General features: G+C 39.2%; 7 protein-coding genes and 3 long non-coding RNA genes across 15 annotated transcripts in view; 4 read left to right on the top strand and 6 right to left on the bottom strand.

The window, feature by feature from the left end:
• Positions 1–15,973, top strand: part of fam120b (family with sequence similarity 120B) — a 23,655-nt gene extending 7,682 nt beyond the window's left edge. The window contains exons 11-15 of the mRNA XM_012881009.3: positions 2,287–2,379; positions 9,707–9,913; positions 10,402–10,549; positions 14,819–15,086; positions 15,173–15,973. Coding sequence (XP_012736463.2) covers positions 2,287–2,379; positions 9,707–9,913; positions 10,402–10,549; positions 14,819–15,075 — 705 coding nt within the window. The 3' untranslated portion in view covers positions 15,076–15,086; positions 15,173–15,973. The remainder of the gene's footprint in view (positions 1–2,286; positions 2,380–9,706; positions 9,914–10,401; positions 10,550–14,818; positions 15,087–15,172) is intronic.
• Positions 15,974–25,584: 9,611 nt separating this feature from the next.
• On the top strand, positions 25,585–27,067 carry LOC118562999. Its single transcript, XR_004930953.1, has 2 exons — positions 25,585–25,635; positions 26,188–27,067. It is a non-coding gene; the product is annotated as an uncharacterized LOC118562999 (long non-coding RNA).
• A 909-nt stretch (positions 27,068–27,976) lies between these two features.
• LOC118562815 lies at positions 27,977–29,870 on the bottom strand. The gene is made up of 3 exons (XR_004930819.1): positions 29,829–29,870; positions 28,250–28,580; positions 27,977–28,155 (listed from the first exon to the last, which is right to left on the bottom strand). It is a non-coding gene; the product is annotated as an uncharacterized LOC118562815 (long non-coding RNA).
• A 25,510-nt stretch (positions 29,871–55,380) lies between these two features.
• On the bottom strand, positions 55,381–92,905 carry rufy2 (RUN and FYVE domain containing 2). 4 transcript variants are annotated; one of them, XM_036136552.1, is made up of 20 exons: positions 92,460–92,905; positions 89,616–89,905; positions 74,348–74,521; positions 74,113–74,230; positions 71,823–71,924; positions 71,594–71,717; positions 69,239–69,303; positions 69,073–69,138; positions 68,905–68,974; positions 68,714–68,815; positions 66,213–66,329; positions 66,030–66,122; positions 65,853–65,927; positions 65,671–65,768; positions 60,122–60,241; positions 59,722–59,851; positions 58,490–58,584; positions 58,265–58,313; positions 57,265–57,345; positions 55,381–57,112 (listed from the first exon to the last, which is right to left on the bottom strand). In XM_036136552.1, the coding sequence occupies exons 2-20, from the start codon at positions 89,689–89,691 to the stop codon at positions 56,969–56,971; spliced, it is 1,899 nt and encodes a 632-aa protein (XP_035992445.1). In that variant the 5' UTR covers positions 89,692–89,905; positions 92,460–92,905; the 3' UTR covers positions 55,381–56,968. The 4 variants fall into 4 exon arrangements, with proteins under 4 accessions (XP_035992445.1, XP_035992446.1, XP_035992444.1 ...); XM_036136553.1 differs by lacking the exon at positions 92,460–92,905 and adding an exon at positions 90,297–90,394; XM_036136551.1 differs by lacking the exons at positions 89,616–89,905; positions 92,460–92,905 and adding an exon at positions 77,743–78,505.
• Positions 79,337–84,755, top strand: LOC110367196. Its single transcript, XM_036136555.1, has 4 exons — positions 79,337–79,939; positions 80,304–80,444; positions 83,033–83,335; positions 83,593–84,755. The coding sequence occupies exons 1-4, from the start codon at positions 79,352–79,354 to the stop codon at positions 84,652–84,654; spliced, it is 2,094 nt and encodes a 697-aa protein (XP_035992448.1). The 5' UTR covers positions 79,337–79,351; the 3' UTR covers positions 84,655–84,755.
• LOC118562998 lies at positions 84,844–86,392 on the bottom strand. Its single transcript, XR_004930952.1, has 2 exons — positions 86,231–86,392; positions 84,844–85,577 (listed from the first exon to the last, which is right to left on the bottom strand). It is a non-coding gene; the product is annotated as an uncharacterized LOC118562998 (long non-coding RNA).
• Positions 92,906–95,218: 2,313 nt separating the features above from the next.
• LOC105938985 (transcription factor Adf-1) lies at positions 95,219–98,194 on the bottom strand. 2 transcript variants are annotated; one of them, XM_012880965.3, is made up of 2 exons: positions 97,800–98,194; positions 95,219–96,024 (listed from the first exon to the last, which is right to left on the bottom strand). In XM_012880965.3, the coding sequence occupies exons 1-2, from the start codon at positions 98,145–98,147 to the stop codon at positions 95,698–95,700; spliced, it is 675 nt and encodes a 224-aa protein (XP_012736419.2). In that variant the 5' UTR covers positions 98,148–98,194; the 3' UTR covers positions 95,219–95,697. The 2 variants fall into 2 exon arrangements, with proteins under 2 accessions (XP_012736419.2, XP_021163464.2); XM_021307789.2 differs by having other exon boundaries at positions 97,890–98,194.
• A 1,429-nt stretch (positions 98,195–99,623) lies between these two features.
• On the bottom strand, positions 99,624–110,200 carry hnrnph3 (heterogeneous nuclear ribonucleoprotein H3 (2H9)). Of its 2 annotated transcripts, none has more exons than XM_012881000.3 (11): positions 110,073–110,200; positions 108,313–108,405; positions 107,645–107,800; positions 107,223–107,363; positions 105,106–105,244; positions 103,522–103,715; positions 102,501–102,596; positions 102,092–102,207; positions 101,511–101,646; positions 100,723–100,779; positions 99,624–100,603 (listed from the first exon to the last, which is right to left on the bottom strand). In XM_012881000.3, exons 2-11 carry the CDS (start codon positions 108,398–108,400, stop codon positions 100,524–100,526), a joined length of 1,203 nt encoding a protein of 400 aa, XP_012736454.2. In that variant the 5' UTR covers positions 108,401–108,405; positions 110,073–110,200; the 3' UTR covers positions 99,624–100,523. The 2 variants fall into 2 exon arrangements, with proteins under 2 accessions (XP_012736454.2, XP_012736455.2); XM_012881001.3 differs by having other exon boundaries at positions 108,313–108,401; positions 110,073–110,163.
• Positions 110,201–112,817: 2,617 nt separating this feature from the next.
• On the top strand, positions 112,818–117,807 carry LOC105938978 (phenazine biosynthesis-like domain-containing protein 1). The gene is made up of 10 exons (XM_012880957.2): positions 112,818–112,993; positions 113,325–113,424; positions 113,536–113,634; positions 113,821–113,930; positions 114,993–115,022; positions 115,139–115,227; positions 115,352–115,443; positions 115,658–115,741; positions 115,913–115,975; positions 117,475–117,807. Exons 1-10 carry the CDS (start codon positions 112,910–112,912, stop codon positions 117,585–117,587), a joined length of 864 nt encoding a protein of 287 aa, XP_012736411.2. The 5' UTR covers positions 112,818–112,909; the 3' UTR covers positions 117,588–117,807.
• Positions 117,808–119,432: 1,625 nt separating this feature from the next.
• On the bottom strand, positions 119,433–137,910 carry dna2 (DNA replication helicase/nuclease 2). Its single transcript, XM_012881008.3, has 25 exons — positions 137,635–137,910; positions 137,183–137,248; positions 134,949–135,708; positions 133,769–133,880; positions 133,208–133,357; positions 131,229–131,412; positions 130,908–131,056; positions 130,525–130,647; positions 129,519–129,765; positions 129,324–129,438; positions 128,660–128,816; positions 128,353–128,544; positions 126,766–127,008; positions 126,570–126,683; positions 126,354–126,463; positions 125,284–125,393; positions 125,043–125,171; positions 124,875–124,967; positions 124,583–124,776; positions 124,365–124,454; positions 123,585–123,798; positions 122,718–122,807; positions 122,395–122,580; positions 122,152–122,298; positions 119,433–120,587 (listed from the first exon to the last, which is right to left on the bottom strand). The coding sequence occupies exons 1-25, from the start codon at positions 137,662–137,664 to the stop codon at positions 120,534–120,536; spliced, it is 4,059 nt and encodes a 1,352-aa protein (XP_012736462.2). The 5' UTR covers positions 137,665–137,910; the 3' UTR covers positions 119,433–120,533.
• Between the last annotated feature and the right edge of the window lie 5,149 nt (positions 137,911–143,059).

Here is a 143,059-nt window from a genome sequence, read left to right as displayed (position 1 = left end):
ATCACCCACAGAGTCCAAAGTTCAGCTACAGACACCGGTCTTTGTAACGTCTGCTCGTACGTCAGCAGCAAAGTCTCAAGAGCATCAAAAGGCTTTGAATATTTAATATCAATGTGGCTGCAAGATCTAAACAAATTTGAGGTGTGCGAAAGGTGCGCACACTTTGCGTGTTTTCCAGCCTGCAACAGCGTCATCCGGTTATCTGAACAAAAACCGAGATCACGGCGTCAAACTGCCTGGATTAACGTGCGTGCATCACCTTACAAAACCAAAACAAAAATTAGAAATCGGTTTGCATGTAGTCTTAAAAGACACAAATGTTCCTCTATTTTTTTCTTTAGTTGATTCAGTTTATTCAAGGTAATTTAAAACCCCAGACTCAAAACATGTTTTGATCAAAATGCGAAAGTTTGATGCAGCTTGAAGCAGATTTCTAGGGATGTACTGAGATTCTGAATTATCTCTCTTCCTCTATTCAATGCAGTTTTTTTTTGGCTTTGGTTTTATAATCAAGCATTACCCTAATCCTTAGAAAGTCTGGAAATCCACAGATCTTTATAGAAGCACTGTGTTATTCTCAGATACCTGAGATTCCCCTGTCGGGAGATTACCATAAATGATGGGTGATGTCTCAGACGTGTTGCTTTAAACTGGCCCAGGTTGTGGGGCTCCATGCTACGTGGGGCGGTGTAAACTAACACTGCACATAACTCTGAATACTCCCTGTACAGTGAAACATGGTGGTGGCAGTATCATGCCATGGGGAGGCTTGTCTTCATCAGGGTCAGGGAAGTTAACCAAAGGAAAATCCTGGAAGAAAACATCTCATGAATGGTACCAAGGTTTACACAGCTTTGTTCAATTTATAGTAATAAAAATATGATCCATTCAGTGCAGTCATATGGACAGAGTTTAATGTCAGTTAGATACATTCTAGTTCAATCTTTGTTGTAAGACACCACAGTTGACTTTTGTTTATTATTAGAGTTGATAAAAAGCTTTTTTATTTAAGGGCGTCAGCCAGTTGCATCAGACTTTCCAGCCGTCTCTCATACCGAGCGTGCTTAAAAACGATATGCTCAATATTAGGTTGTTACATGTTTCACACTTAAAGCAACAATGCTAAACATATATATACAGTACAGACCAAAGTTTGGACACACCTTCTCATTCAAAGAGTTTTCTTTTTTTCCATGTCTATGAAAATTGTAGATTCACACTGAAGGCAGCAAAACTATGAATTAACACATGTGGAAATACTTAACAAAAAAGTGTGAAACAATTGAAAATATGTCTTATATTCTGGGTTCTTCAAAGTAGCCACCTTTCGCTTTGATTACTGCCTCGCACACTCTTGGCATTCTCTTGGCATATATATATATATATATATATATATATATATATATATATATATATATATATATATGTGTTTCTTTTTTTTTTCTTTCAAGTGACACCAGGCAAAATAAATAAAATAGAAACAAATAAAAATACAGACAAATTAAAGACAGTTACAAAATATTACATGTAAACTATCTTATTTAAATAGCATCCACAAAGACCTTTTTTTTTAAATGAAAGCTGTAAAATGTTACATCAGACAGAATTAAAAACACTGACAATTTAAAGAAGTAATCTCTAAGACCATCAATCTATTTTATAACATAGCACAAATAAGCCCTCTATTTGTGCTAAAAAAATACAAAGCAAGCCATTAAAACAGCAATCCCTGTCACTCATTGAGGTTAAATTGTATTTTATGTAGTTTCAGTTGTTTGGTATTAGTAACTTTAACATTTCCCTTAATCACTTGAAGTTGGTGTTTTAAATGGACGGCTGACCGGCAGTTTTCCAGACACGCAGTGATTTCAGTCCCACAGACAGACGGTGACTGGCAGCCACTGATTTAAATGGATGAAGGAGCAACAGACAGACATGAGAGCAGCTTGTCAAACAGACCATTAGACGAGTAGATAATCAGAGATGAGCCGACGACCTGACACACAATAGTGGCCGTTGTCTGATCTGTGCTGCATTCACATTCCCCTCTCACTGCTCTGTTTAAATAACTTTGGGGTTTGTTTGTTTTGCACACACAACCAGGCAGCTTTGTTTCTGCTGTCAGCATTGTTTCTTTCTCTGTTGAATTGTTGCGCAGCTAGCAGACCAAACAAACGCACCCACACTTGGTTGGGACTGAATTTGTAAACCATATATTTTCCTCTCTCTCTCTCTGTGTGGTGTGTTTCTTATTTGACTTTTTTTTTTTCTTTTGGCATGTGTCAGGTACAAACGTTGTCTGAAGAGGATGTAGATGCTTACCTGAGCCAGGCCGTGTGTCTGAGACTGAAATCGCCTCTGGAGCTTCAGCGGATTGAGGTCAGTCATTATCATCAACATCATGTTAAGGAAAACAATCTTGATTTTTTTCCCTCCCGTTTGTTGTCACAAACTCTTTGCCAAAAACGCCGATGTATGCTTGAATTTACAGTAAACAGAGTCGTCTTGTGGTAAACAAAAGTTGGAAAGAGCTTCCATTATTAGAAAGTTTTGGGTAAAGCAAGAGAACATGGTGAATAAACTGCAGACTTTCCAAGAAATCATGGAACAACTAAGAAAAAAAAAAACACAGGAAAGTAATTAGAATAGAAATAAGTGTCCTTTATTGTCCCACTGTAGGAAAATTCAGGTGTACCAGCAGTAAACAGCAAATGTATAACATAAAAAAAACTACTGCACAGTTTATAAAAATAGAATATTCAATAAATTAAAGCAATGTGCAACTTCTCAGATTTTAAGAAATATGCAAAAAAGTTATACATTTTTACTTTTTTAGCGTTATTAATCACAACTTACAGGCAAACAGTAGGGGACTTTTTTTGGAACCCTAAAGTGTTTGTATTGTTCACAGTAAAGCTCAATAACCACTTTGATTTATCTTGACCCTTTATACCCCAATAAATATAGCCTCTCTCTCTTTAGAAATAGGAATTAAAAAACAGTTAACCACATTTAATTCATAGTGCACCTAAATAGTTTTTTTCTGTTCTTAATTTGCAGAATTTGATGTATTAGAAAATGGCAACATTCTCTAATATAAAAAAAATAAATAACAATATGGGTAATGTCCTAAGCTTCAACAGTTCAATAAAAAAATCACAAAGAAATTTAATGGAAACGTTTTGAAGCTCCTAAAGGTCTACCTGTCGATGATCTTATAGTAGCAGGTGTATTTCAGGTGAAGGTAAAGAAACCGTCGTTTTAGTATAAACCTAAATTTCACCTATTTTATAAATATTACAAAATCTGCAACATAGTTGTAATTTTTTTATACCTACAGTTGAAACCAGAAGTTTACATAAACTACATTGCCTGGCCAAACAAAAGTCATCATCACAAACACTAACATTTCATTGGACTGCCTATAGCTTTCGCAGTGGCATTGTTTGATAAGCTTCTGCAATGTCACAAGATTTATTTGACCTGACCAACTGCAGCAACCCCAGATCACAGCAATGCCCCACAGACTGGTACAGTAGACGCTAAGCATGATGGGTGCACCACTTCACCTACCTCACTTCTTACCCTGATGTCTTTTTTTATATGATGGCTTGATAATTCGACACGTAAAATGTTTTCTTTGTGGTTCCTTTTAATCCTGTATAGACAAACCCTATAGGAAGGATAATTATCCTGTTTTGTAATCTAAGAGCCCTTTCACACTAGAGCAGCACTTTAGTCCGTTCGGTTTGGACGTGTGTGAAAGCTCATCTGAACTCTGGTGCTGAAGTTATTAGTGACCTCTGGTCCGCCTCAAAACGTAGGTCTGAGTTTGCTTGGAAGTAGATAGACCCTGGTGTGGTTTGCCTGCAACCAAAGAGAGAAAGAAAACCAAAGAGATTAAATTAAGTCACTGTTTAAGTATGATTTACAGACATGTATGAGATCTGAAAACTACAGTAGCACGTCTGACTCCCTCCCTGTTCGTCTTTTATATTCGGCCTATATATAGAGAGCAACAGGCTGTGATGTCTGTGCCTTATTATGGCGGGTCATTTTAATATTTCTCACCCAAAGAGTGTTTTTTTTTTTTTTTTTTTTTTTTCTTTAAAATGAACATTTAAGATATTAAAAGCATTCTTCCTAGGACAAAAAAATTCAAATTGGATTTGCATTTGCATCTCTCCACAAATACATTTTCCTTTCCAGGATGAACACTGTGAAAATTTTAAACTGAATTCTTACAAGAGGAAACTCTCCTTTCAAAAATCTACAAGTCAAAGGAAAATTAGAGATAAGGTCATTTTTTTTATTAAATATTAAAAGATTTGCCAGCATCGATTGTAAGTGCACAATGTGGTCCAGGTTGTTTGGTCCACTTTTACAAGTGAAGTGTGGAAGTGAACCGGGCTAAATAAGGTGTGAAAATGGAAAGAAGTCCCTGGACTCTCCTGGTGGAAATTAGTGCAGCATCTTTCCTTCAAGGACAGTAAAAATTGGTTGTAGCTTTTTCATAATCTAATTGAGTAAAAGTAGATATTAATAAAAAAAAAACTAACTAACTCAGAACCCAGTTTAAACTCCCTGAACTATAACTTTGATTGTGCAAAGAGTTCAGGGAGCTAAGTCCATTTTAACGGGTGAGAGACGACAGTTTCCTGCAGATCAAGTTAGCTTTACGCTTTCACTCTCTGGGAAAACAGCCGCTGCGTTTCCTCCCTTCCCCCTCCCTTTTTTTTTTTTTTTTGTTGCCCAATTTATTTTTACAGCTTAATTACCATACTCATGTCAAGTAATTTGTATTTTTTCCCTCTCGTCTGTTCTCCACTCAATAATTAGGGCTGGGTGTTGATTTGAACGCGACGGTCAGGAAGAGATGCAGGGGTTGAAGAGGGGCTTTAACTTTCACTGATGTTTAAATTAAACAAACCACAATGCAATCTGACAGCGCTGCACAAAAGACAGTTTTATAACAAACTGGTGATTTGTTAAAGGAGCGTGCTTTTAGCTGTCACACAGTGTATGTGTGTGTGTGTGTGTTTGTTGGAAAGAGGTAGATTTTCAGCGTAGGTAGGTTTCGGTTGCAGCATTCCTCCCCATGGGACTCTGATTTTGGTGTGTGTGACAGGGAGGGTACGCTGGCGACAGTCGGCTGCCTGTCCTGGCTGACGCTCACCACATGGAGCTATTTACGCCACACACACACTCAACCCCACTGGACACACACAGACACACTCAGGCACATTTCACTCTTTGTCTCTGGCCTTTGTGCGTTCTCATGTTCTCTTACTCTAAGCATCTGACCACTTTCTCCCTTTTTTTTCTGTTTCACTTCATGTTTCTCCCCGTCTTCTTTTTCTCTCTCTCTCTCCTCCCCGTGTTAGTGTCAGTGTGTTTGTGTGCCCCTGTGGGCCCTTTGTGTCTCAGTTCAGTGATCCATTGTTTTCCAAAGATGAAGCTGTGTTTGACTGGAAGCAGGTGGCAGGCAGGGCTGTGTGTGTGTGTGTGTGTGTGTGTGTGTGTGTGTGTGTGCGTGTGTGTACATGTAATCACTGTTATCAGGGCTGTTTGCCAGAGGACAGGTGAGAGCAGACACACACGCAGGGAGAACATCTGCCTGCTGTTACTGACCACTGTCCTTACCGTCTGCTTGTTTTCAGCACTTAGTCTTTATTGTCTCCTCCTGTTACATCTTTTGTTTCTACAGTGTTTTTTTTTTTTTTTTTCATTTAAGACAAGTTGTGTGGAGTACTTATGAGCCGTCGGTGTGTAAAATATAGTAGACATCTGTCTAAATGTCACTGGTTTGGAGAATAAGAACTTTTCAAAGCATCACCCATTTACAGTGCCTTGCAGAGGTATTCATTGCATATTTTCATTTAGGGTTAGAGTTGCGTAATCATAATATGCTTAACAACACGGCTGTTCACTTAAACCGACAGGTGGGTTATGGAGCACTTTTTTCGAAAGTAACCTAAAGTTCATCCGGGGGGGGAGGGAGAAAAACTGGCCTAAGGGAAGCCATAAAAAGTTTGCAGTTTTGCACAAGCCACATAGGAGACGCAGCACAAACATGGAAGAAGATGCTCTGGTCATACGAGACTTGATTGAATGTTTTTTCTCTTCACATACATACAAAATGCGGGGTATTGTGGGACACAAACACTTCACCAAACATGCAACACCGATGATAAAACACGGTGGTGACAGTATCACGATGTGAGGATGTTTTCTTCAACAGGGATAGAGAAGCTGGGGAGAGTTGATGGGACAATTCTGTAGGAAAACCTATTTCAGTCTATTCACAGATTCCTCCTCCGTAACCGTGGCCTTCCAAGCTCCTTTTCTTCTTTTAATGCCTGGATTGTCAATTTAGCTGGACAACAATGTTGCAGGCAGGTTTGCAGAGCTCTGTGAGATGTTCAAAGCTTAGAATAATGTTTTATAACCTAACACTGCTTTAAACATCTCCACAACTTCATCCCTGAGCTGTTTGGTTCTTTGGTTTCCATGATGCTCTTATTATTACATACATACATTATTATACTTTGCATATCTAATATATTCATGCTCTCCCACACAGATGTGTTGTATTTCTTGCTTAGGTGACTTCTGAATGCGATTGGTTTGCACTGGACTTTATTTAAGGGTTCTGAAAAACGTACGTGAGTTTGATCAAACAGTGTTATGTTTAGATAAGAGACGGTAGATAAAGGTTACTCGTCTTTAAACATGTGTTAGTTTTTTTTTACTGTAAGATATGTACAACATTGTCTGTGTGCAAAATAAAGTATAGCATCACATGTTCACCTGGTGAGAGAATAGAAATATAGTTTAGTCGAAATTTCATGGAAAATGCAGTTGGTATAAATACCTAACACAATCTTTGCTCAATTTAAAAGAAAGAATTTGACTTTGACTCACATTAAATAATAGAAAAGTACCCTTCAGTGGCCCGTGTTCTCTTTGGCCCATTCCCCAAGCTACTATAGTGTTAGTAGTTGTAAAGATTTAGTATTGAATCAATCAGCTTTGCCAAGGACCCTGAAACTCTTTTTATTCCTTTTTCTCTTTAACTAATAAGCCATACTATTCAAAATACCATCATGATGGTATTTCTGCACAAGATTGAAATATATTTCAGCTTCTCCCAAGGACTTGGACTGTCTTGTTTTATCTGACCACTTATCTTTGCCTGGTAGTCCCAGCTCTTCAGGAAGTAGGTAGACAGATAAATGGACAGATTTGCCCCTGCTATCTGACGGTTAACAGAGTAAAGTAACAGTGAAGTGGATGGTTTGAGTTAGAAGTAATTGGCTGTGTTATGTGTCAGAGTAACGCCAAAAAGGTTTGCTATTGACGCTGCCTACTGCAGATTAGTGTTGCAAACATTAGCGAGTTGTTTCTGCAGGTTTTAATGTATTAAAATCACAGCTAAATCTAAATTGTTGAACTTAGCAAAGGGAACAAATTTCTGGTGCGTACACTATTCTGAGTTTAACCCCCAAAGTAAAAGTATTTCCAATTTAAAACACAAGCAAATCTATTTAATAATATTGCTTTACATGCAGCATTTGCTATTGAGACGTGTATTTTGTGCTTCTATTTGTTAATAGAGAGGATATTGGGGGAGCACGACTCGACACAGTCTATCTACAGCAGGTCATGTGACTAGAGGCGGGGTATACCCTAGGCAGGTCAACTGTCAATTTATGGTAGTAGAAGTAAATTTAAGTTTAATCATCAGACATAAAACAAAAAAAGTCTAATCAGATTTTGATTAGTTAAATAATCTCTAGGAATTTAGGAAAATCTACAACGTTAAGCCTCCAAACATGCATTATCCTCACAGCTGCTCTGCTGCAAACTCTTGAGTTTCAAGTTTTAATTGGTTAAATTTGTGTGCAACAGTTTCTTGCTCTTTAAAAATCTCTAAATGATGGATTATCTTAGTCAAAGTTTTTTTAAAAGTGGTTGTGTATGAAGTTTGGTGCAGAGCGAATTATGATGTGAGGCTGCTGTTTGGAAATTGGGTTCGGTCCTTTACACAAGATGTGCAAAACAAATTCGGTCAGCCCCATTTAAATGAGTAAATTGCGTGTGCTGCCAGCAGTTTGGGAGTGCTGGTAAAAGAAAGATAAAGTTTTAAGCTATAGAGTTAGAGGTAATAATGGTCATAAATATTTAAAAAATAACATTGATGATAATTTGGAATATTAGTTATCGTGCATTTTAAAGTATCTCAAAAATTAAAATAACGAAGGTTAAATTTCGTTATTTCAATCAGGGGGGTCGTCAGCTTCTCCCCGACCCCCCTCTGACAGAGTTTAGTCTGGAAATGATGTTCATCTCTAAACAGCTGAATTTACCCCAGACACCTCCTCACAAGGTAGGCCCGTAATAATTTAATAAACATAAGTGTTTTTTGATCAGAGCCCGTAAAGGGACATTGTGGGAGGAGAAAATGTCCTTTGTGCCATAAGTTGAAGATCTGGCCCTTAAAGCTTAAGAATACCAAAATACGTTACATTGTGAGAACATTGCTGGGCACCAGCAAACAAAAAGCAAGGTCCATAAATAGATGGATAAGGGAGTTTGGTGTGGATGACCTGAACCCCATGCTATTTCAAATACAGTATGATTAGGATGTCGCTCAAGTTTGTATGTGTGACAGCAGACAAGCAAATTCTTTTGGGAAAATAATGTACTTACAGGGGTGTGCCGTTTGGCTAAGGTTCTGGAAGAGTTTAGACATTGTTTAGATAGTAGAAATTTACTGTGCTTTGAGAAACTGTTAACATGTTTTATACTACATGTAAGATACTGACTACTTATAGGTTCTCCTCACGCAAAGAAACAAGCATTAACTATCCCTTTAAAAGTTAGAGCTGGGGGCTGATTCAGGCTCTGTGAACCTTAACTCCGCCACCGGCACTCCGCTGATAAACAAACTGACAAATGCTCAAAACTAACTCAGCCACGAAGTGATAATGCCGTATGAAGAGAAACACACTAAATACCTGACCACACAACCAGAAAACCGCCTTCTTTCTACACAGTTTGGGTTATATAATCAGGTTCAAAGGCTTCTTAGGGGGTCTCTTATTCATTAATTTTCCTCTGAACACAAAAAAAAGGCGTGAAGGATAAATTGCCAGAGAAGATTGCCCATTGTTTACTTCTTGTAGTCTCGGCAGCATGTTGTTCATTATTCAACGTGTTCAGGGAACATTGATTGTTTCTGCAGTTATTCCATTGCATTCAGCAATATTTGGCTCCGATAGTAAGGGCTGTTCTCGCTTTAGTGGCTGCAGTTTTGTGATTTTGCGAAACAAGGTTTCTTAATGTTCTGCGGTGTCTGTTACATCATTCCTCCCTGAAATCCCGAAGTTGCTTTTTTTTATGTGTAAAACCTCTTGTCCTAAAGTTTTAGCTATTGATAAAGGGCCCAGCATCCAACCTTTTAACAGTTTGCGCTCTTTGGAAGCCAAACAAGCCCCATTTATTGATGCGAAATAAAGAAATTACTTCAAAACAGAATGTCTTCAATGCAGAGCATGCAAGCACGACTTTGATCACTAATGTTCTGTTTCCTATTTCTGTGCTTCGTAGCTCTTGCGTCTGTTAGTAAAGCAAATAGTAAAGAGAAAAGTTGCGGTGTACAGCCATCCCCAGATTAAAACCAGAGACCTTTCCCTGTTCTCAGCTGCCTTTGCTTTCTAGTCGAGCGGTGCAGCTGGGATCTCTCTACGTCCGAGGACTGAGCCACCTGCTGGGGGCCAACAATGCCAGCGGCTGCCCGCTGCCCAGTGCTGCTCTGATGCCTTGGCACAGCTTCGACGGACGGCTGTTCCACTCCAAGTACCTGCTGGCACACAGCAGCGTGGAGAAATCTGAGCTGCTCGACAGTGATGTGAGCGCACACTCAAGAAAACGAGCTTGATTCAGTCAAGACTTAGTACGGAGAGGAAAAAAGGGATTTCCTCTGTGTTTAAACATCGGTTTCTCCTTGCCGTTTAGCAGTGCACTGCAAAAACAGAACTAAAAATAAGTATAATTTTCTTGAAATGAGTATATTTGTCCCTGATTTGAGCAGGTAAATAAGATTATCTGCCAATAGAAAGAGTAATTTTACCCCTAAAATAAGATAATTAGATATAATGCACTTGAAATAAGTTGATGGAGATGAGTTCTTCCTATTTTAAGTGCAAAAATCATATTCCATTGGCAGATTGTCTTATTTACCTACTCAAATAAAGTACAAATACTCATTTAAAGAAGATGTCATCTTATTTTTAGTTCTGTTTTTGCAGTGTGTATGAGCTGTGAGGTTTTAGATATCTAGTTATGTTCAATTACGTGTAGCTTTAAAGCCTTTAATAAATCTGCATTTCTTTCCAGATGTCCTGCCTTTCTCAGTTTGCTCAGCTGAAAGAGAAACTTGTAGAAACCTGCAGGAAGAGAGGCCGACTCCTACAGTCCAGACCCAGAGGAACGCAGAGAAACCTTCAACCCCCACCTGGAGCGAGATACAGAGGCACACACTCAGGTGAGACTTCAGACTGGGCAATTATTACCTGTTATTACCTGTTGATGTACACGACCTGCTGCACTAACAGTATTAATGGAGTACATGTTGTTTTGGCCCTGTTGGCCCAGGGGTTAAGGCATTTGCCGCTGAAGACAGAGATTGCAGGTTTTCTTCCAAGTCATTGCAAGCAATACATTCTTGAATTTCCCCAGTGTGGGACAATAAATTAATTTCTTATCTTAAAACAGATACTTGGTCTGTAATGAGGTTTTTGTTTGTTGCTAAACCAAGAGACAACCTAATTCTAGATGTTGTGTTTTATGTAGAAGAGTTATTGTTGGCAATGCTTTTATGTTCAATCAGTAAACTAGTGTGTTATCAAAAACCTAATCGGTTCAAAAAGTGAAACTCAAATATCATACATTTATTACACGCAGAATGATAAATTACAACCATTTATCTCTGTTTCTCAGCTAAAGAAAATCCCAAATCCTGTTTCTTAAAAGAAAATTAGATTACATAAGACCAATAACAAATTATTTTTAAAACAGAAATGTCTGCCTACTAAAGAATATGTTAATGTTCTTTACAATATTCACTCAGTACTTGGATGAGGGTCCTTTTGCATGACTTACTGCGTCAGTGCAGCATGGCATGGAGGCGATCAGCCTTGCATGTTATTTATTATTGCTAAATAACATGAAAATTTTACTTTAATCTGGAAAAAGGACTTTAGACCACAAAGCACAACAGTCCAGTCCTTGACCTCCTTAGTCCAGGTAAAATGCTTCTGATGTTGTCTCTGGTACAGGAGTTTGCACACCTTTTCATTTCCATTTAACTTTTATATGCTTGTATACCCAACTCTATGAAGCTCCTAGTTGAAGGCTGTCAAGCCAAGAATCTTCTCCATAAATTATTTAGAACATAAAAAGGCCATAATATAAAATTTCTCTATTTAAAATACATTTTATTGGTCTTATGCAAAATAAAACAATTCATGAGAAACAAAACTTTGGGTTATTAGGTCTAGGCTATAATGATCAAAGTGATATATATGTATTTATCGTATTACTTTAATTTACTACTATAAATTTAAAATAAACTTTTTGATTATATATTAAATCATTGAGATGCTCTTGTATGTTGTGTAAAAATATAGTTTTTCTTTTTGTTTTTCTATAAAAAAAAAATGCATTATAAAAATTTATTGTCCATGCCTGCTTTTGTCTTGTAGAAGAACATTTTAAGAACAGAAAAGTAAAACGAATGAAAATGTCTGCTTAAATCTACAAATCTGACCTGATTAATTGAAAATAGAAATATTGGAAGTTCTATATGTAACTTCTGCAAATTTAAATCTATTTAGTTGACTTCTCTTTAGAGTAAAGAAACACTTTTCACTTTTCTTTTTCTTTTCTGCTCTTCATCCTTGCTGTGGATGTTTGTTCTCTGCTGCTTTTTGTGTTGTGTAATTATGCCTGCCATTTAAGCCTGAACATTTTGGAAAAGTCGTTTGATCTCTAAACCCTCCTCGAGGGTCAGAAAGGAAGAAAAAAATGTTTTGAACCGAATTAAGAAATGTTCTGCTGTTTTTAGGATCCTGTGGGTAGGATGCATGCCAGAAAACCTCAATGTCCTCGTGCCATGGGGACCGTCGTCAAACCCCTCTTCTCTTCCTGGTTTTCCTGTCTGTTTCTCGTTTAGTAACTTTCTATTGCAAAAGGATAAACAAGCTAAACTATTGCACAGAACAAGTGCTGTGAATACTGTTAGCATCATGCAGCAACTCAGAAATAGTCTACGGATGAATTCCTAAGCTTCCCATTGAGTTTCTAAGTTTATTATTTAAATTTGTTCTGATATTTATTGAAATAAAAAAACATAAACTCATTATTAGGGTACTAAACAAACAATAAACCTAAAGAATCAACAACAACAAAACAAGCATGCCCAGTTAATAGTTCTTAGCATGACCTGTAATTAACTGTATAAAAATGTGTTGGAAGTTGAATGGAAGTTAGACTGGAGCTCCTTTCTCTACAGATATTAAGGTAATTAAAAGTTAGATTATTTAATGTTTGAGTTCCATGATCCTAAGGTAATTTTAATGCAGAGCGAGAAAGGCTGAAATATGCAGATTAAAATGAAACGTTTTTTTTTCATGAGGGAAACCCCCAGGGAATCAGCCCGCAGGACATGGGAGGCAAGTGCCGGATGGATCGAGGCGCGTTTCCATCTTCAGTTCACGGCTGTATCTCGGCAGATTTGTGGCCCCTATTTCTGTCTCCTCTGTTTTACTTGGAGACACATTTCCATGCAGCGCCTTCATTATCTGTTATTTTATCTCATTAGAAAGTCTAATGTAGCTGCAGGAGGTTTGATATAAAAACAATACAATGGTTTGGAGTCTCAGAAAAACGGCATTGTTATGAGAATCTATTGTAATATTTTTCAGAAACGTACTGCATGTTATCTAGACTAGCAGTCCGTTATGCTCATGGGCAGGAAAACCGTCTCTTTAGAGAGGAAAAAGTCTAAATTCAAGGGGTTGGTTCATACTTTAATTTTATGTGCATTACTTTTTTTTTAATTTATATAGCTTTTCTACTGAAGAGCAGAAACAAATCTGACGTCTCATCTATAGTTGTAGTTCCCCAGGCCCCCTAACAGAACCACATTACCCAGAGGGCCGTGCTGTAACAAGGTCCATGTGTACTGTGGTTGTAATGCATACTGCTATTTGTGTGCAGACACACACACACACACACACTAATGTGCACCGTTTGGTGGAGGCTTGCTTTGTCAGTGCGGCAGTAATAGCAGGTTTCTGTTTATAGGCTGGGAGAGCTCTATTTTAAGACACACAACAAGACAAACTGATTACAGACTCCTCACTTCTGTCTCACCCCTCTTCATGCTCCCCTGCCCCTCGACGGCTCCCCTCGCTTTCACACTTTTGCTCTTTGTCCCTTTAGTTTTCTGTTTGTCTTCTCTTTTGCGTGCGCACAAACTCCAACACCTTGTATATTTATTAATCGGTAATTCCTCCCGGGGCACCTGGTCACCTTCGGGTCGTGTGGCTGGCCGCCGTCTTTAACAGCGTGCAGATTTTTTAGCGCCGCGGTCCAGCTGCAGCGTAAAAGCAAAGCGTTTCCAACCCTTTTTCTTTGTGTGCCGTGCTGGCGCTGGCTCTCAGATTTGCACCAGACTGTCCGCTTTGTGCCCAAGTCAACCCTTGTGGGTCTCACGAGGATGTTTCTGGTTTCATAGATGAACGACAGACACTCCTTATGTCTCAGAGTTTCATTTCTGTTGGACACAGACACCGATCATTACTACAGAACTGTGGGGAGATGAAGTGTGTGTGTGTGAGAGCAGTGGTGGCGCTATGTGGTATCATTGAGAAGCCCGGTTTGGTTTTTGTTTGGAATCAGGCCTGATGTTTAGTCTCCTCAGCAAATATCTCCTCAGCCTGTCTGCCCCCTCGCAATCACGCTCCAGCAGCGAGGCCAGAATAGTCCTTTCTGCCTTACTCTCAGCCCAAAAAGGAAAAGGAAAGCAGCCCTTTATCCAGACTAATTTAGCAGAATAGTGTGACACCAGAGCAGTGATCTTCCTCTAATCTGTCACCTAAAACCGATCACTTTCACCTCCATGGATCAAATTTCCTTTACAGGTTTTTCACCAGGAAAAAATAGGCAGCAAAAGAAACCTTGTGTGGTTGTGGTCTTACATGCCTTTCACTACCACTTGGCATCTGTAGCTGTGCTTTTTTTTTTTTTTTTTTTTACTCATTTAACACTCAGACTTTTATATTGTGGTCTGATTTAGTTTAGAAGACCGCATGTCTCTTTTGATAAAGTCTAAACTTGGACTTGGGTGTTTTTTTTATTTTTTCCGTCGTTTGTAATTGAAAAACATCTTGCAGCCCTTTTGCTTCATTCCTGAGTAACTTTAAAGACAAGCTAAATATGCTCAGAGTTTTTTTATCCTCCCAGTAAACCAGCTAAAGAGTAAATGTCATTACTTATCTACAACAGAAAGTATTGAGTGATTAAGAAGTGAAAGGACAAGGATGCGTTGTTCATAACTATATCTTTTCTTTACAATGTTGCGTGCATTTGCATCTGTGCTCTTATACCTCTAAATAAAATGCAGTCACCTAATCTGTTTACGTGCAGGTTAGTTTCTGTAAATGCAGAAAGCAAGCCCTCGGTTTTAAGCATTAAATGTCCGGTGTCCTCCTTTCTTTGTTTTCATTAGCTGATTTTCTCTCACCCTCAGGTTTCCCTCCAAGAGTTGATCAGGGTTGGAGAGGAGAGACTAAAAGAGGCCTTCGACATGGACAAAGATGGAGGGAAAGAGAGGAGGTCTGGAGGGAACAAAGCGACTATGAAAACCCAGGGACAGAGCACTGGAGAGGAGGACACGGAGGAGGAGGTCAGAGCTTCGTTTCATGTCCTACCAACTCCTATGAGGGACAACCAGGAACCCGGAACCAGTTCAGAGGTCGGCTGTATCACAACAGGAGGAGATACTAACTGGCTCCCAGGTAGGACCTGTGTAGCTCAAAAATGTAAACAGATTTTCCTTCTTCTTAACTGGTGTCTTCTCTTATCTCCTTTCCTCTCCTCTCAGATGGCGACACCCTCCTGCCTCCTGAATCTAACTCAAGCTTGAAGAGAGAGGATCTGAAGCTTAAAAGAGAAGGACTTGAGAAACGAAGAAGATAAAGACGTGATGAAAAGGATCAGTGGATGATCCGTTGGGGATGTTTGTCTAAAGGATGTAGCAGGAAGAGAAATGGAGTTTGAACAGGAGACGCAATGGTATAAAGGGCCACAGTTCGTTTAAAACAAATCCTGCAGCCAAAACTTTATATCAGCAAAACCTTTATTTCTGAGGATGCAAAATCTAACAAGATGAAGTTAAAAAAGAAGGCCTGCTTTAAAACGTGGATTAACCTGGATCTGGTTTCCATCTCTTATCTTTGACAGAAGAAAGGAAAAGTTGTGCGTATCCGATGACGTAATACTACCTAGAGCGCTGGATCAGGGAAAGAATAATGCTGATGTCAGATACCAAATCACACATTTAGTCAAAGCCCAGCTCAACTAAATGTGTACATTTACAACTTCTAAACAATGAAACAGACTTTACTTGAAGGTTTTAGCACTCAAACCTATAAGTAATTTCCTCTAAAATAGTTTGTAAAATCAGCTACTAAGGCTTCAGTCGGGGTAAAATTAGACCAGAAAAGCTGAGCTGTTGGTGCTCTAAGTATTTTTAATACAGTGGGAACTATTAATAATTTTTATTGGGTTTTTTGTTTTGTGGCTGACCAACAAATGTGTGTAACTATAAAGTGTAAGGAAATTAATGCATAATTTTTCAAGATTTGTTTTTTTACAAGTAAAATAAAAGTGTGGTGTGCATTTATGGTTTAGCATTGCCTCATGGTGAAGCACGGTGGTGGCAGCATCATGCTGTGGGGAGACTTTGCTACCCTGGGGACAGGTAAGTTGGTCAGTGTTGATGGAACGAGGAGTGGCACTAAATCCAGGACAATTGTGGAAGAGGCAAAAGATTTGAAATTGGGGCAGAAGTTCACCTAACAGGACAAATACTCTAAACTTACAGCCAGAACTACATTGGACTGGTTCAGATCAAAGCATTTTCATGTGTTAGAACCGGCTCAAATGTTCAGACCTTAATCCAATTGAAAATCTGTGACAAGACCTTAAAAGTACTATTTACAAATGTCCTCCTTTATCCAGTTTGACTGACGGTGGGTTATTAAGCAAAGAACAACGGGCAAAGCTTTCAGTCTCTAGATGTGCAAAGCTGATAGAAACAAACACTTGCAGCTGTGATTACAGCAATAGATGGCTCTCCAAAGCGTTTACTCAGGGGGTCTGAATATAAAGGCCACTCTTTTAATTGTAATGAATTTTAAATGTATAGTATTTCCTTCTACTTCTCAGTTAAGCGGCACTTTAAGTTGATGTATCACTTAAAATCTCCCCAAAAACAGACTGTCCAAACTAGAAAAAGGTTCAAGGCTGTGAGTATTAAGGCTGAATGATGGCATCCCTGCACAGTGGAAAAGGATGCGGGGAAAGTCTTCCAGCTGAAGTGCTTTTTCATTGCTCTGTGTGAGCATGTTTGTCTGTGTTTGTGCATGTGGCTGTAAGCAGATTAGAGAAGAAATGTGAGAGTGATTTACTTAACAAATGGACTGAGGTCAAACTGTTGAGTGATGGTGGCGACGAACGGCAATAGAGCACCGTGGTTTGGCTTTGCAAAGGCTGAGGCACGGAGTGTCTCACAAAACCGTAATAGTCTCGAGGAAGTACATCTTTAGCAAAAATAAATGTGCTGCAGTTTTTAAAACATAAGCCATCTCCAAAAATGGTGTCACGCCAAAGTTTCTGTGTTTAGGAAATGAGAAAAAGGGACCCTATAGAACGGCGATCTGTCAGAGAACGATTAGTGTGAGTGATTGTGTCTCAAAAAAGACAAATAGGATAAATAGGATCAGAAGACAATCATAACCAGGTTTATAGTTTAGCAGGAAACGAGGATTTTTAATTTTTTCACCTCATTAGTGATAAAACAGATTAAGATTTTCTTATTAAACTTATTAACTGATGGACACGTTTTAAAAGTCAGTTTTCATACATAGTTTATTTAAAGGCCAGAATTAGGCGGCTGCACACATAAAATGGTCAGGTATAATTTCTCGATGAAAAAAGTTTGTTTCCTTGAAATTGAAAAAGGAGATGCTTTCTGTGACTGTAGAGCAACCAGAAGCAAGACTTTAATCATAATACTCAGTAGGTCCTCTTTTTGTCATCAAAGAGCCAACTGTAAGGAGGTTTTGTTTTCTGGTGTATCTGGATAAGTTTCTGAAGCCACTCCTTTTGTTTTCTTGTGCCTTTTTTCTGCTTATTCTGTTATGATGTAACTTCCCACCCAGCTGGAGACCCTGAATACCCAACATCTTCCCTCACCTCATTTCTGATTTTATTCCCCTCCCTCTGATATTATGCATCGTGTTGTTGTTTTTTAAGATGTGTTTCCTTTGAGTAGTTTAGCAGTCATTCTGTTATTCTTGTATAACATTCGTTACATGTTTCATGATTTGGCGCTATATAAATAAAATTGAATTGAATTGAATTGAAGTTAGTATCTGTACCAACTCCAGACTTGAACAACTGTAGGAGCCATAAATGAAAAGATAATTTGATGTTGGTTTTGTCTGGGTTTAGAGCTTTTTTGTTTGTTTGTTTGTTTGTGGAGGTATAGGTAAACAGGATGTGGGTGGAGATTGCTAATTGGGCATATTACTCACCTGTTGGAGTGTCACGGGAAGAGTGGGTGAGCGGGCTGCTGTATTTTTTGTTGACCGCTATACAGATCGCTGTGATTAACGTTTGTCAAGATATATTTTGGATACGTTATTCGTTTACTTTATTTTTGTTAATAAAGTTCACATCAACATTTTTGGATCTCAGCAGATTCCTCCTTTTTTGTCAACGAGCGCGTCAGACAAGGAACGGCCCGACCTCAGCCTCTCAGAAACTTTTTTTAGTTTCCTGAAGTTGCTGCAATAACAAACTTCCAGGAAGGAGGGATGTTGTCATGAATGAAAAATACATAAACTTTTAGCTTTAAGTAAACTTTAGAAGCTTTTTAATTTTTCAGTTTGCCTTTAGATGCTACCCATTTATATTTCTGCATTTCATTTTTGTTGAAGCCAGAGAGGAAATGAAAGGATGTAGCAAACATTTTCTCATATCAGATGAATTGATGAAGCGTTTCTTTGTGCGACTTGTCTTGTTCTGTAGTTCACATTGACGTGTCAGTGTGTGTCCACCAGCATGAAGGTCCGTCATTAGATCTGTTTGCATTTACATTCCCAGCTTCAGGCGTAGAGACTTAGAAAAATGTTCATATGTCTTTATTTCATCACATTTTGACACATTGGGAACCATGAAACTTAATGTGTTTTATGCGATCGACCAACACAAAGTAGTGCCCTGTCCTTTGTGGAGAAGTAAGCTACTGTTCAAAGAAAGTCCCAGCTAACATGATGAAGAATGTTTTCTGGTCGGATAAGGCCCAATGTGAACTTTTGTCCCTACAGGCAGGACACTATATGTGATGGAAAGGCAACACAGCACATCACCCTGAACACACCATCCCCACGGGGGAACAGGCTGGTGTCAACACCATGCTGTGGAGGGTGCTTTTCTTTTGCAGGGATGGGTAAGAAGGACGAAGTCTATGGAAAGATGAATTAACATAAATGCAGTGTAATCCTGAAAGAAACCCTGGTACAGGCTGCAAAAGCCTTTGGATAGAGACAGAGGTCTGCCTCCCACCTGGATGACTTGTTAACATACAGCCAGAGCTGCCATTGCATGGTTTACAGCAGAGGTCTTCAACTCTGGTCCTCAGGACCCACTGTCCTGCTGTTTTAGGTTTTTCCCTGCCTGCACACACCTGACTTACATAAATGGGGGATTAACAGGCCTCTGCAGCCTTTGATGGCAGCTGAGGAGGTAATGCATCCCTGAACTCAGGTGTGCTGGAGCAGAGACACATCTAAAACATGCAGGTCAGTTCTGAGGACCAGGGGTGAAGACCGCTGGTTTTGAGCAAAGCATATTCATGTGCTAGAACGGTCTAGTCAAAGCCCGGCCTCAAATTAACAAACGAGTTGACAGACGGCATCCATTCAATCTGTCTGATCTTGAAGGATTTTGGAAAGAAGGACATTTTCAGACTCTAGATGTGCTGGGATGGTAGAGGCCTACCCAAAAAGGTCTCTAGATATATATAATTGCAGTTAAATGTACTTCTGTATACAAATGCACCTCAGTTTTTTTCTTTATAGAAATCTTTAAAAAAAAACATGTGTACCTTTCCTTCAACCTCTTATTTGGGCACTATGCCTTGTATAACAAATGTCAATAAGATCTATGGCGTTTGTGGTTGTAATGTGACAAAATGTTGAAAAGTATGTATAAATATTATTGAGAGGCATTTTAAACCCCACGTAATCTGTATGACATTTAAAGACTACAAAGACAAAGGAGGCCAAGCTTCACAGGTGATTTGTGAGAGGGGCTTACATTTTTTAAAATATCAAGCAGGGTTTTGATGAAACCGTAAAAATTCTGCGTTTTTTTACTGTGTTTACTTGAGTTATAATGGGACACGGCGCAGGGAATCTGAACCTCCACAGCAAGTGACTGATTTACTCATAAAACCTTTTTTAATGGGATGTAACCGCGCAATTCACTCCCCGTCTTTGTTCTCGGGCCAGTGGCAGCGGAAGAATCAACAGAGCGTGTGGGTGTTGTGGGGTTTGTACGTGCGGTGAGTCCAGTGGGTGTGGGCGTATGTGTGAGAGGAGGAGGAGGCACCTGGGTGGGGCACGCGGCACGCATTCTAGATAATAACAACAGCAGGAAGGAAGATTTCTGTGGTGAGTAGGAGGAGAAGGATGGAAGATGAGGGAAAACGGTTGAGTTCAAAGAGGGAGAGAGGTGAGGAGCGAAGGTTGATGTGTGATGGAGAACCCAGAGGAGAAAAAAAAAGGAGGAACGCAGCGAGGAGGTGAAGCTCGAAGACGAGAGGAAAAGGGAGTCTGGCCTCAACCAGAGGAAACCCAGTCGAAAGTCTGATCAGTTTCCTGTGTGTGTGGGGAAGGTCCAGGCGTGGCCCCTCCAGGAAAACCTTCTCCAGGGGCCTCCTCCCTGAGACTGGCTCAGACCTTCTTCTTCTGTGATGGTGGTCACAGAGGAAGGACCTTCCACCAGTTCCAAAAGTTGTCATCATAGACGGAAATAAAAACGTGCAAGTAATTGTGCAAAGTACTGGAACTAAGAGGAGATATGCCAAAAGGATCCAACTGTACCACAAAAAACTTGTTGCTCTAGCAAACAACTCCAGAATTTTATTTCCTCTATTCTACAGCCACCGTTTACAATTAAAACCTCTTAAAAAAACGTCAATGTTCATAGTAACTAGCCTAATAAATAGCTTAATTTGACTTTACTTAGACTTAGACAACTTTATTGTCATTTTGTATGTACAAAGAGTGTACAGAGCGAATTTTCGTTTGCATACAGCTCGAAAAATCACAGTAAATTGCAGTAATAACAACAGCATTTTGTTTGTTGGCAGTCCTCTGTTATTTCAATGTGATCATCCAGCAACATTTTATAGTTTTAGCCTCAAAATTTGTTTGATAACTTCATCCTGAAATGCTGGTTTGTCCAAAAGCGTCTGTGCACTCGAGCTGCGCTCACACAGAGGAATCCCGGGGGCAGAAATGCCTGTTATTTTGTTGTTGTCGATTTCACAAAGGCACTCACAAAAGGGACAGAAATACACAGAGCCGTGGTGAGCAAATATAACCCGCGTGTATTTGCAAATGTCTATAAATACAAACTGCTTTCTTTAACTGAGGCCAACACACAGAGGGCTGCTGTGTGCGTGAGGCAGCACCCAGTTCAAACACACTGCAGGCTGCTGGCCTAATAGCATGTGGTCAGTGGAGATGGACACACACAGACACGCTGACTGAGGCGACAATTTGAAGGGATTAAAGAAAGGAGAAACAAGGGGAGAATAAAGAAATGTCAGATGATGAAGCTTGGCTGAATCGCTTCCTTGCTATCACTCTGCTCCAGTGAAGCCCATCAGTGTCTGAAGATGATTGTGTAGGCTCAACTCTGACATTTTGATCTGTTTTAGACATAACATATTACTTACATACTAAAATGAATAACAATGAAAGGTGAAAACTGAAGACTGCATGATCCCCCGGAACACAAAGAACCAGTACAAACAATCCCGATAGGCGGGGATGGCGACAAATATTGTGTTTGTACAAAAAACAATTTGTCATCACATAAACCACAATGTTCAGTTTACATTAACGTCAGTTAATGTAAAGTCTTTCATATTGTTTCCATAACATATCTTTATTTCTTATTTGTGGCCAAGACATAACTTTTATTAGCACGCTTCATTCATGCAGCTGCACCGTATTTTACATCGTTCTGTAAAGTGACCGCCATCTGTCATTTTGACTTGAACGTTTAAAACCTCATCAGATGCTTAGTATTATTTGGACGCTTTTAGCACCTCACAAAGTGTTGTCGATGCATTCAACTAGGGGTGGACGAAAATTCAATAACAATATATATCGATCGATAGAAAAAAAGGGTCAATAAAAAGTTCAGTAGAATAACAGTTTTATTACCCTTTGCATTCCAGCCTATTAGTATTACAGTCATTACATCCTGACGTAAATCCTCCCCACCAATCAGAAACACAGATCCAGGAGCCAAGCTCCGCCCCCATCAAATAGTTCAGAGAGCACATGTTCTTTTTTAAAAACTTGCAGTTTTGGTAAAAGGTTAGTTGAATAAAGGGTTAATTCAGTGCTTGTGTGATCCTTATTTACAAATAGGTTGCTAAGCAAGAGCATAAAATGGCCAAGGCTGTTATATATATATATAATATATGATATAATAATTATATAATTATTATACTCATATATATATCTATATCAATTATATATAATATATATCTAATTATATATATATATATATATATATATTATTTATATATATATTATATTTCTATATATATATTATCTATATATATATTATATATATACAGCCTTGGCCATTTTATATGTATGTATATATACATACATATTTATATATCTATATACTATATATATACATATATATATATATCTATCTATAATAGATCTTCTATATATAGATATATATATATCATATCCTGCTCTATAAATTATATGTGTGTGTGTGTTTGTTGTGAGTGTGTGTGTGGTGTGTGTGGTTTCCGATTTCAGTGCTTGTGTGATCCTTATTTACCAAATAGGTCGCTAAGCAAGAGCATAAAATGGCCAAGGCTGTATATATATATATATATATATATATATATATATATATATATATATAGATATATATATATATAGATATATATATATATAGATATATATATATATATATGTGTGTATATATATATATATGTATGTATATCTCTATCTCTCTATGTATGTCTCTATATATATATACTATCTCTCTCTCTATATATCATATATATATATATATATATTAGGGCTGGGCAAGTTACGCGTTAATTTCGCGTTAACTCATTAGACTATTAACGGCGATATTTTCTTTAACGCGCGTTAACGCATGTTGGTCACATGCTTTTATTTTGTGAAGGTCTGTTGCTGCGGTGTAGGGGTTTGAATCAGAACAGTAGGTGGCGATAATGCGCCAATACCTCGCTGTCAGCCCAGCCTCAGATTCAAAGAGGAAGAAAGGTGCTGGCCGGAAAAAAACACAGCTGACATGCGGAAGGCGGTGTTTCCCGCAGGTACCGCGAGCGAGCTTAGGCGAGGTGAGGCGGTGAGTTGGCGGCCGGAACAAGTTTTGTGCGGAGCGGAGCGGGGGGGTCTGCATCGACGCCGTCGGTGAAGTCGCTTCTCGTTTCAAAGTATCCATGTGTTTTTGCCTGTTTTTCCCTGCCATTCACTATATGCGCGCGAGAAAGCAACAACAAAAAACCGCGTGTCAACGTCAAATAAACGCAAGCATATCGAGTTAGCAAGCATTTCAGTTTAAAGTTCTTCCAGCATGGAATATGACAGAAACAAGTTAGTTGTAACCACTGCCAAGTTAAACTTTGGTATTGAACATAAAATGGTGATGCTGCTCCTTGCGGTTACCTCAGAAATTGCCTGTTTTTGGTAGATTTTTTCCCCATAAAGAGAATTCCCTGTCAGTGGCAATAAGCTTTAATTTATTATTATTGCTATTTTTTGTTTTACATGTTTAAGTTGAGCTTTACACTAAATATGTGTTACTGATAAGTGCTACAAATGTTACAACACTTTTGTTCATATGGCAGCAGAACATTAAAATAAAAGTGCTCTTTACACTACTTTTGAATTCATTCTTGGAGTTTGTAAATACAATGCGATTAATCGCGATTAATCGCGATTAATCAGTGCGATTAATCGCGATTAAATATTTTAATCGTTGCCCAGCCCTAATATATATATATATGTATGTATATATATGTATATATATATATATATATATATATATATATATGTATGTATATATATATATATATATATATATATATATATATATATATATATATATATATATATATGTGTGTGTGTGTGTGTGTGTGTGTGAGTGTGTGTGTGTGTGTGTGTGTTTCGAATTTGTTGATAACTATCGATATCGATCAATATGATTTAAATTTAATCTATATGTTTTTTTTTTCCTATATCGTCTTGTGTCTGTGTCATAAGTGTAACTCTGTGTGAATTCTTAGACGGTGTCTATGGGGTGCCGAATGTAAAATTTCAGATAAAATTCTATAGCTGATATATTTTGATTATTTAGCTCACTTTTCTCACATTTAACTCCCTTTTCTCACATTTAAGACAGAAATTCACAAAGTAAAATAAATAGTTAAATGTTAAATCTAAATGTTAAATCTATATCTAAATGTTAAATGTTAAATCTAAATGCTAAATCTATATCTAAATGTTAAATCTATATCTAAATGTTAAATCTATATCTAAATGTTAAATTTAAATCTAAATGCTAAATCTATATCTAAATGTTAAATATATATCTAAATGTTAAATTTAAATCTAAATGCTAAATCTATATCTAAATGTTAAATTTAAATCTAAATGTTAAATATATATCTAAATGTTAAATCTAAATGCTAAATCTATATCTAAATGTTAAATCTATATCTAAATGTTAAATTTAAATCTAAATGTTAAATCTATATCTAAATGTTAAATTTAAATCTAAATGCTAAATCTATATCTAAATGTTAAATTTAAATCTAAATGTTAAATCTATATCTAAATGTTAAATGTTAAATGTAAATGTTAAATCTATATCTAAATGTTAAATGTTAAATCTAAATGTTAAATCTATATCTAAATGTTAAATCTATATCTAAATATTAAATTTAAATCTAAATGTTAAATCTATATCTAAATGTTAAATGTTAAATGTAAATGTTGAATCTATATCTAAATGCTAAATCTATATCTAAATGTTAAATCTATATCTAAATGTTAAATGTTAAATCTAAATGTTAAATCTATATCTAAATGTTAAATTTAAATCTAAATGTTAAATCTATATCTAAATGTTAAATTTAAATCTAAATGTTAAATATATATCTAAATGTTAAATCTAAATGTTAAATCTATATCTAAATGTTAAATTTAAATCTAAATGTTAAATGTTAAATGTAAATGTTAAATCTATATCTAAATGTTAAATTTAAATCTAAATGTTAAATCTATATCTAAATGTTAAATTTAAATCTAAATGTTAAATCTATATCTAAATGTTAAATTTAAATCTAAATGTTAAATATATATCTAAATGTTAATGTTAAATCTAAATGTTAAATCTATATCTAAATGTTAAATTTAAATCTAAATGTTAAATGTAAATGTTAAATCTATATCTAAATGTTAAATTTAAATCTAAATGTTAAATGTTAAATGTAAATGTTAAATCTATATCTAAATGTTAAATTTAAATCTAAATGTTAAATGTTAAATGTAAATGTTAAATCTATATCTAAATGTTAAATCTATATCTAAATGTTAAATGTTATATCTAAATGTTTCGAAAATATGCAAATTGAACACGCCCCCTATCGGGTTCACGCCCACACCACCGACCTTGGATCAGCCATGAGATCCATCTGTGGAGGACACTGGAAACATGCCGCACAGACGGCTGACAAGGCAACTTCCTATAACTATATAACTTTCTCCCTTTAACGGCAAAGTTTCTTGTTTTAATGAGAGACTTATCTTGCTTAAACGACATCATTTTCGTTTCATAACAACGCAACATAACCCGGCATCAGCTCGCGGGATATTTGAGTGTCATGGAGAAGAGGAGAGACGGAGGGGCGCCTTTTATTACTTTTTAAGAAGTCGTCATTTGTCGGAGGAATGTATTTCTGCACTGAGGAGTGACAAGGTAATTCATAAATAAACAGCAAGTCCTCTACTTGAAATTTGACCAATTCGGCAGTTATTTATAGTTAACAACTCTGCTTTGGATACACTTGCATTACTGTAGTACAGTCTCTGGCTCTGTTTACACGGTGAAAACAGGTTTGCGTTGCCTTTGTACTCTCCATTTACACACTACAAGGGGGGGGGGGGGGGGGGGGTTTCAGCTATAGCTGTGGGTTTATTTACAACAGTTTGCAGCCGAAACAGTCCTCCGCCAGCCGCTGTTTTCTTCTTCTGGGCAATTTGACACGGAGCTTCAAAAATCACAGCGCTACTAGTGGTGCGGCATGGGAATTACACCGTTTAAGTACTCTGTAAACAGGGCCTGTGACTGCAAATGTTCTACATGGATGTTAATGAGATACAGATAAGGATAACCAGCTTAATATTTTTAAAAAACATGTCATGCATTTAATCATAAATTCTGCTGTAAAGATTAATAATCATGTGCTTAAAAGAGTCTTTTTAGTTTTTTATGGTTTTTATATTAACCATAATTTCATTGTGCTTGTAGACTGACATATCAGCTATAGCAAGCATGGATGAGAGCTTGGCCATCTATATTCCCACCTATGCTGACAGAATTGCCACCCAGAGATTTTGCTTCGAGTTCCAAGGAAAAGGTGAAAGAGATGTCCTTCAACAGACGTGGCTTGAAAAACTCTTTACATGCAAATCTTCATGGAAAAAGTCCAATTTGATCTAAAATGTTTTTGGTTTCAGGTAATATCACTATGTAATATATTTAAAAAGAAAGCTTACCATTTGACTCAAAATGTGTTTTCAAGAACATATGGAAGTGAGCCACAATAGAGTCAGTTAGCTTTTGTTTTTGTTGACAAAGATATAGAGCAAAAATACTGATTAAAAAGATTACTCCAACAACATTGTGAAATACAATTTTTTGAAGTGAAATTATTGCTGTTGCTATTAAGCTTTTTTAAGGTAAAAAATTTTAAAGCATGTGTTTAAACTGTACTTACTTTTGTTTCCATAGGGCATTATTTTTCTTTTATATTCTTTAAAGTTGATTGTAAAATAGATAAATGCTTTGAGCGCAATAGTGCCCAGATTTCTAACAACGACTTTTGTCATATGTAAAAGGATTTTCTCATGTTCAATTTTGAGATCCATGTATTCATCTTTTTAATACTCATAGATCATGTTCTAGTTTGGTCATCTTCTGGAGTTAGAGAAATTCCTTTCAAAAGGATCTTTCAGAGCACTTGTTAAAGGTACTTTTAATGAATGTTCTTCTGTGAGTTGATGTAACATTGCAATATAATGTTATGTTTCTAAGGAAAGAACAAGTTGGTTTGATCACAAACCATTGCACTTTATTTTGTAATGGGTTTTTACCAAAGATTCATTAAAATTTTTCATGTTACACATAAGCATAGGCACTTTATTTTTCATCTCATTTGACCATATCATCATTGTCAAACAGTACATAACTTGGGTCTCAGTGTTCAGTAACAGAGAACTATAAGAGTCTTGCTGTTATAAATATAAAAATTATGTCTTGAATATGAGGGGCAGTGGTGGGGTTCACAGAACATGTCATTTAAAAATTTTTTTCCTACATGACAGATTACAAGGCAAATGTGAAGTTAAATTTCTTGTTATTGTCCTAATATATTTAGTAGCATATATTTGCTGTCACACACAACAAGAATCACACAAAATATAAAACCTGTTACCAAAATTCAAAAAATTATGTACATCATGATGAAACATTTAAGTACATGGGAGTCAGTGAAAACAGAGGTCTGTTTTTTATTCCTCCATCTGTATTTCTTTGACTGCTTTTCCTTTATTGGTTGTGGGGTCTGCAGCTGCCTATTTCTGACTGTGTGGGAAAGTGACAGGTTCATTCTGGACAGGCTCACAAGGTCATTTGCTCCACAAACTCTTTTTTACAAGAAAATGTCACACGTGTCACAGGTTTGTGTGTATATAAGCTCTTAAAAATAAGCATAACTCAATTGTTTCATCATGTGTGGACGGTGCATGAAGAATGTTCTCTGTCATCAGAAGGTATGATACTTCGAACTGTCTCATCACGTGTGAATGGTCCTCTGAAGACGTTGGACTGTGCAAGTTTCTGCCGCTTGCTTAGGAACCTGTTTGAGATGATCTTGTTCACCAAAACGCCGTGGCAGGGTTCACAGGTGTCAAAGTCCAGTCCTCTAGAGCCGGTGTCCTGCAACTTTTAGATATGTCCCTGGTCCGACACGCCTGAGTCAAATAATCAGGTAATTACCAGGACCCTGAAGAACCTGACTGCATACTGAGGAGCTAATTGTGCCATTTGATTCAGGTGTGTGGGACCAAGGAAACCTCTAAAAGTTTCAGGACATGCCCTCAAGGACTGGAGCTTGACACCCCAGGTATACATAATGTAGGGCCGGCCACTTGGAGCAATTGCATCTCTAATCTTACAAATGATGTTCCATAAGTGAACCACTTTTTAGAGTTGTTCCTGAAAGACAAGAAAATAAACAAGTTCTTAAAGTACATACTCCATATTTAAAAGCATGTATCATATAGTATTTATCTTTTACATTCAAACATACCTCAGTGATATTTAAACAGGTGAGCAGAATTGGCTGCTTATCCAAGAAGTCACCAGTAAAGTAATATGTATTCTTCAGTTTTTGAAAAAGGTTCATCCAGTACTGGCTGTTGATGTGCTGGCTGTGGGTGCTGGATCCCACAATGAAGTAGTTTTCAGGATAGCTGTCATCAAGACGCAAAAATCTTTGAATGTCTTTCATTGTACCATTCTCTGTCTCCATGTCTATATGAATTCTGGCTGTGGTACCCCCTCTGTTACTGCTGGAACAAAATATCCAGCAGTAACTTTTGGACAGCACCATCCATGTATTCAGCTTTAGAGATGCCAACCTGTAAACACAGCAGAGATTTTGTTATTGTTTTTTTTAAGTTTTTTATTTTAAACAAAATGTAAAAATAACATAATTTATTCTTTCTAAAAATTGAGCACGTTACTTATGCTAAATGTGAGAAGCTAAATATTCCAAATTCAAAGTTTTTAAATATTTAAACTTTGAGTGTCAGATCAAATGCACAGGCATTCTAAGATGTAAAAGGGAACATTAATTTTCTGGCTGTATTTTTAATGTAGCTATCTTAATCCTGGTCCTCCTACCTTAATGTTTTTGTTTATGGGAATTTTAAAAAGTACTTTTATAGAATTCCCATCAGAAGGAGAATAGCTGCTGTTTAAAATTGTGATTTAAAGTTAAACTGGATCAATGTTAATATTGCTTAAACCTAGACTGCAATGGAACAATGTTGTTGATAATGATTTGTTTTCTTTTCTGAGTAAGTTTAAAGACATCAGAAAAAACAAATGGACAACAAATAAACTGAGAACAATGGTGCCTTGCTGCCAGGAGCTTTCATTGATAAATTCTGATATTAACTTTTGAATTTGCAGCAATGATAATCGATTATCAGTTTTTGCTAAAAAAAACTACTGACATGTTAAAGCATGTCAGTAGTTGACTGGGTTTATTAATGAAGTTCATATAAATAGTTGTCCTTCACTGGCTTGTGAATTGTCCCATTAGAAAGCTCTGTATTCATATCTTTGTTTTGACCCAATAAAATATGGATAAATGTAGCTTTATCTAGCCTCACTTTCATTGTGTAGAATACACATACTTTTAATTAGCCTTACAAGTGTCGGATTAAAATTTATTTTAATCATATTTGATTAAAATACATAAGGGCATAGATAGGTACATTTGCAGTCACAGGCCCTGTTTACAGAGTACTTAAACGGTGTAATTCCCATGCCGCACCACTAGTAGCGCTGTGATTTTTGAAGCTCCGTGTCAAATTGCCCAGAAGAAGAAAACAGCGGCTGGCGGAGGACTGTTTCGGCTGCAAACTGTTGTAAATAAACCCACAGCTATAGCTGAAACCCCCCCCCCCATGCAACAGTTAAACCTTGTAGTGTGTAAATGGAGAGTACAAAGGCAACGCAAACCTGTTTTCACCGTGTAAACAGAGCCAGAGACTGTACTACAGTAATGCAAGTGTATCCAAAGCAGAGTTGTTAACTATAAATAACTGCCGAATTGGTCAAATTTCAAGTAGAGGACTTGCTGTTTATTTATGAATTACCTTGTCACTCCTCAGTGCAGAAATACATTCCTCCGACAAATGACGACTTCTTAAAAAGTAATAAAAGGCGCCCCTCCGTCTCTCCTCTTCTCCATGACACTCAAATATCCCGCGAGCTGATGCCGGGTTATGTTGCGTTGTTATGAGACGAAAATGATGTCGTTTAAGCAAGATAAGTCTCTCATTAAAACAAGAAACTTTGCCGTTAAAGGGAGAAAGTTATATAGTTATAGGAAGTTGCCTTGTCAGCCGTCTGTGCGGCATGTTTCCAGTGTCCTCCACAGATGGATCTCATGGCTGATCCAAGGTCGGTGGTGTGGGCGTGAACCCGATAGGGGGCGTGTTCAATTTGCATATTTTCGAAACATTTAGATATAACATTTAACATTTAGATATAGATTTAACATTTAGATATAGATTTAACATTTACATTTAACATTTAACATTTAGATTTAAATTTAACATTTAGATATAGATTTAACATTTACATTTAACATTTAACATTTAGATTTAAATTTAACATTTAGATATAGATTTAACATTTACATTTAACATTTAACATTTAGATTTAAATTTAACATTTAGATATAGATTTAACATTTACATTTAACATTTAACATTTAGATTTAAATTTAACATTTAGATATAGATTTAACATTTAGATTTAACATTTAACATTTAGATATATATTTAACATTTAGATTTAAATTTAACATTTAGATATAGATTTAACATTTAGATTTAAATTTAACATTTAGATATAGATTTAACATTTAGATTTAAATTTAACATTTAGATATAGATTTAACATTTACATTTAACATTTAACATTTAGATTTAAATTTAACATTTAGATATAGATTTAACATTTAGATTTAACATTTAACATTTAGATATATATTTAACATTTAGATTTAAATTTAACATTTAGATATAGATTTAACATTTAGATTTAAATTTAACATTTAGATATAGATTTAACATTTAGATTTAACATTTAACATTTAGATATAGATTTAACATTTAGATATAGATTTAGCATTTAGATATAGATTCAACATTTACATTTAACATTTAACATTTAGATATAGATTTAACATTTAGATTTAAATTTAATATTTAGATATAGATTTAACATTTAGATATAGATTTAACATTTAGATTTAACATTTAACATTTAGATATAGATTTAACATTTACATTTAACATTTAACATTTAGATATAGATTTAACATTTAGATTTAAATTTAACATTTAGATATAGATTTAGCATTTAGATTTAAATTTAACATTTAGATATAGATTTAACATTTAGATTTAAATTTAACATTTAGATATAGATTTAACATTTAGATTTAAATTTAACATTTAGATATAGATTTAGCATTTAGATTTAAATTTAACATTTAGATATATATTTAACATTTAGATATAGATTTAGCATTTAGATTTAAATTTAACATTTAGATATAGATTTAACATTCAGATATAGATTTAACATTTAGATATAGATTTAGCATTTAGATTTAACATTTAACATTTAGATATAGATTTAACATTTAGATTTAACATTTAACTATTTATTTTACTTTGTGAATTTCTGTCTTAAATGTGAGAAAAGGGAGTTAAATGTGAGAAAAGTGAGCTAAATAATCAAAATATATCAGCTATAGAATTTTATCTGAAATTTTACATTCGGCACCCCATAGGTGTCTCCCCAAAGTTTCATTACGATTAAATAATGACAATAAGGATTCTTGATTCATAACAACAACCTCTTATCCAGGTTATGGGATGGGTCCAATCTCAAAGACTCTTTTCCTTTTCAATATCATGAAATCAAATTTTCTGTTATTTGTTGTTGTTCTTGACTTTTTGAACACCGCAGAGGTGCAGCTTTGAATGTTTTCATCTAGCATGTGCAGGTTTTCTCTGTGACACTCTCTGTGACACTCCAGCCTTCTACCACTAATGATGTGGATGTTGAATCCTAAATAGTAAGTGGACACAAGTGAGTGTCCTCATCCATCCATCCATCCATCCATCCATCCATCCATCCATCCATCCATCCATCCATCCATCCATCCTCTTTCCATGACATGTATCTACATATACTTCCATTTATGTCTCACTTTGCTGTGGGCACATGTGAATTTCCCCATGTAGTGACAATAAAGGTCTATTCTATTCTATTCTATTCTATTCTATTCTACATCACAGGGTAATTCAGACATGGACAGTAGAGAGAACTCAGGCATCCACAGGGACAACTGGCAAACGTCATGCAGAAAGTATGGAGGATTTAAATACAGCGCCTATTATCTTTCAGGCAGCAAAGCTGACGCCGATGTTGCATTCAGTCCAGGATAAATCAGTGTAGAAAACAAACGGGAGGATGTTTAGCCCCATTTATCCGAAACAAAGGTATTTAACTGTCAAAGAGTTTGTGAATGTCATAGTTTGAGTTCCTGCCTTAGTTTTAATTTCTGTTTTTAGGTTATTGTTTTCTATTTTAGCTTGTGTCCTGTTTCAGTCTTGGTTTGAGTTCCATCTTAGGTTGGGTCTTGTAATTTATTTTGTGTTTCAGATTGGTTCTTGAACTGTTTTAGTTTAACCTGTTTTCACATGGTAGTTATTCAGTCAGTTCAGTTCCACCTCCAGCCACTTCCCTGATTAGCTCCACTTAGTCTGGTAATTAGTTTGATTCCTTTCACCTGCTCACTCCCCTACTTATGCCTGCCTCTGTTCCTTGCACTCTGCCCGATCATTGTGTTTGTGTTTCCTGCCTGGGGTAAGTCTGATCCTGTCTGCCTGTACCCAACCTGATTCTGTTAGTTTTTACCTGGATTATTTGACCTGTTCTGCTCTTTTTGTTAATAGACCAGCCTGACTTCTGACCAGTTTATTTTAGGTTGTTGGCTGTGGACTGGTTAAGTTTTTGGACACTGCCTCTTTGCTTTTTGGCTTGGTGCCCTCTTTTGGTTTTTTGCTTTGTTAATAAATCACCTTTTAATTACAACCTTTTGCTTGTCTGGCTGAATTCAGGGTCCTCTGTTTCTGATTCGTGACAGTGAAGCGTAGTTTCTGGAGAGGTTCTTGTGCCCCCGCTCTCCATGTCAACATCAGCCTGTGCCTTTGATACCAGCAGTATGCCCTCGTTCCTTTTCCTTCCTTCATTCCCCACCACACATTTTATCTTTATGTCTCTCCGTCCATCCCTCTTCCTCACTCTCTCGGCTACCTCGCCATCTCCCCACCGCCGCCACCACCCCCATCCAACCCAACCACCGCCCTCGTCTGACTGTGAATGAATGCTCTCTGACTAGTGGAACATATGCTGCTGGTTGTTCAATACCCTCCCTCTGAGCGGGGGCACATCCACGCATGTGTGTGTGTGTGTGTGTGTGTGGGGGGGGGGAGACCGTCGGTTTGTGTGTGTCTCCTCGTGTGAATTCAAGTCAGTGTGTGTGCATGTGTGCTCATTGAAACCTACGCCTCCTGTTGCACATCGGCCATCTGTTCCTTGAATGGACTGATGGAGTGCTGCTGTAACCATGACTATAGGCCATTCAGTCAAACAGCCCATCAAGCTACCCCTGCCTCCCCACTCGCTCTCTGTTTCTCGCCATGTTTGTATGTGTTTATGTTTAGGAATTGGCTGGCGGAGTGGAGGAATTCCCACATGTTGGTGAAAGGATGCTGACCTTCCAAGACGACCTTGCTCCTGCTTTATCCAGTTCTCCTTTGCTCTCCTCATTCTCACAGATTTGTCTTTACTGTAGTTGAGGAAGCCGTGCCCAATTTGCCCAGCTGAAGCTCGTATAAACCAGGCGGAAAAGGAAGCACCAAGTAATCAGAGGGCTGTGCTGAAAAATGCGATGTAAAGAGGGAGAAAAGGCCACTTTACATTTGAAACGTAAGATTTCCTTATATACCTTGTATCAAGATTTGCCACTACATAACTTTCATTTATTGCCTTATACATAGAGCAGCAATAAAGCCTATGTGCAAAGTTGTGTGTGTGTGTGTGTGTGTGTGTGTGCGCGACAGTAAACCAACGTTGTGTGGAGAATTGGCATTATGAGGACATTTTGCAAGGTCCCCACAATGCAAATTGGGCTAAGGTTTAGGGCTAAAGTGTGAATTGAGTTTAGCTTAGGTTTAGGTATGTTCCTGTGACCTTAGGTTTGGGGTTAGGTTCAGGGTTAGGGCATATATATAGAAAGAAATAGAAAATGAATGGAAGTCAATGGAAGGTCCTCACAGTGATGTACATAGCAACGTGTGTGTGTGTGTGTGTGTGTGTGTGTGTGTGTGTGTGTGTGTGTGTGTGTGTGTGTGTGTGTGTGTGTGTGTGTGTGTGTGTGTGTGTGTTTAGGGTATGTCAACAGTAATTATAATACTAGGTCCATTCCTCCCATTGGAACTAAGGCATTGCCATTTTTCTCTCTTCCTATTTCCATTTCATACATGTGAACAAAGTCTTTTTTGTGAATTAAAGATGTAAATGTTTGAAACTCATTTGTAACTTAACTCGTTATCCCATTGACTGTTACTCTGTATATGACGGTCAACTAAAATATTATAGATTATGACCTTAGGAAAAACCACAACTACTATGTCTGAGTATTGCTTTATATAGGAGTCACGTTGGAGGAAAGGTGGCCTAGTTGTTAGAGCAGGGCACCTAGGTCCTGCAGAGACTGCAAGGTTCCTGGTTCGACTCCCACAGACCCCCACTATTGGTCCCTGAGTAAGACCCTAAAGACAAATTTAATTGGAATTGCAATGACATTAAAGAAAATTATGTCACCACATTTCCTTATGGTAAAACTAAGCTAAATATAAAAAAAATGAAAATGTCCCCCTGGCAAAATATTTTCACCAAAAAAGACAAATTTACCAAAACTGTAAAGAGACATTACTAGCCCTCACTTCAGAGGCTTTGTTGCACTTTGACACAAACACTATTGTGCCTGGAGTATTTAGTTAGATAGATAGATAGATAGATAGCTTTATTGACATTTTGTATGCACAAAGTGCGTGATTTTTCAAAATTGTTTACACCCCTAGTAGATTTGGATTTAGAATTGGTTTCATTAAACCAATATTTTTTTTTCCTGATAGGCAATGTGACACACATTTCTAAAAACCTATTCAAACAATGTTACAGAAGTGCCAATTTAGTAAAAATAACAACTTATCAGTTTTTTGCATGTTAGGCAAAAGTGGCTGGTGTAAAACCATTCATACCCTTCTCAAAAAGCCGAGGGAAATTCTCTATTGCCGTCAAGCCCTGTGCTTCTGATTGCTGAGTGGCGTGTTTTGCACAGGTGTTTCAACATTTTAACATTTGCTGGTGACCTTTGATACTTTGAAGTCAAAAGGCCTCCATTGCCATCACCCTAATCTGCAGTCGCCTCCACAGATCCTCAATCAGATCCTCAATTGGGACTCCAGCTTCAGAACCTTATCATTGCTTCGGGAAGTGAAACGTTGGCCACGCTGAACCTTTACACTCAGCCTAAATGTGCCTGATGTAAGCATGATTTTGACCTTAACTGTAGTAAACACACTTTATACGAGCTTGAGTTGTAGAGAACAACATCAAACATTCGGTTTTAAAAAGCAGACTCTTCTTAGCTGTTGTACTGCTGCAGAGGAGGACAAATTCTGGTTTACATTATAAAAACTAACACTACACTGTGCTATATTTATCTCATAAATCAGATTTCATTATCTGGAAAAATAGGTCAGAAAATCAGTGAGATTTGCTTTTTGTTGTGCTCAGTTATAAGCTACTGCAAACAGCAAAAAAAGACAAACTTGGACTCAAATGAGTCAAATTGTTTGTCAGACTTGAAACACATTATGTTGCTTAACTACTAGCCTTCTCAAGGTTATTTTATATTAAGTTTGTTTATGTATACAAATATTTATTCCTTCTATTTTGTGTTATTTATATCCTTAGGGAAAGCAGCTTTAAATGCCACTGTAATTATGACGACAATAAACATCATTAAAATTTAGAGCTCAGGGTACAACCTTTACACAGAGCATAGGTTTAGCACAGCTAGCCGTGGCAGGAAGCCAGAAAATGAACATCTTTAAATCTTCTATGAGCTATTGCTTCATTATTCAATTAATTTATATGATTGCTTCATTGGTTTTCTTTTCTTTTGTACTACAAGAGTCAACAATTTAATCCGATAATAGTTTTTGGTCAGGCATGGCGAATAATTGCAGCTATAATAAAAGTTCCTGTATTAATGAATCGTTTGCTGGTGGTGTTTGTGGAAGTTGTAAAAACTCTGCATAGGAAGTGTTTTAGTTTTTAGGTAGAGCACAAGCTCTGTACTTACTCTCAGCCCACCCCTCCTGAAAAGTGGCCTTCCTGCGTGCCTGGACACACACACACACACACACACACACACACACACACACACACACACACACACACACACACACACACACACACACACACACACACACACACACACACACACACACACACACACACACACACAGCAGTGGTGCAACAGTGAAAATGAATATTGAGTTTCAACTGTCTCTAACCACTGGTCTATTCATCTGTACCCTCATCAGACCATTCAGCAGCCCCACCCTCACACACACACTCTGCCCCACCCAGTGCAGTGGTCTGCTGGCCATATGTCAGCCCCATCTCCTCCGGGACACCTCTCCTGGGACCCCCACTTCTTTTGTATTTGTGCCTGTGTGTGTGTGTGTGTGTGTGTGTGTGTGTGTGTGTGTGTGTGTGTGTGTGTGTGTGTGTGTGTGTGCGCGCGTGTCCTAATGTGTTTGCCATCTCATCTCCCTATCTCCTATCTAAATGCACCATGCTCAGTCAGGAAGGAAGAAAGCACGTTGGTTCAGCTGACCACATAACTCAGACTGATTTTCAATATTCTTTAAATTTCTGGTTTGTTGGTGAAGAGGAAAAAAAAGAAAAAGTTTTAATGTGAACCGGCTGAAAACAGTGGCAGGCCGCCTGTTTTCCTGCAGGGCAACGATGACTTTGATATTTGGGGACATAACTGTAAATCTGAATTGGCGTTCCAATGAGTTGACATTGTGACATCTGTGTGTGCAAACATTAATGTAAACATCCACTAAAAACAGCAAAAATAGCCTGTTTAGCAATAGTTATTCACAGAACTGCTTGTTTTTAGGTCTATATGGCATTTTCACATATGGTTTCTACTAATACAGCTACTTATCCTACAATTATCAGCTTTATCTATTCTCCAACATGCTTTTTCATTTCATTATGCTCTTTGATTCCCCAGCGCTCCAGGCCATGCCCTCTAAACCAATCCTTACTGATGAACGCAGAGCATCTGGACAAAAAAATGCATTTATTCATTTCTCTACTCTTTTAACAATAAGATGTCAAATTTTGGGGGGTAATGTGAAACTTTTTGCTTGATTTTGTTAACAATATATCTTTACAAAGTAATACACAAACCATGCATGTAGCACTTAGTAAGTGCTACATTTAGCAGAATATGATGGTGTAAATATTTACCTAAGTACAAAACTGATAACAGATTAGTTTTAGTATAATGATAAAAAGTACAGTATGTATTAACATACATATATTTTTATAATTATAATAAAACTAATCTGTTGTGAACAGCACTAAATCTAAATCTCTGGACATTTTGTCATCCAAAACAGTGAGGTAACTTTTATTGTCAAAGGGTGCTCTGAATTTAACAGTTACTCAATAAGAAGGAAATAAATTGATAAACTTGCAGTTGAGTGTTTCGGCATTATATTTACAGCTACAAAAAGCAATATCACCTGTAATGAAGTGTTCATTTTAATGGATACACACTGCTTGCAAAACACTAAAATCTGTTGAACTTAGGGGTTCGCCCTACAGACGGTGCGGCATGGTTTCAAAACAGAGCAGTGGCTGTCGCTGGGCAGACTAGGTGCTAAAAGAGCCACTTGGTCTAAGCTTTGAGCAGAAATGATCGCACTCTGCATCACATCACCACTCATTGGGCACGTTGTTTACTGAGTGGGGGCGGCGCGGTTTAGGTAGGTACTTCCTCGAGGGGCGGGTAATGACCGCTCTACGTAGACCCGTTCATGGCTACTAGTTTTCCAGGACATGGAGGGGCTGCCGCTCAAAGAGTAGAATTCACAAGGATTCAGACTTCAGTTTGCAAGTAGGGTCACAAAAAAACAGCCCAAATATTAAAGAACATGTCATTAGCAAACCATTGCACTAAAGCAAAAAATAAAATATTGTTGCACATGCAGTAGCTCTGTAAAATTTGGCGACCAAATAACCTACACACTAAGATCACTTTACTAATCATGTTGTCATAGCAATGCAAAAAAAAAAAACTATTAATAGCCCCCCAACATTCAATTAAATTCATTTTTTATTTACAATCAGGATGTCAACAACTGCATTTTGTTGACATCCTGATTGTAAAAAAAAAATACAATAGTCCAGCCTTGAAGTAACAAACACATGGACTAGTTTTTCAGTGTCATTCCTGGACAGAAGATTTCTAATTTTGCCGATATTCTGGAGGTGAAAAAAGGAAACTCTAGAAACCTGTTTAATATGGGATTTGTCCTGGTCAAAAATAACACCAATTTTATTTATTTTTTACTTTATTACCAGAGGCCAATTTAATGCCATCCAGATTAAGTGATTGATTAAAAAAGTTATTTTTAAGGACTCTGGTCCAAACATGACAACTTCTGTCTTATCAGAATTTAAAAGCAGAACATTTTAGGTCATCCAGTTTTTGATGTCATCAAAACATGACTGTAGTTGAAGTAATTGATTGGCTTCATCAGGATTTATGGATAAATGTGTATCATCAGCATAACAGTGGAAAATAATCTCATGCTGTCTGACAATTTTACCAAACTGAAGCATATATATAGTAAAGAGAACTAGCCCAAGTACTGTACCCTGTGGTTCAGTAGGCCCTTTAGGGGGAGGAAGAGTCCAGCTATGTGCCCTAGGGAGGATGACCAGAGAAAAACACACACTTTCTCCAACACCTCATTAGAAAAGACTTAAAAGCATAGTACAATGGAATATTTTGGTGGTTTGAACCCTCTAACTTTTTTTTAAAGTGGTATTTTTTGTAACTGGAAGGAACCCAGTCCCTCTAAACAAGGCATATGGAAAATTATTGCTCTCAAGAATCACAATCCTGCAACTTTTAGATGTATCCTTACTCCTGTACATGTGGTGCAGGGGCTGTATGTGTGGCCCATGTACAGAGCCTCAGTCCTTGACATAGCAGTTTAACTCCAGCCTGCAGTCCTTTGATGCATGTCTTCCCCCTCTCTCAGTCCCCTTTTCCTGTCAGCCTACTTTCAATAAAAAAGGGCCACTGGTTCCACAAAAAATAATAGATATATGTTAAAAAAGTAGCACGAGAGTAGCTTTTAAGGACTGGAGTTGGGCCCCCTGGGTCTGCTTGATCAGTCAGTGCTGTTGGGGTTTTGTTTCGACTTTCTTTTTTATGTTTTATGATTTTCATGATTTATATTTTTGTTTTAGCGGTTTTCCTTCATTTTCTCTTGTTTATAAATGTATTTGTCAGATTTGCCCCTGATTTGTTCCCTGCCAGATCTTATTTCTTCTTAACTTCTTGTCCAATCTACCCACATCTTCTATCCTTTCTTTTTTTTTGCTGTTTCCAGCATGTTTTGGATTTAATCTTGAATTTACTTGCTTGCAGCACTTTGTGTTTGTTTGGGTTTGGTTTCATTAAAGTGGTCTGCTTCCTTCAGCTGCCTCTTTCCTACCAGCTGTCTGGGCTTAAGTCCTCTTTAAAGTACAAGCGTGACAAACACACAACATTAATAAGCGATGTCGAATAATGTTTAATGCATTCAGTTGTAACCACGGGAGAATGTGGTTCCGGAGTTTTTGCATGGTCAGACTTCCAAAGATTTCAAAGCCAATGTGTGTGAGTTGATGTTAAATCATGAAAAGATTTCAGTGTAACAATGTGTGTCTGTCTGATAGAAAATATTCAGGGTTTCCCTCAAAACTCCAGTGTGGTATCGGTTGGCATGTCCTGGTTGTTTGACATGCTGAGGCTCATCTCAATTTGTGTTTTTTTGTGTGTGCTCAAACCATAATCTAGGTTTAATGCAAACCAAGCATGTTTTATATTTACCTGGTTTGATTTACTGTTTACACAAGTTACTCTGTTATGGCTTTATTTTTGCTACATCTTCCTTGGTAGCCTAGGTAATACAACACTTTTCTTTTTTATTTCACCTTTATTTATAGAGATTGTGTCATTGAGATTTCATTTACGAGAGATCTGTTTAAAGAAAAGAACAACAGGAAAATTACCTATACAGTAACAATACGAATAATTAAAACATTTGAGTCAAATTAAATAGACTCAAGAACAACACCAAGTTTTACAGCAAGATTTCTCTAAAATAATTTCTTCTTAAAATAATGTTAAACTGTACCAGAGAAATTAATGTGAACAGTTTTAGGTTTTACTAAACTGGTCCAAGTTGAGGTTGCAGAATAATAAAATGTTTTTTTTCTTGTTCTGATTGTAATAACGGAGGGCTGAAATAAGTAAAGCCTGAGAGCAAAGTCTCTGGCTGGACTGTCTAATTGACATGTACAAGTATAAATAACAAGGGAATGATCCAATGGTAGATTTATGGAGGAAAATGTAACAATGAGTCTATGGATTTATAATAATGACCAGTAGAAGTTCTGCTCAACCACTTTATTTTTCCGCATGGTTAGAAAACTATTTAGGTTCACAGTGCAGAAAATGTGGCCAGTGCAGAGGCCATGTGGAGAGGAGGGGTTGCTGAAATAACTTAATTTGTCCATGCAGCGCCAGACAGACCTCACAGATGCATAAAGCATAAGCAAAGCTTTATTCTAAAAAGAAATCAAAAAACAAACACCTGGAGACCATAACATATAGGTATATGTCTAGGTCTCCAGGTGTTTGTGTTTTGTTTTTCTTTTGTGTATGTATTTTTACTTGTCCTTTAGTTTCCTAGACCATGCTTTCTTTAGCTTATTAAGGGCCTGTTTACATTTTAGTTTTATGTTTGTGGATTGGTTAGTGGATTTTGCTAGTTAATTCACTGTTGATTAGTTTCTTGATTGTTTCCTCCTTGTAGGCCCCTGCTGTTGCTCTTATTCTCCCTATCCCTTACATCTGTTTTCCATGCCTTCTCTCCCCACTCTCCCCTGTATATAAACGGCCTGGTTTGTCTCCTCCCATTTGCTGGTTTCTCCACTGTGCTGCCGCCGGTTTGTGTCTCTGCTCCAGTTTCCTGCTCTATGCCCTCCCTTCATTTTATGCCTATGAAAGTTAATTTGTTTAAATCCCAATTAAACAAAGCAGTTAAAACCTCAATTACAAATACAATAATTTTAAAATCCCCACCAAATTAAACAGAGAGCCACAGAAAATCAGCTAACAACATAATCATGCCTTCAGATACCTGCCAACAAACCTTCTGCAGCATTTGGGACCAACTGCAACCGATGAATTGATGATTATTCAATGCCAATATAGAGAGGTTAAACATTCTCCACAGTAGTGCTTGATTCGAATGTTAACGGGAGTAATTAAATGGCTGGACAGTGTGTTACTAAGGGCCTCAGGACCAAAAGAAAAAAAGAAATCCTCACTTCTGTTTAAATTTATAACCCGAATATTAATGTGACCATGTGGAACTCCATGACAAATTTTGTTGCATACCGGCACAATTATGTTGCAGTTGCTTTGCCGATTTAATATTGTCTTCATTATTCATAATTATTGAATGACCACTTAATTTTACTACCACACATAAACCACAAATCTCATATTTCGTGAACCTTTTATGTTTCACACACTTGTCTTGTTATTTCCAGCTTCATTAAGTGTCTATGTTGAAGTTATAACCCTATCTAAAAATAATATTAATGTTCTAATACCGTGCAGTTATCCCTATATGACCACTGGAGGAAAGTTGAAATGTAAACACACACTGTTCCTGCTGGCATCCACCGCATCTAAACAGTCTCAGTGAGTAAAGATAATACCATGTCCCACAGGCTTGATTATAATGCTTCTGGTTTTTGTTTCTTGGCTCTGTCCTGAGCAATTGAAAGGCTATCTTGGATGACAGCAGCAGAAAAAAAAAATCAGAACAGACATGATGGAGACAATGTATCTCTGTGTATGGGTGGTGGTGGTGGTGTAATATTGTGCAACACAGCTAAAGCATGAAAAACATCCTGCAAACATGGAATTACTGACAACAGTGTTCTTAACTAGTTATGTTCAACAAAAATATCTTCCTACATTCTCAATGCATGCACTTTATAAAACTCCTTTTTGCAAGTGTCTTTGGATTTTGCTCTCAAGGCTGCCAGCCGCAACATCTGTCCGTGTGTATTTTCCATATTTGTTTCAGATTTTGGAAAAAAAAAAGGCCCTGAAATCTAAATGGTCAACTTGGCATGTTATATTAGGTTTGAGCTGTAACGCCGTAATTACATTTTAGCCACATGTTTTTGGATGTTGGTGTTCTTCCACATATCCATGAACACAACTTCAGTTGTTAAATTGCTGACTGAATTGGAATATTTTCATGTATGGATAGTAAAAAAAAATAAAGAAAACAACATCAGCAGCTGCTGTCGTTGTGGATCTGGTTCTGCTGTGGATTCTCCTCTGAACTGGATCACCGGTTCCATTCTCAAGCTGTCACCTTCAATGCTTCAAACTTCCCACCCTCCTCCACTTCCTTCTGACATTAAATTGTTAATGGAGGAATTATGACGCTTTCACTTGGGTTTTCTCTCTTCCTTCCCTTCACTCTCCTCTCCTGGCCTGTTGTGTCATCCATTTCTATCTCTCAGTAACGCTTTAACCCTTCACAGATGACTGTCGGTCAGGACTTCCTCTGAAGTGCAGATGGGTCACATGCATGAGGCCTAGATCAACAGGCTGGCAGGTTGGGGAGGTGGAGATCAGAAGGTCACGGTCAAAGGTTGGGATAACTGGGAAGTCATCGAGCTCAATGGAGACCCACTCGTCTCCTTGCTCTGTGATTCCCTTCAGAAAAATCAACTTTGATTTGTAAAACACCTCATGTTTTATTTTTTACTTTATTTTGCTGTTGAATTTTTTATTCCAAAATTGAACACAGTGTTTGCAGATAACAACAAGCTGCTCCAACCACTCCATTCACCAGAGGACAGGCCTCCGTCCAGGTGTGGACCCATACAGATGAAACGAAAGATGCACCCAGATCTGCTAACTCAGGACACATTCCCTACTTCTTCCAGGCACATTTACAGATGCAGACGAATGTTTTAGTACCTCTAGTAGAGATGTTTTAAAGGCCCTAAAACAAATAAGTCTTTTCTTGCAGTAGCAAAGTGGTTAGGCACTTAAATCCAACGTGCCTACCCATTTATTTATCGGTGTATGAATGTGTGTGACAGGGTTAAAGAGCTAAATAAACTCAGTCCATTTATAATTTTATGAACCTAGGGGTGGTTAATGTACCGTATGTAACAGTGGATTCAGACATATCAACTTCAGTGACTTCCTATTCCTAATACAAAGGGTCTAACAAGGGGTTGGCCAGCCTCTGATGCTCTGACTCAACTCTTGTGAGAAGGCTTTCCACAAGCTTTAGGATTATGTTTATGGAAATATTTTGCATTCTTCTAGAGAGCATTTGTCCAGTTGGACACTGATGTTTGACAAGAAGGCCTGGCTCTCAGTGTCCGCTCTAATTTGTTAAAAGGTGTTCTATCTGGCTGAGGTCAGGACTCTAAATTGGATAGTCTTTTTCTCTCACACCTATACTTGCTCATCCATGTTTTTATAAATCTTGCTTTGTGCACATGTCATGTTGGAACATCAAAACAGTCCAAAATGTATCAGCGTACTGATGCACTACAAGTTTCTTTTCAACTGGAACTCAGGGGCTATGCCCGACTCCTTTAAACCCGTTCCCCACTATAATCCTCACTGCAGCAAATTACATAATCTACATAACTACATATCTGTTAGTCTATAAATCCCTAAATGGCTTAGCACCTAAATACATCACAGACTTGTTATCAGTGTATCAACCATCCAGACCACTCAGGTCTTCTGGCTCCAGTCTACTCTGCATACCTAGAACCAGAATTAAACAAGGAGAAGCAGCATTTAGTTCCTATGCTCCATTTATCTGGAACAAACTTTCAGAAAACTGTAAAAGTGCTGAAAGCCTGAGTTCCTTTAAATCGAGATTAAAAACACATTTGTTTGAAATTGCTTTTGAATGTTCTAGTTAAACTGTTTTACTGTTTTAATTGTTCTTTTTTTTCTACATTCTATCCCTACTTGCTTTTATTCCTATATTTTAACCATGTAAAGCACTTTGCATTGTCTCTGTACTGAATTGTACTATATAAATAAATCTGCCTTGCCTTGCCTATATGTATTATAAGATTTATGCACTGGATTGACAGAAAGAGAGACCTGGTTTACACCTTTACACCACTGCCTCAGACGCCTCTGCATCGCACCTGTTCAGTTAAGGCCTGGATGCAGCTGTCATGATTTAGGGTTTTGTTTGTTTTGCTTTGGACTTTTTTTTTTTTTACTTTTATCTATCAGCCTGTCACCCCTCAGCCACCAGCCACTGTCCAATCAGCTCAGCCACCTGTCAATTAGCCCACATCACCTCCACCTGCTGCCAGTAATTACAATCAACTCTGGTCACCTGTTCACTGGTCTACTTATACCTGCTTCAGCCAACTCTTCCCTGCCAGAACGTCTCTTCTCGTCCCGTCTTGTCTCGTTCAGTGTGATGTGCCCTTACTCTACTACCAGTTCCTGTGTGCTCAGCCAGCTGGACTCTTCAATAGCGTACCGCGAGCTAGCTATTTTTAGAAACGTAACGTCAATTCCAGCGACATCAAGTAGAGATCAGGTAAGAGTATTTTGGTGGCCGACATGTTAATAATGAAGCGCCTGCTACCATGATAGCATATAGGCTATCATGGTAGCAGGCGCTAACATGATACCCTGCTACCAGGATAGCTTACTCAAACACATTTCAAATAAGACAAACATTAAACATATACCGATCCCTGGACGGTGATTACAAACAGAAAAAAGTGGCCGACAACGCCATGAACGCCGCGCAGAAAAAAAAATAAAGCTTACCGTTCGATCAACTCGGCCCGTTTTCCGTTTTTTTAAGCCCTCGACACTCAAGCCATCATTTGAGCTGAAGGTTGGTGTGTTCTTCAACAGTGCGACCAGTAAACCGTGTGCCTGGGACATCGTCTTGGGAAAATTTAACGGCTATAAAGTCGGTCATATCGCTGTTTCTGTTGCGCGTGTAATAGCTGGTTGCTACGGGCGTTCTCTACCTGTATGCCCTACCTAAGTGGCAAAAGGGGCGTTGCTCTTGAGACGGTGACGTCACGTGTGCGGTACGCTATTAAAAGTCGCTTGTGTCTGCATGCTGCAGAGGTCTTCCTGTTTCCCCCGTAGGTCCCAGCTGCTTGTTCTACCCGTTCTGGTGGTTTCCCCGGTCCACCTCACATGTTCTGGTCTGTCACGACCTGCATCCTCTGGTCTCCTGCTCATCGCTGCCTGCCTGCCTGCATCATCTGCCATAACTCATCTGTTCAAGTCTGGTTCTGCTTGCCTGCATCACCCGCCACTATTCATCCATCACAATGAACCTTTTAAAGAAACGTAACTCTATGTCCGGCTGAATATCGGGTTCACCAGTATTAGTCATTACAGCAGCTGCTCGGCCATGGAGACCCAGTCCATGAAGCTCTCTACACGTCGTTCTTGAGCTAATCAGAATGGCCACATGAAGTTTGGATGTCTGTAGCGGTTGGCTCTGCAGAAAGATGCCAACCTTTTTGTCTAAGATTCAGGGATTTTATGCAGCCTAACCCTAGTTCGGCCGCCTCCTATCGTCTACTACTTTTGGTGAAATCCTTCTTCGGAAAGTCAACACTTTTGCATCCTGATCTTTTCTGATAATAATTGTACAGCTGTCGAAAAACAGTACTTTAGTGTTTAAAAGAAAAAAAATATGCATCTCAGGGAAAGAAGCCACACAACATTCCAGTCATAAAGCATTTTTTTTTTCATTTAAGTCATTGGAGGAACCAACTGGGACACCATCTGTTACAAACTGACATTTCTGAGTTTGTCACAGCAGCGGTGGCGTCTTCCTGCACATAAATCACAGCTTCAGCTGCAAATCTTCTATTGCAAAGGCTTTCATCTTAGAAAATAAAGAGATAGACGTGTTATAGAGAGAGATTTTATTCAGGAGGGAGTTTGATAAGATGTTTGACACTATTTGCCCCCCCCCCCCCACACACACACACACACACACCACACACACACAATATCTATGTGTTAATGGAGGCCTAACAGCTCAGTATTGAAGCTGGAAGCTTCTCAGCAGGTACGCGTCAGCTCATCCTGCTCTTTGATAGGCACTGACACTTCCCTTTAGCATGTGACTGACAAAACGCATGCATTTACTTTCTTTTGTGGCTTTTCAATTTAATGCCTTAAACTTTCACAGCCAACACCATGTTGGCAGCTTTAAAAATGTTTCCGTTTTGGCCACCTACTCACATTACGATGATCTAATCCATACACCAATTCTGTTTTTTTTTTTCTCCCCATACTTTATTCTGTTTTCATGTTTTCCTGCCTTACCTCGACACACAGACCTCTCCTGTTCAGACAACAGAAGTGATAATTAGAGAGTTAGAGGAGAGAAGTCTCAAGTTAATGAAGGAGTTTCAATTTTCACACCCAGATGATAAATAGGATGCAGAGCAGAGCCCTGAAAGACGAAGACTTAAGTCACAAAGAAGCCTTAAATAGTACAAATGAGCCTCTTTAGCGCGTATCTGCTGACAGGAACAGGATGTGTGAGGGAGCGAGTTTAAAGGGGCAGCATACTGACTGCATGAAGACCCTCACCGTAACCCACATGGTGCAGCCAATAACAGTTTCACTCTGATTTATTCCCTTTCTTGTTCTGAACCATCATTGTGGAGCTCTGATTACTAAACAGGACCTCAGTAAATAAGACTGCTTCTGCTGAGGGTTTTAGTCTTAACACTGAAGCTTTGTCCAATGTGTTACACACACTGTTTTCTATTTTAATTTCATTCATTCTGCCCGAACAGAGGCCTCTCTGTTTTCTGTGTTTTCATACGTTTTACCCTGAGTGAGAATATAAATAACATGAAAAGAAATAATAGAAGCACTGTACATCTACGCCGCAAGGTATTATGTTTTTATGATTAGTTTTATTCATTGAAAAACAGAAATATGTTGTAAAAATAGATTTTTTTTCAGCACTTAAGTGCAATTTTTAGGAGTGAAGGTCTTACTGACTAGTGTTAAGATACTGTTTCTTGCAATGATGTGTATAAATGTGTCAAAACGATTAATGATTACTGACAACAAATGACTACTAACAAATGAAAACCATCTCTGTTGTTGTTTACATGTACTCTCTTTTGTATTTCACCTCACCTCACCATACCCAATGGTGAAATCTGGTAGTGGCAGCATTATGCTGTGGGGATGGGGCTTTTAGAGGCCGTAAAAGACTTCATCTTCAGATGCAGATTCACGTTCCAGCAGGACAACAAACATCTAGAGCTACAATCAAGCGGTTTAGATCAGGGTTGGCCAACTCCAGACCCCAACATACAGGACACCTTTGTTCTTGGTAACTAGATAACTGATATTCGCTGGCTTAGATAAAACCATTTCATATGTTAAATTGGTCCAGTTAAGAATATGTGGCAAAACCTAAAATATTTTTCTCTGAGACTTCATCAAATTTAAGTGAACTTTAGCTCATTTGCCAAGAAGAATGGACAAAAAGAAATTGGGTTCTAGACGTGCAAAGCTGGTAGAGTCATGCTTCAAAAGATTTTCAGCTTTAACTGCAGCAACATGCCGTAGTGTAATGACAAATATTCATTTAATCCTTTGATTGTAATGCTACAAAATGTGAACATTTTATAAGGGTATGAATACTTCTGCAAAGCCAAACACAGTTTAGGTCTCTCGGGTGAGAAACCAGCTTCTTTAAGTTAACAGCTCGTTGAAAATATTGTCACTCTTTGAAAAGGCATTTAGGCACAAGTTACTGATTCATTGCTTGATTCATAACCATGACACCAAGCATATGTTGTTAGAAATCAAGGATATGCATTTCTCTTCTATTTGAAAAATTCAATATGCATACTTTTCAATAATAGCCCTTTTCCATCTTTCCTTGCAGTGTAAATACACATCTACACATTCACATCTAATTAAACATGTTATTGGTAATCATCCTGATTTCTAAATATCATGGGAAAGTTGCCTCATTCTTTGTTTCATAACCCACAGAGGGCTCCAGATGAACTTTTCTTTCTGTGGAATAGCTAGAAGGCTATCAGGTACTTCTGAGTAGATTTGATGAAGATTTTTTTTCTTCTTTTGGAAAAATGAAATATGCATATTTTTCAATGCAAAAAAGGTTTCAAAATATAACCACTGGACTTCTATTTTGAAGCTGAAGATGTTTCGCTTATCGTCTTCAGCTTCAAAACAGAAGTCCAGTGATTATATTTTGAAACCTTTTTTTTTTTTTGATTGATTGATCATAACCTGGATGACCGAGAATCTTCACCTACATATTTCTTTAATAATTACCAATTTTCAACATTCCTTACAATATAATTCACCTTTAAAGAGCTAAAGTACCAGCAGCAGAAGTGAAGTCTTAGATACCTGCCTCTCACTAGCCATGTATTTTGAAATATTGCATTAGAAAAGGTTGATGGAAGCAACAACATTCAGTATAACTTCCTCAATTTTGCAAAAAAAAAAGCTTTACGTGGTTTTTGGATTTGGCAAAAAAGGGTTAACCCGCAAAATGGGAGATGGAGACACATTTGCCGAAAAAGTTCTGACAAAGCAAACATTACCTCACATGACTGATCAACTGTTTTCACTGTCAGCGTCTTCCTGGATATTCCCATAAAACACAAAGAATTGGATTTCTTTCTCTTTGTCTCTGAAAGTAACATTTCCAATACTAGTTGTCGAGAACAATTACAACAGTCCTGAAAACCTCTCCTTTTATTTTTAAACGTGTGGTCCATGCTAGTTTGCAACATTCACTTCCTGTCTATTGCAGCCATGCCTAACATCAACTTCTAACGAAATGACGCTTTGTATAGCCTGGTTAACTGGCTCCAAACCAGTAGATGGAACCATAGCCTATTTTGTATTGTGTTTTTTTTGCAACATTTTAAAAGTTCACTCAAAATTCGCATGAAAATTGGATGACAACAAAGCTATAGAGCTCTGCAGACATGCACTATGGTAGTCTATCAGGTATCAGGGGGTTAGTTACAGGATCTTGTCCTATCGGCAGGGAGGTGTGAACCCCAGACTTCTCACGCCCCACCTTTTCTCTCCAACCATTACACCAGCCCAGGTGTCAAAGCCCCCACTGAGGTGACACTTATCACTAGTCTGGGAAAGCTGCTCAACAACAACACACACAAAGATAGCAGAAGGTGACTGTTTGTCGGAAAATGTCTCTCAGTCTCACCAGATATTAAGATAATCAGCTCCAGACCAGGATAATACAAAAAAAAAAAGTCTGTATCACTTAGCTACGAAGAAAGCAGCGTTGATTATGGGTTTGTCCCATTAATGCTGCCCATTGAGAGATACCGGCCCCATAGGGATGTGTATCGTCTGACTCATGCTGTTAACACTGACACTCACTTCCACGTTTATCTGTGTGTGGCTACCTGACCGGAGTCTGTTTTTAGGCTGGGTATCTTGCTCTGCGCTCCCTCCTCCTTTCCTCTGAAGATAAAAATGTCACTTACACTGCACAGGATGTGTGTGCGCCTCTCAGAGAATGAGTGTCCTGCAGATTTGGGAGGTTCATTTACCAACTGGGAGGAAGAAACGAGCTAAAATCAGTTCTTTGTATCCAGACTGTAAGAAATGCGCACACGAAGCAGCTGGTTTTAAACTTGGTGGAAACCTTTTGAGGTCATAACGGTACTTTTGCATGACGGCAAGGAAAAACAGAGCATATAATCTGAGCATTTGTGGAAGACAGTAGCCAAATGTCACCAGAGGTGACCCTGTGACCAGCGGGGTCCAAGGTTCAAATTCCTCGACTGCCTGACAGGCAGAGAGAGCCACGCTGACTTCCAGGGTGGTGCTGCCAAAAACATTCAGGTCCTGGTGAGGTCTTAGTCCTTGTTCACAGCACTGCTTTGATTTAGACAATATCAACAATGATGAATTATTATTGGTTTAGAGCCTGGTAGTTTCTACACCCAAACAAAACTGTCTCGATCTCTTAAGTTACCAAAACTGACAATCAGTAGATAAAAATATGGGCAAATTCCAAGACATTACAGTGTTATTAAACATTATAATAAAAAAAAACAAATCTAACAATTCAGTTTGTCCAAAAAGTTTAATATTTCTATTGAGAAAGTGAAGAGAATGATTTCGATGTAGAAATGTTAGCCTACTGAAAACTTTTTTCCTTGAATTGGTCAGTAAATTCACTCACTACTTGGTCTGAGCTTTTTTTCTTTCTTTTTTTTTATGATTTACTGCATTGAATAATGCATGACAGGGATTTGATCAGCCTTTGGCTATGCTGAGATGTTAAAGTAGCCCAGGTTGTTTAAATGGCAGCTTTTAGTTTGTCTGTATACAGATCAGCATAATGCTGTTCAACGTTGCCAATGTTTTGTCGGATTCTGATTGGCTAACACAGGTTTTAGCTTTGTGCTACACATGCGTCTGGCCTGTTTAAAACAACACTCAGTGGTGTATTTGTGAGGGTTGGTGTGGATGTAAATTTTTCTGAAAACAATCCCGTGTGTACAATATTGTTTTAAAAAATTATGCGGTGGAGATATTCATTTTTATAAAGACCTAACTACGTATGTACAAGGCCATAGATTCCCTTTGGGGTTTAGTGAGAACAAGGATACCATGGCCAATAAAAAGAGTAGGCTGTGTGGTCTTTGAACATAATGAAACCCAATGGAGTTTATCACACGTTTTTCTTCAACTCAACTTTTCATCTGGATATAGCACTCTTGTTCAAGCCAGCTTCTTGAGCAAAGCCGCTTCGTGGCTTACTTTCCTATCGACCAAAGCTTGAACTAAGATGACAAGACCTTAAATGGCAAAGTTGAACACAAAAATGCACTGGTCAAAGCAAGACCCTTTAGAAAACAACAAGAACATGATGAAAACAAATACAAAATAAAACCTAAAACCAGAACACCAAGAGCATTTAACACATACTTTTCTAGTATAACAATATTTTTTTGTATTTTCTAGTCTGAATTTGTACCATTTGTACAAACATTAGTTTTATTCTCTAAATTAGACCTTTTTAAAATGTTTTTCTAAAATGTGTCTTTTTTATTAAAAAAAACAAATGCAATATTGAAGTTATTTAATAACCAGCAATGTTTTTATGTGCAACTTCAAGGTGTTTTGAAAAGGGGGCTTTATGAACCACTGGTTAGGCTATAGCCCCATATGGGATAGAAAATAATAATCTGGAAAATCCTAATTGATATATGCAGCTTTGCCTTGCTGTCATGTTTTCAACTTCTTCAGTTGGATTTGACACTTGGATAAATGTCTTTGGCGCCCTCTGTAGGTAAAAGATTGCATTTCATACTTTTTTTCCACATACATGAAACATCTTCAGTGATGTTAAATTCCCATAGTGTGCCTTAAATAAGGTTCAAAAATAGAATATTGAACTATTGAAAGTAGTGTCACTGCCTGTTGTGTCCTGAGCAGGAACAAAACCTCCCTTCAGATCTTCAGTCTGCTGATAAACAGCACACACTGACATTGTTTCAAGTGGCTGCACTCGTACTGCTACGCTCAAATCAAGAAAAATGCAAATCCGTCTCCTTTTTTACATACCAAAAAAAAATGTTGAATACTTTTAAAGGTGCAGCTAAGTGTCTTGAGTTGTTTATGTATCAACAAGAACGTCAGTCCTCCATGTTTATCTGATAAATCTAACAAAATTAGCAATAGCTTATGTCTTGTTCATATTACCGTTGTTGTCATTTTTAATGCTAGTGTTCTGACTTTTTAGGCCCCGATGATGACATGTTGGTACCTGTTATGGGATTTATGTGGAGAGAGAACACAGTTATTATATAACAGTCACGGTGAGATTGTGTACAATCACACATGACATCCCTCGTGAAATTGATGTTATTCGTTGTGCAGCTCCTGTAATTTGTACACTTATATTTACATGCTAAACTAGCCCCAGCAGAGACTGTGTTTAATATGTTGCAGCTCTGCAGGTTTGACTTTACATATAGCAGAAATCTAAATCTCTGATGTTAGCATTGACACCACCTGCCTGCAGGATTCATGTTGTTACCACTTATAGCGATTTAAATGTACCCCTATCTTTAAAGGGAGCCTTTAGTGTCTGAAACCCTAATTACCAACCTCTGCAAACAAATAAAGTGCATTGCAAAAATCTTCACAGCTACAAGGTTCAATGTATTGTATGTCTTTGTGATTTTATGAAATAGATCAACACAGTGTAGTGCAGGGTTCCTGGAATCCTTGTATTTTAGTACATACTTTTTCTTACTAGATTTTCTAGATCAGAGGTTCTCAAACTTTTACCAGAATGGACTCATGAACCTATTGGTGGAGTATATAAATATTTCTACAAAATTAAATAACAATGGGTATTATAATAACAATGCAAACAGCATCAACAACCAGTGTGCTTGGGTTTGTCTGTTTTTAAGCAATGCTTTTATATCTTTAAAACCTATAACCTAAATATGGTTCAGCTTTCTCACTTTTATTGTTTAGATTAATTTCAGTAAAGACCCCTAACTTGTTGATCCATGACCCCAAGTGGGGTCCCGACCCCAACTTTGGGAATCAATGTTATAGATTATTCCAGCTGTTTTAGGATTTTAAGGACATACAATACAACTTAAAAAATCGCCAATTGCATGTTATTTTCCTCAGTGTTAAAGCTGACTTCCAATTAAGCAGCGAGGTAAAGGGCCGTTTCTGTATGTTTTTGGCATTAGGGCAAATTGAGATCAGTAAAAATCCACAGTAAATATCCACAGAATACCTGGATGACCAGGAGAATCACTGAAAAAGAAATACAACCATTTCAGATGTAAAATTTCCATCATACAATTAGAAATCCAATTTTAGCGTTTTCAATTGCATATTTTTATTGAATTATTAAAGAGGAATTGTAAATAGTATTTATTTATCTATTATTTAATACTGCAACTTGAGATTTAAAAACCACAATCATCAAAACAAATGTAATGATTGGTTAATTTTCAAAACACATTTACCTTTTAGAATAAACGTCTTATCTGTACATCATATTTCATGTTTAGAAAACAACTTAATATCAGTAATTGTCTTAACAATTCAGCTGTATCAACCAAGTTTAAAGAGAAGAGCAAATGTGCCATCTAGTGTTCACACAATCAAAGCACATGTGTGTCAGTTTAAAGGGGTCTGAAGGCGAAAAAGTTAATCTCTTTGAATTAAATTGAAACTAAAATAAAATATGTTAAACAGCAAAACTGGGCTCTACAAACTGTCAGTTAACGCCACGAAAATACAAACTAGCCAAATTAATGTGAAAACATAAATTTAAGTAAAACAAAAGTGAAACATGTTGTATCTTGTTTACTTTGAAGGTTTCTATACCCCCCCCCCCTAAAAAACACAGTTAAAGCCAGATGCTTACATGCAATGTAAAAAAGAAGACTATTTTAAGATTAAACTTGTCACGTTTTAGGCAACCAAAACCTCTTTTTGCTAAATGTCATAATTACGGAAGCCGAGAGGCGAAGTTTCATGCTATACATTTTTGTTCGTGATAACGGAAGAGTTATCTATCTTTAGCCCAGAATGAAATACTATGTTTACAACTAATAATGTAGTAATAGTTAAATGATCGGTGGTTTTATGTACCGGCCAAGTAACTCGTGGTTTGAACTTTCCGTGGACACTGGTGGAAAAAGCCAGGATGATGCATTCAAGTACCACTCAGAAACTACATATTTCACACACTGAACTGGCCAGAACCGCTAATCTCATTCTTTGCAGCTTTCATTGTAGTCTTACTGAACACGTCAGAAATAAAGAAATTAACACAAAATCAAAAACAGAACACGATGTAGCTTCCGTCAGATTTGTACCCAACCTCTGAACCTGACTCCTGTGAAGTTAGCTGATGATGTGGCCTTTAATCACTTCAGGTTTCCTTAGTATCTTTCACTTTTAAACTTATTTTTCCCAGGCTCTAAATTGTAGATTTAGCTTGTGGTTTAGATCTTATGGATATTTGAGAAAAAAACCTACATACGGAGATGTTTTTTTTTTTTATCTAGATGTTTTACAAATAAAGGAAAAACAGAGAGCTCGTTACCTGCAGGTTGTTACAGGTGCTCCCCAAATAAAAGGGCTATTCCACTTTTTTGTTTTTTTAGGCTGCTTGCTCGACCAAATTAGATCAGCTTTTTCAGAATCTGTACAAGACTTGTCAATACAGGCCCAAATGCAGGTCATTTCATACTATTAAGAAAATGTATTAAGTACTTTAGCCTCCACATGCTAAATTCATAAAGTGTATATTTTTCATGCTTTAGACCTACAGGCGAGTGACTACTTTCACAGTATGTTTTTAAATGGCAGAATTCAGTTGCTTCTAATTTTTTGTTAAAAGCCAAATGGGATCTCTGACTTAGCAGCCAAAATTAAAATGTGTGTATGGCAGTTTCAGAAAGCCCAAAAATAGCAGTTTTAGTGCTTTATTTGCTAGCATCTAAACTGGAACCAGAACGGTCCAGATGTATACAACAAAAAAGTGTGACATGGCACTTTTTTGGTTTTGCTTTGGGTTCTCAGCAACTTGGAAATAAAACTATAATAAAAATGTTGACAAATGTGATTAAAACATGGATGTATAATGCTCAATGTTTATGAGATGTATAATTATCATATTTCAGGAAACAGATTAAAGTAAATATTTTTCACATAGCTACTCAGACCTGGAAACTGATAAACACAAATCCCAGACTTCTCAAGTATCTAGAAAACCCATCATTTTTAAAGAATCAGTTTAAAAAAAACAACAACATTGTTTTATTTAAGACGATACACAGTAGTAGTCAGATTTTGGAGCAAGACTACAATTTAACTTGCCGATAAGAATTAAAATGTATTCTGTTGTAGCCATTTTAGTATGAATTATGTGTTTACAAGTTGAAATTAAATGCTGCACCATCCTGGGCCACTCACCTGATCCAGCCACAGGTAGCTCTGAGTACAAAGGATGGCGAGTCGGCCCAAAACAGGGAGACAGTGAAGAAATAAACTGAACAGAAGAGGAAAAACACACTGATGTGGTGTTGTTTTTTTAACAGTCACTTTATGATGTCCAAAGCAAAGCATTTTTACCCAGGTAATCATCCCGTTATTCTGCGATAAACATATTTCTAGCAGGAACAGGCATCTGTACTGCATTACCAACAAATGGTATAAAAAAAACCCCGACAAAAACAAAACAAACAAAAAAACAAAAAGAAAAAAAAGATGTTTTAAACTTTTCTTGTAAACCACGGAGCAGCACTGACATTTCTTTAACAGCTGACTTCAAGTTAACAGCGATTGTTCAGACAAATCAATGTGCATAATTCACAAAAATCAAACATAAATATGGATTATCTACATTTAATAAACTACATGATTGGCAAATATATCTTTGTGCCCCGTTAGTGGTTCATCAACACCAACAGCTTCTGTTGCTCCTCCTGGTCCTTTGAGGAGGATCCCCTGCATTGGTGAGGCTTTAAATCAACACACTGGCTAGTGTTGCTACTTTGAAATATTTTAAAACAACAATTGTTTTCTTACAGACATGTCTTTGCAACAGATTGAGGTGTATTTCAGCAACATTAGAAAAAGAGCTTGGCTGTATTTACACTGGCTCAAATGGCACTAATACAAAAAAACAAAAAAAAAACGTCTAGCCTGATGTCACAAGTGCCTAAGTTTGTGTCCAGCAGGTTTTTCTGCTATGCATCTGTCTGAACATGATCATGTTTATCTTCTTAAACCTGCCGTAGTCAAATAAAATCAAGAAATACTGTTTTCGCAGCACAGATAAAAGCTATCTATAGTCAATATTTCACTTTAGGCTAGCATGTTTTGGATTTTAATTCAACTTGCCAGTTAGGCTTAACGTTGTTGTAAACATTGCTTTATGACAGTATGCTTTCACTTCACACAAAAAGGTGCTCAAGGTCAGACTGTACTTTAAAAAAAAAAAAAAAAAAAAAGGCACGTCGTTCAAACTGTGTGCTAACTATATAAATCTCATCAGTTTAGGTGTCCAAAGTTTGCCACGTGCATTATAACGATGGAGTAGTGAGAAAAACTGGGTTTGGTTCAGAAACCCATTTAGCAGAAGCATTCAGTGCAGTGTCACTTTCAGTTCTTTATAAGGTTGTTTTTTTCTTTCATATCCAAACTCTCTGATCCCCACAGACCACGATCAACAGCAGCCCTGCTGTTCAACTCAATATATTACACTCTGGTATGCCTTTTAATAGTCTTTTCAAAACCACGCTAGACTTTCTTTTTTTTTATTCTGTGAAACTGTGCCCCCGTAGCTCTTATTTTCTTTGTTACAAATGACATTTTCTTTAACTTAATACTAGAAAAGGATATCTTAGAGCAGATTCACTGCTTCCTCTTTCCCTGATTATACTTGAGATTGATGAGACTGCCCCAAGACGTGCCGAATGGGAGATCTGGTTCTCAAGGAACATGCAGATGAGGCTCATTTCACCTATCAAACTTAAAGAAAAAGAAAATTATACATATAATAAGGTTTTGTTGGTGTGGTCCACCCTTAGCAGCAATCCCTAGGAGAAACATGGCTCTGGTAAAGAGCTTGAAAGTAGATTTCCGATGTCCTGGCAGTGGAGGCCTGTCTCATGCTGTATTGGAGGAGCATCTCTGGAGGAGCAGGGCGTGGCAGGTGTCACAGACTCTGACTGGTTTGGGAGACGCAGGCAGAGGAAGCTCGTTGTCGGAGCAGCCGTTGCAGAAAATCTCCCCGCAGTTCCTGCAGTGGTGCTGTCAACAGAGGCTCCATTTTAATCTTAAAGCTCTCATTCAAGTGATATCCATGTTTCTTTTGGAGGCTAAATCTAAAATAGCTAGAACAAAAAGGTCAACTCTTGTTTTTACAAAAAAAAAAGAAAAAAAAAACGCCACAGAGTACTGACCTTTCGTCTTGATATGGAAAACTCCTTCTCACACAGCTTGCAGTGAGTGGCGTCTTTATCCTTCAACCACACCTGACCCCCCTGAAAGCAAACACAAGTCTTTGCATTACAGTTTACAGGCGAGTCTATATACATCAGAATATCCTTGAAAAGTCTGTTCTTTCCTTGTTTCCTAGTAGTCAAAGTTAAAGTATGTCTGATTCTGATTTTGTCATGTCGGCCAGAAAATCACCATTAACATTTTTGTACAAAAAATCTTTTTTTCTTGGTCTTATGTAATATTGTAATTTTCTTTCACTTTCATTAGCTGTGAGCCACAAGCCATCAATAAATCAAAAACATCAGATCTAAATGCTCTAAATAAATAATTCTGTGTGTAATTAATCTATATACCGTATTTTTCAGACCATAATGCGCACCAGATTATAAAGTTAAGGATTATTGACTACACTGGCCTGTTTCTAACATAAGACCAAAATAAACGTAACTTTTATGTTGAATTAACTTTCTAGGTTTATTGTTGCTAACGTGTATACTCGGGCTACTGGGCGCATTTTACTCTTCATAGTCAAGCGTACTGTTGCCTCCATTTCTTTCTGCCAGTGGGCCTTTATGTGAATGCGCTTCTAGTTTACATATTACAGTCAGGCAGTAATGTGGACAGCTCAGGGGGCCAATCAGGTAGTGACACATTGTACCATAATGTAATGTAATTTTAACAGATTTTGAGCGCATTGTACCACATAAAATCAGTCAGTAAGCACAACGGTGATCATAGATAAGGTGCACCGGATTCTACGGCACACAATCTATTATTGAGAAACTTTTAAAGATTTTAAGTGCGCCTTATAGTCCAAGTCCGAGTTTAGGCTTTTCCATTTAATTATTAAAATATATAAACTTTTCAGTAACATTCTAATTTACTGAGATGCTAAATAATTTTTTGTTGCATTATAATCATTCAATCACTAAAGCTGGGTTCAAACATCTGGGATTTTACCTGCAGGGCCTTGTTGGCTTCTTTGATATCCTCAATCTTCAGTTTAGATCTGACAGATATTTTAAAAAAAAGATTAGAAAACTGTGGAAGAGACTGAAACAAAATATTTCCTGAACAGTAAGAACCATATGTTAACAGAACTAGAGTTTTAAGTTATCTTTCATTATACTTAAACCAGGCGGGAAGTGTTTATGACAGAAAGCTGGTTGTTAAGAGTTTACACACTCGCTAAGTTTGGACCCAAGTTCCTCCAGAGCCTTTTCTTGGTCCTCACAGATGGTCTTCAGCTGGATGTTCTCATCCTGGAGGCGGTGGAACTCCTGGAAAAACAGTGAAAGTAAAAGTCTGTGAATAGTACACGCTGTTCAGTGGCTTGTGAAGGTATTAATGACCCTTGAGCTTTTGTCACATTGTGTCCCATGGCCACAAATGTAAGAGTAGCTCACTGAGACGTTGGTGATGGACACATGAAAGTAAGTGTAGGAAAAATATACATGTTTTTAAGAATATTTATTTATAAACAAATCGCAGTGAGCAGATTTATTCCAAAAAAAAAAAAAAAAAGAGTACGGCACAACAGCAACCCTGTAATGGAGTGACCGTCCACCTGAACTGGCAGGCTGGGCAATAGGAGGATTTATCAGAGACGCAGCAAAGAGGATCATGGTAACTCTGGAAGAGCTTCAGAGATCCACAGCTCAGGTGGGAATATCTCTAGACGGGAATGCAATTAGTTTATTTTAATTTGGGCAGCATGTGTGATTTTACCTCTGATTTACACAGTAAATCATAGTTTCTTTGCTTTTTCTCGTGGTTGCTATTCCACCATGACAGAAAAATAATCAGCTGATCCATTTTTTAATCCACATTAATGTTCATGAGGAGCTTTGCACTGAGCATTTATGGTTGAATCTGTAGAGGGCAGAAGATGAGGCGGAGCCTGGTACAGCTGTGACCTATAAAGGGAAACTGCATGCTGGTGTGCCTGCGCATGGTTTTATAAATCAGATTTTTTTTTTTTTTTGCCATACGTACACTTTTAGTATGGATTCTATGCAAAGTGTTATAAATGAGACCCCAGAACCAGATCAGAAAGAGAATCTGGAGCAGGAACTGAAACTGTTGTTCACATACTGTATGCTCTCCATCCAATCTGACTGAGCTTGAGTCATTTTGAAAAGAACGACTGGCTAAAATGTCAGTTTCTAGAAGTGCTTTGCTGGCAGAGACGGGCCACAGTGGAACAAGGTTTTTATTTTTTTATAAATAGAATTAAATTATAAACAACAGGCATCATTGTTCATCCACTTTATAATAGGTGCACAAGTTTGTGTTAATCTCTCCCAAAATGGCCCAGAAGGCATTGAAGTTTGCGGCTGTTAACATGACAAAAATGTGAAAAGGTTAAAGGGCTTTTAATACTTTTGCAACGTGTTGTACGGGTCATATTTTCTCACCTTCTTCAGTCCGTTGATCTGTAAGGCCTCCGTGCTGAGCTGAGACACCATGTCTCTCTCTCTGTCCAGGTCACTTTGTAACGTCTGTCTCCACTCCCTCTCAATCTTCAGGTCTGTCTCCAGCTGCTGCCTGAACGTCCAACGTCACAAATAAAATAAAAAATAAAATAAAAAAAACAGATGAAAGGGAAAAGTACATTAAAGTAGTGCAGACAGAGTTTTTTTTTTTAACTTCTTCATTGTTTTATCAAAAGATAGGGGAACTCGTCTGCTCCTTGGAGTAATAAAACACACTTAAATATGTGGAATATTTACTAAACTCCAGAGGTCAGTGGTCTGTGAGGTGGGGGATGCTATGAATGCGTGCAGGTCTATCTCTGAGACGGTGGAGGTTGCTTACAGCTGCTTCTCTCGGTGCTCGATCTGTCGCTGCAGGCTGTCGGCCTTGTTGGCAAAGTCCAGCTTGAAGCGCCTGGAGCCCTCCTCAGCGGAGCTGCGGTGCCTCTCTGCCTCCTGTAATCTGCACCATTATAACCAGGGGACAAACTCAGGACCGTGGAGAGAGAAATCTGGGAGGCGTGTGTGTGCGCGGGGGGGGGAAAGGGGTGAAAATAAAACAAACAGGAAAGAAAAGTGATGGATGGGTTGAAGACTCAACGTTGGTTCTGGGGTAAAAGATGAAAGAAATTATGGCTGAGGTGGATGTGAAAGCTGACATAAAGTAAAAGTGTGATCTAGAGGGATGAGATTCAAACCGCTGTTTGAAGCTACAAAACAGAGCGTCAATGGAAAAGAAAAAAAAAGAAAAAGTGAAAAATAAAGTAAAATAATTGGTAGCCAAGCACAGCTTTATCGGCCAGTCAAGATTTTCTCCCCTTATGAAGATTCCTTTAAAATTCCCCAATTTATACACGAGGGCCGTTATGGGTCTGTTTCATAGTTTATTTGCAGGATGTGAAGACTGCCGCTTTTAAAAACTAATCTCGGCCATCTAAAACAAAACTACAACTGACTTAAGATCGTATTACTAAAAATCGACAAATAAACTGTAGGTATTTCAGCAGCAAACTGAATAAAAACTCCAGCCACACCCAGAACTTTGAAAACACTTTAATTTATTGATCACTGTGGTAAAAGACAACAGTTTTTTTTTGCTTTAACTAGCCTGACTGAGTCTATTTCTGTCTAAAAATCCAAAGTTTTATAAACATGTAAGCTAGAATTGTCAGAAGGATTATTGTTTAATATACTGTAGATCACAGAAGTCAGATATTATGCCAAAAACGAGAATAATGCAGATTTTTACAGCTCTGTAAATAATTCCTAACTTGACTACAGTCGGTTTCTGACGACATTATTAGGCTTTTGGGAATGCGACCTTTCAATTATATCCCGTAATGGGTCTAAAAGCTGAATCAGCTCCTAAAAGAAACTTTTACCACAGACAGAGGGCAGGAGGGACTGACTGCAGGCACAGACGGGGTCGTCACAGCCACTTTAAAGGGGGTCAGGAAGTGCGAACACATGCAGCACAAACCAGCAACAGATCTGAAGCACGAGGCTGCACAAACACAATCCTGTCTGACGGCACGTCTGCTCTAAAACCCTCACTGACTGACTCGTGAAAAAGACAATCAGGGCTGCAAGAGAAATTGGTTTGACAAGTCAGCTTTTACACTACTGCCCAGGTTGTTGTTTTTTTTTGTTTGTTTTTTTTTAGGACTGAACAATGTTGTTTTCGGGCAAAGGCATCTCAGCGGGCAACAAATCTCACCAACAAACGATGAAAATTATACGTTTTCATGTTTCGCCACTTTACCACGACAAACTTTTGTGTATTTCCTGGGAATTTTATGCAAGAGACCAAAACAAAAACAGCCCATTTGTGAAGTTGAAGGAAAAGGAGGTATAGTTTTCAAAAACCTTTCCATTTTAAAAGTGTGGCGGGCAATAGTATTCAGCCCCCGTGCCAGTGTTTTCTAGAACCACATGTTCCTATAATTACAGCTGCAATGATTTAGGCCTTACAGGATTTCCCTGCATTTACCTCCATCTAACCATCGACTCTGACAAGTTTCCCAGTATTTGATTAAAAGAAGCATCCCCGCAGCAAGATGCTGCCACCACTATATCCACACGTCACCATTGTGTTCATGCTGTACGTTTTTTTTTTTTGCATGTAGTCCCAAAAAAAACCTCAGTTTTACTTTCATTAAACCTATAAATCCATTTTCAAACAGCTCTGTGACATCTTTTATAACCTAATGCTGCCTGAAACTTCATGATGGGCGGTCCTCATGATGCACTTTGTTCTCCATCAAAACTGTGTGGCCTTCAGGGAACATCTGCATTTACGCCCACGTTAAATCACCCATGGCTGGACTCCATTCACTAATTATGTCTTTTTTGTGGCAATTGTTTGTACTAGATTCCTTTTAGGACATAAAAGTGGAATGAGTTCAAATGCACGCCACACTTTTAAGATTTTTGTATTCGTAAATAAGGCTAAAGACGATATATCAGTTTCCTTCCACTTCATATTTATACAGAACCTGTTGTTGGTTTGTCACATAAAAACCCCTCAAAAACCTGAAAGTTTTACTTTAAATATAACAAAATGTGAAACACCACTTTAGATGCTGCTGTGGGACTGCATTAATTTCACTACTCTGACAAAGCGCTGCTCAAATACAAATAACTCACCCTACTGTTTGTGTTCCCACTAAATATCAACAGTAAAAAAAAAAAAAAAAAAAAAAAGACCCAGTGATTACATTTCAGAGTCAGACTATCTCACTGCATATAAACGGACCACTGTTGGAGCTGAGCGTGTTACACATGTGACATAATAATATACAAGTAGTGTATAATTCATTTAAACAACAAGCAAACAGTTCTCTGCCGAGTATAACGACTGCCGGGACGCCTTCTTTTCTTACGCAACAGCGGATCCGTTCTCTGGGTCAGCTGTTAAACCCAACGCCGTCAGGCCCGCAGACGTCACCGTGAATCCCAGGACGGTCGCAGGAACCGAACCCAAACATGCGGTCGGTCTTTTACCCGATTCTGTGGCGCCTTCTCTGGCCCCTAAAACCGTTTCATTAGTGTGAGTTAAATAACAGGAATGTTGCTGAGAGTTCAGAGAGTTATTGGTGCGAGCGAGCGTGTCCTCAAAAGGAGATGTCTTTGACCAGCTTGTACTGGTGCTCTGTGTCTGTGCTGGCACACTTAACGAATGACATGGCAAGTGTTCTGGTCTGGCTGAGCAGATCTTTATCGCTGCACGAGGGGAGCAGGAACCAGGAAGGGGGGAGGGGAGGGGGAAATAATCAGATGTTGAGGTTTCAACAGAAGCAAAATGAATGGGATGGCATAAATGAGATGAACAGAAAGGAGGGAAGAGGGAGGAAAGAAAGGAAGAAAGGATGTCAATACATTGGTACGCTAAGGCGGCCCCAGTTACACCGAACAGTTTTGTGACTTTTCAAGACAAGCACAGAAGGAAGTGTTGATGAGACATTGGTTCCCAAGAGTGGGGATTAAGCTGCATACGTGTAGTTTTTACTGGAAATACTGGAGCAGAGGCTGGGAGGCGAAGAGGGGGAAATGTGATGTAGAAAAACAGATGAACACAACTACATCTCATAAAATCTGACACCTTACAGAACAAAATGACTGTATAAGCCCACTAAAATTACAACTAAATCTCAAATATCACCTACATCAGCTGGTAAATTATCTCATTTATCCCCTCTTCTTTTTTTTTTTTAATTGGAGAGTGAGAGTCTGGCACAGGTAAATCGCTCTCAGGCGCCGCCTTGCCTGCATAAACCTTTGGAGCAGCCCACTCGGGACCAATCACAGATAAGATGGAGACTTAACCAATGGGGAGAGGAGAGGGGAGGGATGGACCGTGTGGACTCTGAGACGGCGGAACAAAGGAGGGAACCGGTGAATCATCAACAAACCAGCAGGCAGCCACATAATAACAAGTATGGAGAACTTCATTTCAGCATGCAAGAAAACATCTGGAGCTTATCTTCTCACACATGAGCAATTAGGAAGGGCAGAGTTTCAACAAAGACATTATTCAATAAATAATCATGTATATTATCATCATATCCCTGAAAGGAGAATGTTATTTCCCACAGATGGTGAAATCAGCTGTTATTTTAGGTTAGGGGTCAAAGTTTCCACTGTGCCTGCATGTCTGCAGCTACGGGGACACAAACGCTTCCTCTGTCAGGTATCGCCAACGTGTGAAAGGCATCCGGGTTCTTTGGGGAAAATGAACATTGATGAAGTGAAAGATGGTCTAAATAAACTTTCCCCGTTCTCTTCCCTTCCTCTGTTCTACCTGGACACAGCATCCCACTATAATCCCCTCACGTTTTATTTAGCACTCTTAGTGAAGATGCAAAAAAATCTTACACTTAATTGTAGACAAATTCACGTGGTAATTTAACTATACTCAGGATAGAAGTTTTATTTTACAGAACCCCTATCAGCAGCTCTTTGTCGCTACTTTTAACAACCGCTTTGTTTTCTCCTCCAGCAGAAAGGGAGAGATCCCTTCGCTCAATCCCTGCAGGTATTTTATACGGATCATTGGTCAGAGTGCTGTGCATAATGTAGAAAACTAACACAGAACACGTTATATAACCAGAGAAAACAGTTTAGAGCTCTCATTCTGCATCAAAGGCCAGTGATGACTTTTTAAATGAGATGTCTCAGACCCTCCGCCATAGTTAACAGCGGACATGAGGGGATTTTCCACATATTCACCCTTTGCTTCACAGCAAACCCACCTTGACTGACTGTTACTGAAGAACTCAATCTTAGACCAGTCTGACCAGTAACTGTTTACGTTTTTCATGGTATGAACAAAAAGGCCTTGTCCTGGCATGTAGATAGCATAAACTGATTATCGTGACCCGGTGACCTAAAATTTCCACTCTTATGGCAAGATAAACACCTAGAAGCCAGCAGCTCACAGAAACAGGCCTCTTATGTTGCGTCACATCTATACCGGCAGGATAACGAAAAATTACTAGTAATTATGTCATAGATATGACGATAAACAAAGAATATAGAATAAAAAAAATGTATTTATATGAGTCATAAACTGAGTATTCGCCGACAAGTTTTTTTTATCTTTTCAAATTAAATTGTTCTTAAATTTAATACGAGATTTTGCCACTTTAGTTGAACCTTAATTAATTTTAAAACCTTTTCACATCTTTAACAGAAGTGCTAATACATTTGAAGGGCGAATCACTGCAAAAACAGAACTAAAAATAAGATAAAAGTTTCTTGAAATGAGTTTATTTGTACTTTATTTGAGCAGGTAAATAAGATGATCTGCCAATAGAATAAGATTTTTGCACTTAAAATAGGAACAACTCATCTCTATCAACTTATGCATTACATCTATTTATCTTATTTTAAGGGTAAAAATACTCCTTCCATTGGCAGATAATCTTATTTACCTGCTCAAATCAAGGACAAATACACTAATTTCAAGAAAATTGTACTCATTTTTAGTTCTGTTTTTGCAGTGCACCTAATCTGGCACCAAACAAATCTTGTTCTACATGTATAATATACACTGTATTTAGTAAGTCACAGGTGTCAAACCCCACTCCTCAAGGTTCTGGTGTGCAACAACTTTGAGATGTTTTTCTGCTGCAACCCTCCCGATTGAAATAATTAGGCCATTATCAAGACTTTGAAGAGGACGCCAATCGGCCATTTTAATTACGGCACGTTGAACCAGGGACACATCTCAAAGTCGGAGGACAGCGGCCCTCGAGGCTCGAGTCTGACACCCCTGCAACTGAAGCGAATGACGGAAACATTGAGGTGGAGAGGCCCTAGCTTGGCACATGGCACCGATTCATTCATTAGGAGGGTGAGATGTGCGTCTGCAGGCAGGGCGGAACATCTCACCTCTGCTCCAGCTGCTTCATGGTGGCGTTGATCTGATTCGTCTTCTCCTCCAGGCGAACGATCACGTCGTTCTTCTTCTTCATCTCCTCGTCGGACGACTAAAAGGGAGAGACGGAGTGGCATTCAGACGGGAGCGGCTGTCGCGCGCTGTCTGAAAAGGCTCAGCGTGTCCGCGCCGTTACCTGCATCTTCTGGTACATCTCTACATTGATGGCTTTCACCTCGTCCAGTTGATGCCTCAGTCCAATCAGCGTGTCCTGTTCATTAAAAAAAAAAACGAGAGAGACATCAACACATCTCCCCCGCCTGACCGTCAGTACTTCCTGTTAGCTTCATATAGGCGGGTGTTCGCCGTTAACCTGTTTTTCATGGATGTCTTTTTCCAGAAGCTTCATGGCCAGCTCCATTTCCTGCTTCATCGACACCTGCGCGACCAGCTCGTTCTCCACATCCTGAGTGTGGACGGAAAGCGAGCGCAATCTGCTGTTTAGTCCCCCTTCATGCATATTTTACGAGTCCATTACCAACATCCTGAGTCGGACCTGTCTGAGCTGGCACTCCTCTTTAAGCTGCCTCCTGGCTTCATTGTACATCTCATCCAAGCCCTGACGAGACTGCTTGTAGGTGTCCCGCTCCACCGAAGCGTCGCCTTGAGTTACCTGAACAAAAAAAAAAAACGTCAGGAAACAGGTCATTCCTGGCTTGTTCCTTATTAGTGCAACCGTGTGCAGTTTGTGCTCATTTGTCTGCTCTGACCGAAACCTCTCCTGAAGGTATGCATTATGACATTAGGTTGATGCTGAAACCATCTTCTATGAGCAAAACTGCTAGTTAAGACATTAAAGAACGGGTGGCATTAACATTTTTAAGTTAATGCTTGTTTTTCCCCATTATTACATGTTAGTAACCTTGAATAAGCAGTAAGATGCTACTATCCTTTTTTTAATTCTCCATAAACTATAAACAATGGGGTTAAAAAGAGGCCTAAACAGGCTGTATTTCAGGCTTGCTGGTGTCTGGTGCCATGAAGTTTTCTAAGTTCCTCTGGTGCGGTGGAAAGAAGACCACCATCACAGCCAGACCAACCCGTTAAAGACCCAGTTGCCATAAAATATTGTTTTTATTTACTGCGCTTTTTGATACTTTAAAGGTATACTATGCAACCGGGGTTGATTTTCCAGCGAGGCTCCCCCCAGAGGGCGAAAGTAAAAGTGCACTGTCGTAAAGATGCTCAGCTGTTCTGGTTCCTCCGTCAAGTCAGGCGCAGTTGTTTTGAGCTTAGCAGACAGGCGAACGCAACGAAAAGTGGAAAAAACGGCAGTACAAACAATGACTAACACAGTGAAGGTATGAACATCAAGCTTCCCGCAGCGCTATCTTGGCGAGGCGGCGGCGGCCGCCGCCTTGCCAAGCCAGTTTTATTATTATTTTTTTTTTTTTTTTTTTATGTTGGCGAGACGCTACCGCCACCGCCTCGCCAAGCCGCCTCGCCAGTTTTATTATTATTATTTTTTTTTTTTTATTATTTTTTTTTTATGTTGGTGAGACGCTACCGCCACCGCCTCGCCAAGCCGCAGCCTCGCCGCCGCGGTAGCGTCTCACCAACATAAAAAAAACAAATAATATTAATAATAAAAATAATAATAATAATAATAATAATAATAAAACTCGATATGCTTGCATGTTTATTTGACGTTAACACGCCGTTCTTTGTTGTTGCTTTCGCGCGTGCATATAGTGAATGGCAGGGCAAAAACACATGGAGTTCTCGCTGTAAAGCCAGACTTCTGTGTGTGCGGGCCGTGAGCTCTTGCAATTGCAAGTGCGGTATTTCCCCCACAGACCCCCCAGTGCGGCCGAGAAAACTTTTGTTCGACCTGAAATGGCTCATTTAATCATCCAAAACGGTATGGAACATATTAATTAACTGAAAAATGTTGCATAGTATGCCTTTAATAGATTCTTTTTTTTCCCCTCTGCACCTCGACACTCTGAGCATTACTCAAGAAGTTTATTTGAGAGTTTGTTGTTTTTTTCAGTCATGTACAACTTTGCTTCGCAGCGTTCAAAGGTGAGAAACACTTTTGCAAAAAAATAAACTTTCAGCCTGGTTCCGACGGCCGTCGTGCAGAGATTAGCTTGGGTGGTAAGAACCAGGTTGTTGGACACAACACAATCTGGGCCAAAGTAAGGAGCTTGATTTTCCTGATGAGGCTCTGCAGAAAGGTCTGCTTCCCTCTAATTAGTCGTTTCAAGTCAGAACAGAACATTGTATTTAAATTTTAGTTACAGAAACACAGAAAAAGCCATTGACAAAGTTAGAGCGTTATTCAACTTGGGAATTTCCTTTGAATCCGCAGTTAGAGTTCATGTTTTATGTTATGTTTTTTTGTTCACCTAATTATCAAAATATATTTGTGTGATTAGTAATAGATTACTCTTGATTGTGGCTGGCTCCAAAAAAAAAAAGAAAAAAATGAATCTATTTCAATTCAAGTATCAATATTGTGATTCTGAAAATAAATATTTTTCATATAATATATAAAGGAGAAATATGGACTTAAAATTTATTGCCAGCATTCTGTTGTATTCCCTGTGATGTTGGTAAAAAAAAAAAAAATAAACACTTAAAAATTCCCCCCAATCTATATAACATTTGTCTCTGCCTACAGCCAGAGCCCCCAAAACACAAAATACTGCTCTAAAATAAAAATGGCCTATTATCGAAGAGGCAACTATGATGATATGTTATTTATTGACGCTCTCGTGAAAACAAGAGCGGAAAAATAAATGTTAAAACTTAACTATGCTGTCAGGTGGACGTTATCATTAACAGAAGTTAATCAGCTTGGTAACTGGCAGATATGAATAATGTTTTATATGAACACAATTAGATTTTTGTCGCAAAAATAATAATTAAGTGGCCTTATAAAGTGCTATATAAACGTAGTCAGTTTGTGATAAAAGCTAAACCAGATTTCCTTTTTGTTTGCGTTGAAGCTGTAATAAAAAGGAGGGAGTCAGTGAATGTGTTGCAGTTTACCTCCAAGTGTTGTTGTGCCTTCAGCAGAATCAGGTTGTTTTCTCCCCTCAGCTGCTGGTTCTCTTCCTGCAGTTTGATGATGTTGTTCTTCGCTATGGCGAGCTGCAGACACGCACCAGCCAACAGTTAGAAACCTCACCGCGACGCTTCATTCAGACCCGAGAGATTTACATTTCTGTCAAGGCTCTCACCTCCTCTATGAGTTTGGAGTTGGACTTCTCCAGCGAATCCACTCTGCCCTGCAGACCATGAACCGTGGAGCTGCACAGAAGAACACAAATGAAATCAAAAACATTTTTCTCCATTTAAAAAAAAAAAAAAAAGGGAGTTATAGCTGATGAAAGAACCAAAGCCTTTACTTGAGCTGACGGTTCAGCTCTTCTACGTAGTTCTTCTGATCCAAGATGGATGCTATCTGGCTATTCCTGTTGACAAGAAAACAGAAAAAAAGAAACTGTTGTGTAACAAACTTGGAGGCAGGAAACCGGCTGCAGGAAACGGTGAAGCGATGGTGAACGGCGGTACCTCTCCTCGCTCCTGTAATCATCCATGTCATTTTTCAAATACATGGAGAAGTCGATCACTCCAACCTGAAAGGAGAAGAGCAAACGATCACTGTAGAGCTGAATGCAATGAAATACACGAGTCAATGTATTCTGATCATTAAAATACAAGATTTGAACAGCAGTTTGGTGTCTTGCAGCTCTTAAGCCGCAGTTCCACCAACCCGACTCAATTTGGCCCGCCCAGCTCAGCTCGTCCATACTGGGTCTAACTCGGCGGGTTTGTGTTTGGACCGGCCTAGAAATGCCTGAAGGAGCTAAACGCCTTCCGGGCGTTGCTTTAACCCCCGCCCTGTTTCCTTTCACTTAGTTATTCACTTCTTTGTGTTGGTCCATCACTCCAATTAAGAACACTGTAGTTTAAATTTGTAATATGACAAAATCTTTAAGATCTATGATTAGAATTTAAAATTCTTCTTCTAACGTATAAAGCCCTTAATAATCAAGCTCTATCATATATCAGAGCTCTGATTACCCCGTATGTTCCTAACAGAGCACTTCGCTCTCAGACTGCAGGTCTACTGGTGGTTCCTAGAGTCTCTAAAAGTAGAATGGGAGGCAGATCCTTTAGCTATCAGGCTCCTCTCCTGTGGAACCAACTCCCAGTTTTGGTCCGTGAGGCAGTCACCCTGTCTACTTTTAAGACTAATCTTAAAACTTTCCTTTTTGACAAAGCTTATAGTTAGAGTGGCTCATGTTACCCTGAGCTACCTCTATAGTTGTGCTGTGATAGGCCTAGGCTGCTGGAGGACATCAGGGTCTAATTTTCTCACTCTACTGATTTCTACTGTTCTCCAGTCTTGCATTGCTAGTCATCATTTCAACTTTTAACTTTTTGTTCTCTCTCTTTTTTTCTTCATAGTAGGTACACCTGGTCTGGCGTTCTGTTAACTGTGATATCATCCAGAGAAGACGACTCACCCGCTATTACCATCTAATATAGAACAGATTACTGGATCAATGTGTGCTTCTGTGCTTTTTTTGTCTCTCTTGTTGTGTCTCTGCTCTGTCTTCTCTAACCCCGTCAGTCGACCCGTTCATACTGAACCTGGTTGTGCTGGAAGTTTTCCTTCCTGTTAATGGGGAGTTTTTTTTCCCACTGTCGCTTCATGCTTGCTCAGTATGAGGGATTGCTGCAAAGCCATGGACAATGCAGACGACTCTCCCTGTGGCTCTACGGTTCTCCAGGAGTGAATGCTGCTTGTCAAGACTTTGATGCAATCAACTGGGTTCCCTTATATAGGAAATTTTTGACCAATCTGTATAATCTGACCCAATCTGTATAATCTGACTGATTTTGACTTTGTAAAGTGCCTTGATATGACATGTTTCATGAACTGGCGCTATATAAATAAACTTTAATTGAATTGAATTGATTAATAAGGCTTTTCGTCCCAGCCTGGACACGAGAGGAGCAGCATATTTAAAACACTCAGAGAAAAGTCTCCACCCATCATTTGGAATCGCGCCACCAACTCTTCCTCGGCCCACTGGCAATATCTAACCACTTCACAGACAGGTGTTGCTTTTACTTCCTGAAACTTTATGGCAGTTTCTGATCACTGGACAAGGAAACACTTTGTTGATATGAAACAAATTTGCAGAGTTGCAAAGGTTTTGTTGAGCCAAGCGGAAATGACTATTATTCGTGTTCTGTCCGCGTCCTCACTAATACTAAGAATACTAAGAAGAACTATCACCTCAGTTCTAAAGTCATTACACTGGCTCCCTGTATCTCAGAGAATAGATTTTAAAATACTTCTGTTAGTTTATAAATCCCTAAATGGCTTAGCACCTAAATACATCACAGACTTGTTATCAGTGTATAAACCATCCAGACCACTCAGGTCTTCTGGCTCCAGCCTACTCTGCAGAACCAGAACCAGAACTAAACAAGGAGAAGCAGCATTTGCTCCACTTATCTGGAACAAACTTCCTGAATGCCTGAGTTCTTTTAAATCGAGATTAAAAACACATTTGTTTAGGATTGCCTTCGACTGTTGTAGTTAAACTGTTTTACTGAAACATCTTTGTAGTCAACTTTGTAGTCCAACCGTCTTTAATATTTACTTTTAGTTTTTAGTCTTCCGTGTTTTTTTTTTTACATTTTATTCCAACTGGCTTTTATTCTGTGTTATTTTCCTATATTTTAATCATGTGAAGCACTTTGCATTGTCTTTGTACTGAAATGTACTATATAAATAAATTTGCCTTGCCCTTTTTAGTCTGATTAACACTCCGTTTCCAGAGTTAACGGTAAAGGAGAGTGTAATAGTATCTATTTAGCTCTTTGATAGTGTTTAAACGCAGCAGTTACCTGTGAATCCAAGTCCTCGCCTTTGACACACAGGTTAGCGTCGATGACGTTCAGGCCCACCAGCAGGCCCACAATCACCGCTCCCTCCTCCTCCAGCATCAGCGCAGAGTCCTCGTAAAAATCACTGTGGATGAGGAATCAACAGATTTACACGGGGGTGCCTTTACCAAAGCCCTGCTTTCAAAACTACAGCGGCCAGACTGAGGCGCTTCCTTTTCCTGGAGTGTACCTGAGGAGGTCTTTCCGAGTGATGAGGAGTCGCAGGTAGTCGGCCAGCCGTTTCTGCATAAGGGCCAGACGAAGCCACGCCCTGGCTCTGCCCAGAGGAGTCCTGCAGGACAAAGTCGTGATGGATCTTAACGTCTGTGTTGTAACTTCACTAAATGCTAAACAGATTGAACTTTATTCAAAAGCAAAAACTGACAATACTTTTCAAATTATAGATTATTGATATAAACTTGCATCTTATTACTTTATAATCGTATGAAAAGTTTTTTTTTTTCATTAATTCAAGTAAAAGTAAAAGGGAAAAAAAAATCAAACATTGACAATATATATTAATTATACACTGCATTATATCCTGCATATTTAAAGAGCTCTTTTGACTATGGCTAACAGCAAATAAAAATGCAAAATTCAGATTTTCAGAATATTATAATTTATGAATAGAAAAAAAATTGATTTTTGACTTGACCAGCATGCAGTGACTGACACTCCCCACAACGAGGGGAAACCACCAAAGGTGTTAGGAGCTGGCTGTTCAGAAAGCAGCGTCCAAACATATTACCTGAAAGTTGAGTGGAAGGAAAAAGTGGAGCAGGAAGAAAAAAGTGCAAAAAGCAACAGGGATAACTACAGCCTTCAAAGGACTGGGGAAGTTCACAGGATGAAGACTATAGCTAGAGTCGGTGCTTCAGGAGCCACAACACAGACTAAAGGCTGCTTCACACAGCAGGATTTTTAGCCCAATTTTTGCCCCCATATCTCCATTCGAAGAGGCGCCGACTATCAGCGTGTCTTAAAATAATCTTAAGAGGTGTTCCTGCCATGTGTGTTGTGTTAAGAGCGATCTGGTCCTCAAATCGGGGATATTCAACATGTTGGATTGTCTTGCCCCGATATCCTAGCGTGCGTGGTGTCCCGAGGACAAACGAGCTCGCAGTCTGTTGAACGTGACGTGTAGCCAATCAGAAAGCGAGGTGAGGGGTTCCCAGAGAGAAAAAAAACACCCCAACTCGCCTCCATTTCATAGTGCAGCAAGCATAGAGCACCCCCGTCACGTTGTCCCTTCATTTTTATTGGTCTTGTGTAATATCCAAATTTTCTAATAAATTTAAGTGTGGGGTTTTTATTAGCTGTAAGCTAATGCAGCTAATATAATTTTTTTGTGTTTAATAATTCTATATTATATGTGATCTTTACTTCTTTAATTGAGTTTCTGAAATAAAGAAGATCTTCATTCATATTCTTATTTAACTCATTTAAAACCTCTCCACTAAGTTTCAGCTTTTACCCTCTGGATCCTGTCTGTTTGGAGTAACAGGTTTAGTTATTCCTAAATTTATCTCCCTCCTCAACTTAGACATGAGATTAGTTGGATTTACGGTTGAGGATCTGGTTCTTCTGCACTGATGGCAACTGTGCTTTTAAGCATTTCCAGCCACTCTTGATTTCTCATTTATGTTTCGTTTTTATCTTGAACGGATGTATTTAACATGGGAATTATATGAAATGTCTATTCATTATGTTTTTGATCACCGATTGGACTTTCATTTGCTTTTCATGGACAATTGTTGCTTTTTAATCCTGTCTTCAGTGTAATGCCTTCTAGTTAAATGTTGCCCTGTTTTAATAAATTTCTATTCTGACATGGTGTAAAATGAATTATCCATTAGGACATGAATTTGAATCTGAATCTTACGCTCAGGCTCATCTCTGCATTGTAGTATAAAGTTTCATTTTTTCCTGTTTGCAGCCTCTGGCGCGGACGTTGTTCTTAACGTTAGAGCGTGTGCCGCTCTGCTGCACGTCTTTCTGCTGACTCAGCACCAGCAAGGGAAACAAACCGTGCTTTCGGCAGACGAAGACACCAACTGTTCCTCATTTTGGTGGATCAGAGAAAGAATGAATATTTCTCACTTAGTTTCCTGTCTGGAGAATCCTCCACGTGTTTCAACTTCAAAATGCACCAAGGTCAAGAACATAAAAGCAATAAATGCATTACTTGTTCAAAAGGACGAAAATATTTCATGAGATGATTTAGACAAGCCCTTATGCTACGCTAACGTCAAATCTATCTGATGGCAGCATAATATTTATCTATTGTGTGTCTTTATAAAAAAAAGGGGTAACAGAGAAAGGAAGAAGTGAAGCTGAAAGGTGAAGTGAAAGTAAACAACACACAGGTACTTCCCTGAGCTGGCTCAGGTCACGGTCTCCTGTTACTCCTGCTTGCTGCAGATCAGCTGCCAGGCCAATTAGATCAAACAAGGGCGCGCGCACAGCAACTTAATCCTTACTTGAGCCCGGGCAGGTCTCGTACTGAGGCAGAGATCTCTGATGCTTCCGGGCACAGCTTCTCCACCAGCTCCAGAGGACCCCACAGGGACTTGTTGAAACCCAGGAAGGACTTCTTCACTGGAAAAAACAGGGAGAGACTTCTCAGATACGCACAGACGCAGACGAACGAGCGAGAATAAAGGTGGGGGGGGGGGTGAGACGACTTCCTAGCCTGCAGCATCCTCCCTGGCTTACCTCGGAGGCCGTGTTTGAGACAGTGCTCCATGACCACGAAGAACTGCTGCAGAGGCGGGTAGTCGGAGTCCAGCGTCCGGCCGAAGCTCAGCGCCGACTCAATCAGGCCTTTGATGCTGAGCTTCGCCATGTTCAGCAGGTTGGCTCGCTCCATGGCCATGGGGTCGCGCATGGCTGCGGGGAGTGGACAGTTCAGACATATGGGGTTACTTTTTACTACTGCTGAGAAATGCCGACATGAACGCCACCAGCTATGGTCTGGGTACCGGTATCAAGGTATACCTAGATCTAGTAACATTCTCCAAATGCCAGAAATGTTTGCGTTTAAAAGCCGTCCAATGAGGTACCAGAGAAGGCTGCAAAGTAACTTGCTGCTGCACACTCCACACTAACACAACTAGCAACAAAGGCAAATGTGGCTGTTTTTTTTTTAAACTAAAGCTTGTGCCATTTGTTTTATAATGCATCATATAATTTGGATTACTGATCACAATACAAAATAATTGATTGCCATATTTCGGTGTGTTCCCTTTTCAAAGGCTGACTCCACATCCTTAGGAAGAAAAGCCAGCATAGGTGAGGTGGCAGAAAGTGGAGGGGAAAAGGTAAAAGACTTGACCAGCTTCCATGGAAACTGCAGCGGTGTTTAGCAAACGAAAGAGGTAAGAGTCAGTGGATTTAGCCGAGACGTGCATAAAAACAACAGATACGCTGCTGCTAGGTGTCTGTAAAAGAGCCACCCGTCAATCCTTTTAAAACTAAACAAGATACCACATTACATACAGTCACAAAGGATGAAAATACATACTTTTATCAATGATAACATATTAAATATATCTTGTCAACTTTAAATTTTGTAGTGAATACTTACACCAGATTTTGGCCAACGTCTAACATGCCCTTTTTTTAGTTAAACATTTAAAAAAAAAGGGAGGGACTAGTGGCGATAAAAACATTTACGCTGAAACCAGTTTGAGGAGAAGCGGGCTCATTGATTAAAAATGAGGTGACGTAATGAGTAAAACATTTATTTTGAAAATCGGGACAAATTTAAGACTGTCATCAAGTCTACAGATAAATGAGAACATTTATTTTTAGACTTTTTTTTAGGAGCTCACAGAAAACCAGAATCTGATCATTGATATGGGAAATGGTGCGCCACCAATTATCTTCCTGGGTGAAACATGGCCGGAGAACAGAACATGTAAAGCTCTTATGACCAGAGAAAATAAATGAGCAAAGTGCTGTAAAAATCTTAAATATATTACAGCAACTTCAGTTAATGTCTTACCCTGACTTACGTTGCTTTTAGCCACTTACTCTGACCAGAAAAGCTTTATTCACTCATTTCTGAGCAGGAGTTTAACACAGGAAGATCATTGGTGGAGCACCACCTGCCTCCATTTTCTGGGTAGTCATTCATCAGTTTCTTCGCCGATCTTCACCCAATGCAAACTTGATGGTTTCAAGGTACCTGATCCTGACATGCTTTGGTCTCGTGGGCCCCTCTCAGCCTGGTTGTTAGCCTCAGACTCCGGGACCACCTCAATTTCTGCTTATAACCCTTTAATCTGCCTCGACCCCAGTCGCTCGAGGCAGATCACCGTTCATACTGAGCCTGGTTCTTCCTGTTAAAGGGGAGTTTTTCTTTCCACTGTCGCTTCATGCTTGCTCGATATGAGGGATTGCTGCAAAGCCATGGACAATGCAGACAACTCTCCCTGTGGCTCTACGCTTCTCAAGGAGTGAATGCTGCTTGTCAAGACTTTTTGACCAATCTGTATAATCTGATTAAATTTGACTTTGGAAAGTGCCTTGAGATGACATGTTTCAAGAATTGGTGCTATATAAATAAAATTTAATTGAATTGAAAAAAATTAACAGAACGTCTCTTAAGAAATCCTCAACCAACGTTGCAATCAACTGTGATCGCCTAAGGGTGCCATGCTTCTAGGTTTGAGTTAATGTGTAGCCAAACACTGGCAGCACAGAGAGCAGAGAGTCAGGAGGTAGAGCTGCAGCACCAAGCAGGGAGGCAGTGATTTCTTAGCAGCAAACGCAGCTACAACACGTAATGTAAACGTGAACTGGAAGCTTTTGTGACAGGAAACTGCAGAGGAGATTTAGTTTGTAGTTTGCTTTGTGAAATAATTACAGGAATTCACTAAATTAGAACCGCTTCTCAATGTGTTACAATAGCAGCAACGCAGCGCCCTGAACACATCACTCCCATACGGGGAGACCTGGTGGTGGGAGTCTTGGTCTACACTGCAAAATTAAAAATAAGTAACATTTTCTTAAAATGAGTGTATCTGTCCTTGATTTGAACAGGTAAATAAGATTACCTGCCAATGGAATAAGATTTGTGCACTTAAAATAGGAACAACTCATCTCCATCATCTTATTTCAACTGCAGGATGTCTAATTATCTTATTTTAGGGGTCAAAATACTCATTCCATTGGTAGATATTATTTACCTGCTCAAATCAAGGACAAAAACATAAATTTTAAGAACATTTTATTTATTTTTGCAGTGTAATGGTCGTTCTTTTATTTCCCCAGCAGAGAAAAGAAAAGGGAAGACTGTCAAGAGTGGATGGAAAGATAGATGCAACCAACCAGGGCGATCCTGGAGGAAAACCTGTCAGAGGCCGCAAAAGACTTGAGATTGAGGCGCTAGGTCAGCTTTGAGAAGAACAGGAAACCAAAACATGCAGCTGCAGCGGCAATGGCATGGTTTACCTAAAAATATATTACATGTACGGGTCAGAACACCTCAGTCAAAGCCTGTAACGAAATACAATCAACCAAAAACCTCTGCCTAGACTTAAAGGATGTTCACCTTCAGATCTGACCTGAGTTGGAGCTGTTTTTGCAAAAAAATAATGGATCCCCCAAAAAAAAGACGGCAAAGCTGGTGAAGACATAAAAGTGGTCAGTCCCATTCTTCTGATTTACATTTAGAAATAAAAATGTAAAACGTTTTCCCCCTTTGATCTGTACGATCCAACACTACGTTGTATTTGAGGTTGGAAAACGTGCATGGCGTAAGAATAGTTGTGCAACATAATGGTCTAAATAAGAAGCAAAAAAAAGTAAAGAAAATTGAAACTTGATATAAAATTACAAATAGTTTCTTATCACCCAGGTCAGTGGACTACATAGGCTCGTTTTTACAAGCAAGTTTGTGGTGAAAAAGTTGACAGGTTTATATTTAGCTGAGGCGTTTGTAGTTTAACCAGCTGGATGACAGAGCGTGAAGTGTGTCATTCTCTGCATCCGTGCATCATGTGAGGCCCTCGGCCTGGAGAGGATGCGGACAGCCGCGGCGTTTTCACCGCGCTGACCGTGAAAACTACACACGGCGAGACGGAGGAGTGGAATGTGCACCGTACCTTGGACGGTCCACTCCCCGGGAAGGGAAGCCCTGTGTTCCGACACTTTGGGAAGGACGTGAATGCTCCCTGAAATGGTCTCCGATGCTTTCCTGGCTAAAGCGAAGATGGGAGCCTGCCATCGCCCGTCTCCCACGCCGGCTCCCCCGCCTCCTCTCGCCGCCTTGTCCCCCGCACCTGACTTCTCCTCCTGGAGCCTCAGGATCCCGAACACCTGGCCTTTCTCCTTGCCGCCGTCCGCCTCCGACAGAGCCAGGTCGTGCTCCGCGGCGGCAGTTGCCATGTTCAGGTGAATGTTGTTAAAAATAAAAAAATAAATAAAAAACAACTAGCCGAGCTCCTTCGGTGCAGAAACACGCAGATTATCCCGATTCTTCGCCGTTAGTCAGCTAGAGATTCAGGCGGACTTCCCCGGGGCGAGCATAGCAGTAAAATGTCCGGGGATCCCACCGGTTCGACGTTGGCAACGGCTCAACCGAAAATAGAAATAAAAACCGGCAAAAGTTGCACCGCGCCCGGCCGTCGTCGGTGTCCCTACATGATGAACGCCTCTCCCCGCTGTTAGAGCGCAGCAAACCGGTTCCCGCGAAGGGTTTCTTTTCCGTACATCTCGGAGGTGTGCAGATTTGTTTACAGCCAGCTACCCAACCCGACAGCTGGCTCCTCCACGGTCCCGCTGCTGCTGCACCCTGTGAGGAGGAGGCGGCGTCCGGAGGCCCACGAAGCTCACAAAAGGCACCAAGCAGCACTACGTCATCATTTTACAGGCTGTCGGCAGTCTGTCGCCCCCTGCCGCTGGAAGTGGGAACTGCAGGGAGCAGCCCAGTGATAATTGTGGTCAATTCACCCCCTTTCACGCGCAACCTCATTCGAGATTTCTCCCCTTAGTATTTTCTGTTCATTTCAAATATGTAAAAATAAAAAATAAAATAAAAATAGTTTGAAACATTAACTTTGCTAAATGTTTTTTAACACCTTTAGTTGAGAGCACCTTTAAAATATGCGCTCTCAACCTAATGTTTAGACTTAGACAAACTTTATTGTCATTTTGTATGCACAGAGTACGGAGCCCCTAAAGGGACACCGAAGAGAAATAAAAAAAATAATACTTTCTCGTGCGCACCAGATTATTTCTCCTGCGCACCTATTAGTTTCTCGTGCGCACTTGATACTTTCTTGTGCGCACCAGTTTTAGTTTCTGGTGCGCACCTGATACTTTCTCGTGCGCACTTGATACTTTCTTGTGCGCACCAGTTTTAGTTTCTCGTGCGCACCAGATATTGTCTCTATCTTTCCGTCGATTCTAACGAGATGGCTGACGAAGAAGATTTAATAAACTTTTTGAAAACCCGAAATATACCCGACAATGTCGCCGAAAAACTGAAGGAAGATAAGGTTAGTTAATCAATACACTAGGTTTGCTAAACCATTAGCATAATATTTAATTACAGTGTTGTAATTCCATTTCAGTCGGTAAATTAGCAGTAGCACAGGACTCGCCATCACGCCTTACCTCTTCAATCAGATACTATTTCACAGCCCTTTTTCAATAATTAATAGTCTGTCTGTGTGATCTCCTTTTTAGATTGATATTAACGTCATAAATGTGATGACTGATGAGGAACTGGGACAATATATTGTGACATATGGAGACCGACTCGCAGTAAAAGCATTTTGTCAGCAAAGAAGTGAGACTTTCCAAACTGCAGGAGTGAAGTCCGCCCTCATGCAGCGAGTACGTCAAAAATTGACAGAACAGAGATCTGCTGAAAGCGGTAGACCACGGAGGTTTGGCAATCAATATGCCGCAAAAGATAATCGACGGGTTGAAATGGGATGGCTCCATTTTAACAACGGGGATTTTCACCAGGTTCGAACAAGACATGGAGGTGGAACAAGACATCTGAGTGTCCAGAAAAATATTACAATGGGGGAACTGTTGGAAATGGGAAAAGCCCTGTTCTTTCCAAACGGACAATCTCCCAAAGGATCAGTGGAGGATTTCGTCTTTGACATACGTGATTTTAGTCACGAGAACGTTCCTCTTGAAAGCACAGTAAACCAACTGTATGAGCAGACCAAAATAAAAATGCTGCGAATTTACACCTGCTCTCGAGGAAAGGAAAAAATACCTACTGATGACCAGTTTTCAGATATGTCTTCGGATTTTGAGGACACGGAGGACATGCAAAGAAAGGTAATCCTTCGTTCGCTGTTGTAACGTAATTCCAAATAAAAATAATGCAGTTGAAACTAACGCATTTAATAATTTATTGCTTTCAACCATTAGCCATATAACTGAATCACAAATCAATGAAAATTCAATTATTGCATCAGTGAAGTACATTTGAAACGTTTCTAAAATTCTTTAGTGGAACAACTGTTCACTTTTTCAGTGCTGTTGCTCCCGCAACGTTTTCTGCATGGCAGCGAAATCTTAAAAACGTGTTAATTAATACACAGTATGTATGAACAATGGTGTAAAGCCTGCATTAGCCTGCTGAATAATAAAACAGCTTTCCATGAAAAATTATACATCACAACTTTTTCATTTAATATAGACCAGGAGAATCCAGAGGCAGTGTGCAAGGAAACGAACAAGAAGAAATGAAAGATCAACCAATGATCAAAGGAATAACCCAGGGAAATCTACAGAGTCCAACGTGATACCAATTTTTTCAACAAGTGAAGAAGATGGAGAAGTAAGATCTAATAGTATTATTAAAATCACACAGTGTGATGATGCATATTTAGATTTCACAAACTATAGGCCGTAGGCCGGAATCTGTGTGATGACTTTTCGTATGAATTGTAAGCGGGCAACTTTCTTTCACTTGGATCAGTTGCTACACATAGCAGTGATCTCAAAACACCAATGCTCCCGTGTTTTCGCTTGCACGTTAATAAGTTATAGCCGATAGAAAAAATAAACCGTTGCGCTCAGGTCCAACTGGTCACGTGATTCGAGTTTTGCTGCTCATTTGCTGGTCCCTATCTCCATCTGTCAATGGGCGAGAGGCGGGGTACAACCTGGACAGTTCGCCAGTCCATCGCAGGGCAGAACTAGCCGAGACTTTGGCCCAATTTACTGTGATATCCCTAAGACCTGCTAGGATAGCACAGGGGCCAAACGATTTCTCTCCGCCAGAATTTGTATCCCCTGCGTCGGGAGAGTGCTTGAAATCAATCAAAATGTTAACCTCCAGCGTTGTGAAGTCTAAATATTTTTAATCATCACATTCTAAAAAAATAAAATAGATTTTTTGAAACTCCTCATAATGTTCTATTTTTAGAAGCGATATATCTCATTTTCTTTATATGGTTAATATCTTCATATGGTTCTTGGTTGAATTAAACTCTTATTAGATCTGATAATTTTGGCTGTCCCTTTATTCGGTGTTCATTTGATCACGTGAAATACGCTTTATATGATCCATTCATGCTGATCTAGCTAGCAAAAAAGAAAAAGAAAAAAGATAGGAAAGAAAAGTAGACAGTAGTAGGCTAAATGACCAATGACAGATGGACTGTATGTGGATTTTAGGTGGCTGCAATCACTTCAGGGTGTCGGGTCAGAACACTGAATGGATGTTCAGGTGCTCACAAGAATAAGAGGCGGAGTCCTTTAATGCAGTTCAATTAGTTTATCTGGATTTAAGTATCTGAAGATAGAGGTGCGTGTGTGTGTGTGGTTTGGTTCTATGGACGCACACACTGCAGATCCCTGAGCAATGTCTGCTCCGTATTGAATGCTGCGCATGTGGTGCGCTCAGCGTAGGCATTTGCAATTGCGGGGATTATCTTTTGTACAACCAGTGAGCCGTTTACTTTCCAGAACATGTTATATTGAGTGATAAATCGAGTTTTAACCGACATAGCAATCCCTTACGATTGCACTAACAAGTGTAACATTTTCATTTTTAACCCACTAATCGAACAATAATGTAACGACACCATTGCTATATTTAATGAAGAAAAGTAAAACATCTTAATTTCCACGCCTAATAGGTTGAAAATGAGGCGGAGTTGACTGGATTCATTCTTCCAGCTGAATGCGCTCCCGACGCAGGGGATGCAAATTCTGGCGGGGATAAGTCCTTTGGCACAAAGACACCTGCTATCCTAGCGCAGCAAGTTTTGGTGATATCACAGTAAATTGGGCAAAAGTCTGGGCTATGTCTGCCCTGCGATGTACTGGCGACCTGTCCAGGTTGTACCCCGCCTCTCGCCCATTGACAGCTGGAGATAGGTACCGGCACACCTCGCGATCCCAGCAAGGATAAGCGTGTTAGAAAATGGATGATGGACGGGTGAACTGGGCTATTTCTTTTTCCTTGCCATCAAGATCTCTGCCAATTGGCACCAGAAAATGCTGTTATTGGGCTTTCTTTGTCTGGAAACAGATGCAAACAACACCTTATGGGCGTAGCCATGATTAACTGGTTGAACTCGCACGGCTGACAATACAGCGATCTGATTGGCTGAGCGGCAAAACTGGAATCACGTGACCCCCTTGCACCGGAGCGCAACGTTCTTTTTTATCGGCTGTTACTTATTAATCTGCAAGCGAAAACGTGAGAACATTGGTGTTTTGAGATCACTGCTATGTGTAGCAACTGATTCCAGCAAAAGAAAGTCACCCCCTGACAGTTCTTTTCAAAGTTTTCTGGCAAAATAGTAATAAAACATCTTATTTTATAGTTATTATAGCCATAATAACATATGCCTGAGCACATCTGACATAATATATATATAAAAATATATATATATATATATATATATATATATATATATATATATATATATATATATATATATATATATATATATATATATATATATATAGTATGTAACTGATATTACATTATCACTTTTTAAGAAAGAGGGACCAGTTAAGCATTCCTTACCCAATGTAAAATGTACTAATGGTAATGTATGATGAGGCAGACTATTACATCAAATTCAGTTGTGTAATTTTATGTATTTTGCCACGGTTATTACAACATGCTATTAAGATGTTTTCTTACATTTAGAAGCCAATATTGTATTATATATAATGCACCAGATTACATAATGTTGCATTACAACCTGAGTAAAATCTTTTGAATCTAGGACATACACTGTGTTCATAGCACAGTGTGAGGTAATACCACTTTATGACAATGTCTTAAATCTGGAGATAGTAGAAAGACAACTTAATGTACTTTTTTTCTTTTAACATTATTTCAGAAATATAATGAAACATTTCACTATAAATCTACAGTATTGATTTTACTGTGTTTATTGACAGGCAGACAAATCAAGCAAGCAATCACAGTCACCTTCTCTTGAAATAATCCACAAAGAATTGCTGGATTCTTCATTTGAAGCTGCTGGATCCCATCCTCATGAAGGTGCAGACAATCCAGAAGCTGAGGATGACTGTTTTATTCTATCCCACAATCAAGATGAAGTTCTTCAGTGTACTCCAGTTGTGGCTATTAATGCATCTGCTGAAGATTTTGAAATTCAGTTTGGGCCAGTTTCCAATCATGATGAAGAGAGTCTAGACTCCACCCTTCTGTGGAACCAAGATGACATTAACTCCTCTCAGGTAAATATAAAAAAACTTTCAAAACTATTTTTTGTCTCTGCCTCTCTTTCTAGTATATTTTGTCTCTTTTAGATTAATTCATTAGCTATTTAAAACTAAACAATATTAATAAAAGTAAAGAATTCCGTATTTAAATTTGATTTATGTTCAATCATTTTAAAAAATATTAATTTAGAAAAAAATCCTGATTCAGCAAGTACTTTACATGTTGGCTATACGTTTTTGTTAAAGTTGAATACTCTTTTTTTATCTTACAGCATTCAACACTAAATGATGGAGCTGCATCATTACACAGTATCTTTGCACAGCCAGGCCAAAATGACAAAGAAATACACTGTGTTCAGATTAGACGAATTAATGTTGTTAGTGATCTCATAAACATTTTTATGGAACCAGCAGTTATGAATGTTCAGCTAAAAATGGAACTCACAAATGAAAAAGCTTTTGACAGTGATGGTGTGTCAAGAGAGGTGTACTCAGCTTTCTGGGAACGTTTCTTAGAGCTGTGTGAGGGGGAGGATGAACGAGTACCCAGGCTTCGACCAGACTTCACTGAAAAGCACTGGGAAGCGGTTGGAAGAATTTGGTTGAAAGGATACTTGGACCACAACATCATACCAATCCAATTGTCTCCAGCCTTTATCCTCGCCTGCTTTCAGGGGGTTAGTTCAGTGGATGAGGAACTGCTGATGATGAGCTTCCATAGGTTCATTTCAGCACATGAACGGCTGACAGTAGACAAAGTTCTAGAAGGAAACTTGGATGAAGATGTTGAGGAAGACTTGCTTGACCTATTTTCAAGGATGGGCTCACACAACTTGCCTACTAAAGAAAATGTGCAGGCTTCCCTTTCCACAATTGCACATAAAGTTCTTCTTCAAGAACCAAAATTTGTAATAGACAGTTTTCACTCCTGTTTTTACAATGCGGTGCCATCACTAGCCAGCAAAGAAAATATTATTGAACTTTACGAGTCAAAGAGGGCAACAAACAAAAAAGTAGCCCAAATGATAAAACCATCAAGTGAAAGCCTAAATTCACAGGAGCAGACAGCTCTAAACCATCTATTGAGGTATGTTCGAAGCATTGACCAAAAAAAGTTAGAAACGTTCTTGCGCTTCTGCACAGGGTCCACAGTGCTATGCAAAGACACCATTGAAATTACGTTTAATAGGTTATCTGGCTTAAATCGAAGAGTAGTGGCACACACGTGTGGAGCTGTCCTTGAGCTGCCATGCACCTATGTGTCATACCCGGAGTTTAGAACCGAGCTAGACAACATCTTGGCAGGGGACTGTTTTACAATGGACATTCTGTAGCATTATGCCCTTCAGTGTTATTGTCCTTTAACTTTGAGTTTGAAAAAATGTGAGTGGAGAGCCAAGGGCAACACTGGAAAGAAACATTTTTTATTTAAAAAATAATTGCCTGTAAAAAACACAATGCTAGTCAAAGTTATAGGACTATTACGTCACACCACCTTAAAATAAAGTAGAAGTAAAAAAAAGTTCAGAGTCTGTTTATGTTTATTTTTGACAGCTCTACAACGCAAATTCTTGATTCAAAACAATGATTTAGTTAATCACAGTAGTTGATGTTTCTGTGGTAAAAAGTTAACTTCTTTTCTTTTCATCATAACTTTCAGTTTTGTTCAGAAGATTTTCATATCCAAAGTAACATTTTGAGTGTTGTGTGAACAGATAAACACACATTGTTCAACTTTTCACTGGCTTTCTTTATGAATAAAGGTCAGGTTTCTGAATAAACTGTGGAAAAAAGGAACTATATTTGCCTTATTTAATAGGCGATGTGTCATGTCAGTCATTTCTAAAAGAAAGAAACACAATCTTCTAAGATAAAAATTATTTACAAAGATACTAAACAAACAGGATGACCATTTGTAAGTCACTACAACTTATAGACTAGTTCTAATACTAGTTCGCAAATGCAAGTACAGATCAATTGCTTGGAAACCATCAGATGGGAGCTGCAAATGTGACTCTGCCATCAGAAAGTTGCAGAGATTGTTGATGTCTGTGTCACATGGTGTTGCTTGTCGAAAGGCACAGTTTGTAATGCATAGCTGTACATCATCACTGTTTACTGGTGAAATGCAATCTCTGGTTGAGTAGAGGTCTGGAAACATGTACATAACTTTAGGTCGGCCACTTGGTACTCTGTAATTTTTTGATGGTCGAATAATATGTGAATCCCACACAGAGGTCATCTCATCCAACTCATCCTGACAAAACAAGGAACATAGAGTGAAGTCAGTAATGGCGTCAGAAAATCTGTCCTTATACATTTCATTTTAGTAAGAGAAATTATTAACTTAGAAAAGAGACGATAAGAATCACATCATTCCCTAATTCGCAGTACATGGACATCATTAGTCTCAATTTTAAACAAATAGGAATAAAATGCACTATTGCATAATATCAGGCAACCATAAAAACAATAGGGATAGTAAGGCAGTCGTATAGAAAAAGTTTGCTGCAATATTAGGAATAGGCATGAGTGAATGGCTGGAAATTTGCAACACAAACGTGATTATTTGCAGAAACTGCATATCATCCGTGCACCTACACCCAAATTTCAACTTTGCCTAATGCTGCTGTAGGGTTCTGCGGGCTGCGCCGGTCAGGGTGCAGCTGTTTTCCTCCCTCTCTCTCCGCAGGTGGTTTCTGATGAGCGGGGAGGTGCCGAGCAATAGGTGCTCGACCATTATAATTTTGGTCCCTGTTTTTAATTCATTTGCTTTCTCATCAAATGTGCTGTTCAAAGTTTACCAGCCGGTTCAAATCAGGTTTGTCATTTTTTATCACTCTGGAAATAATGCATACAAAGCTGGAAAGTTTCTTAATGTAAAAGAACCAAGATAACTCTGAGTCTTACCTGTATGATGCCCAGGAAGCAGAACTGAACAAGGCTTTTGTCCAAATATTCACCGTTGTACAAACCACGATCCTTAAGATCAACCAACAGAGAAATATAGAACTCCATTGACTCCCTCCTGAGGAAACCCCACCAGCTTTCAATTCTCTGGTTTGATGTGCTTGCCCCCTCTATATAGCTTGTCAATGTCAGAGTCATCCTGTATATCTCGCCGCAGAAAACGTTGGAAGTCTCTCACTCTGACATTCTCCGTGCCCCTGTCACCTCTGACGATCCTTGGGCAGCCATCTGTTTTCTTAACTGCGTCCATGAAGTAGCCTCCAATAATCTTTGGGTCACTGCTGGTGGTGAACGCATTCATCCATATGATTTTCCTAGAAAATCCATCAATGCAGCCATTGATGCAGATTCCAAATGGTTTCAGTTTGTCATAGGAGTCCAAATGCCATATGTAATTCGGCCCCTTTGCAAAGTAGCTGCGCCGATGAAGACGTCTGGTTCTCCTAAGTTCCACACCTCTTGGATCAAGTTCTTTTAATATAATACGGACCTCTTCTTTCTTTACCTTAAGTCCATTTTCCAGACATTTTGTAAACATCCATCTATATCCGTTCAGTTGACCAGTCGTTTGCAGCTGTGTTTGAATGAATCCCACAACATATTCAAGGTTTGTATATCCTTTGCGCCGAAATAGACCACAGGACTTCAGGATACGTTTTATGTGACGTTCAGACACAACATAACTGTGACGTCTTGCAAGCAATGCAGCAATGTCTTTGTATGGTAGCCCAAACTGAAAATATAGTGCAATTAGTTCATCTACATCCATTCTAATGAACACGGTTGTCCGAAATACTCATGCGATCATGCGAGAAACTAAGTGGTGCGCACGAGAAAGGATCTGGTGCGCACAAGAAACTAAGTGGTGCGCACAAGAAACTATCTGGTGCGCACGAGAAACTATCTGGTGCGCACGAGAAACTATCTGGTGCGCACGAGAAACTAAGTGGTGCGCACGAGAAACTAAGTGGTGCGCACGAGAAACTATCTGGTGCGCACAAGAAACTAAGTGGTGCGCACGAGAAAGTATTATTTTTTTATTTCTCTTCCGTGTCCCTTTAGGGGCTCCGTAACAGAGTGCGTACAGAACGAAAATTCATTTGCATACAGCTTGGAATTTCAGTGAATTGCAGTGGATTCCAGAATAAAGTAGCTTTGCAGGATAATAAAGTAACATAGCAGGAAAATAAAGTAACTTTGCAGGATAATAAAGTAACTTTGCAGGATAATAAAATAACTTTGGAGGACAAATGAAGTAACTTTGCAGGATATAAAGTAACCTTGCAGGATAAAAACGTAATTTTGCAGGACATTCCAGGATAAAGTGCACAGTGATTTCACAGTACAGCAATTTAGATGTAAGCAATGCAGGTTTACTGTAGCTATTTATAAAAAGACCTCCAAAGTCTCACATTAATTAAGCATAAACGTTTCCAGTTTTAGATCTGTTAAAATCACTTAAAAAAAATCAGAAATGCATCAGGGACGGTTCAAGAGTGGGGCCAACAGGGGCCAGGGCCCCCGTACAACTGGTCCTGGACTAGGGCTGGGTATCATCTAGGATGAGCCGATTCGATACGATTCTCGATACATAGCTCAGCTTGATTTGATTCCAATATCGATATTTATTACTTTGAATTAATGCTCAGTGATTCAATCACCAAAATCAGCCAAATATTATGTTTATGTTCTATTTATTGATCACAGACATATTAACAGGAAAATAAAGTGCATTTGCTTCAATGCATTTAACGTGTCACAGAAACCAAAAATGTGCCCAAACATCTGATTTTAGGGTCAAAGGAGCTTCTAAAATCCTGTCGGCCGTTCCACAAATTCGTCTCACTCGCTCTCCTTCGCTGTGAACTGTAATGGTTGCGCTGTAATAACGCCCCCTAGGGTCTTCGGTTCTCCACAATCACTATCAAGCTATTTCTGGATAATCTTCACCTAAACTAGTGCACTTTCACATCTCCCACAGGTGCTGGGTCCCAGGTATTAAGTGTTCACTTATATACAGTAATCTTGTAATTTATTTATTTATTTATTTATGTTCTTTCACTTTCTTTTTTCAAATATCACATTACACATGTCAGCTTACATAATAATATATATGATTTAGCAATGGCATCTAGGTGTTATTCGAGTGTATCTGTTGCTTTATGTCTGTTGGTTGTGCTGTTCTTTTTGTGTCTCTTTCCAGGTGATGGAGCAGACAAAGAAGGTTTTATCATTCTCTCCCTTTTATCTCCTCTTTCTTTCACCTCTACTCTTTTTTTTCTGTTCTTTCACTTTTTGTTCTTCCTTTACTCTCCCATTGTCATGTCCATATAATTTGAAATTCTCCTTGCAGGAATCATAATAAAGCTATTTACATGCATAAATCAAGTGGAGCACTATGGCGAAAGCCGTTTGCTCCACTTGTAAAAGCAAAATCTGTCGAGCTCTATCTGGCATTGAGACATCAATTCCTATTGCCATATTGGTAGACAGGACACTGGGGAAAAAAAAAAAAAAAAAAAAAACGCCCCCTAGAGGTTGGGAGGTATATCGATATTGAAAGCCAGAATATCGATATTAAATCGTTTTTAAAGATATCGATATTAATCTTTATATCGATTTTTATGCACAGCCCTATCCTGGACCCTGTTATGTCCTGAAGACATGATAAATAAATTTTTGACGACGATATATGCTAACAAAGATACCATAACTGACATAACTGTATATGTGAACGCACTGTATATACCTCATGCACCTTTTCCTCCTCTTGGCACCTTCTTTTGATTATAAGTGCCGAAGTGACTCGTGAATTTCTCCACTGTGAGATCAATAAAGTCTACCTTATCTTATTTTAAAAATTAAGCTGTTTCCCGTTTTGCTCCAGCCGTTTTGAGATAGGATCAGGGGTCCGCAACCACCCACAATTGGCTCTTTGGCTCATTAATATATTAAACGATGAAATATTGACCTGTTTAGTTTTTTTCTCCCAACCTTTGGTTCTGTGCCCCCATGAAAAACACACCGGCCCCACACTTGCCCCTTTGCTAAATTTGGTGTAGAAGCGTCACTGATTTGCATCGTTTCCCTTAGACTTTTTAAATTATATCTAGATATGACATATTTTGGAGGTCAACATCAGTCTTATAAGGGTGGCTGGTGCTTGCATCCAGGGAAGGCTGCAAGTTCCTTGGTTGAAATCCCCACAGACTGCCACTCTCTGCCCCTGAGCAAGACCCTTAGCTCCACAATGCTCCCAGGCACCACATAGTAGGAGTCCACTGCAAAGGGATTGAGTATAACTAAATGTAAAACTTGGGCCTACCTTGACCGTAAGCTAAGCGCTCCATGCTCTCACTGTGAGTGATGCCCCAGCGATGCAGACTCTGAGGGGAGTACATGGTGAATGTCTGGCCACTGTCTCACTGACAGGTGTTCCTGAGTCTTGAGGTATTGTGTTTTGGAGTCGATTCTGCAGAATTACCACAGGGAAGTGAGGTTTTGGTGTTTGTTTGATAGCCCAAATGACCCTTCCTCCTGCACTTTGGAGGATTGCTGCAGTCCAGTTTGCTCAGCTTTGTCCTCAGACACGGGATGTGCTCAGGACGGTTGGATCTGTGCAAAAAAAAAAGGTAGACAGTTCAGATGGATCTAAAACAACAGGAGCCACACTGCAGATTTGAATAATATTGGCTGGTCTGATGAATAAAAAAACATTGATTCAGATTGAACTCATGATATACAATTAAAACATCCAGGTTGTCAGTTTCAGGCCTCAGCAGAGAAATGCTTCAGCAATAAATTAATCCATTATAATTTTATAAAATGAAGGTTTGACAAAATGTCAGAATTTCTGGCTATCAGGCTGCTATTGTTCAAGGTAACAGACATCATTGTGTATTCTCTTATCAATAAAACACACCCTTCACATTCATGCTGCTTTATCAGATTCAAATTTTCTAAAAAAATGACAAACAAAAAAGTCCAGAGTGTGACCACTACTTACTTTTACTTTTCATAATGAATAATCCAATGGGGCTCCACTTTGCCCCTAAGTGCCTGAAACCCTTCAATTCCTCTAGCTCTCCAGTAAACTGACACTATTACAGAGTGTAAACTGTGAGACAAGCCCTGTGTCACTCTTCCTCTGCTGTGGTTTTTCTGTTCTCTCCAATTCTAATCACTTAAGGCTGACCAGGGATCATATGACCAGTTGAGTACACTGGCCCTGGAGCTGCTTCTGTACTGCCTGTGTTAATTCCTTAAAAAGCAATTTAAAAAAAATATGTATTGCATTCCTTATAATAAGTCTCTCAGCTTTATCTTTTTGAATCTTCCCCGGGGGAAAATAAACCAGATACTTTATAGCTGCATGTCTTTGTTAAAATGGCCCAGGCCCAGACGAGGCAGAAATAGGGCTTTCATATACCAAGCTTTTCTTTACAAACCCTTGTTCAGACAACTCGTGGTCTTAGTAGTATCTCTAAACCGAAAACAGGCAACCTTCAAGAAACAACAACTCTCTCAGTAAACAATGCTACCATACAACAGAGGAAACAACATCCCTGTTGTACTCCAGTGCGCTTTAAAATATCTTTCTTCAGCAGCTTGTTTCAGAGGTAGTAGTGATACACACGTTCAAGCTAACAGACTTCTGTAAAATCAACCAAACCCCCCTTAGATATTTATCTGTGGCCCAGATAAATATCTAATGTTTTTTTATTTAGATGTGAAACATTCATTATTCAAGATATCAATTATCAATAATAATTGTGCAATATTTTTTCATTCTCTTCTGCTTCACAGCTTTACCTTAAATTTGCTTTTTTTTTTATTCATATTACTTCATCTATGTGTGACTCTGGTGTATCCTGTCTACGTGTTTTTGCCACCGTCATACCCAAATTTCCCCATTGTGGGACAATAAAGGTATTTCTATTCTATTCTATGCTATTATATTCTAAAGTTCTACATTTCAGAAATCAAGTTTCCACACATAAATGGCTCGGGTGACATCACAGACGGTAAAAAACTGGAACGTTTCAGAATCGGTGTGGATTTATGACAAGTCATCTGTCCTCATTTTGTCTGTTCTGACTCAGCCTTACACACATCTCGTTGGTTTTGTTCTTTTTCTCTCTGTAAGTCTCAGAACAAATATGCAAAAAGTGGCAGCAAACAGCAGCATCGTATAAGATATAGGATAAGAAAAACCTTTATTGTCCCAAAACGGGGAAATCTGGGCGCGACAGTGGCCAAAACACATAGTCAGCGTTACGCGCTAAATCAATAATAGAACATCAAGCTAATCTAATCTAATGTTAGCTCTAAAACAAGAGAGAATGAACTAATCAGGCAAAAATTAAAGTCAAAATGAAGCCAGAGGAAGTATTGCACAGTTATAGGGTGTTAGGTATTGTGCTAATCTAAATAGAAAATAACTTACTATGTAGATAATCCTACTGAATTGTAATGTAGCAGAAAATGAAGACTGATTGTAATAACCAGTTGTATTCTGCATGCAGACATTCCTAAACCTCACATAAAAGCTGAAAAAGTCACAATCCCATAGACATCTTGGAAATAACAACAATATACTATAGATAGTTTTTTTCCTAATGCATATTTATTGAGGACCTGTTTATTGATTTAAATGTTTAACAAATTGTTTATGTTTATGGCCTCTATACACTCATCTCTGAACCACAGCTATACATCCCACCACTCACCAGAATTGCACGTGTTTCTATAGATCTTAATCTCTAAGGAACAACCTTCTAAATAAGAGACAGCTAAACCAGCCAATCGCCGAGCAGTGCAGGAGGGCTTTTATTTCCACCAATGGGTGTGGGATGCTGTTTCATCGTAGTAACCTGCCTTCCACGGTGCAGCAAAGCTGCAGATAGTGCTGTTATTCTAAATCACTCTGAGACAGCATGCTGGTGTAGTTCTAATCATAATTTGCACAGACAGCTAATCTCTACAGATGACATCCAACATGTTACAAACATATAAAGGACATATTTCAGCAGTATCAAAACAGTAGGAAATTGTGTGTGTGCAAAAGCGGCAGTTTTTTCCCCCCCAACTTCTTGCATAATGCTAAACTCAACCTAACCGGGTATAAATGCATACATACACATGCTATTGTGCAGTCACTGTCTCTCACCTTAAAAGGAAGAAGCACAGAAATGCTCATCACTCGCACAGTAGTGTGAAAACTGGGCTGGGCAGGGTTGATGTTCAGCAAAGATGTAATGCATCCAGTGGCACAAGATAAAAGCAGCAAATAGCAGCTCTCAGACGTCCCACTCTAGGCACGTCTGCCTCGATAAACAAAAACTGCCATCTGTCCATCCATGGCTGCAGCGTCACTGAAGAGTTCCTGCAGCTCAGAGGCAGCGAGCTGGTACACGCTCCGGGGATATCACCGACAGAATCCACAACCATCACCCCACACGGCACCCAATGACAAGACAGCAGGGAGGATGAAAGAGGGGAGGGGTTCGGGAATAATATAGGAGGAGGGAGGCTTGTAGGGGGAGAACTACAGCAAAGAGGCGATGGGAGTGACGCTGCCTTAAAGAAAACACAGAAAAAGGGAAAACAGCCAGAGATGCATTCCCTTCTTCTTACATGGAAAGTCTCAGGCTAGCAGAATGCTTGAATGAAACGCAGAGAGTGATGAATGAAAACGCCACACCCATTGCCGGCCAATGGGGAGGGGAAGGAGAAGGAGGGCCTTGTGAATGCAGTGAAACGATTGGCTTGTTTTGAAGTGAATGACTGTGCAGCTAACAGTGCAGCTGCTGGTGAAGATTCTCAGTCATCCAGGTCATGGTCATTCCAAAAAAAGTAAAAAACAACGCAACTGGACTTGTTTTCCGTAGTAGACGACGTTTCGCTTCCTCTCCAGGAAGCTTTCTCAATTCAAAAAGTCTGGAGTAATGTGGGGTAACAAGCTTTATACCATTGCCAAACAAAGGCCTTGTAACGACTTAGATAACATGCAAATTCAACCGAAACAGGTCCACCCCTTAGTAATAACTACTACTAATAACTTAATTACTAAGTTATGTTTGTTTTTTACTTTTTTTGGAACAGTGCAGCTGGAAAATAACCCCAATAAACAACCAGTATCCCCAATAAGAAAAGGCTGCAGGAAAGTGCGAATAGTTTTGAACCACACTGATGCTACTTTTACACACGTCTATGGAGAACGTAGTTTATGTAATGGAGGTTTTGTGGTGGTAGACAAAGTCATTTGTAAGAATAGAAATCCCAATCCCCATATCAAGAATTAAGAACATGAGAGACATAAGGGCTTAAAGAGGAAACAGAGACGTTGTCAAGGCCTCACTTTTTTTTTTTTTTTTTTCTTTTTCTTCATAGTAGGTACACCTGGTCTGGCGTTCTGTTAACTGTGACATCATCCAGAGAAGACAGATCACCCGCTACTACCATCTAATGTAGAACAGATTACTGGATCATTGTGTGCTTCTGTGCTTTTTTCTCTCTCTTGTTGTGTCTCTGCTCTGTCTTCTCTAACCCCCAGTCGGTCGAGGCAGATGACCGTTCATACTGAGCCCGGTTCTGCTGGAGGTTTTCCTTCCCGTTAATGGGGAGTTTTTCTTCCCACTGTCGCTTCATGCTTGCTCAGTATGAGGGATTGCAGCAAAGCCATGAACAATGCAGACGACTCTCCCTGTGGCTCTACGGTTCCCCAGGAGTGAATGCTGCTTGTCGGGACTTTTGAAGCAATCAACTGGTTTCCTTATATAGGACATTTTTGACCAATCTGTATAATCTGACCCAATCTGTATAATATGATTGAACTTGATTTTGTAAAGTGCCTTGAGATGACATGTTTCATGATTTGGCGCTATATAAATAAAATTGAATTGAATTGAACTGGTGATCTGTGTGATTGGGGCTGAGACCTAAACGGGGAGCAAACTCTGAGATATTTGATCTGAGGAGCACAGTCCAACATACAGCTAAGATACACAGCAAACCATCAAATTCCCAGGTCTACATTTTGGTCATACATGACCAAAGCTTCTTCTTCCACGTTTGCCGCCTGCCTCCCCTACACGGCTTGTGGCAAACTGCAAACAATAATCATCTCAACTTTCTTTTACCAATGGCTGTCTTCTTGACTCTTTCATAAAGGCCATATTGGTGGGGTAAATAATTCATAGATGTCCTATCGATAAGTTGACCCACCTGAGCTGTACATGTCTGTAGCTCCTCCAGATTTCCCCACAAGGCTTCTTGGCTGCTTCTCCCAAAATTACAACGTCCATTTAGGTGAATTACCACGTTTTCATAGGTTTGCAGTTTTAAGTGAATGGAGTGAACAGAGTTCTGTGGCTGCTTAAGGCGTGGGATATTGTTTTGTAACCTAACCCTGCTTCAAACGTCCCTACTACTTCTTCCCTGACTTTTCTGGTGTGTGTATTGGTCTTTGAGATGCTGCTTTTTCAATAATGTACTTTATTAATTGTTCATTACAACTGCTATTTGCTAATTGTGTAATTTCTGAAACCAACTGGTCACATTTTACTTAGGGGTATCAGAGTAAAGGAAACTCACTGCATGCTTTTTCAGATAAAAAAAAGAAGCATGCATCATTTTCCTTCAACTTCAGAATTATGCAATTTTTATTCACCACAAAATCTCTAATAAATACATTGAAGTTTCTTGTGTTATCTTGGAAAAATGTGATAAAGGGGCGTGAATGCTTTTGCAAGGCACTGTATATGTCCGAGTGAAAGTTTTTCCTAATATTATGGGTAATTACTAAAAAAGGTAACAACGATATACACATGTAGTATCTCATTAAAGTGAAATATAAAAATACATATGTAATGTAAAACAGTGGGGGGATCATTTATGAAGTAGTTTGAAACTTTTGATTACTAAAAACTTAATGACATTCTAACATGTCGTCTGGATTTATCTGGAGAGACAGAATCCTTTATAAAGTGTAACCCGTGCAACATTGGCGCATGTGTGCTCTACTCTTTAATTTTAACGTGTCTAGAGAAAATCCACTTAATGCTTTGCTCAACACAAACAGGACAACTGTGTAGGAGTGCTGGGGATGACCCAGCGTGACTCCTTCCTCGCTGACACGGTCTTGTTGAAAAACTAGAACAACTCTAGATACATAAATAAACAATAAGTTTGTCACAATGACAGTCTTCATCGGTTAAAAAGGCAGCCAAACAGAATCAAGATGTGACTTTTCTTTCTTTTTGGCCAAACTTAGAACATTCTAAGTAATAATAATAATAGTAAAAATAATAATACCCAAAATAATTATCAACAACTCATAACAGTATTTACACGCTGACTGTCTGTGAGGGACTGTGTAGTTGTCGTAAATGATCCAGACCCAGATTTCAGTCCTCAAACTCTGCTGCATAAAGCACCTGCTGGAACTTCATCCGGACCTCCATCCTTTTTTTGATGGTGAGCCTTTTCAATGAGGGCAAGAGACTGAGCAGAAACAGTTCGTCTTCATCCCTGAAACTGCTGAACGCATCTGCAGAACTTATCTCAGTTTCTGTGGTCGTTTGTCTTCTGCGTTTGGGAGGTTCGGAGATCTGGTGGCAGCTTGTTGTGGGCTCTGAAGTAGCAAAACTGGTAGTGACAACAGGGAGGGGATCAAGCAGCCTCTTCTTATCTTCCTCTTGCTCTTTTTCCAGGTCATCTGCTCTTCCAGTTGTCTGTGTGCCACAAAAACATTGATTAGTTACTGTTTAAACAACCTCAATCTAAGGGTTTTTTTGTTTTTTGCTTTTAACAAAGTCATCCTAGCCACAGATATCCAAGTCTTTTCACGGGACATGCTTAATCTGTCTAAAACATCAGGAAAATAACATATTTCACCAGGATTTTTACATATTCAGCAAAAAAAAAAAAAAAAAATCTTTTTATAATTTTCAAATATTCCATTTAACACATTTTCAGTATTATATTCTGGTGCTATATCACCATCTTAATCTAATTAGTACAGAAATGGCACATTATATATGAAATAAAGAGACACAGTGCATGTAACAAAGAGCTGTGACAGAAACATTCTTACATTTGTCAATATTAGCCAAAAATCTTAGCATGTACACATTAAAAGTTGTGTACATGCTGAATTCAAACTCTAGCTCTACACATTTGCAATGCGTAACTTATACTTTCACAGGAGGGACTGCTGAGAAGCCGATGTCTTGATGCAAATGGTTGGATCTCCCTAGGTAGATACATTTTACCCACTGAATTTGATTGCATTGTAATATTTATAGAAATTGTAACGTGTGTAACTGATTTGGAATCGGTCTATATGACTGGATTGCATCGGTCTGACTTATTATTTGTGCATGTCTGAAAATAAATTGGAGCGGCTTATCTCGTACAGTGTCTCGACAATTGAGATTCAATATTAATAAACTGAATTAATTATATGCAATTAGAGCCTCAAAACCCAGATTTGCAGATTTTGTTGAGCAGCATGATATATTGAATTAAAATTCGATTACAGCTGAATAGTTTGCCATAACCCAGCTGCTTGCATGCTAATCTTAGTAGAATTTCATATTTCAACTCCCAATGATAAAAATATATGGGGAGTGAAATGGTCTTTAACTGGTCCTGGTAGAGCCGATGTACATTTTTAGAGGCTGAATTGCAAAGGAACCCAGAAATTGTAATGACAGAGAAGAAAGAGAATAGTTAGGAAAATGTGAATTAATTATTGTCATATCAAAATTCACCAATGCTATTGTAATTACAGGTGTTCTCGGTATTATTAATCTCAATATGCAGCTTCACATAGTCATTTTAGTCATAGTTGTTTAAAATCTTAAAACAATAAAATAATTACATTTATGTATTCAGCGCATTTTAAGAACTAGCATTTTTACTGTACTGTAACGCAACAGAGCAAATCTTTAAGTGTGCTTTTCACATCTTTCGTTACTTTGATCTGAATAAATACTTTGATAGTTAGTTTTGTGTAATATCCAGGATTTGTTATATGATCATATTTCATTGCTTAGCTCTTCCCATCTACCGATGTTAGCTTTCCAGGACCATTCATCTTTTTTAGTTGGTCCTTGTCATTTGATTTCTAGGCGTGTTTTCGTTTAGCTGCAGCTGATTTAAAACATATTTTGAGCATTGTGTTAAATGTATAAAACAGATGGAAATTTTGTATGCAATAGCCTCCAGTACAAGTACTAAGAGTTGAAATGGAAAGGTTTTGTTGACAATGAAGGATTTTCAAATGAGGGCTTTTGTTTTGAAGGAATGAAACCGGATGTTGCCGTTGTCAGCCGAACAAGCGTCTCCTGCGTGTTTGGTTACGACGAAGATCGGGTGTTTCCGTGTCGTTTCGTTTATTTCTATACGATTAATGGGCAAACTGAGTCTGGGTCCGCGTTAGAGTGAAATGTCAGCAGGCGTGTATCTCTGAAAAGCGCAAACGGGCTCTCTAAGCTGAATCCACCTCCTCTGGCTCCCCAGCGCCTCCTCCGACCTCCGCCCGCAGCTTAACATGTGCGGTGAGCCAGGCCAGCTGGCTGAACAGCCCCGGCACCTGCATCTCCCACGGGATGTCGCTTTCGTCCTGCTGGGGGAACTGTCTCCTGACCAGTCGCTTCCTCGCTTTGCAGAACTTGTCGCGCAGGTTTTTCCACAGCAGCTTCACTTCTTCCTGGGACTTCCCCATGGCGGCCCCGATTTCTTTCCACGCGGAGTGTCCCTTCACGGTGTTTCTGTAATCCCGGCGCGACTGGTCGTAGAGGTTCGGGTGTTCGCGCACCAGCTCCGCCAGCTTCTGCTCGGTGGCGTTCATCGCGGCCCTCAGATCGCTTCACCGCGTTCGCCCGAAGAAGACGACCCCCAGAAAGACTGGGAGACGGAAGTGCGAAGCTCAAAGGAATTAAAAAATAAAAGTGTTTTGTTTAAGGTCCCATTTCCCTGGAATGACGTATTAAAAAACAAAAAGCACGTTTTCTTGGAATGTAACATTTCCACATTGTAAAAGTATTTTTTTTAATAAAGGGATTTAAAATCTAGCTATTGAAAGTGGAACATGTGGTGCACCTGGTGATGCAGAGTATCGAGATAAATTATAATTTGTGTTATTTGTATTGAGAAAAATGAAGTCAACTTTGAAGGAAAAAAAAACACTTAAATAAAAAATTTTTGGAATTGGTACAAAAATATATATAAATGAGAAGTTTTCTTTATTATCTTTTAATCTTCAATGAAATGTTCAGCATCTCGCCCTCTATTTTATATATATATATATATATATAGATAGATAGATAGATAGATAGATAGATATCCAATCTCAATTTAAGTTTCCCTCAGTTTGTTTTCATATACAATGATACACGTTTCTTGTGCTGGCATAAACATGCAGCAACCCTTGGGGACAGTCACAAGATGATAAATTAATATACAAAAAATAAATTTGATATGCAGAAATGTGAAAAAAATAATTCTGTAAATGTTGGTTTGTCTAATTTTTTGGATTGTCAATTTATCTACTTATAGAAATTGATTTAATTTCAGGAAAACAACACATTTAAATGTTTTATGTTTTCAAAGTTTCTCTTAGGACTTTCCCATTTTTTAAATAATTATATTCTTTTTGGAGTTTTTGAGCAAAGTCATAATAAAGTTTGCTGAAATATATTTAATTTGATTTCCAAGAAACCAAATTAAATATATCAATGTCTGTATATGTCCGCTATGAATTTCGATACAGCACTGCAAGTACTTTTCAACAATCAGAATATCTTGAAAAAGTTTGTCACCATTTCCAGAATGTAAAACTTATTGTATTGAGTAAAATATTACCAAGTTTGATAATCATGGCCTACAGCTAATGAAAACCCCAAATTAATTCTCAAAACAATTATGAAGCAGTCAAATACTGGAAAGTTATGGTCTCACACCGTAACTAGATAATTGACTCAAAATATCTGAAAATGTCTCCCAGCCTGGGTCAGTAGGCCACACAATCATGGGTAAGACTGCTGACTCAGCAATGTCCTGGAGGATGATTTTATTTTTGTTCCACTAAATGATAAAAGTTATGCCTCTAGCCACCTTAACGAGATTGCAAGTTGTTTTCTTTGTGTGGTTAAAATACGTGACTAAACCCCTTTAATAAATCCTACCTGTTAGTAAATCTAGTTCTTGTCTCAACTTCTGATGGGATTAAATGAAAGATAAAATAATTTGTTGTATTAATTCATTTTGATTATCAGCTGACCATCTACAGTTCTTCACACACACAAAAAAAGTCAAAACTTTGGAAGACAATTAAATACAAAATTTATTAAGCAAATGTACAACAGCTTTATAGGCTATCTTACAGCTCAAATATAGATTTTATTTTATTTCCACTCATTAGGAGTGAACATCATATTGAACTTAAGTTTTAAATTCTGTAAAGAACTGTGAAAACATTTAATAAAAAAAACAAAACAAAAAACAAAACACTCAATTATGAAACCTTTTAAACCAGGAAAGCTGATTTGAAATCTTTTTTCTCAGTGTCAGACTGGTCTAACAAAGAAAATATTACTAGAATTAAAAAAGAAAGCCTTTAAAAAACATCAAATAGAAAGAACATTTTTACAGCATATTCCTGTAATGTTTGTAGTCTGACCACACTATGCTCTGCCTTTCCACTGCAGCATGGTATTTCCGTCTTGTGTTATATATTAAAAAAAAAAAGAAGCTAATAATCTTTGGAATGAAATCCTGTTTTGTTTTGTTGTTGTTTTTCCACAGCACCGAAACAATGTAAATGTTCTTTCTGAAAGCCAAATGTACCGTTCGTTACGCTTCGCAAATACATCCTTTTATAATTTGTGATAAACTGTATTACAATACCCAAATATACAAAATGTAAGAAGAACAAACTGTCAAATACAAATATGCTCGGCAGATACTAAAGCTCTAAGATTTTACCAAAGGGCGCAAGTGTTGTCCTTCGTATTACATCCTTAGGTACAGTGTAAAAACAGAGCTGCAGACTAAACTTCTATGTGGGGTGAAACTACCTCAGCCCTCCTCTAAATGATGTCATTCGTGACGAAGCCAATAAGTGACTTTTCCATCAGCTTTCCTGCTTAGAAATGATATAGTATTAAAACTGGTCTGGAAAGATGCACACAAACTCCAAGATGGATCAGAAGAACGTTCGGGGACATCAGTATGCACCGCGTAGACCGCTGCTTCGGGAGCTTCCACCTCCCCCTGAGCTGCTGTAGTAACCGCCTCCGCCGCGGCCTGAGAAAGTAGAGGGAAAGCATTAAAAGCTCATTAATGAAGAGAAGTGTTTCTTGGGACTACAACAGGTATTTGATAACAAGCACAAGTGATTTATTAAACTTTGAATGAGAACTCACTCATCTCAGCTGCCCCACTGGCTGTTGAGTTAAGGAACAGCTCAATGTAGCGATGCTCTGTGGAGGAAACATGCAAACGTTTATTACACTGTTTAATGTTGGCCTCCCTACTCCTGCCAGAACATACTAAGGTGACTTAATAGAGGCCACCAGAGAAATCAGCTGGTGCCTGTATTCACCAATTTCCAGGTTTACCCCCCACCCCACTGTGAAACTCAAAAATCAGGTACCATAAAGCACTAACAGGTTGCTCTGACATAAACACCCTTCAGTGTAGATGCTGGTACTGAGTGAAGACTAAAATGCTCTTTTTTTTTTTTTTTTTTTTTTAAATCAGTGAGGTGTTTAAACATGAAATCAAAGGGAGCAGTAAAGGTGTCAAAAGCTTAAGGGAAACTATTTTTTAGCCACCCTTTCAGGCTGCTACTGAGTGAGGCTTCAGCTAAATACCAGAAAGGTTCAACTTATTCCAGCATACTTTCTATTCTATCCTGTTGAGCTTTCCAATGAAGATATTTGGAAATGTTTGGAAATCATACATCTGAAAACAAACAGGGACTGCTGGATGGAGTTCCTAAAGCTAACAACATGATATAAGATGGGAAGAACATCTGGAGGATTTCAACTGATTGTTTTTGAATGTGGTTCTAATATCCTAAATGGAAAAACTGGCCAGATTGACCCAAAAGCTTTCTTACAAACATAATTATCTTATCTATAGTACTCCTGGGATTATTTTATTCATGCAGTCATCAATTCTAGGCCACCAAAAAGTCAGCGATACATACGCATGTGATTTTTGTCTTTGGACATGGCTGCCACAGCATCTTCATGGGAGCGAAACTCCACATCTGCCTCTCCAGTTGGCTTCCCGTTAGGCGCCATGTCGATGTGGATCCTCAGCGGATTCAGAGGAGCAAAGAACTGAGAAAAAAATAAAAATAAAATTAAAAAAAGTGTTCAGACTGCTATGATCCTGCAGCTGTATTTTCTGGAGGTTAAGGGCATTTTATCGCATATTGCTTTGAGCTATTTTTATTTTCCATTTTATTTCTTATTCACCTGTACAGCAATTTAGCTGCCTTTAGTTTTGTAATTTAAATAAAATCAGTGACAAACTGTGTACCAGCTCTACAGTTTACATCCAGATGCAGTTGCTCTAATTTCTCTGCAAATTTAAAATCTAAAACTGTTTATTTTAAGGGCTATAAAGAAAATTAATAACTTACTACTGCAGAGAATACTAATAGCTGAAGACCTTTCATTGCTACCATTACATTCTTCTTTAAGAGAGGACTACCATTTGCAGGTTTTATGAAGCTGATGTAATGCTTAAATACTTAAATATTCAGATTAACTGTGTTTTTACTTTTGCAACGTCGCCCTCGTTGGCCCGAAAAGGTAAACCCCTCATGTGCACGAAATGGCCGCTGTGGAAACCAGAGTTACCATCAGATAGTCCGCTATAACCGTGGCCTCCAATTCCTGAGGAGAAAAAACACAACCTCAGAAATTCACCAAGCAGCTTAAAAAACTAAATATTACAATGTCAGTATGTTTCTGAAAACACTCAAATCTTCTCAGAACATACGTCCGATTTAAATTGCCTAAAACATAAAACATATCCTGGAGGTGTCTCAAAATATGAGCCAAATTGTAAACTTACCTTAAATGTTTACATTTCTAATTTATTACAAAAGCCATCTCTCCTTTTAGCTGGAATGAACCATAGGCACGCATGTTTCCCAAAATCTCAAGAGTAAATGGCAGACCTTTACCTCTTCCTCCCCTCTCTCCTCTCATTCGGTCATCAAACATGCCGTCACCATAGCAGTAATCACTCAGACCGTTGTAGCTGTCAAAGCCACTGTAACCTGGACACGGAGAAAAACACAAGATGGCACTTCAGCACACGTAGAAGACATACATGTCAGCTAAAGAGAAGTTCCCTTTGCTCTGCCAGCACAGTCAGACCACCTTGATGGTGACTTTTTCTTGAAGTCCCAAACTTCCTCTGGGCTAATAAATACTTTCTGATTGTAAAGGTAAACTGAATAAACATTTCTTGAGTTCTTAGTAGGGCTGAACAATTTTGGAAAATAATCTAATTGCAATTTATCTTAATATTACGATTTAATGCGACCCCCCCCCCCCCCCAGTTTAATTTATCATGTCTTTTTAAACATATACAAAACAACAAATCAATTTGTTTCAATGCCGTGCAGATTAGTTGCTAAAAGACCCACAGCATCTAAACTTGGAGCAGAAATGATTGCGTTCTGCTTACGATATATTTCAACCAAAATTGCAATTTTGACTTCTCTGCATTAACCTCAAGCAACAAAAATGGCCTCTAAATAAAGATGTTTGTAAACAAGGACTATTTAAAACAAGAACTTTTAATGTTTCTATTATTCAGAATATTATTCAAGAGAACAGCTTTTAATTTAATTGGACATCAATCCTTGTTGAACATAAAGGGAAACCAACAAGCAAGTCTATCTATTAAACTGATTGACCAGAACTTAATGCTATGTATGATTATATAAACTCTAAAACAAGTAAGATAAATTAGATTATCTCACTGCTGCAACTGTCTTCCCTTCCATGTGGAGGCAAACCCACTTCAAACATTTTACAGACACCTAAAGGACGCGTCTAATTCCCTAATTGTTACAAAGCCAAACATTGCAGACAATCTGCAATTTGGAAATTGCGGCTTTTAAAATCGCGATTATATTGAAAATGCGATTAATTGTTCAGCCGTAGTTCTTACAGACTGTAAATACGGACGTTTACCTCCCCCATAACCGCCTCCACTCCTCATGTTGTCCATCAGACCCACGCTACGACCTGGCCCGTACAGGCTTCCCCTCGGGGCTGTGATCACGGGTCTGTCGTAGGGTCCGGGTCTCTGGGAGGTCGTTCCCCGCCGGGGAAGGTCATAGTGGGCTTTGATCTCCCAACGACTGCTCTTAAAGATTTCTATGTACCTGCAACACGAGAGGCCCAAGGGACAACGGGGAAGTAGATGAGAGGCTTAAAGTGCAGAAAAGACATTTGTCACAGGAGCAGATCATCGACAAAGAGACATGATAAACATCCCTACACGGCCATAACAAAACATAAGCTGGAAATTAGCCTATTCTCAGAGATTTCTACTTCAACCTCACCACTGATGCTTACAGCTTAATCCTTACAGGGTGTTTAGGTATCGCTTCAATTTTTCTGCTGACTGAGCATCACTGTGATGCTTTCATAGCCTTATTTCCACTGTAGGGTATCTAAAGTGTTGGCAAAACCATTCACACCCTTTGAACTTTTTCTTTCCATATTGTCATATTACAAATCAGAAATCTCAAAGTATTTTATTGGGATATTTATGCATTAGACCCACACAAAATAGAGCACGACTGTGAAGGTAAACCTAGATATACAGACTTAGATTTACAGACTTCCATCAGACCGGATGGAAAGCAAATAAGATAAAATTTCAAAGCTTGGCAAAGATTCCTAAGCCGGTTTGAGTCTGGACTTTGACTAGGCCATTCTAACATTGTGTTTAGGGCCTTTGTCCTGCTGAAAAGAAAACGTGCCTAAATGAAATCTCTCACTTTCTACAACAGATTTTCTTACAAAATCCCTCTGAAGTGAGCTTCATTTATCATCTATCAGCGTCAAGGGACAGCTTTCATGGAAATTTAAATTAAATTAGGATATTGTTTTTGTCCTCTTTACTCATGGAGACACTTGGTAACATCTGGAGACGGAGTTCTGACCCAGAGTGAAACCTTTTGGCTGGCATTTAAAATGCAATGTGTGGTTTGAAAACTAACCCTCCGCATCATCCAGGGGGATGGGGTCAGCCCTTAAAATTTTAAATATACAACAATGTATTTTCCTTCACTTTGTGCCCTACTTTGTGTCGGTCCATTCCTTGCGACCTCCCAAACACGCCGCCACGTTACAACTACACACTTAAAAAAAAAAAAATAGTTCAGGGTTGTGAATATTTCTGCACCAGATAGCTCAGCATGTAAATCAGCTTTGGATAAATGGTCTAACAGCTCTACATGTCGCTGCCTAACGTGATTACCATAAACTGTGAATAATCTAAATACCCACACCAGCTTCATATTTAGGCTAATAACAGGAGACCCATTAAAACCTTTGATTCATTTTCTGGAACAACCCGCCCAGTTAAAAATCACCAAGTTCCCCCCTTTTCCCCCCCAAGAAATGTTCCAGCCCACAAACCCGTACATATCATTCACCCACTCCTGAACCCATCTAATTAACACCACAGTTATTCTAAAATGATCATCCATAAAATGCCATAGAAACCCAACCCAGTCCAGCCCGTCCCTCTCCCGTCCGTCCCACCTGTGCCCTATTCTTTCCTTGTGTTTCCCCAGAGCCTTTTCTGCTATCTCCTTTGAAGCAAACTGCACGAAGGCTTCCCCTGTGCTCCTCCCCTGGTAGTCCACTGGCAGAGTTATCCCATTTGGCACGATTCTGAACCCTTCAACCCAAGCACACATAAATACATAGGTCGGTAGGTAGACTGGTAGGAATGATTGAGAAGAACAACACCCACTGCATCAGTGGACTTTTCAGGATTAGTGTCATCATTGATCATTGTCAGTAGCATCTTCACACACACACACACATTGTAATTTCAGGAGCCTGGATTTACATTTACGCCCCCAGCAGTAACACTGAACAACAGTGGGTCTAGAGTCAGTATGTAAATCAGAATGCAAAAACTAAAAGGGTTGTAGCATAAATGCAGATGGCCACAGTCCGCTCCCCCCCCACCCTTTCATCAGGTGGATGTTAAAATTAGTCGTAGGCGATAGTCCTCATCTTTTCAGCTATCATCTGAGACAGACGATGCAGGTTATAATCCTGATACCGCCTGATAATACTGACTCCAGATCCATTTTATGGGACCGTGTCAAACCAGCCCACATCATTCAATTAAACATTTTTATAAAGGCATAATATCAGTGTCATAGAAGCATAATCATCAAACAAGCACCACAGCATCTATTGAGAATCAATGGCAAATACTCAGCTTTTGGATCATAAGAATAATCAAAGTTTGCAGTATTTGGACGTTTTAACTAGATCCTCATTTCCTAACGCGGCATTGGCTGACGTTCTCTGGTAACTACTGTTATGTTTGTCTTGGCACCCCACTATACATTTAAATTACTCAATACTCAACGGGGGAATAATTCTACTTATGGAGGAGCAGACACACGAGCACAAAAAAAAGAGGAGAAAAAAAAACGACTTTCAATTAATTTTCATAAGGAAATAAGCTATTAAAAGCAAATCTAAGGCGCTAAAATGTTATCAGTACCATCAGATTTAGAATATCACGGGCATTGCACAGCAAAAACAGAACTAAAAATAAGTAAAATGCTCCTAAAATGTGAGTATTTTTCCTTGATTTGAGTAGGTAAATAAGATGATCTGCCAATAGAATAAGATTTTTGCACTTGAAATAGGAACAATTTATCTTCATGTTATGTCAAGTGCAGTATATCTAACTATATTATTTTAGGGGTCAAAATACTCATTCCATTTGCAGATAAGCTTTATATAAGCTTTTTATAAGCTTTATAAACAGCTTCAGGACAAAATATCATAGATGTCTTCAGAGTGACAGATGCCAATGGCCTTGTTTTTCTAACCATAAAGGCATAATATGTGGAGATTTTGTCAGATGGGTTCATTTTAAACGATTTCCTGAGTCCACGTGTCAGAAAGTCGTCCAGGGTGTGTGGAAGTGAAACCAAACACCACGGCTCATCTGTCGATTGTTGATTTAAAAATAGGGAAGTGAATGCTTTACACAGAGCTACGCTGGTTTGGAGAACTTTCCCCCTTAATAAATGACATCTTTTGAAAACAGGTTTTTTTTGTATTTACTCAAATTATCTTAGTCTGATAGTAAAATCTGATCTGAAACATTTAAGCATGATAAAAAAAAAGATAAGAAATCTTTAAATGCTTTTTCCTAGCACTGTAGGTGTTTTATTTGAACTATTTCTAAAACTTACTGCATGCTACCATGTATATAAAAAAAAAAAGAATTCAACTAGACTTTACTGTATCCTAATTAATACAATTACATTTAAATCTAAGTGTGGATGGGTTATCCTATAATGAACCGGACTGATTTGAATTTGGACCCAATTAGACTGTAAATAATATGATATGAACTGGACTTGTTTGTTTTGCACAGCGACATTAATTTATGTGTGAATTAGTACTATTTATAAATACGTCCCATTAAATTATGACCATAATATCAACCTAGAAAAAAAAAAATACACTGTGCCTATGTGCTTCAAGTTTTAATAGCCTCTCCTTTCTTGGCCTCTATGCACTCAACCAACAAAGTCAACAAAGAAACACAGAAACTTAAAGTGAAACAATTTTCTAGAATTCATCAGAGAAGCGACAGAAACATTGTAACATTTGTGTACCTGAAAAGAACTGGACAATCTCTTCCTTGCTACAGCCAAAGGGCAGTCCTCTTAACTTTAGCATGCAGCCATTGCAGCTGTCAGGAGGAGGGCCGCTGCGTCTCAGCACCCATTCCATTTCACTATGTTTTGACTTAAACACTGTTTTAAACACATAAAAATATGAACATAACACAAGATATGTAAAAAAAGGATAATTAGATCAAAATAAAGAAACATGTTCAGTTTTTTGTACTAGGACAAGATCAAACAAAGTAACTTTATTCACATGTAATTATTGACAAAGCAGTAAACTGGGGGACAGGGCAACAGTAAAATCCTCACTTGAATAGTTAAGCAATCATTTTACAAACAATCTGGCATAAATTAGATGATATTGTTGTCAATTACAACTCCAACACTCGGAGGTTTGTCAGTCTTACCTTCTACGTATCGGTGTCCCATGTATTTACGGTCCTTGGCAAGAGCATTCTTGTAATCCTCACCGGTTTTCAGCTCAATAAATGCCTCGCCAGTGGAACGGCCCTCTTTGGTGAAGGTCAGACACACTCCATCTACGCCTCCCACGATGTCACAGTCTGCAGGAACAGATCCGTTAAATATTTCTACTCTTCGTGTTTATTCTGTCTGTGCTGGGAAAGCGTAGACGGGGAAGAGTTTCAGTGAAATCCCACCACGGCCGATCAGATTACGAAACGCAGAAACATTTACCAAAGCAGGTAAAACATGTCGTGACTGAGCGCTCTCTCTCTCCTGGCGGGAGTGTAAGTTTACCTGTGTGCGAACGCAGGCTACGCTGAGCTGAAAGTAAAGGAGCGCCGACTAGCTGTAAAGGCGGCGGCACACTTGGTTGTACCGCACAGACTCTCCAGCGACATTTTAAACGCCATAATTGAATCCTATTGGCTACATTTCTTGTGACAAACTCCTACATTTCCTACAGCAGGCACCCAGCATACACCTGTCATATATATACATATTGACTTGGAGTCATTTTAATAAACTAAAAATCCTAAAACAAACAATTGTTAATTGACATCGACATGACTCGACGTAGATGGTGTGCTTCAGTAAATTTGTTTGTTCTTACCAGAGAAGAAACCGGCCACCTCGTCCCGAGAGCAGTTCCAGGGAAGTCCTCTGATCCGGACCACATACCCATCATCGCTTGAAGACATCCTTTCTGCCACAGACAACACAAACCAAGAAAAATACATTCAATTACAGTGTTCTTACATGGTATGTGCTACTATGAGCGAGTGTGTGACTTCTGCACCAGTCACTTGATCTGTGAATGTGCTACTACCTTTTACTGTCCTCTCAAAAAGCTGTTTCTCTGTCGTTGTTGCGCAATGAAGTTTTATGAATCCCTGTTAGTTCATATTATATTTAATTACCAACAAACTTCACTTTAAGGCTGAATGAAGGACTTTTGTAACACCACTTGTAACCAGATTTATCTAAGAACAGTTGCAAAACGTCTAATGGCAACAGTTCCACCAGCACCCATAATACCGGTGGGCGATATGAACTTTAAATTTCATCACGATATGTTGTGGTCGTGTGTGATAACGATAAAAGTGATGATAAAAGAATATTTACAACAACTTGCAGTGTGGCTGTGACTGAACGTCAATTATAGCCAAATAAGCACAAATACTGTCCTTAAAAAAACATTTAAGAATGTATCACATTAAAACTAGTTACATAAAGATGGGTGATTTTTATTACCAAACTGCATAAAGTAACTGCATTTAGATATATTTGTAAATGTATTGCTATTTATTGATGCTCTCAAAAAACCAAGAGTGGAGAAAATAGCAAAAATAACAATCTTGACAATTTTGGGAGTTTTCAGACACAACTAGTCGGAATTTATTGACAAGATAAATCCAATTTCTTTTCACGCTAAGGACTTTTTCACGATAATACCATAAAGGCCCAGCCCTAACCCTTGGACAAGGTCCTCTTTATAAAAAAATTATTTTTAAATACTGCCAAAAACTTATGTAAATTTGTCAATTATGGCGAGTATTAGCAATCCCTACAGCTAAAATAAAAATAATAAATTACAGCATTGATTCTGATCTTTTTTTTGCATTTGTTCTTATTAAACATTCTGAAATAAACCTATGCATATATTATCAGTTAAGTCACAATACATGCCATTTTTCACGGAGTGGGAAACCATGAACCATTGCATTTAAAGGGATTTTAACATCAGTAATGTGGAAAAGGTTGACAAATAGAAATCAAACAATGGAAATGCGGTGTATTTAAAAATGCATTTCAAATGGTAGCTTATGGCAAAAATAGCAGATGACTGAAATTGCGCTGTGTACTTCAAACAGCTAATTAAAGACACATAAAATAATTGGACATAAAATAAAGATACGCGGTAAAGGTAAACCTCTCACACAAAAGCAGACAGTGTTTGATTGTATAAGGCTTACAACGATAGATGAACGTTCATCTGTCGTTAGGTGTCATTACCGTAACCAAGGCTCAACTGAACCACTCTACACAATATATTCATAACGCTATCGCTTCTACCCCCGAAAAAAAGTTGTCTACCAGTTCGTAAGGCGACATTAGAACATTTGTGTGCGTATAAGCTGATTTATACATTTAAACAAACGCATTTCGTCTGTCAAGCTAACGCGGTGATATTAGCTTTACCGTGCTAGCCTTTAGCAGGCCAACTGCCGGACCGACACAGCGGGAAAACCAACGGGGCTAAGTGTTCCGCAAAATAAAAGCTCGTAAAATGTAGGCGAGGATCAACGTACACCTAGGGCAATATGTATTACTCTACAAATACAGACAATTTACAAACAGAAATTACGTTACCCCGGTGTTTTCCAGCCACTAAGGTTTCACTATCGGGAAACGCGCTCGGCTAGCAACCTGCTACTGCTTCTTCTTCTTGTGTATTTAAAGCGTTTGACAAAAGAAAAAAACAGCTCTAGGTGCCGCCACCTTATGGACGGGAGTATGAACTCCTGTTTTTTTATTCTAAAATTTAAAAAGCAATACTATATTCCTTGATGTTCTTTTATGTAATTCCCTTATTCTTAAATTGTTCTTGTTCTTATTACTTTATTTCAATCTACGGTAAACAGTAGATGAAATGCAAACTTACATTTGTCTGCAATAATCACAATTTCCTATCATATGTTTAATTATTTTAGACATGCTATTTATTCTAGTATGACCATATATCATCCTTGATGTAGCACTCCCTTCTTGTTTTATTCTATGACACTTTCCAAATCCACCCACTCTGTTTAGAATATCATTTTCATCAATGTTCTTCCTCTACAGTAGGTGTTATGTGATGGATGGCAGACAATTAACATACATTATTACTAACTATTGCCTTGGGGTGCTTACAGCAGCTCAACAGGAACAAAATAAGACCTTTTTAACAGATTTGTGTTGTTCAAAAAAAAAATGGTTTTTATTTTAAGTATTGCATATTTTCTTGGTGAAGGACTAACTGTGATGCTTAAGAGAGCTGAAATCCTATCAGGGGCTATCATATATTTCCAGTAATTCTGTCCTTCCATCCACAGTATAAGAGTGTTCCCATCAGTTCTAATTTGTAGACTGATCCCTTATCTCTTTATGGTTTATATGGTTTATAATACAAACGACTGTTCTAGTTCATAATGAATCTTTTAATCTGTCAGTAAAAAACAAAAATATGTCAGAAAATTGTGGCTAAAGTATTCTTGCACAATAAACCACTCTGATTTCTTGCACAATAAACCACTCTGATTTTTTTTTCTTATTTCTGATTAATTGGTGTATGGATAAGTACACAGATTGATTCATAAAAAGCCAACAGGTGATGTCACAAAGAGATACAGTGGGGCATATGAATATAAAAAAAAACAAGGTTGTGCTAGACCACAAGAAGAGGCGACCCTCACCCAAACTAGGAACTGGGCCTTCTTCCTGGAGTTACATGTGGGAGGGAGGGAGCTGGCAAGGTTGAGCCTTGGTTCCTGGAAACTTGTGTCTGAAGAAGCTACAGAAAGACTCCATCAAAAGGGCCTATAAGCTGCAGGAAGGAACGTTGGGATCGAGTGTCCTGCAACATGAGTGGCAGAGGAGAGTGGGGGGGCCGTCAGATGCTAATTCCCGGTGGATTTGTCTGCCTTTGTGGATATAAGACGTCATTTTACTGGCAAGTAAGGAGCTGCAGATGGTGTATGAGGCTCTAGGATTCCAACTAGAAAAATATATAGTATATATACACCCCTATGTCTATCTTAGGCTCTGGAACACAACTCCTTGAGGAGGGCTGTTCTTTCCCAGAGAGGAGTCAGGCAGGTGTATCGATGCTTACAAGACTCCACTGTTCAAATTAACCAACAATGTTGTGCTAGGCAGGGAAGCACTAGGTGCTAAATGACTGTACGTGGTACCAGGTCAATTTAGGCCAAAGGTTTATGATCAATTTTGTAATAATTTCACCAGACCTGCAGTGTTACTTTACCAGAAACTCTTGTGAAGAGAGCGGCATAGCTCTGAACTGATCACCACCTGGTAGTGAGTTGGCTCTCCTGGCATATAACTGCCAGGCCGATCTGATAAACCCAAATAGTTGGCAAGGATGAGCTGGGGACATCTGGCGGAGGGATGTGTTAGGGTAATATTCAAGCAGAATTTTCAGCATCATGGAGGCTGAGAGGTAAAAGGAAAAGTGCAAATGGACACTTCCTGAGACTTCCAATTAACTGGTGTACAAAGCTAGCCGTTATGCCAAATAAAACATTGATATAAATATCTCACAATGAAATCAATAAAGAAAATGACAGTAAATAAGAAAAATCTCAAGCAAAAACAATAACCAGTTATAATTAGAATGTTATTATCTATTATCATTCAATGAAATAATAGATTTTATGGATTTCGTTCCGCAGAGCTCCACACATCATCTGGCGAGAGTCGAGTCAATAGTCACCCCTACTTATTACAGATCTGATTACATTTAAATTTCACCAAGTTGAACTGAAAACATTTTACATTTTTAAATTAAAAATAACCTAAACTGACTAAAACTTTAATTCAAATTGAAAGAAACTTTAGTTTCTCAATTCTTTGTTTTAGTTGCATTATTTTTCCTCTTGCCGCTTCTGTTGTCATCTTTTGGGGTTCAGGACTTGACATACATCCATCCATCCATCCATTTTCCAAACCGCTTAATCCCTCATGGGGTCGCGGGGGTTGCTGGTGCCTATCTCCAGCGTTCACCGGGCGAGAGGCGGGGTACACCCTGGACAGGTCGCCAGTCTGTCACAGGGCAACACAGAGAGACAAACAGGACAAACAACCATTGACACTTAAGGACAATTTGGAGAAGCCGACTTGACATACAGTTAAAATATATTTTCAGGTACAACAATTATTATTTTTCACAGGATACAAAAACTTTCTGACCCCTTTAGGCCTCCATAAACCTGCGACACCGAAAATTGCTTCAGATTGAGCTGAACCAATGGAAGGCTGCTGCTGTGGTGGTGTGTGTGTGTGTTTTGGAGGCGGGGGGCGGGGGTGGGGTGGGGGGAGTGGCCAGCAGTCTGCATACCAAATAGAGGAGGGTGAAAGTCCAAGGACAGCAGCAAGCCCACCGAAACAGTAACACTGTCCATATTATTTCAGCTTTAGGCCAAGTAATAATGGAGATTCCCGTGTATACGCTGGATGCCTTCACAAATTTACCATTCAAAGGAAATCCTGCGGCTGTCTGTCCACTCTTGCATGTGAGTTTGCATGTTGAATTGTTAGTCACATGGCTTGTAAACAACTTGAGAAGATATATACTCGATCACTGAGCAAAAAAGTTCACTAAGGACTACATTGCTAATACTCCTTATTGGGACATAATTAAAGAGAAAAAGCTTTATTTGATCAGAGCTGCTTTATTGTTTCAATGGTGAGCAAAGAGTTTCAGGTTAAAGGTGTTGCATGATAACACCGTTTTGTCTTAAGATGGCAGCTCCACATGTTAACCTGCATCTAAGCCTCAAGTCTTGGTTAGAATTGCATCATATTTATTATGTGTGCATTATATTATCCTGGGCTTTTCAACAGGAGCTGAACGAGGATTTGTATCATAAGATTGCAGCAGAGATGAACCTGTCAGAGACAGCTTTCATCACCCTGATCAACCCTGCAGATACGTTCACTTCTGGTAGTTATTTACATGACATTGCATTGCTGAGGATTCAGCAGAAATGTGTGACCACTGCCAGAGTAAGCTCTGTCTTGCAGACTGTTCAGGAATGCACATCTTGATTAACAGGAAAAAGATTTCGACTCAGGTGGTTCACACCAACAACTGAAGTGGATCTGTGCGGTCATGCCACGCTGGCCTCTGCAGCAGTGCTGTTCCAGTACAAAAGTAAGCCATATGCGAAACACGTGTAAATGCAATATGGGGGCTAAGAGTGTGTCATTCACTAAAGATCAACAATGTGTTAGCTTGCAAACTTTAAAATGTAGTTAAGTACAGCATGTTTTAATCAGCACATTCTTTGCTGTATAAAAACATTGTTTCAAACCAAAGTGCATCATGTACGCTCCTCAGATAATGTTAATCCAACATTGGTCTTTGAGACCAGAAGTGGAGCTCTAGCTGTGAGCAAGAAAAAGGAAGGATACATTATGGACTTTCCTCTGAACCCACCCACCAAGGAGGTACATTATGAACACATCGAGACAAAGCTGCAGAAAATCTATGTTCTAGATGAAATATATGTTCTGTTTGGTAAGTAAATTGAATATATCTTATTTATTTTGCACCTTTCATTAATATAAATATAAATCCTAAAGTGCTTCACAAAGTCAGAGCATTAAATAAAAAAATAATAAATTAGCTACCTAATCCTTAGGGTCTGCAGTTTTTTCACTTGCAGGACAGGAGCAAACCAGAGACTGCTAATCTAATTCACAAAGGGAGATTTATTCCTAAAACTGTTGACAGCCATTTTGCCGATATTTAAATGACATTTAACATTTAGGGAAGAGTAGTTAAAGTTGTTTAAATGTATTGCTTTTCAGAAGCAACAAGACATAATAATATATAATACAGTATGTCAACAATTTGATATGGGCTGTCTCACCAGCAGCATCTGCCTTCTCATTATCTTGATAGATGTTCTTGACTTATTTAGTTAAGAACATTTGACACTGAAAACAACCCCCCCACCCCCCCACCCCATCCCAAAAAAAAAAAGAAATTAAGGGAAAAGCTTTACATGAATATGTATACTGAAGTTAATATAGCAGGACTAGAGATCTTTGAATTACTTCCTAAATTGATACCTTATAGATGAAAGCACTTTACTCAATATGAGTAAAGCATTTTGTCTTGTATCTGCATTGTGTGAAGAGGATAGTTTTTAATCACCTTTTTTAAATATGATATGTGTGGTCCTGCTGACCTGTAATTAGTGCTATTGGCTTTGTGAATGAGATGCTGACACAGAAGAGAAAGCAGGAACGAATGATTTATTGAAAATCTGGACGTATTACTGGTCAGAGCAATCATCATAAAGACTACGTTGCTGTTCATAATTACATTTTTAAGAATTTTCTTTATTCTTTTAAGGTTTTTAAACTTGAATAAAACATTTTTTGAATTTCAGCTTTACCTGAAATAGCACATATTCTTTAACATGCATGCAGCTTTACTGTAAAACATTTAGAAGGACCGATTCTTACAAAATTTGTTAAAATTGAATCTGTTTTATATTGCAGGATCACAATGACTTTAAAGATATCATAGAGGTCAGTAATTAAATTTCTACACCGGTGATGAGCCCATTTGTTTAAACAATTCTCTTCAGACAGATTACATGTGCGTTTAGCTGTATTTTTATTTTATATTTTTACTTTTAATAAAGGCGATAGTAGGAAACCACCCAATTCAGGAAGTCTGCTTGAGCCGGGACACAAAGAAGCTGATGATTCGATTGCCGGACGGCTGTGAAAGGTCACTAGTAAAAGCCCTCATTTTGCGGGAGCATGCACAATCACATCCAACCAGAACGTCAAACCCATTAAATCTCCCACCTTCTTCCTTTCGTTCAAAAAGTGTATGCGTGTATTGTCTCCAGGTCACTGCTCACCAGTCTGAAAGTTGACCCCGTTGCTCTCCTGAACAGCGACTCTAGTGGCAGAGTCAGAGGAGTGATCGTCACCATGAAAGGTAACCAAAGATTGTTGTCGGTCAGTTTTACTACCGGCTCTGTCAGAAGTGTCGCAGCAGAGCAACATTAACCTGTAGTCTTCTGAAAATCCGCTCTCATTAGCTCACCAGTAATACCAATAGAAAGTGCTGTTTAGATTGATCCGTCATCAAGTCGAATCAATAAAATCCTCATCCCCTCAGCTCATTTCTATATATTTTAATCTGACATCAGGGTCCCCTGACTGTAAGCCAGGATATGACTTCTACTCCAGGTACTTTGCTCCGTGGTGCGGCATCCCAGAAGATCCTGTCTGCGGTAAGATGACCACTCTCCCAGATAACCCTAATTCTGTACTTTATTACCCTCCTGCTGTAGCGTACATCATCCTTCAGTTTCAAACAACAGGTTAAAAGGAAATAACGCAGATTCCATTTTTACATATTTCATGTTTCATGTGAAATACACATGTATGTTCTGCTTTTATAGGGTCTGCCCACACCGTCCTGGGTGGCTACTGGTCAAAAAAACTGGGAAAAAAGAAAATGCTCGGTGAGTTGATGTACAGAGACAGAGCAGGTTCTGGGTTTTCCATTACAGATCATTTCAAATTAAGCCGCAGGTTTTTTGTCGTGGAGCTGGTTGTTTTTTTTTTTTTTATTAAGGTCATCACCATGGTAACTTAAGTTTCACTGTGAAGTTAGATATTAACGTGTGGGAGAAAAAGATATGCATGCTTGTTAATGTTTCTCTCCAATCGCAACAATCAACAACATGCAAACACAACTGCCCAGCCACTAGTGACATGCTTTTGTGTTAAGCCCTCCTTATCCTGATACCCTTAAATAAGACCTACGACAACTAGTTTCCGTTACAAATCACCTTTTTAGTAAAAAACAAAACAAAAAACAAATGTCTGTATCACATTTAATCTCTGTATAAGTACATCTGTATTTATACAGAGATTGGGAGCACAGCAGACTGGTCATGGAGAAAGTAGTGGAGAGGTTAATAGCAGGAGTAGGTCAGAAAACATCTTGTTTCTCAATTTATCATCAGAAGATGGAAAGGGGATGGCACAGCGGCAAGTCTGACAAGACATGGCCGCCCTCTTTAATTAACAGGGCAACTAAGGAGCTAAGATGCCCATCGAAACATTGGAGGAGCAGCAGCAGACATTCACTGATCAGGTGGAAGATTCTTTTAAGAGGGGTTGTGAGAAGAAAGCCAATGCGAGGTCACATTTTGAAGTTTGGCATGAATTAAAAGGTTCCCCTGTGAGTAAAACACCTTGACTGTCAGGCACACGTGCTCATTTTTGTCACATAGCCTTTTAATCACAATCATTTAAACAAGTCGAAAAGTAATCTACAACAAGAATCTTTAATTTGAAGTGTAAATACTTTATGCATCAAACTAATATGAAGGTGCTCTTTTTTCCCATAGAAGGGAGTGGAACGTTATTCCTCTGTGTTTAGCACTGGAAATAATAATAATAATAAAGTACTTTCTGGTGCACATAGTGTGTACGTGACCAAACATATATTTTAAAAATGTACAATTTTATAATGAAATTGTTTTTGTTACAATAATCATATAGAAATAATTATACATGCAAAATTTTATATATTTTTTTAATTACTCTTGTGCGCCCCCTATCGGCCCTGAGGCCATACAGCCGATTAGTTTGCAATACTTTGTGCTGGGCCCGGTTGTAGTGAGAGTTCAGACTAAAAGGGAACTTAAAATGTCTTCATTGTTTGATTATGTTGCACATATTTCCCCATTGGTGTCACTACTTCAGGTAGGTTCATGGGCCATCATATTTTATTTCACATAGTTTAGCACTTTTGTCTCATAAAATAATGTTGTCTCTTATAAAATAATGTTATTAAAAACCGTTAGTTCTTCTTTTTAAGATGATATAATTCAATAATATCCTATGTAGAGCCCAGGTTGTTATATTTTCCATAACTTTGTTACTTGAACTGCTTCTTAATTTTCTTTGACAGCACTTATCTTCCCTGAGTTTTGATCTTCTGTATCTGTAGCTTACCAGTGCTCAAGTCGTGGAGGGGAGCTGGAACTGGAAGTGAGAGACGATGGAAGGATCAACATAGCTGGAGAGGTCACCGCCGTACTGCAGGGAGTCATCAGACTGTAGAGACACGAGAAGGAAGTCAAACCGTCAAAAAGTTTTTAAATCATTTAATAACCAGCCACATTGATTAGTTCTCATTACACCTCAGTTTGATGTAGAAGTCAACATGATTCAATAATCTGTATTAATGTAGGTAAATCATCAGTTTTTAATCAGCCCCATAATCAATCAAAAATTGTCATGTTCCTATTTGACAATTTTAATAAACATTTAAAGAACTGTTTCCTATTGGTTTAATTGAGAAAAAAGCTGGATAAAACAAAGAGACTGAACATAATCTACTCATACTGGGAAAAAGTATCAGGTTCGCTGAAAAAGAGATTGATTTTCAAAATCTTGTCCAAAGTGGTTAAAGTTTTAACTTTTTTACTTTTATCAAAGGTTTCCCAGGGGTTTAAAAAAAAGGGCTTCAAGGTGTATGATCCTGAATTAATACCAAACGTAAATTGGGGGAATGTGGAAGAAACATTTTCCAACCTTTCTGGCCTGAGAGGACGGTCTGTTTTAGCTTCAGTAGAGGTTCTGTTTTCCCAGTAGAATCACTCGAGGAGAAACCTGCTGGTTTGGGTCTAAGTGGTTGTGCTTGGCTGGTGGCCCACTTTGGGTAACTCCCAAATTTTAGCCAAATCAATCGGACCCAAAGGGAAGAAAATGCTCCGATATAAAATAACTGAGAAATGTTGAGCACATCAACGTAATCAAGCAAAAACACAAAACCTAATAGGGACTTAACACGAAAATGGAAAACGAAAGGTACAAAGCGTCACAACCAAACTACACAACCATGGATCAGGCCCTGGTTCTGACAAGGCTAAACGTCTTGATGGTTCTGTTTCAATTAAATTCTAGCATCTTCCCGGGAAATGGGTCGTCTTGTGGCCTTGAGGAGCCAATCGGAAGCAACCCTCGGTCAATGTGCAGCCATGTTACAGTAGCCAGATAAGATTTTTTAACACATTATATAATGAAGACAAAAAGAAAACCCTCCATGAAGATAGAATCCCCATCTTCAGGCTCAGGGTTGTTTCACAGTCAAGCTCACCAAACGATTAACAGTCCAATGCTAATTATTGAATAAAAACAATCATTGGTTACAAGTCATTTATCCATTTTATTTATATAGCTCTGATTCACAAGTCATTATTTTGACAAATATATAACTGGATCAATCCAACGACATTTCAAAGTCAATTATATATATTCCAATTTGATCCTAGTTATAGCATGATGCAGTTAAATTCAGTTTTTCCTCTCTCTAATTGGTAAAACGTTTTCTAAGGAAACGTAGCTGATTGGATCGGATCACTGAAATTACAGCAATCCCTCCTCTTAAATAAGCACATTGCAACTGGAACGATGATTTCACCAGCTCATCAACTTTGAGGCTCAAAAATTGTCTCCTGCATACGAGAGATTCTTTGACACACATGCTGATAGACTCTTTGTGCATTAAGGCCTGCTCAAAACTAACAGATCTAATCATTTCACAAGAACAGAGAAATTTGTTTAATGCATCATGAGAGCAAAACTTCTGTGTGGCAACCATTACCTACTGTGGGATTGGTCAGACATTTTAAGATAGGGTTGTCATTATTCCTCCTTTTAAGCTCCAAGATGACCTTCATGGTGTTCTGTGTTGTTTTTTTCTTCTTCTTCAAAGTATAAAATGTGCAGGTCAGAAGGAACTTTGCTCCGGTTTTTGCCATTTTATGAATAATAACCACATTTTTCAGTTGTTTTTTTCTCTTGTTGAGTATAAACAAGCCTACAAGGGCCTTGATGAAAGCAGTTAAAACTGTAATGTAGGTGTGTTAAGGAGCGCTAAATGCAACACAAACTAAACATCACTTTTAATAAACACAATTTATTCACATATAAAAAAAAAGAAAAAAAAGTTACAAGACAAGAGAATAACATCTGAGATCACCCCACAAGTAAACAGGTGAAAAAGCAGTAATCACAGTCAGGCCTTTTTAGCGATGCAGCTTTATGAATCTGAAACAATAAATAGAAGTTGGAATCAACAGTGAAAGTCACAGATGCTAAACAACTTTTTCTGTACACAGTTTAAAATAAAAATGCACTCCTGGTAACGCTGGAGGTCTGTCGTTTCTGCGCAGTTGATCAAGAGAAAATGTAAACAAATGCAAAAACCTGTCGTTACTGCTGTAAATGCTGAAATCAGAAATGAGTAAACAGGTTAGCGTTAGCTCTCGTTAGCTGTGGATCAGTTACAGTAACCAGGTTTAATAACACAATGCCTTATTGTTGGGGAACTCTTCAAGTAGACGGTACCACAGGTTATAGTTAAAACTCCAGTTACATAAAAAACAACAACAACATTGTACCATTACATGTCTGAGGTGCTGAATGTTTTATTACTCAGGCGGTGAAAATAATCACTAGTCTTTCATTCATGAGAACTTAAAAAAAGTAATCGGAGGTATTTAAAGAATGAGCTTATCTGAGCCATGGCAGAACTAAATGATGTTGCAGCACCAATAATTACAACTAGAGTACCATTAGTGGATTTACAAGAGGCATTTGGTAAAACTAACAGTTTGAAAAGTCACAGTGTAACTATTCACATTTACCTTCTATAGCAGTGAAACGGTTTTAACCCGTCAAGTACCTTGATCCACATTAGAAGCATATTGCTTCAAGTGGATATTAATTAAATTAAAATTGACATATTGGTCTGGATTAAAAGTTTTACATTTAAAGAAACCAATATGAAACACGCGTTTTATGAAATATTTTAGTTTGAGGTAAAAACAAAAATTCACTTTGTTCTGATTTTCTGTTCGCTCGTTAATACAGAGGCTCTGCGCCTCCTGGTGAACATCCAATCATAACGGAGGTAATGTCTTTCACCATTTTGCACACTAGAGCTGATCCAGTCTTCAGCTACATCCCTGAGAGCTGGCCAGGTGTGGCGTCAGGTCTGCCTCAGAGGTGCATGCTGGGTAGGGCCTTGTGAGCTGCTGGTGGGAGCTGGATAATGTGAAGAAAGGGTTCAGGAAAAAAAAACTGAACACACATGACAAAAGAAAAAAAAACTGCAGAGCACCAGTAAAACAAAACAAAAAACATATGTACTTAACATTTTAAGTAAAATATGCAAAAAAAAAAAAAAAAAAGGGATAACATTATGACTATCTAAATGTGTAGGGCTCCCTCTTGTGGCCAAAACAGCCCTGACAGCCTGATGCATGGACTTTACTATGGGACTTTTCCATGGCCCCCCCTTCTAAACCCAGCTCCGCTCTACTCGTCCTGCCCAAACTCCGCTCCACCGTACCGCTTTTCAACAAACCTGGTAACTCGGTGGCTTTAAGCCCCACCTCTGCTTTGCACCGTGCTGCTGTGAAGCAGTGTGACATTAACTCTGAAGAAATATAGGGAGAAACATGGAGCTAAACCAGGGACAGTGTACAGTGATGTTAAAAAGAGAATTGGCATTGGAAATTAAACATAGGAAATTTAAACATTGGAAAGTCAAACATTGACGACGAAGAGTACCAGAAAAACAGAAGGCCCATGAAGGAGCCTTCAATGTTTGACTTTTAAATGTTCGATTACTCAATGTTTAATTTTTTAATGTTTGATTTTACAATTGCCAAATCTCTTTCAATATCAATGCAAGCTGTCACTGATTTAGCTCCATAGAGAAACTGTAGAATAACAATGTGGATCAGGCTCTGACATCTATCCATTTATCTTATCTTCAAAATAAAATGCTCCTGAAACTGCAGGTAAAATCAGAACCGTGATGAATCAGTGAATTTGCAGCGGGGTGCACAGGACAGGCAGAAGAGTTTGCAGCTCCTGCTTTAGCACGTCCCACAGACGCCCACATTAATCGACATCTGGGGCCAATTTAACACCTAAAACTTGCTGTGGTCCTCAAACCACTCCCGAAACATTTTTGCTTTGTGTCCGACTTCGCTATCCTGCTGCAAGAGGCAACGGCCATCAGGGAATAACGCTTCCATGAAAGTATGCTCATTTAGGGTCTGTGCTACATTAGAAAATAAAGTGATGGAAACACTAAAGTAAAAATATCGCTAGGAGGAAGCAGTTACTATTTATAAATCCACATTTTCCTCACTCCTGTCTTTCCTCTGGCTGACTTTTACAAACTCGGACACTGATCTATGTCACGTGTGGACAGAGGAGACTGCAGCCAACAGCCTGAATGTAAATGTGGCATGCAAAGTGTGTATTCATAAAATTTTATAATCTATTAACCTTGAATTCAAACCTGTTCTTTATAGTGTATATAAGTGTAAAAACGTTCATAAATGGCAGAACTGTATTTAAAGTTTTACCAGCACAACATTGCCCCAAAGCGTCAAACAGCAGCTATTATTTTTATATCTTCGGCAAACTAAGCTGCAGCGGCTCATCTATCCATCACAGTACAAACACTGTCCAATTCATTCAAATCCTTAAAATAGCCAATTTTTCCTGCTTCTAATACACTGAAAAGATCATCAGTGTCACGCGATTCGCCCATCAGAGGCCGTAATGTTCAGCGGAGGCAGTGAACCACTATAAAGGATATCATGTTCTCCTGCTGGAGATGGCGGAGCAGTTTCTCCACCGGCGAGTAGCGCCGCAGCGTCGCAGCAGAGCCCACCATCAGCAGCTTGTGCTTAGCTCTGGTGATGGCCACATTCAGGCGCCTCCAGTCTTTCAGCAACTCCCCCAACTGAGAAGATAAACGGGACACGATGAGGACAGGGGTCCCAATCCAAGCATCCCCCCCTTTAAACATCTTACAGGAGAATGGAAGAAGAACACCTACGTTTCCTTCCTCTGCTGTGCTTTTGACAAATGAAAAGACAATCAGACTTTTGTCTCGGCCCTGGTATCTGTCCACCGTGTTGACCTCCACCCCCGTGAACGCAGAGGACTGCAGCAGGGCAGAGACGCTCTTAAGCTGCTGCCTGTAGGGGGCGATGACGCCGATATCACCGGGTTTACACCCAGCCTGGTGGACAGAGGGAACAGACATGGTTTTTGACCAGAAATAGAAACACTGAATTTAAGATTATTTTGTTTGTCTTATGGTTGCATTAGGTTTATTTTTGGCCAAATTAACAAAAAAAAATTTAGAAGCAAACAAACCCTTATGAGGAGAGAAAGAAGGATGTGAATGAGAGCAGCTTCAGTGTGGTTGCTCACTCCTCCCTGTTCCACCGACTCCAAGGCAGGAACCTGCAGGAACCGACACCTTTAGACATAATCCAACATGAACCAGGTCTTCCAAGTATACCTAATAGGGTCTGCACAGTTTCATGCATCATTTTCACTTTTTAAATAAACCCCAACAGAGGGCTGGGCGATATGGATTAAAAAAATAAATCTCCGATTTTATCATACCAAATCCGATTAATCGATTTTTTCCTCCTTTTTGTTTCATAAAAAGAAATTAAAGCAATTTTTTTTTAAAACCTTGCTTTTATGTCAAGCATTTCGTCAGGGAGTTGAACTGAATTCAAATTGCAACTAAAAACAAGCTGTGAAACAGGCTTGTAAAACAAGATGGCAGCCGTGCCATTATAAACAATGAAAATATAACAAAACATTTGCTGCTAGTGGTATTACACATTGAGCTTAGAACAGGCTTCACTGCACTTGTGAACTTCAAACTAAGTTAAAAAAAAAAGTAAATAAGTAAATGAAGTACCTCGTATTATGGTAAAAAAAAAAAGTTTCTACTTAACAATATTTTGACAATACATTTGCCTAAACATATATTCAGCATCACATGCTGTTCTCTTCATGGAAACCCAATGAGTGTATTAGCAAAATAAAATCCAGATTTTCCAAAAATGAAATCTTAAAGAATTCTAAATTCGAATTAATCGATTAAAATCGATTTATCGCCCAGCCCTACCCCAACAGTATCAGAACTTTGTTTGAAATCCTTTTGCCAGAACACATAAAGAAAAAACAGCTGCACTAGAAGCGTTCTCTCTTTATTCTACCAACCGCTGAGCAGTCCAGGAAGCACACTGGGTTGCAGGGCAGCAGCGCGGCCTGCAACCAGGACAAGTCGAGCTGGGGATGAGTCTCCGAGTAGGAAGTGAGCTCCGATTGGACAGAAAGCAGAGAGGGCAGCGCAAGCAGGGCCGACGCCGTCCTCTCCGACCCACACTCCAGTCGGCCGTCGTACATCAGAGAGTTGCTCAGAGACATGATCTGTCTGTATAAAGAGGAGAGGACCAAAACGCTGCTTTATTAGTTACATAAATAAATAAAAGGGTTTCTTCGGAAAAATGCGAAAGCAAGAATGGAAGAGCTGGGGCTTTGAACTGAATTTTGTCCTTCATGTATATCGAGCTCAATTGGTACAGAAAGATGCTACTTTGAATCTTCAAGGACACGTCAAGCGACGTAAACCAATGATTTCCACATTCTTAGATGGGTTTTAAAGCTCTTCAGAGGCAAAGAGAGGAAGCATATTCAATTGTGCAAAGATTACAATTGTATGTCTTACATGTTAATGTGAAATTACAGAAATTTTCACATTTTCTATAAAATCTGAAACCAATACACGCTGTATACCAGATAATGTACGTTTTGAAAGCACAACATGGAGACTTTCTTTCAAGGTTTTCTTTGTAAAGAAATTTTGTAAGCCTTGTTTTTTTGTTTCCTTCGACTTTACAATGCAGTGAAAGTGGATGAGTTTAGCAAAGCAGTGCGATAATCTCAACATATGTAAAACAGCTGCAGCATCCGGTTCTATCTCAGCACGGCGCGTTTCACCTGTTCATCCGATACTGAACGTTGAGCTGCACCACAGCCTCACTATGAAGCTCCAGCCGCTTAAACAGACTTTCATCCATCCCAAGAGACCTTAACGGGACAAAAAAATAATAACGCAGCATTAGCTTCATCGCATTCTTCATGTCCTGGCTGGGTCTATTTACTCCCGGTGGAATCCCCATCAAAGCACACCTCATTAACAATCAAAGATCCTTCACCTTGCTTCCTGGTTCTGCACGATCGGTGGCAGCTGCTGATGGTCTCCGACCAGAACAAACCTCTTGGCGTAGAAGAGTGGGCCCAGACAGATCGGCTGGCTGATCTGTGACGCCTCGTCTACGATGCAGAAGTCAAACCGCCGGCGCGTGAAGATCGGGTGCTTGATGCCCATGCATGTGGTTGCCACTACCAGCTGGAACAACAGGTGAAGAGTTTATGGTTTCAGAGGAAACCAACGATTAAACGACGCAAACCGCGCTGCCGTTAGATCGTCTCGCTGCCGCTCCTCACTTCCTTGCTGTAAAGCTGCTCCAGCTCCACGAGCGCTCGCACGTCCTTCTTCCTGGCGCTCTCCTCTGTGTACGGCAGGATCTCTGGATGAACCTGGAAAAAAGTTCACGTCAGACGTTTACATCACTGCACTTGTGCCGACGTCCCAGCGGCAAAACAGCGGCGCACCTTCTGTCCCTGGCCCAGACGCAGAAAGCCGACCCGGAAGCGTTTGAGCTTCAGCAGGATGTTGTCCACAGCGGAGTGAGTGTAGCTGGTGAGCAGAACGCTGAACCCACAGGCGTGCAGGATGCGGACCTGAGCCGAGAAAGGACGACGGTTAGACGAGGGAGAAGGGGCAGAGCAGCGGCGGCGGGTCACCGCTCCGACAGAGAGCAGAGCTACGGTTCGACTTCGACTGAGGGGTTACCAGAGTGCAGATGGTCGTAGTTTTGCCGGTGCCAGGCATGCCAACTATGAGCGTGTAGTCTTTGGACAGCAAAACCTTCTTCATGGCCTGTTTCTGGGGTTTGTTGAGACCTATAAAACACAGACGCGTTAAATGATCAAACAGCCTGAATGATGACGCATACATAGCAGATTTTACTCATATGTAATAGTATGGGAACTAAAAAAGGTATCATCTACTAGTCCATGATTACAATGTCATTTATATCAATTATAGGACCTGAGACTGAATCCATGAAAAAATAAAGTCCCGCCCACACAGATTGGATTTACGGCAAGAGAAATCAGACAAAGGATATCCCATCTTTAAAGCCCGGTTGCTGTGATTCTGACCTGCACAGTGCCTTGCAGCTTCAGTGGATTTTATCTGGATTTATTGTGACAGACCAACAAAAAAAAAAAAGGTGCATGTACGTTTATTTAATTCCCTTTAATCTGATCTGACCCATTAATAAAAATAAAGTTCAACCAGTTTCCTTCAAGGTTACCCTAATTAGTTAATTCTGTGTGATTAACTAGCTTTTCAACGAAGGCTTCAGAGGTTTGTCAGAAAACGTTGCAGAACAAACGGCACCATGAAGACCAAGGGACCCAGGAGAGAGGACAGGGAGAGATGTGGCAGCCGGTCACATAAAATCCTAACGAAATAGACTGCGAGCCGAGGTTGTAATGTGACAAAATGTGAAAGCGTTCAAGGGGTGTAAAAACTATGCAAGGCACATTATAAATGAGGCTCTCACTGGGACCGGTCGTTAGCAGAGAATCAACTCAGGCTGATCATTTGGTGCCAGGCTGTAGTGGCTGCAAGTGTCCGGCTTATAAGCAGTTGAAATAATTCAACATATTATTTTGTTGTGCATCATTGCTGTTCGTTCTCCCTTTATTATAATAATACCAACAAAATCTGAGTCGTAATGATATCAGGTGCCACCAAACACTTGGATGAGTAGAGCTTAATCAGTTTACACCTCTGCACCATAAGAGCAACCGGAGCGTCACATGCAACAGAAAACAAAAGCTGAGCTTAAGCACCTTTCAGGATGTTGGCCACCGTGTCCTTGGCCTCTCTGGGCAGAACAGAGCTCAGGTTGGTGATAAACTCCGGAGGTCGAAGGTCAACAACCAGCTCCCTCAGACGCTCGCTGCAGAGAGGCAGATTTAAGGTGCAAGCAAAACCAGGAAATAAAAATAAAGCCAAATACTCTGACGGCGTCTGATGCTGGTCTGATCATGTTTCCCTGATCACACCTGTCCTGAGACTTTTCCATCAGCCTGGACAGGTTGCTGAGGTGAGTGCCGAGGCCCACCACTCCCTCGTCGCCATCCAGGCGAAACAACACGCCGCTGAACTTTGACAGGTCCCTGTTAAACCGATAAAAACACGAAGACTCAGTTAAAGAGTTCAGCTGAGCACAGCAGGAGGCCTCCTGAATCCTGAGCCCACCTGTCCAGGGTGCAGCTGACCCACGTCCCGCTGACCTCTCTGAGGTATCCTGTCGCTAAGCCGATAAGACGGCCCTCCTGGTCGCTGACGACGACGCGGTCTCCGCTAGTCAGACCCCAGTGAGCCACATCCTGCCGGGGGGCAGCGGCGCGGCGCAGGAAACGGTGGAGGAAGACGCCGTCAGACTGAGCGGTCACTGAGCCGCTGAGCTGCACGTTCCCCACACAGCTGCCGTTCTTCTCACTGCAAGCAAATATAGGATGGGCTGTTAAGGATGCTCGAATGGAAAGAAAATGTTCGAGAGCAGAGATGAGAGAGAGAGACCGAGCGCGATCAGCGAGAGAGAGCGAGCGCGACGAGCAGACGCGCGTCGCGAGCGAGCGCGCGCGAGCTTCGATCGCGCGCGCGCTGCGCGACTCACTCGTAGAAGAAGTCAGATGAAAGTGATCCACTGCTGATCAGATTTGTTGCATTAAGCTCTGTGGAGGAGGGTTTGTTGCCTCTGACTCCTTAAGAGGCTGTAACCATTATCACAATGTGGGAAACAAACCTTCCTATGCTCAGACCTCTAAATTACTGATTTATTGTTGAAGGCGTTGAAGACTTTGTTTAGACCAAACTATTTAATGAAACTTAAATTGGGATTTTAAAACAGCCTTTCAACATATTTTAAAAACTAAACCCTTTATTAAATGTTCACTTATATACAGAAAGGCTATAATTTATTTATTTATTTTCTTTTACTTTCTTTTTTAGGTATCACATTACACATGTCAGCTTAAATAATAATACATATGATTTAGCAATGGTATCAAGGTGTTACACGATGATTGATTTATGTCTGTTTTTGCTTGTTTTTTTGTGTCTTACAGGTGATGGCGCAGACAGAGGACGTGTTATCATTATGCCTTTCTCTTCTTGTTGAAACATGTACATTCTTTTACTTCTCGTCCGGTAATCTCCTACTTTCCATGGTAGGTCCCTAACAATTTTTGACAATTTCTCCTCAGGGAAACAAATAAAGTATTTTACATGCAAAATCAAGGAAGCATTATGGACGAAAGCTGTTTCTCAAATGTGAAAGCAAAATCTGTCGATGCTCGTTTGGCATTAATGAAATCCAATTATGTATTGGCACAATGCAAACAGACCACAAAAAAAAAAAAAAAAAAACCTTGAAAATACGCCAACATGTTGTGTCCTGTTTAAAGTCTGAACAGTGTTTCTAGCTGAGAGCAAGTATTCATTCCTGCAGGAAGAAAGCGTTTTTTAAAACAGCTATCAAAAAGTACAGCAGATTGCACAGAAAGATTTGAAAATTTTAAAATCTGAATCATTGAAATTGGTTAAATGCCCAAAAAAAAAAAATAGATGCAGGAAGCCTCAGCAGGGGGAGGATCTGAAGAAGGCGAATGCGTTATAGTGTCCACACGAGGCGATGGAGTCTAACACATAAAAGGTTTTAAAATAAAACCTTAAATAAATCATACACCATTTATACGTCAAACAACAAAAAAAAGAAAGAAAAAAGAAATAAAACTGAGTGAAAAAGGATTTCGTGCATGAGGGCCGCGGCTCATAAGCTACCTCTCCTGAACAGACTGCAGCCAAACGCGCCGTCGGCCGTTTCTGGCCTCCATGCTGGACGCCTCCAGGCTGCAGAGCAGCAGCCAGTGAGCGAAGTAGTTCAGGTGCGGCAGACTCAGGTGGTCGGTCTCCTCCTGCAGAAAGGCTCGCACTGCCTCGTCACTCAGATCTGCAGCGGTGGAGTCCACCACCCTGAATCGAAGACGAGATGAGACACAATAGAGGAATGAGAGAAGAAGTGGAAGAATGACTAGTTCCCTTTTTAATCACAGACTTTCATGTTTGCATGAGACGTAGGAAGATGCACCTCTCGTATAGAGCGCAGTTTAGCTTTTGAGGGCAATACTGGCAGGTCTGTCTGTTGCTCAGAATGTCGGGAAGTCTGGTGAGGTGACTCCGGTCGGATCCTCTCTCCACGCAGCGGGTAACGTGATGAACCAGCGTGTTCCTCAGCTTCAGCAGCTCTGCCAAGAACCCAAAGCAGCCCATCGTCACACTGCAGCCTCCTATCCTGACAGAACGCTTGCTCATCAAAAGCACAGTAAATAAACATGTTTTTCTTCTCACTTATAGACAACACACCAACTATCACACATCACACACTTTAACACCGCCCAAAGTTTATCCTGCTTGCTCATCCAGAACACGGCGCTTTGCTAAAGTATTCACACACCCGTTGACCTTGTTTTACTTTTCATCAGATTGCAACAACTGACAGTTTATGAGATATTGATGCAAAGTAACTAACTGTGAAATGGCAATAAAATAAAATGACGCGTGGATCTGAACGATCTTTCCACCACAATTACAAATACATGCATTTCGGGGCAATGCTCTACCAGCTTTACACATCTAGAAACTAAAATATCTGCCAATTTCTTGTAGATTCTTTTTTGTAAAATTGTTCTGTCTGACTGAACGTTGTTTAAAACTGAAGCTGCTTGTTTAAGAGACTCGTGGGCTCGCTGTACCTCGGTGGTCCATGTGGCTGGCGGCTACAGGGTGCATGTTACCGGTCTTCAGGTAGAGCAGAAGGCCGATATCGGGACTGTATCTCTCCATGCTCATCAGAGTATACAAAATCACCTGCAGACACACGCCATCAAAAAACAAATTTTTTTTTTTTACACCACCTGAAGAAAACACAGCCATGAGCCTCCACCGACCTGACTGCGATGCTCGATCGAGTTCGACTCCTTCCCGGTCTTTAGCTCCAGCGGGACGGTCTTTTCCTCGGGGGCTCGGTGGCAGCCGTTTGACGGCTTTTGAATTCGAACCGTCGCCGTCACGTCTATTTTTCCCTTGAGGCCGAATCTGGGGGACCAGACGTTCTCCTCTATGTCCGCCAGCCCGGTTAGCGTGTAAACAGCCGCCGGGGCCTGACGCCTGCTCAGAGCTCTGCTGCTGTTGGGACTGGGATCAAGCAGACGAGACACAATCAGCTAATTAGCACATGTCGGTAATTAGGGCCTTTTAAAGGTGGTTCTTTTTTTTGTCTGTCTTGTTGTGTCTCTGCTCTGTCTTCTGTAACCTCCAGTCGGTCGAGGCAGATGACCGTTCATACTGAGCCTGGTTCTGCTGGAGGTTTTCCTTCCCGTTAATGGGTGGTTTTTCTTTCCACTGTCGCTTCATGCTTGCTCAGTATGAGGGATTGCTGCAAAGCCATGTACAATGCAGACGACTCTCCCTCACTGCAAAAACAGACTAAACTAAACTAAAAATAAGTTAAAATTTTCTTGAAATTAGTGTATTTGTACTTTATTTGAGTAGGTAGATAAGATAATCTGCCAATTGAATAAGATTTATGCACTTAAAATAGAAACAACTCATCTCCATCAACTTATTTCAAGTGCATTATATCTAATTATCTTATTTTAGGGGTAAAATTACTCTTCCCATTGGCAGATAATCTTATTTGCCTGTTCAAATCAAGGACAAATACACTCATTTCAAGAAAATTTTACTTATTTTTAGTTCTGTTTTTGCAGTGCTGTGGCTCTACGCTTCTTCAGGAGTGAATGCTGCTTGTCGGGACTTTGATGCAATCAAGTGAGTTCCTTTATATAGGAATTTTTGACCAATCTGTATAATCTGATTGAATTTGACTTTGTAAAATGCCTTAAGATGACATGTTTCATGAATTGGCGCTATATAAATAAATTTGAAACTTACATTTTAGGGCTGATTGGTTTTGGCGCTGAGGAACAGAGGTATTCATTCGCCCAGTTCTCCAGCGATGGCAGGTATTCTTGCAGTTCCCGCTTCATCTCTTCCTGACTTACGCCTAAAGTATACCTGGAAACGTTGCAGACAAATCCAGCCAGATGGAAAACCCATGAAAACAAATCCGTGACACAATTTATTACGACTAATGTCTGTGGCCACATGGACCATTTGAATAATAACATCAAGACTTGTTATTTTCTCACATGTCAAGAACTTCTCGCCAGATAAAACACTTAGTCTAGCAGGCGCTTATCTCATTCCGATTGTAGTTTTAAGTTTGTTTAAAGCAAACAGCTGCTGGCGTGTTACAGTATAGTCCGAGCACCTACATGTCTCCGAGGTAGCGAGGACTGCGCAGCGCCTCGTCGGCCAGCTGGGACAGTTTCTGCAGAGAGAAGTCTTTGGCTGTAGCTGCTCTCTGGAAGACTTCGTGGACCATGGTGCCGTTCAGCATCTGCTTAGAGCCGCCGTCAAAACTCTGCATGAAGGTAAAGCGAGATGCAATAAGATTTACCGGATATGAGATTGAAACACGGCTACCTGATACATGTGGCCTGATGCACAACCACCGATGTATTGCCTAGAAGCAATTATGATTATATCTAGACCAAATTACTGCAGGAATCGCTTAAAGAGTCCACGACTCTCACCTTGAACATTTCTCCAAGCACCGCTCGCCTCATGCAACGGATGGAGTTGGAGATGCTGGTCCCCGAGACAAGGCTGTCGGGTTGAAGAACCAGGAAGCCCTGCTCCCTGTCAACCAACCAGGTGCCACCATCAGAGCAGCCCTCCAGGTGGACCACATCGCCACGACAAACAGCCGTCAACTCCCTGCAAAGAGCCAAGAAGACGGGACACCTTGAGACGGCTGGACAATGCAGAAATGCAGAGAAAAGAGAGGATGGCAAAGGAACCAAGAGACAAGACATGAATAAAAACTTCAACAAGGTATGGCGACGTCACACTTTCGTAAAAGACTTTCACTGACACACATCTACTTGATGGCTTTTGGATTAAATATAGCTCAATATTTTAACTACTTCATTTCTACAATACTTTCTATTTCCTTTTAGTTTTCCCCGGTACTCCTCATCTACCTGCATTGAACTTATGGAAAGCTCCGCTAAAGTACCTTTGCTCCACCTCAAGAAGGAGTTTTATTTTCATTAATATTATCTTCATTGGCTTATATAGCTAATGATTGTAGTGAAATGGAGCTAAACCAGTGACAGCAGGTAGATGAGGAGTACCAGGAAAAACGGATGGCCCATGAAGGGGCCTTCAATTTAGTTCCCCTGTAGATACCAGATCAGCTTGGGGGGGGTCTGCGCTTCCCGATGACGTCAATAATATGGCAACTCCACTCAAACAAACTACATTACGCCCACGGTCTCCATTTGTTACAAATCAATGTTATTTTGTTACTTTACAGTTATTTTCCAGTAACTTAATCGAGGCATGAAAACTTTTAACATCATTTTCTAATGCTTCTGTGATAGTCTGACAATTTAAAATCGGTAATTTTGCAGGATCAAAGTTATATCTTAAGAGAAATGTCCTTCCTCCAATTAAAAAAAAAAGAAGTTGTGAAGGGAAACTAAACCATAAACTCTTTTCATTTTTAATAAAAGTCTGCAGCCATTTTAATTTTATCACGGCATTCATCACTTTAAAAATCAATAACGTTTATTCCTCCTTTTTCTACTGATATTACTATGTTGTTCTTTCTGATCACATGTTTTTTATTATTCCAGATGAAATTGTGACAATATTCTTCCAGAAATTGAGCCAACTGTCAAATATTTGTTGATTTTTTTGTAAAATGGCTTGAATATTTGTTCTGTCATTTTCAGTGTGGTCCTTGATAATTATTATACCTAAATATTTTACCAATTAAAGTGGGTTGATTATTTTAAATTGCTAAGATTTCACGTTTTTCTATGTTAATCTTTAAACCTGAAGCTTTTCAGAAAAAAGAAACCACTAAATTAACTAAATAAAATTGATTCGTTACAAATGCAGACCGCGGGCTCAATGTAGTTTGTTTGAGTGGCGTTGCCATAATGTGACGTCATCAGGAGGCGCAAGGCCCATGGAGAATTTCTTCGTAAAATTGTCCGTTTACAAACCGCGATCCCGCTCTCGAATAAAACCTACACCCCGCTATAATTACTTTAGTAAGTTGTCCAGACCAATCACAATGTTTTGCCTAATTGTGCAAACGTTAAACCAATTATGTATAGTGACGTCACCAGAAGGCGCAGGGCACAGAGTCGATCTGGTACCTACACCGCCCCCCCGATGCCAAAACAGTAGCGACATCATAGCTGAAGGAAACCTGCAGTGACAACGAAAATATCTTTCATTGAAAAAAAAAAAAAAAGCTACAGCATAAAATTTTATTATCAGAAGTTTTTACTTTGCAACAATGCTTCGTTTTTCAATATGTTTGATTTTACAATGCCAAATCTCCTGTCCACGTCGCTGCAGGATGTCACTGTTTTAGCTCCATATGCTCTAGTAATAAAACGGTTGTTAAAAAAAAGAAAAAAAAAAGTATTTTCTGAGAACTGCAAAGTAAACAATGAGATAAATACAATGAATATGGGCAAGCAGACAGCTTTACCATCCATCTTTGAGCAGGCAGGTCTCAGTTGGATGCAGCGACCTGCAGCACGAGATGGTCATCGTTTTGTGGCCAGGTCTCTCCTGAACATCCAAAACCACATAGCGGTTATTTGGTCCCCCAGACAGGATCACATGGTCAGGCACCTTACTGTAAAAACAATTAGGTCGAGTCTTAGATAAAGTGAAATAATTAACACACACTGCAAAAACTGAACTAAAAATAAGTAAAGTTGTCTTGAAATTTGTGTATTTGTCCTTTATTTGAGCAGGTAAATAAGATTATCTGCCAATGGAATGAGTGTTTTTACCCCTAAAATAAGATAATCGGATACTCTACATTTAAAATATGATGATGGAGATGAGCTGTTCTTATTTTAAGTGTAAAAAATCTTATTCCATTGGCAAATTATCTTATTTACATGCTCAAATAAAGGAAAAATACACTAATTTTAAGAAGGATTTTCTTATTTTTAGCTGTATTTTTGCAGTGCATGCATATTTAGTCACACTTTACAGACACTGCTGGCCGCTACAGAAAAGGACGTCGGGTGTTTCTTACAAAGGCTTTTTGCATTTATCCTCGGGGGCTTCATCCTCGTCCATTTGGTCATTAAACCAGCTCTCCTCGAGGCCCTCCTCGGTGGGACAGGCGGACGCCGGACCCGCCTCACCTGGTCGATGAGGAGCAAAAGCAGCATTAGAAAGCATGCCTAAAACAGCTTAGAGTAACGGAAAAGGAGACAAACAATGTTTATGTCTATATGGCAGTGAGTGGAGGTTTCCTTTGTGTCTACAATGCTGGTTATTTTTTCATTTCAAAGCCTCTTTCCTGGCCGTGCACAGCAAAAACCAATGCTCTTTAAGGCCCTGTTTTTGGGGGAATTTAGTAGAGTTCCAGAAATTACATGTAAATCATCTTTACCACAGTGTAGACTCTTTAGTATTTCCTCGTTAGCGGCTGCTGTCGTGTTAACGCCTGTCAGGCTTTAGTTTTGACTTGGCTTTTGTTTACTATTAGTTTTCAGTTCTTCCTCCTAGTCAGGGTATTAATTATGATTTGACTTTATTTTCTGTTAGTTTTAAGCTCCTCCTCCCCCTTACTCAGCTTTCCCTTCACTCCCTCTGCAGTCAGTCACACCTGTTGGTCATTAATCAGTCAGACTCACTTCACCTGCAAGCCTCCCTACTTAAGCCTTCCTCTGTTTTCACTTTTCTGCCGGTTCGTCATCAGACTACACTTACTTCTCGCCTGTCTGCCTGGTTTGCTCCTGCTAGATGTTTGTTTCCTGCCTCAGTTTTACTTTGTTAGTCTCTGCCAACTGCTGGATTTAACCTGTCCCACCTCTGGACTTCAGGTGGAGCTACTATCCTTTTGTCATTCTGGCCTACAAGAACCCTTTCTGCCGTGCTGGTGGTTCCGCCTGTGTATCTCTGTCTCCACTCAGCTCCAGCCAGAACTCTCTCCCTCTCCGGGCCGTCAGCTCCTGCTCTCATCTACACCCCCGTTCCAGTTCAGTCCCGTCTCTCTGGTTTCATCATCCACCACTCCATCAACCTTTTTAATAAACTCTTAATTTTAGCTCCGTGTGTGTGGTTTTGAGTTCATCGAAGACAAATCGTGACAACTCCACTCTTAAATAATCAGGAATCTGCGGTCGGGCTCGTTCGCCACAGATCACTGCTGCTTGCTGACTCTCGTTAACGCAGTCATATCGGTGGGTAGCAGGATTCATTCGTACCTCTGCCTTGCTCCGTGGGGTTCGCCGTGCTCTCGTCTCCGTGCGTTTCCAGGGTAGCCTTCCTCTCTTGCCGGACCACCTCCGACTCTTGCGCCACTCGTAAACTCGCGTGCTCGCTTTGTTGATGTGAAACAGCAGCAATAGCGCAAGAGTCCTTATCCGGGGAGCTCTGCACATGTCTGCCAGTGTGTGCCTCTGTTATCATAGTAAAACATGAATCCTCCTGGGGCTTGGTGTCTCCTCCCGGTGAGAGGCACAGCTGGTCAGCGGGGAGAGGACCAGTCTGAGGCCTCAGGCTGCTACCTGTGCGATCAACCAAAGCTCTTTGGGGTGAGGTTCTTGCTTTCTTGGCACTGGGGGACTCTTCGTCGGGGCTGAAGAGTCTCTTCAAAGGGCCAGACGACATGTTTGGACTCTTATTCATTTTCTCCTCCTCACTCATTATTTTTCTCACTCTTGTGCCTTTGGAGCTGGGACTACGGCAGATGGGGGACAGCTGGCACGGCTTCGGCTCGGAGTTCTGCCGACCTGCCCCGTCGGAGGGAGAAGAATAGGAAAGTCTGATCTGACTGCTGGGCGTCTCTGGCACTGAGAGGAGAAGGTCCGGGGAGGATGAAAGGAGGTTTTCCAGGTCGCCGAGGATGCTCCTCCTCGGAGGGGTGTTTACTCTGAATCGAACGTTTTCGCCATCTTTTATCTGAGGCTGGGTCTTGCCGGGTAGACCCTCGCCGATGGACACTTTTCTGTGAAATGACAAGGCCTAAAGAAAGCCACAATTAGATGATTAGTCAAATGCAAACAGCCATCTGTGATTTTTTTTTCCAACAAGGAAACCAACTTCTGCATTTGCACACAAACACAGAGGAGAGAGACAGTCGATTTATGCAACAATACGATCCCTTCCACAAGTATTCACAGCCTCTCCAACATCTCAGCCACAGGCTAGAATGATTTTTATACGACAGACCTTCACAAAATGACTGTAGTGGAAAGAAATCTACACATTATAATAATTACACATGAAAGGTTTGGCGTCCAATTATATTCTTTCTGCTTCTTTACTTTAAGCCACAAATGGACTCTGTACCACACGTGAATAGCACACTGTCTATTTCCCCTGCATTGTCTACATTGTCTACATTGTTTTACATCGTTTACATTTCTATTGTTTACATAAATTGCTGCTGCTTCTGGATACCGTAATTAGCACTCTGTCTATTTCCCATGCATTGTTACATTGTTTTTCATTTCAACTGTTTACATAAATCGCTGCTGCATCTTTATCCTGAAAATTAGTGCAATCTACTGTGATTTCTAGAGTGATTTTTCAAGCTGTATGCAAACAAAATTTCTTTCTGTACGCACTTTGTGCATACAAAATGACAAATAAAGTTATCTATCTATCTATCTATCTATCTATCTAATACCACTAAAGCAAATGACTGTCTTTGAACGTCATTACAAAGAGTTCACCTGCATGAAATTTAATGTCTGTTTAGATAAAGCTGTTCAGGGAAGTCCTTAGGGTATAAGAGGACAAACAACATCATGAAGGCCAGAAATCCACCTAAAATCGACAGGCCAGGTAAGAAGAGCGTTAATCAAAGCGTCCAGTGGGTCAGTCTGGAGGAGCTGCAGGTCAACACTCCAAAAACCTATGGGACAAACACGCTCTTATTCTAAGCGTCCAAAACTGAACTATTTGACCAACCGTACACGTAAAAAAAAATAATAATAACACTGAACACCCAACTAACTGCACACAAACTCAATGGTATAACACGGAGGTGGCAGCAACATGCTTTGGGGAGGCAGTGCTTCAGCAAGGACAGGAAAATGGACAACCTTGACAGGGACAAAGGTTCACCGCAAAGCAGGCCAGCGACTATAATTATTAAGCCAGATTAACTAAGGAGTGGATCAGAACAAAGCGTGTTTGTGTGTTAAAATGTCCCGGTCAAAGTCCAGACCTAAATGAAATTCTGTCACCCTTTGGCAAGACTCGAACTTTGAAATTCACAGAGACGGTCTGACTGAGCTTCAGCTATGCGAACAGCCAGAACTTCCATGTATGCAAAGCTAAACTAGTTCACCCAAGTGAGTCAGGTGTGCCTGATGTCTGCCAGCATTAAGTGCACAGACGTCTCCTCCACGGCTATTTTATTTTATTTTATTTTTTTATGCCAAGCAAAAAATAAAAGATCAAGCATTAAGACCATCTAGCCACAACTTACCTTCTGGTTTTTGGAGCAAAAGAACGAGGAGATGTTCTGCTGCCCCCCGACTAACCCAGCAGCAACCTGAGACAAACAACCAGATTTTTTTTTTTTTTTTAAATCAAATCAATTGATCAAAATGTCATCATGTTAATAACAGCTATTAAAAAATAACAATTAACAACGAAAGGCAGCAGACAGTGTAAAGGCTGACCTACTGATCATGGTCTCTGGAGGTAAAAGCCAGTGTAAAAAGAGGAAGTCAAAGGCTGGACTGTAATCATTAACCTCCATATCAGTGAAAACAGACTTTCATTGTTAAAGCCTCATTAACGACTTCCAGTGAAGTCTTACGTGGTTGCTCACAGAAACGACGCGGCAATTTTAAAGAATGCACAAAAAGTAACAGATGTACACCCCCCAAAATAATAAGCTATACCTTAGATATTTTACTAGAAAGGCGGACTCACCTTAGTTCTCTTCATTTTGTTCCTGTTCATGGTGCCTGAGGATAAATAATCGCCTTGTACGGGCGAGGAAGGCCGTTTCTGTCTCCGTGCAGCTGGAGCTTAGATCTTACTGTGAAGTTTCCCTGGGAGGCATCAGCAAACAAACGCCGCCCGCGGTCAGCTCTGACATCCTGCTAAAAACCACCGTAGCACATCAGTGCTGAAAGCCATGGAGTAAACTGTCTCTGCCGGTGTTTGGTTGAGTCCGGGGCGCCAAAATTTTCAGCTTCGCGCAACGGATATGACGTAAGGGCAGCGTGTGGCGGCTCCATTCCCAGCAGCCGGCGCACGGTCCGGTCATGCGTGATGACGCGCGGCGAGGGCGGAGCTAACTCCTGGTTGGGGAGAGCGGCGGCCATGAGCTGGCCTCCTCCCTCTGAAACACAGACCCACTCACCCAACTGAGGCTTTTTGGAAAAGAATAATAGTAATTAATTTACTCTGTAACTTATACATAAAATAGTTTATTATTTATTCATGCATGAAAGGCTCTAACCCACCAAAACAGAGCGTACACACCCAAGTAATTCAGATTAATTGCTGTAAGTGGAAAGGAACAAAGCCTTGGTTTAATTGGCTTTTGAAATATTTAAAAAAATATGTTTTCTTCTGAAAAAAAAAAAAAAAAAAAAAAAAAAAAACTTGAAAGCCGGAAAAACTGCAAAGAAAAATTGCAACGATATATTATCTAAACACTTCCATTTTCCCCAACCTTTTTGCTCAAGCTGTACTTATTTCCCACACGTATGTTCCAGTATGTTCGGCTGTTTAAAACTGTTTCTGCTCCCTTTTGAAGAGTTGTGTTTATATTCTGTTTTTTTTTTTCTTAGTAAAGAAAAAAAATACAATTATTTTAGCTTTGCTGCCGCCTAGTGGCTATACACCTAAACATTGAACTCCAACATGAGATAAAAGCGTGAGAGAAAGCCAGCAGCGGTGTTAATCCCGGGGCACGCCAAGTTTTAAGGACATCCTCTGAATAATTAGTGTTTAAATCAGAATTTATAAAAGTGCTGACCGTTCATTCCACGCTTTAAAGCTACCTTCCCCACTCTTTAGATGCAGCTGGATTTGGCCAGATTTGCCTTTGCAGAGTTTCACCAACAGAGGTCATCAGATATCCGACGAAACGTCCAAAGCAGCTGATCGCTTAAACATTTTAAAATGTTAAAAACACATTTCAAAAACAATCTTTCCATCATCATAATTAGTGTTTGTTGAGGTCAGAGCTGCAGCAAACAGGTGAGTCCAGACTTTATGTAATCTAAACAAAAGCCAGACAATAAACAAATACATTCTATTGTTTTCACATAATTTTAACATTTGCAGCTTTATGTAATTAAGTAAGTCTTCTGTAACTGTGTTCACTTATTAGTGTTTTAAAAATGAGAAATAATAGGCATGGATGGGCTGTTTAGACATGGGGATTAAGGTCCACTTCGTTTCCAGGCTCAGGCAATAACATACTTGTGGTGGTGGGGGGGGCAACACACAGCTGCACAGAGACCAGGACAGCCAACATGTAAACTTTAAATGGCAGCATGACAGGTCCTAAAACACCAATATAGAGTGTACACACCCAGCCTTTGCTCCCAAAAAGCTGAATTCAAACACATTTCGATGCAGTATTAGTAATTTCAATCTGCTTGGAGGGAAATATGAAAAAATATACAAATACACATCTTTAGACAGATGCATTACCTTCTCCCTATGAAATGTGTTTGTCCTGCACTTACTGTATGGCACAGTTGGACTATTGTACATTTTTTATGTGCTCTATGTTTTTTTGCACCCTGCTGGCGCTCTGGCCAATGAACACAGCCACCGCAGTGTGTTCCCTGCCAAGCTGTTTTTTTTAAGCCTTTTTTTTTGTTAAATCCCTGTTAAAGTTGGAACTGTGGCAACTTTACAAAATCTGACCTTAAAAAGAAAGAGGTCTGTATTTCAACAGGTGAGAAGACAGGACTTTACTTCTACTTTAGCATCGAAAATCAGTCGCCTGTGCTGCTCACGCCAGAAAGGAAGAAAATGTGCGGGAGGTTTGGCATCCAGATGAGAAATGAAAGCCAGATGCTGATGTCCTACAGGGTCAGTCGCAGCTCCAGCTCTGGAGAGACATGAGAACCGTCTGCTGGAGGTCTTCTATCATTCTTTTATCAGTTCATATTTTCTGCTAAAATTCTCTGCCTTGTTGTTTTCTTAATTACGCAACAAAACAGGACATGTCAAGCTATCAAAGCGTTTATTACATGATTGTTTAATTGGTATTTTTTAAATGAGTGCTGCAAACAGATTTTCTGTGGCTTGTGCAGCAGCGTGGTCCACTGAGGTCGTTTCTAAATGCCCACAGGAAACAAACTTTGACTTTACGCAACTTGACAAGCAGCCTTCAACGGCCAGGATCACCCAAGGTTGACAAGTGGAGGCAGTCTGCGAATCGAAGCTGCCACTGCTGATAAGTTGTTACACCTCGGAAATGTCCACAGCTGCCTGCAGTCCGAACTTTGTGTGTTCGACACAAACAGATGACTCGGAAAGCTGGGCAAGATTGATTCTCCTCCTACAACTGGGATCCACTATCTTGCATTTGATATCCACCTGAGAGAGCTTTAACGTCACGTCTTTCTTTTATCTTTAGATTTTGTGGTACATTTTCTGAAACACACAAACTGATGGAGATATTCGTCGTCTTCACCGCGTCATTTCTTTGATCGCACAATTCTGGATTAATTGTGGTAAATTGCCGTTAATACTGACTGAATGTTATCGAAAGACATCAGCCTTGTTAGGCTGTTAGGTAGGAGAGACTCATTATGTATTTCCAACCCTCTGATGATGGGTCAGGTCAGACACAGGTGAAGCTCAGAAATCACAGGAGGAGCTTTAACCGTTCAAGTTCACGTTACAAGGATCTGAAGGGTCACTGCCTGCAAACCCTGATGCTTTTTGCATGATTACCAGAAATCCGCCACATTGTCAATGATGGATATTCCCTGGATGGCTTCAGCCTTTCTTACTGTTCCCAGTAAAAGGTCACAACCAAATTAGAGAATTAAAGAGGGAGGGGAAAAAAAGAGTCAAATGCAACAGCAGGTGGGTAATTGGTCCTTTGTAGACTCATTAGCGCCACATATTCAACAAAGCAGCTGCATGACCCTTTGATCTCTTTCTGCATAATAATGATGAGCGATTAAATGTGTCTAGGTGTGCAGTCCCCATGATGCAGGTGATGCAGCCTTGATGGTTCACAGTCCAGATTTTCAAACGTGGGACTCAACATCATTTCACATTTAAAACATGGAGCCAACAAAAAAATTTTTACTTTTGAATGTGTTCATTACTGAGTAAATCATGAAAAAAAGCAATAACGTTTCATCAACACGTCTATGCTTGAAATCCCCTGAATCACAGCAATTTGAGATGTGTGAATGTAAGTTCAACAGTATATTACCATTCACTATCGAGCTTGGAAATGGTCCAAAATGCTATTAAGTTTCATTTCAAAAATGTGTTTAAAAAAACAAATAAAAAAGGACAATTATCAGCAGAGTTGGCCCATAAAACAAGCAAACTAAGCAGCAGCATTCGTTGCCCAACAAGGTGTCACCAAGAGCGCTAAACTGTAAAACAGGTAATATTTTTTAAAATCCGTATTTTAATTTGTGTAATTAGCATTTTTTCTGAGAGTAATCGCAAATGATCTGCCTCCCTGTTAAAGGGGAGTTTTCCTCTCCACTGTCGCTTCATGCATGCTCGGTATGAGGGATTGCTGCAAAACCATGGACAATGCAGACGACTCTCCACTGTGGCTTCATGCAGGTCAGGAGGACTGAATGCTGCTTGTCAAAGACTCGATGCAAACTGCTGGCTTTCCTTAGATGGGAAACAGTTTAACCAACCTGCCTGTATGATTTGATTGAATTTGACTTTGTAAAGCGCCTTGAGATAACACATGTAAATTGGTGCTATATAAAGGAAATTGAAATGAACTCATCCATTATGAAAGTCCTGGAAAAGTGTGCGGGTTTAAAATATTAAACAATTCTTGGATTTCTTTGAAAAGAGTTGAGCTATTAGGCTCAATAACCCCAGTAAGAATGACTCAGACTATTGCAGCACTATTACTCATGACTGCGTTGAGCTAATGTGGCAGACCGTGTGCTCCAGGTTTGCTCATCATGCTGAACTCATCTCAACACAACAGTTCCCGTTAACCCATCTGTGCCGGGATCATCCTTAGTCTGTCAATCCACAGCACTCAGGGTGTCAGCGCTCTGCAGGTCGAACATCATGTGAGTAAAATGAACCACTTAATATGAGCGTGTGGCAATTACTGACTGTAACAAGCTTTGTTGCGACAACTTGATCAGAACAAACAGGAAAGCATCGTTTGGGGAGTCACACCAGCGATCTGACGCGACCCACCACAGACAAGCTGCTGTCCAGGAGCCAAATCAAAAACTCACAACCTTCTGACATATTATCAAATGATAAATATCACGACCTTCCCATTTGCAGCATGAATCCTACCAAAGTCCAGAGCTGATCGGCATCTTTGAGGTATGCTGCCTGCTGCTGGTTTGGATATTCATCAAGCAAATGTTCAAATAATCAGCTAAATATTAAATGTCTGCTTTTCTGCTCTGTATAAACAATTTTTGTAAAAACAAGACTTTTACAGGGGAAAAAAAACCCATCTGTACTGATTTGATTCAGTATGAGGAGTGTGAAGTAGCTGAATGAATGAGCTGACATCTGTGTTGTTGCACAGTGGGCTGGAGTGAGCTGCTGCAGAGCAAATAATGAATAGAAGACGGCTTTTATGTCATTTTCACTGTGGGAACATGCTGAATAGAGCCCACTCTTCGACACAAGAGGGTAATCTCTTTTTAAATTTAGTATATTTAAAATAATACATTTAAAACATCAATCTGCCTATTGACTGTGTTGTTTATCTTATGATTCTCTGAAAGCAAGGCAGTGTTGCTCATTTAGCTGTGTACACATTTAGATGCAGGTAAGGAAGTTCATTTCATTGCAGAACCTTACTTTTCAGCTCAGATGTTTTCAAAACTCAAATCTGGTGCCTTGCAAAAGCACAGAGGATCAACCTTTCCACATGTAGTAGCACAGCAACATGAAGTGTTGAAAATGATTGTTGGTTTTCCAGATTTTTTACAATAAAAATGTGCTAACTGCGGCATTTGTATTTGTATTCAGCCTCCTTTTACTCTTGAATGAACCCTAGCACAATCCAGTTCTTACCAGAAATGACCTAAACACCTGAACCTGAACTGGCTGAGCCTGGAGAGCATCATTTAGAGAAGTGGATGTAGACCTGGAGGAGCTGCAGAGATCCACTGCTCAGGTGGGAGAATGTGACAAC

This window comes from Fundulus heteroclitus, chromosome 4 (genome assembly GCF_011125445.2).
Source record: "Fundulus heteroclitus isolate FHET01 chromosome 4, MU-UCD_Fhet_4.1, whole genome shotgun sequence".
In the NCBI taxonomy this organism is placed as follows: Eukaryota; Metazoa; Chordata; class Actinopteri; order Cyprinodontiformes; family Fundulidae; genus Fundulus; species Fundulus heteroclitus.
The sequence above is the reverse complement of the archived record's forward strand: the minus strand, read 5'-3'. Positions and strand labels throughout refer to the sequence as shown.

Bases quoted from the DNA above. Each gene is read 5' to 3' on its own strand.
- LOC105938985 (XM_012880965.3), bottom strand. From the start codon at position 98,147: ATGAACGCCACCGAGCAGAAGCTGGCGGAGCTGGTGCGCGAACACCCG. The intron at 96,025-97,799 runs GTGGATTCAGCT...TGTGGCACACAG, and splicing joins GCGCTGGGGAGCCAGAGGAG to ACAACTGGAAGAGCAGATGA.
- LOC110367196 (XM_036136555.1), top strand. From the start codon at position 79,352: ATGACTGATGAGGAACTGGGACAATATATTGTGACATATGGAGACCGA. The intron at 79,940-80,303 runs GTAATCCTTCGT...CATTTAATATAG, and splicing joins CGGAGGACATGCAAAGAAAG to ACCAGGAGAATCCAGAGGCA. The intron at 80,445-83,032 runs GTAAGATCTAAT...GTTTATTGACAG, and splicing joins CAAGTGAAGAAGATGGAGAA to GCAGACAAATCAAGCAAGCA.
- rufy2 (XM_036136551.1), bottom strand. From the start codon at position 78,025: ATGGCAACTGCCGCCGCGGAGCACGACCTGGCTCTGTCGGAGGCGGAC. The intron at 65,928-66,029 runs GTTAACGGCGAA...TTTAATGAACAG, and splicing joins AAGACATCCATGAAAAACAG to GACACGCTGATTGGACTGAG. The intron at 65,769-65,852 runs GTAACGGCGCGG...TCTCCCTTTTAG, and splicing joins AGATGTACCAGAAGATGCAG to TCGTCCGACGAGGAGATGAA.
- LOC105938978 (XM_012880957.2), top strand. From the start codon at position 112,910: ATGGAGATTCCCGTGTATACGCTGGATGCCTTCACAAATTTACCATTC. The intron at 113,425-113,535 runs GTAGTTATTTAC...CTTGATTAACAG, and splicing joins TGCAGATACGTTCACTTCTG to GAAAAAGATTTCGACTCAGG. The intron at 113,635-113,820 runs GTAAGCCATATG...TACGCTCCTCAG, and splicing joins AGTGCTGTTCCAGTACAAAA to ATAATGTTAATCCAACATTG.
- dna2 (XM_012881008.3), bottom strand. From the start codon at position 137,664: ATGAACAGGAACAAAATGAAGAGAACTAAG. The intron at 131,413-133,207 runs GTAAAGCTGTCT...GGCTCTTTGCAG, and splicing joins TGCCTGCTCAAAGATGGATG to GGAGTTGACGGCTGTTTGTC. The intron at 128,817-129,323 runs GTACAGCGAGCC...GGTTCTTGGCAG, and splicing joins CAGCCACATGGACCACCGAG to AGCTGCTGAAGCTGAGGAAC.
- hnrnph3 (XM_012881000.3), bottom strand. From the start codon at position 108,400: ATGTCTTCAAGCGATGATGGGTATGTGGTCCGGATCAGAGGACTTCCC. The intron at 107,801-108,312 runs GTAAGAACAAAC...CTGTTCCTGCAG, and splicing joins GGTGGCCGGTTTCTTCTCTG to ACTGTGACATCGTGGGAGGC. The intron at 100,780-101,510 runs GTATGTATCGCT...TTTCCTCCACAG, and splicing joins CAAAGACAAAAATCACATGC to AGCATCGCTACATTGAGCTG.